General features: G+C 36.8%; 2 protein-coding genes and 1 non-coding gene across 4 annotated transcripts; 2 read left to right on the plus strand and 1 right to left on the minus strand.

The window, feature by feature from the left end:
* The first annotated feature begins 1,708 nt into the window (after positions 1-1,708).
* LOC149078218 (uncharacterized) lies at positions 1,709-69,788 on the plus strand. 2 transcript variants are annotated; one of them, XM_089241816.1, is made up of 8 exons: positions 1,709-2,272; positions 40,404-40,524; positions 43,057-43,208; positions 43,757-43,822; positions 53,269-53,388; positions 54,268-54,400; positions 59,506-62,925; positions 69,719-69,788. In XM_089241816.1, exons 1-8 carry the CDS (start codon positions 2,114-2,116, stop codon positions 69,721-69,723), a joined length of 4,176 nt encoding a protein of 1,391 aa, XP_089097942.1. In that variant the 5' UTR covers positions 1,709-2,113; the 3' UTR covers positions 69,724-69,788. The 2 variants fall into 2 exon arrangements, with proteins under 2 accessions (XP_089097942.1, XP_089097940.1); XM_089241814.1 differs by lacking the exon at positions 69,719-69,788 and having other exon boundaries at positions 59,506-64,072.
* Positions 69,789-79,176: 9,388 nt separating this feature from the next.
* LOC149078219 (uncharacterized) lies at positions 79,177-110,330 on the minus strand. The gene is made up of 5 exons (XM_089241456.1): positions 110,124-110,330; positions 94,352-94,455; positions 80,732-80,791; positions 80,537-80,624; positions 79,177-79,582 (listed from the first exon to the last, which is right to left on the minus strand). Exons 2-5 carry the CDS (start codon positions 94,444-94,446, stop codon positions 79,496-79,498), a joined length of 330 nt encoding a protein of 109 aa, XP_089097582.1. The 5' UTR covers positions 94,447-94,455; positions 110,124-110,330; the 3' UTR covers positions 79,177-79,495.
* A 4,860-nt stretch (positions 110,331-115,190) lies between these two features.
* On the plus strand, positions 115,191-115,262 carry TRNAA-AGC (transfer RNA alanine (anticodon AGC)). The gene has a single exon. It is a non-coding gene; the product is annotated as a tRNA-Ala (tRNA).
* Positions 115,263-140,956: the final 25,694 nt, after the last annotated feature.

Consider the following 140,956-nt stretch of genomic DNA (forward strand, 5'->3'; position numbering starts at 1 on the left):
CCAGAACAGGGAGGGGAGCTGTGATCATTTGTTCCTCCACCCCAATAAATTTTATGAGAGGGCTGAGCCCCCCAAAAATTCACAAATACGCAATGGAATGCACCATTCCGTCTCCTGCGTACGGGCTTGAGTCCCGTATATAGTCCTGATATTCAGCCCCCCAAAAAATTTTCTTTGTCGGCACCTCCTATTAGATACGCATTCAGACTGTTAGGTACACACACACACTTTTCTGGCACAACTCACTAGATAGTAAATTGCCCATGCCGATAGACCTGAGTTGTGCTCGGTTTGAACGGAAGTTGCTACCTTTATTTTCCCCTCCCGTTCCGGCCCTGTTGGAACCTGATCCTGTCAAGCAGAAGTGTAGATGAGCTGACCCAGCAGTTTGTAAGATCAAAAGTTCTTAACTTTTTCAGTATACTGACCCAAAATCAACACCAAGATCAGCTTTGCGACTCATGCACTGCTTGTTCTTGGAAATTAATGAAACCAGTGACGCAATAAGTGCATTTATAATGGGGCTGTAAGGGGATTTTTATGACCCATCTCGGAAGGGGTCATAAAAAGGGGTCGTAGCTGAATTACGACCCTGCGAATCAAGTTTGCGTCGTAATTCAGCTACAGAATCCTCGGCTGTAAGGATATATATAAGGGATGATTTAATTTCGATGCTTGAATTAGTCATCTAGATGCGTATTGGCGAACTGTAATTGGGAAAGCCCAAAATTACTTGGGGGAGGGGGATTTGAAAACTAGGGCCGTCTTAAGAGCATCGTGGGGCCCTGGGCCAAGTGGTTTTTCTGAAGCCCTAATGGTAAATTCTAATTTTTTTTTTATCGGATCTCATTTTTGTGAGGCCCATTTTCTCTTGAGTGCCCGGGTGTGCCCATGCGTTAAGACGGCACTGATTTGAATATTTCTATGGAGATGGCGGAAAATGTTGGGGGAGGGGGCTTGGGGCCTATATACGGACCGGATACAAGCTAGCTGGATCAGAAGTTTCTGCGAATGGTCGTGAACCATAACTTAAGAATCCCTACCTGTAAGTGCATTTATACGACCCATTTCGGAAGTTTCTACGAATCAAGTTTGTGTCATGAAGGCATAGCTCGAGCCCCTGGCTGTTAGTACCAGGGCTGTCTTAAGAGCATCATGAGCCCCCGGGCCAAGTGATTTTTGTGTGGCCCTATCAAGCAAATTCTCGAAAATTTCAACCAGATCTCATTTTTGAGAGGCCTCTTTTCTCTTGAGTCCCCCGGGCTGTGCTCGTGTGGGCCGTGCTTTACAGCAGCACTGATTAGTGCATTCGAACGACCCATCTCAAAAGCCCTTGCGGCCCATGTTTGGATTGCGATCCACAGATGAATCCCTCAGATCTTCGGGCGCGATGATTGGCTACTCATCCATCTTAGTGACCATATGACCCGTATTCTCACTTTTTTTTTTTGTATGAATATCCCGTTTTTTTATTGTTTCTCAGTGAAACTCACTTGAATTTGTAATCTTTACAAAAGATTGCTTCTCGGTTTTTGTTAAGTCGTTCGGAATCTGCTCTAAAATGTAACTGCTCGTGGAGAGCGAAAAATGACCGTCGCATTTAATCAACTGTTGCCACTGCCACCGTGACTCAGTAGTGAAGATGGCAGTGCGAAAAAAGCAGTTTAGAAGCCCTAGTAGGCAAAACGAAAGTATAATATTTGATATCAAGTCAAGATTTCAGCTGAAAAGAAAAAGGGAAACGACAACACGGTCTCGGTTTAGTTGTACATGATATGCGTGGGATTTTGAAAGAGACGTCGTCCTTTTAGTTGTTGGGAGGACATTTAAAGAGTCGGGATGGCAATGAGATCCTGGCAACGGAGTTAGCTCCTTCCCGTATGAGAGCTTTTGTCGTCTGGGCATCCACACTTTTTTTTCGTGATTGAGGTGGCGACCAAGTGAAGAGTGCGTGTATTGAGTAAGCTTTCTCGTCTGGTCTTTGATGCAATCCGTAATGTACTCCTGGTTCTCTCCGATAGATCCGGCGTGGATCCAGTGTGAAATGTGAGATATTCAGACCAACAAGTGGAATATACCTGTTCGTTGGTGTGAATGAAATATAGTCCTGACAATGGTTGTCGAGAATGCTCAAGAAGAAGCGACCGTGGCCGGATCGCTGCTGAACGAGAAGAAGCATCGACTCAAGCAGCGATTCGATGTTCGGGTTAAGCTCGGTCAAGGCACCTACGGGAAGGTCCAACTTGCGGTCAATAGGGAGACTGGGCAAGAGGTGGGTGTTTTTAAATCTCTACAATTCATTGCTTTCATGAAGTTTTGGATTGAAGTACAGTAAAACCCCGATTATCGGAGTCTTACTGTCCTAGTCTTGATTATCCGAGGCACTTTTCACAAATTGATTTATGTCTATGCCAGTGTTTCAAAAAAAAAGAAAAAAAGACGGTACCCAGGGCCTCAACTAAATGGTGGGGAAACAGTCGAGTGTGGTGCCCTGGGCGCTGGAGTGAGGGGGTGCCAAATTCACTATTTAACTGCCCCTTCTATGTTACACAGGGACACCAAATGGCCAGCTAGCCCGGGTGACAAAATACAGTCAAACCTTTTTTTTCTCGAAAAATATAATAATCCTTGCATTTACAATGTTAAATCAATGCATTTTCACCTCTCAGTCTCAAAGAAATTTTCGAAAAACTCTTTTCTTGAAGGAAGTAGAAGAAACTGATAGGAAAGGGTTATCGGTGCAGCCCATTGTGTTTGATGAATCTTGTCAATCATTGACTGTGGATTTCTTTTTCAGCATGGCAAAAAGTCAGCCAATACATAATTTAAAATTGCTTCAAGAAAGCTGGGGATTTGGAATCGGTCATCTTAGTGATGAAGGATCAGGTCTGGTGGTTCTCGCTGAAGATGAAATTTCAGAACATTAGGGGGCTTACTAAAAACACTTGAAGCCAGAAATTTAATTTTCTGATTTTATGAAAAAAAAAACACTTGGCAAATATCAAAATGACTTATAAAAATTATAGCTGAATGCATGGATGACTCAGGGGATGAACATACAGCAAAAGATGCTCCAGAGGAATTAGGGAAAGTAGCAGTGTGAAAAATGCTAAACAAATCCTGTAAAGGCATGAGAGGGCTAAAGATATTTGTAATTCTTGCCAGTATAGATGAATTAGTGAAGCCTCAAAGTTAAAAGAGCAAGAAATATGCATTAAAGTTTACGGATTGTTTTAAACAAAGTATGTACATGAAATTTGAATTGTACGAAAAGAAAAAAAAATATTTAATATATATCAGCGTATTTGCATAGTGTGATTGAACATTGATTGTACAACTTGACCAATAACTTCATTAGTATTTATGAAATATATAGTACAGTATTTTTTAGTTTTTATCAATCAAGTTTTTTGCAATTTTTGGCGTACTTTTCCCTTCTCACTCAAAAAAAACTATTTCTCGAAAACTCTTTATCTCATAATTTTTTTTGGTCCCCTCAGTTTCGAGATAGAGGTTTGACTATCTAGTTGCTGATTCTGTGGAAGTGCCTGTAGAAATTTTTCCTTAGGGGAAGGGGAATAATTAAACCAAGGCTGGATAAATCACAAAAATATCTTTGTGTCACAAAACCAGGAGGGGATCATCCTAAGAGCAGAGTAATTTTAATTGGCAGGGAAAATTTGTTCCTATATATGCATGTGAGGAACCTACACAAGGAGTTGCCTCTCCTGACACATTGCCCTGGATGTTATATGTTTACCTCTGCCTATCTCTGTTATTTTTGAAGCTGAAGATATCTACCTTTGTTCCATTTAAGTCTGAATGTCTGCCACAGTTTCATTAGCAGCTTAAAATGTCTTCCTCCATTCATAGGTGAAGATGCCTGCTTTTGCGTTGCCCAACTCGATAAGATACTTGCCTAAAGTACCAAAGGATATTTAGAGGGGTTGGGAGTGCAATACCCAATTTTTCCTTGTCAGAAATTTTCCTGGCTCAGGTACAACAGAAACTGCTGTAACATGACCATAGAAAAGATTTCTATCGCAGGGAGTCTCACATTGAGTGGTTAGCATACCAATCTCTCAGTGAGTATTAAAAAAAAATGCAAAATGTCAAACACTGCCATTTGGAATCGGAGAATAAATTTCAGGTCCCAGTCTAATTAGCCCTTGTGTACAGAAAATGACTGTGGTGCAACAAAAATAATCAATGACCAGAGGAGGGGGAACTATCGCTCCTCTAAAGAATAGAATTGTATAGGAAAATTTGTCTGTCCCGGGAATATCCAATAAACTTATGCTATGAGTTGACCTCCCAGAGATATCACTCTAAATCTGTGCCAGGTGAAAAGCAGTTTTTTAGTCGCAAAACATTTTTTTCCCTGAAGAAACAGGTAAAAACGTTTCTTTCAACTTTCTCAGGACATGGTGACCCCTTCTGATGTTGATAGATATGGTGATATAAATTACAAATATTTCGTGTTGTCTTCACACCCTCTGATTTAATAAGAAAAATATAAATAAAAAGAAATGATATAGAGGCACCAATATCAATTTTTCAGTCACTATTAAGCAACCGGGTGTCTGGGATCTGTCAAGCCCTGGGATTACACAAATAAGTTCAGAAGACTCTGGACTACACAAAAATGTCAAATTGCTCCTTGAGGGAGGCATTCAAGAGCACTCAATGATAAAGGACATTGAAATATTTTGGTTTTTCATGCACTGTATGCGAAGTAATCTTCCAAATGTTGTAAACTATTAATATACATTTTAGTACTTCAAAGTGATTTTGTTTATGTGATATTTTCAAGCGAGCATCTTTTCCACAAATATTATTATTATTTTTTTTGTTGTTATTTAACATGATGAAATATCACAAAATAATAAAACAAATTCACCAAGAGATCCCGTGGATCTGTACTGATGAACACGAAGTATCGATGAGTAATTACAATACAATTTCAAGGACAGAACGAACATAAACAAAAAAAAACAAAAAAAAGAGGGGGGGGGGGGAAAAGGTATTGAACATAACTTTAAGGTGAATATATTTTTCACCATTTCAGTTTTATATATTCCATTTTATACCAAAATTTTGTGAGGTTTGTAATATCCAAGGTTTCGGTTATTTGAGTTAGGTCCGGTTCACATGAACTTGGATAATTGTGGTCCTACTCTATCTCAGGGCTTGACAAATTGAAACAATATTTAGGCACCAGACAAATTTCTCAGGAACCAATAACTGTTTTTCCTCTGAGAAGGACAGTCCTAAATAATGTTTTTTGACTTTTCTTAAACTGGATGGCCCCCTTTTTATGTTGTCAGACAAATTGCTCTGAAATCAAAGTTTTATGTCATTCTAGACGCTGATTTAGCAATCAGATATAGAAAATGTTAGGTGCCAATACCGATTTTACAATTGTCTTGGCTCCTGGTATTTGTCAAGCAGGGCTTTATTATAGTGCTATATAAGATTCATGATCAGTAGATGCTTGGCTCGGTACCACCAATATCTTATCCAATGATTTTTTTTGTTTTTTAATACTTCACCATAAAATTAAATGTGTATAAGATAGGCTTTTATCTAATTTTTTAAATGAGTGAGATATCCTCTAGCTGGAGTTTAAGATACACAGTTTCAAGGGCTTGTCCTGCCAAAATTTGGGTCCGGTTTCCAGACACTTCACAAGAGTCACATATTAATGAAACCATAATTTGACATTTCATTTCTTTTGTGATGAATTTACTAGATTATTTTGCTTCCCACAAAACTACAGTATATACTCGTATATAAGCTGACCCCACCCACTTCAGGACCACCAAAACCGCATTAAATTGAAAACCTGTGTATAAGCCGACCTAAAAAAATTAGCGTATTTTAAAGAAAAAAAAAAAAAATTATTTTTCATGCAAAATGAATAGCTTACGGGAATTTACAATAGAAAATGATTCAAACTTTTTAATCTGTTTCTTCTAAGTCTCCAAGCTCATGGTAATCTATCAGATCATCACAGGGGTTGTGGCATCTTCTCTTTTATCTTCATCTGGGCTGTCATCGCCATTGTCACTTTCAAAGAGGATATCATCTTCAGTTACTTCCATCGCATTGCTAATGCAACACTTTTTGAAGGTTAGGATGATAATTTCTGTGGGAACAGAATTCCACACGCTTCATGTACCCATTGGAACATAGTTTCTTTATCGTCGGAACTGATCCATTCGATCCTCAAATTCTTCAAATAGTCTTTGAGAGGCTTGTTGATGCTCGCATCTAAAGGCTGTAGGCCTATACAATTGATGTTAGCCCAATATTCGCCATGATGTTAGGTCACCATGGCGAATAAAATATCTGCATTGGTACCTACAATTTTATGTGTGTCTGATTACCAAATTGATATCTAAAGAGAACACAATTTTTTTCTTTGTAAATTATGCCAGCATGTCTACCAATATGAAAAGGAATGATTATGTCCTGGAAAAGAACTGTTTTTCGTGAAAATGAAATATGTTTGGGTTTAAGACATTTGTTTTTCCACATAAATCATTTTCCATTTATGAAGCCCTGTTAATCAGCCTACACGTAGCCTTCTGTATTTTTAAAGAAGAAAGATTAGCACCAGTGCCTCAGCTGTAGAGAGAAAAGCTCAGACAGAAATGTGCTCTGTGACCTGATCCAAGCATGGCACCTCGTCCTTTCCATAATGTTGAATGAGCCATCAAAGAAAAGTAAAAGTTAAATTCAGTGGTCTCTGGTCCAGCACCCAGGATGCCAAACCCACTGGTTCTTCCCTAGATGCCCTGATTGGTATTGGACGCTATTAACTTTTACCTGTTGTCAAAAGGAGGTTTGTAATACTTATCTGGCATGTATAGATTACTGTCATTTATGTCATATATGTTACTGCCAAAGAGAGTTTGGAGTTGTGGCCATTTGCAAAAATGATTTCGACTTTGACCGGTCAATTTGCGAAGTGCTCACTCTAGCCACTTTGCAAATTGGCTGAAATTTAGACATTGGCTGGGTCAATATTTTTAGGTGGGTTTTCAGAAGTTTATATTATTTAAATGGGGCTTTTTCAATTGATTTCGAGTGATCTGCACATCCTGGTCTGATATGTGCCAGATTAGCAAGAGATACAGAGCTTGCTGTGCATATATATATATATATATATATATATATATATATATATATATATATATACAGAGATTTGAAAGGCTTGGGGGAAGGGCATGATGATTATGACACCAATTCCTATACAGTAAATTCAGATTATAACATTTTCTTAAAAATCACACTGAAAAAACATTGTGAGCAGAAGAACACTGCAAATAGGGAATCTCAATAAATATTGAGAGTTAGGACCACAAAAATGAGCCAGCCAGACTGAGCAAGAAAGCATTCTAAGTGGGAACATAATAAGCAGGATCCACTGTATATACAACATATAACATTAGATTGGTTTTCCTCCATCAGTTATGCTGGGGGAGGGGGGGGGGGGGTTGGGTATTGCCTGTATCTGTCCTTGTTGCTGTATACAATGCAAAAAGCATTAGAATGTCTTAATGCAAATTATATAGGCAAGGCCTCTTTTCTACGTTGGAAAAGTAATACTTAAAAAAAAAAATTTATGCAAAATAAGCAAATAAGAGTCTTAAACATTCATCAATGACACATAACTTAGATGCGAAAGAAAAATTATTATTTTTATCAACTGGTAATTCTTGTCATAACAACCTCTTCCATCCTTTAAGATTTCATTATTGATGAATGAAATTTGCATTTTGTGTATTATGCAAGTATATTTTTTCCTCAAAGTATCTATATTTGCATTTGTGTATTATGCACAGGAAATTACTGTATTCAAGTCTGACTTATTGATTTTATTCACAATATAATATAAAATAATATTTCTATAAATTTTGCCTTCACATTCTCTTGTATGGGTCTCAGCCAAACAATAATAAATGAATACTGAAGCACACATAAGTTGAGAATTAGATGTTTCGTGATAATTGATGGAATATTGATTACATGATTAAATGCAATCCAGTTCCAAAAATGTGGGTATTCAATGTTTTTATTGATTTTGAAGAATTGGGATTTTTTTGAAGTAAACTCACTCTACTTATGACCGTGCTTAGTTTTGACATTTCTGAATACGCCTAGTTGATTTTATTTTATATGCAGAAGGTATAGGCCTGTGCTCTTCTTTGATCAATCTTCCTTTGATTCTCTTAATTGTGTACATATTGGCAAATTTCCAGTCTCAATAGATTCTTTTTAGGTATCTCCTAAAGGTGTTAAGGCAAAACAAAAACAGTATTGACCTTGAATGTTTGCCAGATGTGTGCATGGTAATTTATCAAGCGTTTCTCTGAAAATCTTTGGTTTTTATGTTGTTATTCACTCATCTATGTCTCTTAAATGTATAAATAGATTGTCACACAGATATTTTTTCAATAAGTCAGCGAAACTGCATGGCTTTTCCATGACTGTGTCTCTCAAATTTTTTCTATCATCTAACTTTTTGGTTCCCAAATTATAATTGCATGCATGTGGACTAGTACATCCTGTGGTGTGAATAGATGAAGCTGCAGTTATAGGATAGAATAGAAACAGAAATGAATCATTTTGAGGACTGCAAATATAAATGTTTTGTTTTCTTTGGACTACTCATTCAAAATTACTAGGGAGATAGGTAGGTACCCGAATATGTTATTATCCTGGCTGACCAAGTAGATTTTTACACAGTAGAACTTCTATAAATCAAATATGTGGGTAACTTGCACCTACCTCTGTTAGTATGAAAAAAAGCTGCTGTTCGGAATCAGTAATAAATTGTAGGTCCTGGTTTAATTAGCCCTCGTGTGCAGAAAATGACCATGGTGCGACAAAACGGATAAAATAATTTGACATTTATTATTCTCAGCGTTGGAGTGATACTGAAAAACCTCTCTTTAAAACCTCGCTTAAGTTGACCATGATTCGTTTTGTCACAACTAATTTTTTGAAATTGCCACTGGATAAATTGGATTGGCCAGTTAATAAACTCTCACATTTCTTAGCATATTTCAATAACAATTCTTTGTTTCATTTTTTTTGTCATTTGTTGGTCGGAAATACTTCCTCATACCTTAGGGGTAGGCAGGGCCGTCTTAAGAGCATCATGGGCCCAGATCCAAATGATTTTTCTGAGACCCTACCAGGCAAATTTTCGAAAATCTCAACCAGATCCCATTTTTGTGAGGCCCCTGAGCCGTGCCCGGGTGGGCCCATGCCTTAAGATGACACTGGGGGTAGGATCACTCTCCACTTTTTGGAGCTTGGAAACTCGACCTGTGGACTGCAAAAGTCATAGATGAGCTCTGACATAAACACTCTAACATAATCATGTATTATGTCAGAGTGTTTGCCAACATGAAAAAAGGTCATCAAGTTCTGGGAAAGTCTGGAAAAACATTAGTTTTAACTGCTTCCCCTCCTCCTCAAAACGCATGATTCATTCCTAAAATATTTGGCTGGTACCTAAATTTTCTTTCAATTTAAGCCCTGAATAAAGCAGTTTTTACACACAGATGACATCCACTTATCTAGTTTATTTCACTATTAATGGGACGCTGTCAAGAGTAGTGTAACTTGGGGTTGGACAAATGACAAAAAAAAAAAAAACTCTAGGTGACAAAAAATTTTTTACCCGAAGGAAAAGGTAAAAAAATAATGCTGCTTTTGACTTTTTCAGGGCATAGTGACCCTCTTTCATGTTCACAGAGATACGCTAATATAAATTCTAAACATTTTGTGCTGCTCTCAGCCTTCAATTCAGTAACTATGCGAAGAAAATTTTAAGCGCCAATAGCAATTTTTTAGTCGCCATGGAAACCAGGCTCTTGTGCAACACTGGTGTAACTTGTTAAATACCTAAAATTTTAGAAAAAGATACATAAAAATTTTATTCACAACTATCGTGATACATTTACGATTTTTTTTTCTGAATTAGTAACTTGAATATTTTTTATTTCAAAATTCACTGATGTGAGAAATTGGATCAATCCTGATATTTTGAAAACTCGTAACGTGTGTAATTTCAGTTTACAAATTGTTTATTTTATTTTTGGGCCATTTGAATTTCTAAATTCTCTAAACATGAAATTTGTGTAAGGTAGAATCTGATTGTATGAGTAGTCATTTGTCTAGTTAGATCACTGTTTCCCAAAGTGGGCAATGTCACCCCCCCCCGGGTGGTGGTGGAATAGTCCCGGGGGGGGGGGTGATTGAAAGCTATGGGTATAATATACTACTACTTGAATACATGCATCTTGTACACATTCCTCTATGGAATTTCTAACGAATCCGTACATTCCGGAACGTGTATGTATATATTGCCTGGCCGTAACGTCTTTGTGTTGTCAAAGTTGTGCTTGCTTTGTGTTGTTGCTGGTGCTGCTATGGGTACAATATAGGATCCTTTGGGTCAGCTCGAGTTTGAGGGTGATGAGAACAAAAAAGTTTAGGAAACTGAGCTAGGTGTGATCATCAGCTTTACTATATTATTAAACTTGACATGCGCCTCAAATATCAAATACAATGTTCTTAGGAATTTCTAAGGAATTGGCACATGCTGGAAAGTGTTTTGTACTTACCTAAACAAAATGAATCATTTTGTCTGAGGCAGAGGCGTTATGTGTTTAAAGTGCTGCCATTCAACTTCTAAATTGGAAGTAAAAGTGGCAGATGCCAGAGAATTTTGTGTTTTGTAAGCATCATATTGTAGGTCTGGCTGCATTCTGTGGAGAGCATGGCCCCCCACAAGAGTGGGGCTAACAGGACCCGGGACGATTTTTATCTTTTTGTTTTTCATCTATAAATTCATAAGGGGCCCGTGAAAGATCCCAACCTAGGGGCCCTGCTCCAGGATGTGGGAGCCATGGCCGAGAGACTTTTCTTAATGAGAGTTCAGTTTGCATTCGCGCCTTGACCAACAACTCCAACTGACCACCACTGTTGCTTGCGGAGATGGTCCTAGTGATGTGAGGCTTATGACGATGTCCACATGAATTCAGTGGTAATGCAATTACCTTCTTGGAGGACGGAACCTGTGGGCTCATCACTAGACGTCTGCCTTAGCCTTCAAATGTTTTCTTCCTATCGTCGCTTCAGGTTACCTTTTTTAAGTTCATAAAATTTCATTTGCTTTTTGTCCTTTAATTTTCTATGAAATGCCAATATTCATTAAAATACTTGTGGTCATCAATGTTTTTTACGTGATACCTCAGGTATCACGTAAAAAAAAGATGATATCCATAGCCCCTTACGAAACAACCAACTAAATAAGGTCATGAGCCCGGAAGAACAACAGTCAAAGCAGTAACAGCCGTTTTCGTGGGTTCCATTTACTTAGTGATTTTTCTGTCTCCAGGGATGATTTTTAGGGAGCTTTGACTCATTATTTTCCGAGTAGAGGGGGAATGTCTACTGTAGGTAGTTACATCACCCACTTTTTTTTTACTACGGAATCTTCTTTTCTGGATCATTCGCATTTGTCACACAGTGAGAGAGAGAAAAAGAATCAAGAATAGAGCGTTTTTTCTCTCCTACCTATCTTACTTAGATTCGGGAAATGTTTCTACAGTTTGATATAGCGAGTTCAGTTGCTGAGCGCAACATACGCCCTGTTTTCTCTCTCTTCTGTATGTTGCACTTAACGCACACTCATTCATATTGAGCTTATCATTTTTTTTTTCGTTGTTGTATTTTTTGTGGTTTCTCCATCTTGTCTGGCAACTTATCTCGCATTCCTTGGAAAGGGGTTTAGCATAGGAAAAACTTGGCTACATATTCGACTTTGGCTCTTCATAGTTGTGGCTTCCGCTGTGGTGATTTCTTTTTTGAAGGAGAAAAATTCTTTCGTTTTCCATTCATCTACCATGTGTTATTGCTCTTGGGCTTATCAAATTGAACACCGCTAAATAACGTTTCTTTTTCTTCCAAATAGCCGGTTGAAGGGAAGAAAGTATCAGTTTAGGAATGACTTTTAAATTAGACCTAATTTTTTGTCATAAAAAATTTGGTGTTTTAAAATATTTTGAGATAGCTAAAAATATTCAATTCATTCATTTGTATGAAATTTAAACTGAAACGATGCTTTTAAAAAGGTGAATAGATATTCTTTCCATTTTTTATAATTTACCGGTATGTTCTTGTTTAAATTAAATCCTACATCTGAGTTCAGAGCTTGCCAGGTCGCTATGACGATTAGAAAATCGCTATTGGCTCTTGAATTTTTTATGATTGCTAAAATGAAGTCTAAGGATAATACAAAATTTTCTTATTTCATTGCAGTAAACCGTGGTGTGACAAAAATGATCAAATGATCATTGCAGTAAGTCTCTCATTTGACATAAGTTATTAAGTTCCGGAAAAGTCGAAAGAAACGTTATTTAGGATCGTTTTCCTTGAGCAAAAATCCATGACTAGCTCTTAAAAAATTTTGCTGGCACAAATATTTTTTGTATTTATCAAGCCCTGTCCAAATTAAAAAAAACAACTGAGGCTCTTGAGAAAAATGTTGGCTTTCGTGACAACATAACTTTTTCTGGGACAATATTGGTTTCATAACTGCTGCTCTTTTTGAAATATCATATTACGTCATGAGTTACTTATTACAATAGCGCATCACCAATAAATATAGCGCATTATTTTTTGTCCGTTACAGACGCAACGAATTTTGAACAATACGTTCTGTTTCATGAATACGTATTTAAAAAAAGTAAGCACTTGTGGCATTCCTATCTAACCTAAGTATTCCTGATTTATAAATCTTTTTGGATCTGATTACATTTTGGACATTAGTGTTGTGTAATCGTAGTGTCTCGTATGAACGAAATCTTATACCATCAAAAAAGGTTCTGCCGTTGGATGATACATAAATTAGATTGGAAGCTATTGAATTGATTTCGAGAAATATTACGATTTTAAACTCTTTTTCCTCTCTCTACTGTTGCCACCTGGAAGTCCGTCCCTGAGTTAAAAAGGCTACTATATGTGTCTCTACTCGGCATATTATGCTACTGTGTGTGTTATAATAAGGAAATAAATAGTTGTCTCTGTGATATATTGGTTGATGCGCTTGCCCAGATTGCAAGAGGACGAGGGTTCCATTCAAAGACTACAAAGTATTTTTTTCCGGTGTTTATCTCAGTATTAATATCCAGAACGTCTCTTTCTTTGGTGTGTTGTGGGCTGGGAAAATGAAATCTCTCAACGATTTTAATTGCATTGCATTCACAATTCATCGGCGAATTCAATCGCGTTGTGCTGAGAATTTCATTTTTCGTCTTCCTTATTATGTAAGGCATACTTCTGTTTGTTCTTGACCAGTCTAAAGATATTAAATCCAAGAAACAACTTGGAGTTTTTTAAATCTTTTCAGAATTCTCAGGAACTTAGACGTTGCATTGCAGGGTATAAATATCCTCAGATTATTTGACGGAAAAAACACCTTATGATCCACTTCACGTTTTTTTTTTAGTTTCGTGCAACCAAAGAATGCTCAGATGAAGACTGATGTCTAGTTCAGTTTAGTACGCGCTACTCTTTCCTTAAAAAAATAACTGCTACGAAAGACGTTACTATCTTTGCCTACTTGTCGTGAGATGGAAGTCACGGGACCACAGATTCCACTATTTGTGTCACTTCCCCCGTGGAAACGAGTCTTTGATTATCGAAACATGCCTACAATGATGAAACAGTCACAAGCTTCGTGTGATACATATGAATAAATTATACGCTAGAATCGAAGAAATAAAAGAAAAAGTCGTTGGATTAGTATAATTATTAAATGCAAATTATTAGAAGTATCTAAGGATGACCCGGGGGTCACAGTGATCGCAATGGTTCCAGCTGCATTATTACGATATGAAGCGTCGTAATCTCTCTAATGGTCAGTCAGCTCTCAAGAATGTAGTGTGTGTGTATGTTCGTTTCCCTTGTTCCATTGTACGTGCTCATCCTACCGAAGACTTATTATGATGGTGGTGGAGAGACGGTTTTTTAAAGTGAGCACGGCGTCCCCTTTTTTATTCCTGCTGGTTAATGTCGGGTCTCTATGGCATCGGGAGAGATGAGTCAAGAGGAATACAGGAAGAAAAAGATGTGGAAGTTTATTCGGCTATGAAAAAAAAGGCATCGATTAAGTCTTTGTTATGTGTCGGGTGAAGAGGAAATTTCATATGATTTCCCGCCCGACCAACCGCATCTCTATATCTCCCTAGTTCGGTTGATCAGTGATCCGGATCACTTTTTTTTGGCGGCACCCTAGTGCGTGTGAAGCCTTTCGATATCGCATTTTTTTTTCGTTTGTATGTAACCCGCCATATCTCAAAGCTGTATCAGCTCATACAGATTGAAAATAGAGATGGGACGAATATTCGGCTGCCATTCGGCCCGGCCAAATATCTGTGTAAATCTTAGCACAACAAACTAATTTTAAAAAATTATATTAATTGGAATTTTTCGCATAAATTAATAATTTACTATTATATTTTGTGTGGTGCATACCTATTTCTTTCTGTTCAAGATTTTATGTCAGGGTGAATTTCTAGAATAAGAGTAAAACATGAAACTGAAAATAGAATCTTACCACAATAATGTGGAAGCGAGCATGATTTACACAAGTTCACTAACCGAATGATGTACCTAGACAAGAAACGTATTGAGCAACTGAAAGGAGCAAAAAACATCTAGAGAGGAAAAATAAGTCGTAAATTTTATGATACATTAATACCTGAGAGTAAATAATGGTTGACATTTTCTTAATTAGATGTAAAATTGCAACAAGTGTTGAAAAAAAAAAAGATTCTGTAAGCACACAAGTGATACCTCGGCTAACGAACCCTTGGCTTACGAATTTCCCAGCTGATGAAGATTGTTTCGTGATTTTTCTGCTTCGGGTAATGAATACAGTTAACGAACATTTTCGATATGTATGCACGCACTAACAAAATATGCACGTTGTGAGCTGAATTTCCGCACCAATCATCAGAATTACTATCACTGGGGCCCGGTTAACGCATGTCCATCTCGGAATCTTTTTGTGGATGTACCTACGCTTCTCTTTCTGAAATTCTTTGAACATTTTCATATGAAATGAAAGGTTCAGCCAAAATAGAAAATGCATTGAAAGAAGAAAAAGGTAGCCTATGTGTGTTTTCAGAGCATGCGTTCTTTCAGTGCGAGACTCATCAAGCTGAACAGTCTAGAGATTACCTTTTCCATCTGCATGCATGAGACTCAGAAATGAACTGACCAAATCAAAAATGGATGGGGATACTTATGAACTCGATTGGGTTGCGTCAACACGAGCTTTAGTAGCCTAAAGCTGGTGTGGGTTGTGTTGCATGCTGGAAAATAAAAAGATCAGCATCTCTCTCTCGTCTTCCCGCATATTCTCATTTATACAATTTTGAAGCTATACATTTTAGCCTTCAATCAGTTTGTTTTTTTTATAGCATCCCTTGGTGTTTTAAAAAAACTTATATCTTTAAATTTTTGGCAGAAGCTGGAACGAATCAAACGATTTTCCATAGAAACCTATGGGAAATCATTTTGGCTAATGAAGTGATTCCGGAACAAATCATCTTCATTACTGAGAGGTATCACTATTAAAATACAATATATCATTATTAAATTTAATTGTCAGTATCATGGCAACAAAAATCTTTTGGTTACCAGTTTTTTTAACATTTATTTAAATAAAAAAATAAAAATAATTAATTCAATATCAATCATTTGAAATTACCAATAAATTTATTTTCAATTAAAAATGGCAATTTTATTTATAATTTTTACGAATTTTAAGAAAATTGATATTCGGCCAAGACATTAGCAGAATATTCTGCCAAATCACTATTCGTTCCATCCCCAATTGAAAATATCCCATTTTTTCAACACTGGGAATTTTTTTATTAGATATTTTCATATCTTTTGATTAGAAGTATGCCAAAATATAAATTTAGACACTAGAATTCTTCGCTGTCGCTTCGAGGAGAGAAATAATCATGATACAGCTTTTTCACGAGTCGTCGGTAATTGATTTTTATGGTATATATGTTGACATTTAGAGTATTTGCGAATATTTTTAAAGAAATTTTTCTAGTTGCTAACTTTTTCTCTAAATAGAGCAAAACCCTTATCTGAATCCCGGGGGAGGGAAGGTAACCCATTTTGGATATGAAAGTGTCTCGAAAGAGCGCTACTATGTACTTAACCGGTTGTACCGTTAACTACCTACTTAACTGTAGCTTGTACGGTTGTCCATGCACCTCGTAAACATTCTTCTGGTGACGTTTCTAACCAATTGGTACATGCAGGAACGTGTGTGTGTGTATATATATATGCATGGCCGAAACGTATTCGGAACATCCGCCGCAAAACGTATTTATGTTGTTGGAATTATGTTTGTTTCGTGTTATATTTCTGCTGCCATCTGTCTTCCATATTTGGAAGTGAAAGTAGCAAATACCTGAATTTTCATGTTTTGCAAGTATCGATTTGAAGGTCTGCATGCTGTTTGCGGAGAGACTTTTTGAATGGGGGACCAGTTCACATTCGCTCTCTCGAATTTGGGAAACCACCAATTTAGCCGACCGTACTGTGCTGCTAAAGGGGTTAGAACCTAGAACCTGATTACTCACGATGAGAGTGTAGCACGATGAAAAATCTCGGTAGAGTTGTAAAGGGACGAAAAAAAATAAGGGGATGTAAAGCTAATAAAAGGCTAAAGACAAGAAATTTGCTTTATTTATTCAATTAATTTTACAGCTTAGAGAAATTATTTGTACTATTTTAAAGTATTTCTTTGGTTTCTAACTACGGATACATAAATTTCGTATTTACGAAATAACCGCGATGAATGCAAAATTTACGAAATAAATGCGAATTTTTTGACGAATAAATGCTGAAATTTGATTTTTTACTACTTTTTCGCAAAATCTAGGTAATTTACACTTTTTGAAATGGAAAAGTCATAATTTTGTTCAGTACTTGTGAGCGTGCTTGAAAAGGAAACCACAAGCATCACTTCTTTCCTCTTTGATATTGTGTAAAATGTAAATGCAGTCGAGTTCGGTTTTACATAGCTCCTAGGTGATTCGAGAAGTGTATGTAATAACCGACGTGTATGTTATAAGGGAGGTATTGAAATTAGCTTACGTAGCAATAATATATGCATTATTGAGATTGTCGTGGAAAAAATAAGCTTATTATCTGAAAATTTTGTAAATTTATTAGAAAACGAGGTAAACAACATGCAGATATTTTTTGAAATGTTAAATTATTTTTTTGAGTTAATGCTAATGGTTTTTCCCTTTGAAGTTGACAGTATTGTACAATTTAAAATTTGAGAAAAAATAAACCCACGGAATGTTCATGAATTCACCAATCACTTGAATTAGCATAGCTTTTCAACAGTGACTGAATTGATTTGCAACAGTTCTTTCATCACCGCCACCAATAAAAAGATCACAAAGTAATAAAAAAAGTAAAAATTCCATAATTCGAAAAACATAAGACGATACAGATCTGCACAGAAAGACAGGATTTTATTAAATGTCAAAAATTTTATTGCCAAAATAGTTACATTTATCATTGACAGGTAGCGCTATAAAGTTTGTCAATCAGTGCTATCTGTTGATTAGGAAGTGTAACTATTCCAGCCATTTTATTTCGCGTTTATTGAAAAAATTTAGGTCTAAGCTATCACCCGCATACAATGATTGTCCATGAAAGGCTGTTTTGACTATATTTTCTTGGGTTTTTTTTGCAGTGTGTTATATTTGGATTATTTTTTGGTTAAGCCCATTTTTTTGGTTTGTTATATTCACAGTGTATGTTATAACAGAGGTAAAAGTATATAAACGTGAATGGGCCAAATTTTATTTCACAACCGTATGTTTTATCCACCGGTTATAAGTGTACTCGACTGTATATGCAACTTTTTAGAATTTCGGAAAATGATACTATAAAAAGCATTTGAAAAATAAGGTTAAATTAATAGAAAATAGAGATACACATTACTGCAATGTTAGATTTCAACGAAGTATTTTAACATTTTCCAGTAACGCGGCTGTTTTTTTTGAACGAAAGTGAAATTTTTCATTTGGAATTCGTTATTGTGAATGAATACGAAATTTTTGATCTGAATTTTTTTTTGTGAATAAATGCGAAATTTCTCATTAAATTTTTTTTTTTTTTTTTGCGAAATTTACGCGTATCCTTATTTCTAACCTTTCGGTACACCCTCTCAGCCCATACGTATTTTTGAATATGTTGTTTACTATTTGTATAGGACCTACAAAGTTTTGTCACTGTTCCTAATACGAAATGTGATTTTACTGGTAACAAAATACTTTTACGAAGTGCATTTTCAGTAATTTAGTCAACATGAGTTCGGAAAAAAAGAAAAGTTCTGACTTGGCACACACTTCTGATTTTTCGCAAGTTTTGTTTTGGTTTCTTGCACCAGATGGAAATAAATGAATGCAGCAGCATTTCAGCAGGGAGGGTTGTGTTGATGGCTGGTAAAAATAGGGTTCAGTTCGTGACTTACTAGCTGTTGCTGCGTAGGAAATTTCGGAAATACCGTATCGAGCAATGTTGAATTTGCATCTTCCAAAAAAATATTCTCGTTCCCGAAAAGAAATAATAAATAAAAGACTATTTCCTACATTACATAATTTATTTACGAATTGGACATTTGATTCCTATAAGTGTGCACACACTCTGGTATGGCTGATTAATATGACGAATAATTGATTAATTTGTTATTGAAATGATATCTGAATCCATCAATACACAATTTTAAGTATGAAAAATGCCATCAGATGGATTAGGCACGAAAAAATTGGTACATACCTATATATGGAGGGTTGAGAAATCAAGTGGTGTAAGTCCAGATTTAGTTAATGTGTACTTAGTCACATAAAATAACTAAGAATTTTTATACTTAGAAATGAAGTGGTGCAAGTTGAAGCTGGTGAAATAGCCTACAGATGGAAACAATATAATTTTCCTGACACGATAATTGCTAGTAATTTCAAATGGAAATTTCTTTGTCCTGAAAAAAATTTTCAAAGTGACTTACACCACTTGATTTCTCAAACCTTCTTATATACAACTAGCTGTAATACCCGGCGCTGCTCGGGTTTTCTTCAATTACTGGGAGGATTTAAAAACTGACAAACCATTATAAAGGTATGAACTGTAATACTAGCAGCATTAAAGGGACCATTGTAAAGGCATATGCATGTCTGAAACGCATTGGTAGGGAACCACGGTAAAGATTCAAAGAAAAGTGATTGTTGATGCCGAGAAACTATTGTTGCCGACAGTTTTTCGCCCATTTCGAGCATTTGCCCAGCTCTGAAAAACTTTTAAAGTAGCCTATCGTTCTCAGGTCGAGTCCCATTTGGTATATATGCAAAATTTGGCGACGATAGATCTAAAATTGTAGATATGTATAGAGAACATACACACACACACACACACACACACCCACCAAAGATCAATTTTTATAGAGATTGATTTTCTGTGTGTGTGTGTGTGTGTTCTCTATACAAAGCTACAATTTTAGATCGATCGTCGCTAAATTTTGCGCATATACCAAACGGCCCGGATTGAATGATAGGCTACTTAGAATAGAATATTTATTTCATGGTTCGAAACCATTCGCAAAGCAGCCACGTGACAAATTCATAACCATTTACAACGCACATTCACATATTAGATCCATTACATATACAGTAGGTACAAATGATTTACAATAATACATAAAGAAAATACAAATCACATATATGCTTCGACTCTATCACATGGACCAGCGACTTACATTACAAAAATCAAATCCCTCAGAGTTCAAATAAATTTCTAACTTACAACATCTGACGGGAATACGAAAAAAACATTTTTCATAGTTAGTTTCGTGATGTTTAAGAAAATCTGTCATTTTTTGTGATTGGGCATTTAAATCAAAATATTTTAATCTGTAGTAATAAGATTGACAATGAAGAAAGATATGTTCCCAAGTTTCTAGAGCATTTTCATTGCAATATGTACATGGCATTGATGGAAAAATAGCCACTGTGTTACCGCCGATGTAGATCCCGTCCAGTCCTATCCGTAACTGAGCATAAATTCTCTTATATTTTAAATTTTTATTGGACAATAAATATTTATCAACACCGAAATCCTGTTTAAGGATTTTATATTGGGGAAAACTAGTTTGGTTCAAAATGTGTGAATAATCATGTTGTATACTTTGGTCGCAAGAGATCTGAATTATTTGTGGGATACATTTGTTAAGTATAGAGGAGTCCTGAATCTCTTTTATAAAATTCATTCCTCATTCATCAAAAATATTCCAGATTGATTGCCCAATTGCGTTTGTTATTGTTGGATATTTTCGCCCGTTTAAACAGATCTACTGGACATGTTTTCGGTAGTCTGCGTGATGGCATTTTCAAAATTCTTATTAGGAAACACAGTAAAATTTTTTCAAAAAAGACTGACATTCTTGGTAAACCAAGCTCTGATCTTTGAATTGACCCCGATGTTTCCCTCGGGAGGTTTAATAGTTTTCTTCCGAAAATATTTAAAATTACGTCAGTCGTTTATATACAGTAATTATGTATTCAGTAATCCAAATCGGAGTGCCATATGAAAGAGCAGAAGTCACAAGAGATGAAAATAACTTAAGAGCTACATTAATTGATGTGTACATTTAGTTTGAGTAAGAAGTGGCCAAATCGCAGAAATAGTATTTTTAGCCTTTGAGATCAATTTTTGTTTGGCCAATGTAAATTTCCCAAAGGGGGAAATGGTATTACCATATACGGATAGGATGACACCACTTGGATGTTCCCCGGAAGTTCCATTTTTTAAGCTTTCCACCCCTTCGAAACACCATAACCTTCGTTTTATTAATATTTACTTCTAACCTATATTTTGAGGAAAATTGTTCAAGGATTTTAATTTTCTTGTGTAGGTCTATCACACTTTCGGATGCAATGACAGTATCATCTGCATTAAAGAGACAGTGGACTGCTGTTTCTTGTCCGATCCATAGGGATTGGGTATCGGATTTATTCAAGGACTCGATTAAGTCATTCAAGTATAGACTGAATAAGTTAGGAGAAAGAATTTCACGGGTTACTGTATTTTATTAGTTAGGCCAAAAATTTGTTCTTTCTTGCACTGTAGCTTTAGAATACATATTCTGAATAATCCTGATTATTCAGATCAAAAATGGTTCCTGGACCTCAACAATCGCTTTCGGAATAATTATTTTGGTTACCGTGGTTTACTAGCAATGCGTTTCAGACGTGCATACGCCTTTACAATGGTTTATCACTTTAATGTATTATGTATAATAGTTTATTTTATTTATAATGGTTTGTCACTTATTCAGTTCTCATAGCAATCGAAGAAAATCCGGGCAGCGCTGGATATTGTAGTTAGCGATCTATTAAAGAACCGTCCGCCAATCGGTAAGGGGGTGGGGGTTAAGACACCAAACTTCGGATCGAATCCTGGTCTGGTAAGTAACATGAGCTACCTCTTCGAAGATAAAATCTTCGTAGTGAATTGGCCCGATAACGATGGACCACAGTGAATATGTGAGTGGCACTGAAGCACATCCATTCGGAACCTATTTTCAACTTTCAGCCCCGTATTTTGTATGCGCCGTAACAAATACGATCAAATGGCAGTCTCTGTTCACACGTTTTGCGTGCTCAGGATTTGATTTCTAGGATTAGGGAAAAATGTAGTAAAAATATATTATATAATTCAGTTTTTTTTTCTTCTGTGAGATAAAACAATTTTCGTTTTTTCGTGTATCAGGTAATGGAGCAAGTTCCTAATTACCCGATAATTGTTTGAACTTAGAACGAGGTATGAGAGCGTGGTGAGAAAAAACGCATTATTACTACCTACCCTAACATTAAAAGAATGAATACACAGACGCTCGTCGGAGCGTGGGAATATGTGCGATAAATGAAGTTCCATTTTTCTTTTCGCCTTGCTGCAACTCTAGCGAGTGGGCAGTTGGCGAGTTGAGTATTTTCCATGTAATTTTACTACGCTGTCTGGCTGTTTGCCACTTTTTTCACGTAACTTACTAATCAACACGAAACGAAATGCGTATGGTTTAGTTTATGTTGATGTTTTAAATTAAATTGCGTGGTAAGAAAGCATTCAGGTTTTCAATGTCCTCTTTAAAAAAAAAATACGTACTGTATTTTAAATAAGTGCCTCTACCTGTTTTTAGTTCATCGTAGACACTCACCATTGTTTTCATCAAATTAAGGTTTGACAGATTTTGTGTTAAAATGATCAGAACTAAATGAAAAATATATGAAAGTATGAGATCCGCCCGTTATATGATCGCCCATAACCTCTTATGAAAATGGTAATATACTTTTATGCTCTCATTATACTTTATTCACATTGACCGTGATCGTGTATTGGGACATAATTTTGCGAGTCTTGTTTAGTTTTTTCTCTTATTTACTGTCACCAGTTCCGTCACATTAGCGGCGTGCTTTTTTTCCCCTCATGATTTATTCATTTAACACGACCTTTTAATGATGTTCGTGTGTGGCGCTGTTCCTTGGGGGCCCGCCTGCCGCAAATTTAGCGCCCAACTCTTGTGTTGGTCGAATTTTCTCATCACCACGCGTGTGTGAAAAGTACGCAATTATCCATTAATAATCAGTCGTAAATCAGTGGTGACAGTTCATCGCTTATTGAATTAACTCTAGCACGGTCATCGCTCCAGATTCCGGATACCATCATGCTGATATATTTATTTCATTACTCTGAGGCGTTTCCTTAAAAGTGTAACAATACCATAATGATTTTGGCAGAATTATCCTCAGGTGTTAATAGTAACAAGTCCAGTGTGTGCAGATTGATGTCGACATGCGCATGAATATGCATTTTATTCTTCATTTTAAAGGATTTTTTTCCTGTGAAGTATGAAGTATATGATATATATATATATATATCCGTAAAAATAACTTCTAATTTAATTGTTTTTTTTTGACAAACGCGATCAAGATTTTGCTAAATCGAAAGAAAGGGAAAATGATAAATTATGGGTAGAAAAAAATGAATTTTTTCTAGATTCTTTATACATGGATAATTTTGGTTGCAGATGTCCGATTCATCCCCCGTCTCCTTATTAATAATTATTTTCACTACCGAGAGTATGGGTTAATTCTCAAAATAATGCGTTCATGATAAAATAAACTATCTAAGGTCTACAGATAACAATTTATTAAAAAGGAAGAAAGATACCACCCCCTATTATAAGTTGCCTACCCATCCAGTTTGTTGCATTACGTTCTACTGCTATGGCAACTATTTTTGCATGTGCCAATGAACTTTTATGAGATAATCTTGTTCATTCTTTCCTCTGCATCAAAATCTTTTCATTTTTCTTTTAACCAAATGGAATGGAGGAAAATATTTATTGTATTACTCTCGGTGGAAATATGTATTTGTTGCAAAAGAAAATTGACAAAGCCATGGAAATCCGTCATTTTCTTTTGTTCTGTGTTTGTATTCAACATTTGACTGAGTATGTAAATGACATATCGTTTTAGCGATTGGTTGATTTCTTACCTGGAGTGTGCGTGTTCAAAATTTGATTCCGTGTTTTTTATACACTCAGATATTTAGATTTTATTATATTGTTATTCATGCATGAATCATGAAAACATAAAAATATGTTATACTGGGTGGGGTAACTATCGACCACCCAATAATTACACACGTGATTCCTTGTGAAAACTATTATGGAAAAATGTGAAAATTTAAGGATAGGATGAATATTAAAGGAGTTATAACGTTTTGAACATTTGTGACTTCATTTTTCTAACGGTTAGTTACGCTCCAAACACGAAAGAAAGTAAATTTCTCCGCCACCAGCGGGTTACCACTTAAAAATGAACTGAAATATTCAATCTCATTAGAAGCCAAGTTCCGTTTGTTTCGTGATTGGCGCTTTTTCTCTCCATGTAGTGTGATATTATAACCTTGTTAATACGTAAGCTTCGTCCACTATATTAGCAAATTATTCACAGATTTGTAAAGTGTTAGCCAAATTAAAATCTATTTGCAATTTTTGTAACCAAATAAATTTTGTCAAAATGTACTAACTTGCTCTTTTTCACTGTTAAGTGAAAACGTTGGAGGGAGGTTCATGGTATATGGTGATTTACTACGTGATCCTTTTTTTATGCTGTCGTTTCAATTAGATCACATGATGGTCAATAAAGGGAAATATTTTTTGAGCAATTTTAAAAATCCATCGAAACGCGTTGTTACGCTCAAAAAGCTTCAATGAAGGATGTAAAAATGGTAGCTTGACGAAGGTGGCTGGTGGAAACAATAAAATAATAACGATTCAATCGGAAACTTTTAATCAAACTAATTATTTTGTGAATTGACATTCAAAATAATTAGTGGTTTTGGATTTTTCTATTGATTATTCATCGAGGCACATTTTCATACCGAATTCTATATGTTTCAATGAAGATTTTCAATTTCCTTGTGACTGCAATTGATTTTTATCGCGCTGAAATGTTAATAAATTTACTTTGCACTTGTACAAGAAAGATGAAGTTTCATTCAGCTATGTATTTATAAGGCGGTTGCTTCCCTTGGCCCCTCTTAGGTCGAACACATAGTGAGGCGACCAAGAGGTACGGGAGGGCATAATAGCGGCTAGCGACGAAAACAATCGTATTGTTGTTTTACACTTCACATACTCGAGCAGCGAGACAAAGAAGAGAAAGAGGCCACTCAACGAGGTACGCAAATTGAATAATCCAATTTGTTTTCACTTCGAGGTGGTGATTTTCGCTATCTTCTGATTGGTCCGTTTCCTCCCCCTTCCCCACCTCTTCTGCGGAAGCATCATCATCACACCCTTACATTTCAGAACCCCTCCAGCTATTTTCTTTATCCTCCCATTTACTATGAGCGGACGTCTGTTCCTCCATCCTGATGCATTTTTTTCTTCCTGGTCGCAGTTCTCGCCCGGCTTATCTCTTCGCTCTACTACTCTTTATAACCGCAGCTTAGACGGATTTCAAGCTCTCGCCACTTCTAGGCACTACTAATTTTTTCGCCCCTTCGAAATGTTCTTATGTTTCGTTCCTTAATTTCCCCCCCCCCCAAAAAAAAAATGTACACCCCCCATCCACCCCCGCTGGCTCTCAATTTTCAAAATGAAGCCATCTCTTTTATTGTTTCTTCTGAATATGGTTTTGTGAATATTGTTTCATACACACACTAATAACATAAATGAGATTGAGATGCCGTAAAAATTTTAAACTGAATTTGTAGACTTAATCATGACAATTTGTAACTGTGATCGATTTCATTCAACAAGCTTATTGTATTAATCAAGTTAATTGTGTTTCAGAATTACAATCAAAAGCTGTGTGATGCAACATGTAAATCTTTCGAAATTGGAACTGGTAAAAAAAAAAAAATCTCACTTAAAAATTGTGATACTTTATTAATTTAAGGGTTGTCACGACCCCTGAAGTGGATTTTTCAAAAACATAACTTTAAAAAATATTTCATTAAATTGAATATCAAATGCGAAAAATTTCTTGTCAGTTGGGCAAATTTGCTTTTTCAAAATAAAATAGAAAAGGAATTATAGTGTAAAAAAAACGTGAACACGAAAAAACACTGAACGTGATTTTCTCAAATTGTGGTTTTTGAGCTCATCCGGAAGATAAACTAGTTCTGAATTCGAAATTTTGTAAAAATGTTTATTCGACGTGTTAGGCCGGGATTATTATTATACGGGACACTGTAAAAGTGCTTTTATAAAATTTAAAAAATTCATCCAGCAAGATTATGGGTTTCATTTGCTCGAATGTAACCTATGAGCTTTATTGGCTGGATTTTTGAAGTTTTATAAAAGGGATTTTATCAAACTTGTATACTGTAATCCTGGCCTTAGTGAAATGAATCTCGAACTTTGATATCTGAACATTCGTTAGAATTTTATGAATTTTCAAAGTTTGAAAAAAATGTATAATTTTCAAAAATCTGAATTCAACAGTTTTTAAAAAAATACTTCAATTAATTTCTAAATCTGAGGTTCAGTTCACTACAGTTACATGGCGAGTAAACATTTCTGCAAAAACACACACATACACACAAGAGAGGAGAAAAAGGTGATTTTCGTTTTCTCGAAATTTTTCTCAGAGTTAATAGAATATTAATACCTTCAAAACCGCCATGTTACACGTGTGGTGTACGTTCGGTGAATGTCGCAAGATTATGAAGTGACGTAATTAGTTTTTAAACCGTTATAACTCCATAATTATTGGTCGAATCAAAAATCTGAAAACACTTTTCCGTATTAGTTTTTCGCAAGGAATCACGTAATTATTGTGCGGTCGATAGTTACCACTCTATCGAAGATCGAAACGGATTGGTTGACTTGAGGATTTTAACCAATCCGTGTCGATCGCTAATCCTTTAACCTGCGATTTTAGTTTAAATTGTGTCGGTGAATACGGTCGTATGTGTGCGCTTGGAAAATAACAAAATTCTTCTTTGTTTTTCCCCTACTTCCGACGGAAATTCGTTTCTAAGGTGGAAGGCTAACTATATATAAGTAACAAAAAAATTGTTCGGTGTGGCAAAAACAATCCCTAGTAGTTAGTGTAAAATGAAAAGTCCTGAATTCGAATTTTTCAATTACTATTATTACTTAACCGTACATGCACCTCGTAAGCATTCCTCTGTGACGAATTTCTAACGAATTGTTGCAGGTTCCATTCCCGATTCGTCCTTGTCAGAGACTTCCCTGACGTGGAAGTACAACAGACACGACGAAAATTTGACCACAGAAAAAGATTGCTACTGCAGGAAGTCCAACACCGAGGGATTAGCGTACCAATCTCTCTATAAAAAGGTGTAAATGTGTCGAACGCGGCCGTTCGGATTCTACAATAAAGTAGGTTCCGGGCTAATTATCCTCGTGTGCAGAAAATGACGCTGGTGCCACAAAAAGATCAGTGATCTAACAAATTGCTACATGCAAGAACGTGTGTGTGTCCTTACGCACTTATGTTGTCAGATTTATGCCTGTTTCGTGTTTTACTCTGGTGGTGCTGCCATCTGCCCTTCATATTTCGACATGAAGATGGTAAATGCTTGAATTTTCATGTTATGTAAGTATTGCGTTGAAGGTCTGTCTGTTCTCTGTGGAGAAACTTTTCAGATGCAAGACCAGCTCGCATTCGCTCCTTAAAATTGGAAAACCGCAATAAAACATAATTTTTTAATTGTAGATCCCCGGTGTGTGTCTGAATTATCCTGTTCATAAATGATCGGGGTTCGACAAAATGAAAGATAATGTATTGTATTTAATTATCAGGTTCAAGTGATGTATAATTAGTTATTTTCAATTAATTATTTGTGCGTCTTTACTGATCATTTACTACAAGGTGTGTCAAATAATCCAAGATGCCAGATCTCCAAGGCTACTAAAAAAATTGTCGACTTAAAATTTTCTGTTTGATTATTAAATTATAGTCTAAGGCCGGTATTACACTGTAAAAGTTTTGTAAAAGTGCTTTGATAAAACTTGAAAAATACAACCAATAAACTGATCGGTTGGATAAGCTTGAATGTAACCCATCAGCTTATTCGTTGTATTTTTCAAGTTTTATACAAGCACTTTTATAAAACTTGTATAGTGTAATACCGGCCTAAGAACAACACAAAATTTGTAAAACTCATGTCAGCCAAAATGAAATGAGGGGGAAAGGGATCATACTATATATGTATATATATATGTTCCGAGAATGTCGAAGACAGCATTATTTTGTACCGTTTTTCGCACAGAAAATATGCTCAGCTCCAAAGTAGTTTGGCTGGTTCCTAAATTTTTTATGGATTTGCTAAACCCCGATTTACTGTAATTAAAATTTATCACAAGCCCATCGAAATAGCAGTTTTCTCCAAGGGGCAGAACTGTGAAGATTACTGGGATATTAGATTTCCCCAAGTGAATGAAATCATGAAAATAAATAACGTATGTCTTGAGACAAATTACAACACATGCATACATTTAACAATGTGATATTACATCATAGAAGGGCAAAATAAATATGGTGCTAAATGAAATGACAAAATTTGTATTCGTATTTGATCTAAACAGGTATCAAGATTGTTGGACTTCCCCGATTTGATGGTCATGAATGTGAGCTTCGCCATCATAGTTCCAGAGATTTTCATTTAACTAGTTTTCCTATGAATTTCCATTAATTCAACTTATATATATATGGTGGGCTTGCAGTATTTTTTTTTTGTACGATGATAGCCTATCCATTATTATTCTGGATTACACGGATTGGTTGTCCTGCCTTTGTCTCGGCGCCTCAGCAACTCTGTCGTCAGCAGGTGAGGTTTAGCGTGTAGGTGGTACGCACACACACACACACACACGTACTATTTTTGTTTTGGTTTTTTCCCTTCCCTTCAGTTCAGTTGAACCGTCCTTTTAACCTTCATGGCAACTTCTCCTCCCCGTGCTCGTTAAGAAAAAAAAAGGCGGTGAATATTATATTTCTTTCCCTCATCTCACTTTATAGTATTAAATACAAATCTAATCGAATCGTGTTGCCATCACTTTTTATTGCAAACAGAACAATCGTATTTACATCTTTGGCGAGATGAAAAAAAAAAATTTTTTTTACCAAAGGTTGTATTGTAATCAAGAGTATTCGATTTTGGAAAACTTATCTATATTTTATTTTTATTCAAAACTTTTTATACTCTATCTAAAACTCCTAAACTCTTAAATCTTTTAAACTCTTATCTATATAACTGATCTCTTATAAAAGACAGATCTTTGAGCTAAGAAAAGCTAAGCTACGTATATGGGGGTCCTAATCCTTGAAAGTGTATGGAGAGAGAGAGAGAGAGGATCTTTCTATGAAGTTATGTCAGTTATGTCATTTTGAGTAGAAATGAAATTTGGTTAGTATGCGTATTTCACCAGGCTCTGACATTCGCCTGTTTTCATCAAGTTAATGATAAGGCAAACGAATGTCAATGAGAAAAAAATTTAGATATTTTTAGATGGGTGAGATTTTCAGAAGGTCGTCCACAGACCACCGAATCTCCGCAAAACATTGTTAAGGGATCCATGGATACGTTTCAAAACAAAGCAGAATTTGATAGAAAATTACAGGAAATCTGAAAATCTTTTATCTATACTTAGGCTGACCATATTTCCTCGAGAGAAATACGGGACATTGCGTTTTCAAATACGGGAAAATACGGGACATCGCCAATTATCGCCAAAACCAAACAAAGTTGCCAAATATTGTTGAAATTACGGAAAAATCACAATGGCGGGAAATGATGCAAATTGCAGTGGATTACAATGTATTCCACGAAAGACAAACGTTCAAGGCAAATGTGGGAGATTAATATTCTCATATATAGTTGTAATTATCGTAAAATAATTTATGAGTTGAAAAATAATGTCAATCTTTGACTTCAATAAAGAATAAAAATTCAAGTTGGCTTCGTGTGAAATACGGGAAAAACCGGGACACTTTTGCCAAAAAGTCGGGACGGCCAAAAAAAACATAAAATACCGGGACTGTCCCGGGAAATACGGGACGTATGGCCACCCTATCTATACTTCTCTCGCGAGCGACAATGGCATTGCACCATTGGTACCCTCTATGCTGGACCCCTAGATGTTCTCGAGTTTGTGCTTATTTAAAAAACACTTGTACGTAAGTACAGGTGATAATTTTGAAAAACTAGATTTTTCCAAATGGAAGCTGTATGACAGAAAATCATATTTTGATTTGCACTCTACTCTCCGGTTGTAACTAAATCCAATTTGCGTGTCATGATAAAAAAAAAAACAAAAAAACTTAAAAATAAATGATCTAGTCATGATCAGAACAAACTCGAAAAAAATTTGGAAGGTTAAGTATTTGAATTATATTTTTTTCTTTAGAAAAATGATCAAACATAGCACCAGTTATATTTATCCTCTTAAGATGGCACCCATAATGCAAGGGTTGACAAATCCGAGGCACCAGGTCTCCATGGTGACTAGAACATTGGGATTGGTGCTTAAAATTTTTTGCATTTGTAATTGCTCGATTAGAATCTGAGGATGACAAAAAATGCCCTGTTTCAGTGCAGTGTGTCTTTTTTTCAACATGCGAAGGAGTCATTATCGCTTGGAAAAGTAAAAAAAAAAAAAACAACAACAAAAAAACCCATTATTACGACCGTTTTTTTTGAGCAAAACATCATGCTCGGCTCCTGAGAAATTTGACTGGTTCCTAAATATTTTTTTGATTTATCAAGCCCTGCCACAATGAATCGAAACGTGTTGGGAATTTGTGGCTTTTTCCTTATCATTTGCTTTGACTCATTGGTTCCTTCTTTGGTTAAATAACAGTGTAAATTAAGTGTTTTACTTTGCGACATTTTTCATAAGGTTTACATATCAGACATCTGGCTTTCGTCACTATCGTTGGTCTTATGGTGGACGGATTTTAGGGTGTTTGGCCATCGTGAATGATTCAGTGTACAATTGCGCAGTAATTCAACTTTTCGCCCTTTCGAGTGACGGCATCTTCAAGAGTCAGTGATCAAATGATTTACTTGTGCTCAGTCATGACGGTGATACAGCTGAAAGATTTTTCTCCCAGTGGAAGAGTTTCTAATACGCAAATTTACGTTCTTGTGTCGTTAAATCTGTTTCGCAAAATAAAAGAAAATCAGGAACTATATAAAATAGAATCTTATAGCAGAATTACCACATAAATAAGGTGCGATGATTTGACAGTATCATTTACGTAGTAAATCGTCTCATTCACAAATTTTATATTCATTTATTCAAAAATATTGAAGTGCCAGCTCTATTGAAATACCTGACGTTTAAAATAGTTACGGGAACCGATTTGGCATCTGAGGATAACTGTACATATAACTGTACAACGGTAGATGAGGATAACTGTACATTCAAATAACGCTTAATTAATCACGAATGATAAGTGTAAGGGAAAATTCATGCTCTCAAATGAAGCCCACGTACATTGATGGGCTAGAACTTTTCGTGTTAGACAGGTCTTTTTAATTTGATATTGTAGTTTATATGATTTTTTCCTTCGAGATTTCAGGTCAACGTCATAGCTCCAACTGTTCAACAAATAAAACCACCACCATACTTAACGCAGAAAGTAAATGAGCGTCTTGCTTAGCAAAAAATATTCGTTTTTAATTTTTCCTGCACCCATCAGGTGATTTTTTTTCGCTAGCGAATGATAACCCCACCGGTGACGAAGGGGCTCTAAAAAGTTTCAGAACCATTTGCAACCAAGTAAACAACCATAGTAATTTTGGACTGGCATCAGCGTTTGTCTCTTCCTCTCTTACTGCCTTGGATTTATGCCAAAAAGGAAAGCGGTCATGATGACGTTTTAAATTTTTTTTAAATTCTATATTTTTAGTTTCGCAATTTATCTCCGAAATATTCTTTCTTGTCCTCGTCGTGATCAAACGGATGGAATTTCCATGAATACTCTCGATCAATCATCACTATGCCATTTAGCTGTTTATTAACTAGCTGTAATTCTCGGCGCTGCCGCGGTTTCCTCCACATACTGGGAGCATAAGAGAAGTGACAAATCATTGTAAAAGGATAATACCTAATGTGCCTGAAATGGATTTTTTGGAAACCGCGGTGTGTGTGTGCAATTAAAGTAAACATTCCAAAAGACATTGTTGAGGCCTAAGAACCGTTGTTGCCCGACAGTTTTTCACTTATTTCGGGCATCGCCCAGCTCCGACGAACTTTTGAAATAACCTATCGTTCAAGTCGGATCCTGTTTGGTATATAAGCAAAATTTCGCAACGATCGGTCAAAAATTGTAGATTTGCATACAGAACATACACATACAGACAGACATAACATAAATTTTATATACAGCATGTAGATTTCGAATGAGAGAAGGGGCATTAATGTGCGTGAAACTAAAATATTTGTCACTCATCGTTTTTGAAATCATTCAAACGTTACCGCAGAACACGAAAACAACTTGAACATTTTCGTACGCTTTATGAATTCCTAAATCTTTGGCAAAATTTCTCAATGATTTCTTCATTTAATAAGTTTGTGTAATTTTCCACGAGAAGGAGTAGGATCTTTATTTTAGCAGGTTAATTCCCAAGTTATTTACGGCTATATAGACTCATCTTACGTCTTCTTGCTTCTGCATAGTTTCAAATTCAGCTCGTGGATCATTTATCAATCGTTTATTCAGTGGTGCGCAGACTTTTTGATGCGTGACCCCCCTCTTGACAATAAAATTTTATGAGACACCTACATAGGCTGACCATATGTCCCGTTTTTCGCAAGTAAATATGCTGTACCGAAAGTATTTTTTGGAACTCTTGCTTCGATTTTAACTAGGCAATATGAACTTCCAAAGATACGCAATTTTTTTTAAATATCATAAATATTTACTTTGTTTTTTGATGTACTTAGCGTCCCTTATGCAAGATGGAAGTGTAGTGAAGTGTATGGGGTCCATGATGTTCGTGTACAGGGTGATTCCAAAAGAATCATCCGATTCCAAAATGATTCTACATTTGAAATTGACCATTAACGTATTACTTATCATATTGCATTCTGTGTTATTAATTTTTAAGAAATATACAATTTTGAAATCAGGCGATTCTCTCTAAGTTACCCTGTAAAAGTACTGACTTGATATCGTCCGTCACATGCGCCAGAAGCACGAATGTACAAATTTTCCTCTTTTTTTTATCACCTGTTTGGATGCTTTGTTTTTCTATCTAAGTTGTGCCTGAAATGCTAAATGTGTATCCCTATTGAAACACACGTTACAAAAAATTTTAGAAAAATAACTTCCATAGAGTAACATGGGTAGAGTAAACATTCAAACATCATTTCCCACGTTCTTTTTTTGTTAGGGTATTGCACATTCATGATTCTGGCATAACGGAGCCGATATATTGATTATTGTACAAGTAGAATTTGATAAAATTACATTGTATGATACATGGTAATTGGCTCAGCTGAACAAAGGAATTCTTTAGTTTCGACATATCTATATATATAAAAACGAATGAATGTCTATCTGTTTGTCCTTTATGCATTACTACACCATTCATCCGATCGCCATGAAACTTCGGGAAGTTGTTGAGTACACACCCGCGAAGGTTTCTGGCATAGTACATCTATCCTAGGTGGCGCGTGGGTCGAAGGTTTCTGGCATAGTTGTGTAGCGGGTGCTAGACAACGGCGATTTATATGTTTTATTTTAAAATTGCACTGGCAATTGCATCATCTGGAATTGTGGCAACACTTTTGTATGGTGGTCGAACAGCGCATTCAGCACTGAAGTTGCCGTTGAATTTGCAAACCACTGAGACGCCAACATGCAATATCACCAAAAATTCTGTAATGGGCAAAGTTCTCCAAACATGTGAACTTATCATATGGGACGAATGCACAATGGCTCACAAAAAAGCATTGGAAGCGCTTGATCGTACACTGCAAGATTTGAGGGGAAATGGACAGCCCTTCGGTGGAGCACTCATTTTATTGTCTGGTGATTTTCGACAAACTCTCAAGTCATACCACGTTCAACAACCTCTGATGAACTTAATGCATGTCTCAAATAATCAGTTCTATGGCGACATGTAAAGAAATTGACTTTGAAAACCAATATGCGTGTTCAACTACAAAATGATGCATCCGCCGAACGTTTCGCAAAACAATTGCTGGATATTGCGAATGGGAAGATGGCAATCGACAGATCTACACAATGTATCACATTGCCAACAAACTTTTGCAAGACGACATCAACCAAAGACGAATTGATTCAAAAGGTTTTCCCAAATATCGCGCGGAATTACAAAAACTATCAGTGGCTCAGTGCACGTGCTATATTAGCAGCTACGAACAACGATGTCAATGCCATCAATTTCAGCATTCAAAAAGGAAAACCAGGCGAAGCGACGACGTATAAGTCCATCAATACTGTGATTAATCAAGACGAAGTTGTCAATTACCCAACGGAATTCTTGAATTCCCTCGATTTGCCAGGTATGCCACCGCACATTTTAACATTGAAAATTGGTGGGCCTATCATTCTTCTCCGAAATGTCAATCCACCACGACTTTGCAACGGTACAAAGAGTACTTTCGGTGAAAAAGATGATGAACAATGTCATCGAAGCTACAATTTTGAAAGGGAAATTCAAGGGGGATGATGTATTGTGTGTGTTGCCACGTATTCCAATGATCCCAACAGATATGCCATTTGAATTCAAACGTTTACAGTTTCCGGTGTGACTCGCTTTTACAATGACCATCAACAAAGCACAAGGACAATCGCTTCAAGTGTGTGGGGGCTAGATTTGGAGAATCCGTGCTTCTCACATGGACAACTGTATGTAGCCAGCTCACGTGTCGGAAAACCTTCTGATTTATTTGTGTACCCACCAGACGGAAAAGCAAAATATATCATGTATCCACAAGCAGTCTAATAAATAAATAGAATTAAAACGACGCTTTGAAATGTTTTCCATATGAAAATGAATAAGTTTCGATAAAAATGACGTAATGTAAATTGAATGTTATCATAACGAGTTTCCTTGAATTTCCTTTCTTCTGAGATCGCAGCAACTCGCGACGGGTCAGCTAGTTTTTAAATAAAAAAATTTCTTATTTGGATTTTTTTATTTTGGAGAATCTCTCGCGACCCCCCCCCCCCCCCAGTCCATTGACTCGACCCATGGTTTGCGCACCACTGGTCTACCCCACCGAACAGGGGGTGTACGCAGGATTGGAATTTTTGGGGCACAAAAATTTTCTTCCTGTTAAATTTTGAGTTACCACCCGTCAAAAAGCATTTTAATAAACAAAAATTGGTTATTATAGCATTTAAGTTTTTTATGTGTTTTTCATTTTGGTATTTTCTTTTGATATTTAAGTTTTTGGTCGGCTTGGGGGATAGAACTGGGGCATGGTCCACCTAAGCACTTCCTTGGTCACGCCTCTGCCACCGAACAACATAATTTTTTTGTTTGTAACTTAAATTTTGCAAAGAAAATTAAGTACACATTTTATTATTAACTTTTTAGGATTCCGAAAAGAATTCCCCTTAGTAACGAACTTCTTGTTTGAGCACTTGTGAAAAGCGTGAGAAATTCGTAATGCAATCAATTATCGAGCCAAAGATGTTGTTAGAAATCCTTTGCGCAGACATAACATTCAGAGAGTTTGACTGTTCATTTCAGTTTTTGAATTGCAACTTTTTACACTCCCCTCCTGAAAGAAAAAAGTTTTGATAAGTTTTTTTTATAAAGAAATGGCTGAATCGCTTGTTAATTTTGTTTCTTTTGTGGTACGATGCTTATTTTTTTTCTATATGGAAGTTCGGTCGATTCACAGTATTTTCAAAGTTGATTTACCGAGATCGAAAAAAATTTTTTTATTTTACTCGATTTTACGAACTGACGTTTTTCTGAACTAGTCATCTGATCTCAATCAATATGAGAGGTCTTCCCATATGAACGTCTTTCCCATTAACGAATTTATGATTATACTAACTGGTATGTTCAAGTCCTTTGAGTCAGTGTCGACTGTGTACAGCCTATATGTGGCAGTCGGATCGGGAAATTGATAGTTATATTGGATGGAATTTATCATCTGGTGTAAGTGTACCACGTGTTATCAGGTAGAGCTGCCGGGGTGATAGCAGCTTCGCGTTTTTTAACGGGTGATATTGTGAGATTATAGTTGAGGAATTACTTTCTCCTATTTCATTCATGCAGTATTTCCCACCTTATTTTTTTTTGTCTGGATCCTGTTCCGTTCATCAACTCCCTTGAGCATCCCACAAGAGAAACAGTTGAAGCTCAGCTCAGGAAGTTATTGTGTAGGCGCTTCTTATCTGTATACTCACGCAAAACCCAAACATTATTCATTATCAGTGAGGATTGAAGATTGCTTAATACGGTCAACCGCCTGGAAACTGCCCTACTTATTTATCATATAAATATATTAGTTCTGATTTTCGCCTCCAGTTGCCGTTGTCTTATGCTTTTACCCCATTTTGTTTTATATTTCCTGTGATGACGTACATAATTCAGGTTTTAAGGCAAAGACTTGAAAAAAAAAAATGAATAGACTACGTAGGATTTTGAAATGAACTGTTGTTTTTCCATGGAAAAATACGCGATACATAGAAAAACAGTTTCAAAGAAATTATCAGTCGTGTCTCTCTACATGTATGGTCAAGTCTGGGGTTATTAAACTTTTGAGACGGAAGAGTGAAAGCAGTTGATATGATTGTTTTCAAAAATGATTCGAGGTGAAACTGAAAAATTAAACTGTTCAAAAAATGATTCGAGAAAATAACTTCTGTAATGAAGGGAAGAAAAATTTAAAGTACTGTAAAAAATAATATTTTTTTTTGTAATATTTTATTACATGATTAGAAAATACATAATCTTATTAAGTGAACAAAAGTATCACAAACTGCTCTTATCGATTTTGATAAGTGTGAGCGATGAGGAATGCCGCAACTGCTGTTTCTAATTTTAATTTAAAGTATGATTCCAAGTTGGCATCAGTAATTTGGCTCCTCAATTCACATTTGTTCAATTTCATGTTAAATTATGTAGGCCCGAGGATACTGAGAACACCAAATTCAATTTAATATACTTATGATATATACGTCCGGGCGAGTCCAGATATAATTACTTTTGCTATACAATCAATCTGCATTTTTCTTTTTTCACTTTTATTTCGATGCGGATACTCAAATTCTGAGTTACATAAATTTTTCTTGTCGAATTCAGTTATCGTGAGAACATTTTGTAAATAAAACTCCAGTGTGTCAGTTTTATTTATTAATGAATTTTAAATGTATCCCAATTAATATCCCCAATTTTCAATTCTGATTAAGCGAAAATTCGTCTTGGGCGAATTTTTCTTGATGAGGTTAAACTGTAATTAGTAACTGTAACTGTAAGTTTCATTTGTGAAATTACCAACTTCTTTTTATTCTGATAAAGAGTTTCTAATTTCTTTTTTTTCAGTCTGGCGGAAATAATTGGGTAGATTACGTGCTACTGTGTCGGCCTCAAAAAAATTAATGAAACACACTCAGTATCAATACCTTTTTTTTTTGAATGATTAGGAAAGTAGACAGAAAAAACTATCCAATGCAAACAGCTTTCGAAAATATGCCGGAAGCTATATATAACTGCATTTTGTAACGGTACGACTCGTCATGTGTCCATTTTTTTTCCTTCAAAAGGTTACGTTTATTTACACCCCCCCCCCCCCCGTCAATTTCTTTACTTTCGGTGGAAATAGAAAAACATATCAAGTCGTATTTCATAGAAAACCCTCATGGAAAAAGTAGAAAAAGGAACATCTTTCGGAAGGTAATGGAAACGTTGGAGCAATCAATTACAGAATACAGAAGATTGAAGGATCTGTTTTGATAATCATGAATGACCCTATTGTTCACCGTTTGCGTTACCTCGAATGCCATATATTTCTTCTCACTTCAAAATAATCATTTTCGTTTTTTTTTTTACCTAAGACTGTATTCGGGTTACATCAGGGGGTGACACGACTGCGGCGTGCCATGGTGCTAACACGCGTGAAATTTAAAAAAAAGTTGAAATTATGGAAAGAAACTTAAGTTCACCTAGTAATCATTCTAAAAAAATTATATAATATCATAGCAAGGAATCTGCCACAATGGCAAAGCATGATGAAAAAAAAGCAGCACACGCAAAATTTGTGGTTAGGAAATTGTCACTGAGATTGGGAAAAAAGTTGGCCACCCCTGTGCTAGCTAGGCATACTGTATTGACATGCACAATTTTGTTTTATTTAGCTTTATTTTGCATGGACATTGATTGCAAACTTTTTTTATTTGCGTATAAACGTAACTGACGTGATTTTCTTTATACTCCAAGTAAAAAATAATTTCTAAAAAAATTCTTCAGAAACTGTTCTGTTGGTGACTAATGTTCACAGTAGCACAGCCCCGCTCCTAAAGCGGAAACTTTGAAGACTTTGGCACCTCTTTCCCGAAACCGCAATATGACAAAATTATTTTTGAAGATAAGTGTTATCCCTTCGTCCTTATTGCTCTATCGTTTATGGAGAGCTGTAAAAATAGGCTTTCTTTCTTTCCCGGGAATGTTGATTTGAAATCTTTATTGAGGATTAGATTGCACTATTTTCTTGAATCATCGTAAAATCAAACGATCCGCTCAACTCTTCTGATGAATGTCGTCTTTATACGTCGATCGTCGACGGCAGTGTGCCTTATATTTCTTGTGGTACAAAGCGTGATTATTCGCCAGTAAACTCCGGGCACGTTGCCACGATAGGCCCATAAAGCCTTTATTTTGTCTTCTACGTTGTTTATTTTTTGGAAGTTCCGCAAGAAAGACAACAATATTTTTGATTGGACGGTCTGCATAGGCTGTTTTTATCCGGTCGCCGATCGTAGAAAGATGCTTTTTTTTTCACCCTGAGAAAGGTCAGTCCTTCCTTTGCAAAAAGGCAACGCAAATCTTAGTCATCATATGGTGCCATCGAGGTCATGTTTGCTCTTGTCTCTGCCTCATGATATTCTACATTCTACGGCTGGTGTGCTTCCATTCCCCTCCCCCTCGCCGACACAGTCGTTCTCGGGTGTGTCATGGCCGTTCGCTTGAACTAATATTAGATTGTTTCCCCCTCCAGAGCACAGGAAATTCAACAGCTTGAAGGCTGAATAATTTTCCTTTTCTTTCTCTTGCTTTCTGTCTCTCTTAAATTTTTATCAATCTCATTCAAAAATCCGGAGCAATCCTATGAACATTTCTACATATTTTTACCTACAGTGAGCAGCTCTGAGGGAGTGATTTTGCTTTGAAATGTGAAATATTGTTACATAAGCATAAATGAATATTAGGAAATGTTTCATTTTTATTAGACCTTTATAGGCGTATGCAGGATTTTCTTGGTGGAGTTCAAAATTAGTTTTCCTTCTGAAGAGAAGGAAAACTAATTTTGATATACTACTATAATCTCGGCTTCGGAATGGGGGGATGGGTGTATGCTGAACCCATTTGGGATATGAGTATATGAATAAATGCCTTCGTAGATCTGTAAAAAGCCCAAATAAGGACTTTAAAGTGGATAAAAAAAAATTTGAAATAGGTTTATTTTTTAGGTCTGGTCTAATTGCAATTAGAAATTTTCGGTGAGGTGACTCGATTAATCTGTTTGAAATTCATAATGTTCTAAAATCTTGCATTAAAAGTTTGCAAAAGGTGTCCCCCCCCCCCATATTTATAAAAAACGTGGCATTTTATCGATAAAGTAATTCACATTAAAACAAAGCAATCACGATTTAAAAATATTGAAAGTTAGCTTAAAAATTTGACAAAATGAGAATTTTCACCAAAAATTGGATAACATGAAAAAAATCTGTTCCGTAGAACATGGGTTATATAGTCACCCTATTTTTAGCAGAAAATCATGTTTCAAAAAGTAAATCGATGATGCATGAAGAATCAAGATTTGGCCAAAAAAATCGAAATGCACGAAACATTTTTGCTTTCAGGTGCATCCTACGGTCGACGCTCGTCATAACGACCATACGTTATAGCTACTCATCCATTACAACGACCGGTACGATAAGTCCAAAATGTTCCATATAATGATTACCCCAATGTTTTCATTTCGATATAAATACCAATATCATCCAATATAACGTTTATTTTCGGCAGAATGGCGAGGGTCATTATAACAAGCTTCGACTAATGTAGTGAACTACTGCACTTCCACACGTACAATATAACGAGTTTTTTAATAGTAGAAATAATTATGAGTCAGCGAGTAGTCAAGAGACGATTTCTTAGAAGACAGACGAATAGGTGCATAATGTATCCAGTATCTTGTACCCTTTTTATTGTATAGGTCAGCCGGAGTAGTTGGTAGTTAAATTTCGGACAAATTCATAAATTGAAAAACAAATTTAGTTTTCAGAAAGTTGATTCAGCAAAAACCTTTGTAAAAAATTAAGTTTTGAATTTTGGCGCTATACTTTATAAATTGTCAAAAATTATGATTTTGTGAAATTATTCATTTTAAACTTCTAATTTTCGCTCAGCACTTTATTATATAATTTTTTTTTTCATTCAAAACGTGTCAAAATTTTTTTTTCATAAGTTTAAATATTGAAGAAAAAAGAAGGTGAATTTACTTACTTTATTTCCAGGTGGCGATTAAAACTATAAAAAAGAGCAAGATTGAAAATGACCAAGATCTTGTTAGAATCAGAAGAGAGATCCAGATCATGTCATCAATTCAGCATCCACATATCATTCACATCTATGAAGGTATGGCATGTGTTATTTGTTTGCAGCTCCATTTATGAGGATGTAAAACGGGTATTGTATGATTGGTCCCAATGTTTTTTCCAAACATGAAATGTCCAAAATGCATTCATGTAAATTTTTAGGACTTCAATTGTCTCTAGCAGTCTCAAAAACCTGTTATATTTTGATTTTTTTTCCCCAACAAGAAGAGATGTTAGAATTCTTCTTCAAAAACGTCCTGGTGGGGTATCTATTGTGGAAACATTTTTTGTGCGAGATAAAAATAAAATCACAGATTTCATCATAAAAGTATTTGCCATTTGATTTATAAAGGAAAAAATGCATTGGAAATTATAGTCTAACACAGTTGTGCGCAAACCGTGTGTCGCGACTCTCGGGGGGGGGGGGGGGGGACTCGTGAGAGATTCTCTAAAATAAATAAAACTTTCCAATAAAACTTCCAAATAAGAAATTCATTTTTATTTAAAAATACGCCAAAACTAAAGAATGCCTTTATTCAGCTGAGCCAATTACCATGTATCATACAATGTAATTTTATCAAATTCTACTTGTACAATAATCAATTCTTGTCCTGAAAGCACTTTTGGGGCAGCACATTTACTGGCAAAAAATCGCAATGCCTCAGAAAACTGGGACATATCAACTCTGTCATGCCAGAATCACGAATGTGCAATGTCATTGCAAAAAAAAAAAGAATGTGGGAAATGACGTTTGAGAATGTTTACTCTAGGGAAGTTATTTTCCTAAAATGTTTTGTAACGTGTTCAACACATTTTGCATTTCAGGCACTACTTAGATAGGAAAGCAAAGTATCCAAACACCGATGATAAAAAAAAGAGGAAAATTTGTACATTCATGTTTCTGGCGCATGCAGCAGACAATATCAAGTCAGTGCTTTTACAAGGTGACTTAGAGAAAATCGCCTGATTTCAAAATTGAATATATCTTAAAAATTAATAACACAGAATGGAATGATAATTCATATGTGAATATACTGGGAAGAGGCTGTTGAATAGTCTTTACTTGTTAACTAGGACAATACCCTTTAATTACTTCATTATGAAGAATCGACTAGGAGTAGTAGCTTAAAGTCCAATCCGCACCTTCTTGTGGTGCAGCCTGTAAGTAGCCATTTTTAACACGTGATGAACGGATGCGGATGGTCTTCCTCCAACCCGCACTGGCCAGCGTGGAGGATTACGGCCAAAAACCCTCTAAAAGAAATATGTTTAGAGGAGACCTTCATCCAGCAGTGGATTGAAAATGGTTGATGATGATGATGATACCGGGAAGTGGAAGTATGTCTACGTTTTATGAAAATTTTTTGTTAATAGTCGATTTCAAATGTAGAATCATTTTGAAATCAGATGATTCTTTCGGAATCACCTTGTACACAAACATCAAGGACCATACACCTGGCTACACTTCCATCTTGCATAAGGGACACTAAGTACATCAAAAAACAAAGTAAATATTTATATGACATTAAAAAGAATTGCATATCTTTGGAAGTCAATATCGCCTAGTTAAAATCGAAACAAATGTTCCAAAAAATGCTTTCAATACAGCACATTTACTGGCAAAAAATCGGAATGCCCCGGAAAAACGGGACATGGTCAGCCTATGTAGGGAGGGTCACTGATTAAAATTTTTGTTCACAAAAGGGGCCGCTCTTCAAAAAGTTTGCGCACTATTGGTCTAACTCAGTTTCCCAAACTTTTTGTTTCATCGCCCTCTCATGAGAAATTGTTTTCTCTCATCACCCTCCCCCCAACTGAAATGAACCCATAGGATAACACTGGTCTAACTTATGTTTTTTAGCAAATTTTATCATGAATGATCAGAAATATATATATTTTTTATGTTTATATTATAAGTTCATTTTGGAATATCAACCATAATCATTTACCCTGTTAACTTATATACTACTTATACTTACATACTTATAAATAATATATATTACACACATTTATATGACAGAAGATAGCTGTTGGTTTAAAAGCTTAAAACAAATATAAATATTTGTTTTATTATATTAATGTTAGAAATAAAAACCTGTTGAGCACAGATTGAATGCAAGCTGTACTCTAACAGGGCTGGAACCAGAGGGTGGCAAAGGGGAGGGAGGAACTCCGCTTTTGGCAATTTTGGGAAGACTACAAATTTTAGGGATCAAAAAAGATTTTTAGTTGTGCAAGAAACGCTTAATTTTAGAATTTTGGTTTCACAGTGTGAACCAGAAAAATCTCCAGTTTGAAAAAAAAAACCCCTGCAAATAGCTATAATATTTTCTTCCATATTTACACTGAAAGCATAGTTCTTATCACCAAATACCATTTTTCAGTATAATTTCAGTTCAGTGTAATTTAACCAGGTTCTTAGATTAAAAATCTGATATTTTAAGAACTTTTTAGAGCTCGTATCTTTTCAACTGAGAAAAAAGTTGATACTTTGCTTTGAAAAGTTTAACACTGCGTTGAAAAAAAAACCAAAGATTTTGCTAAAAGTTTTGTATGTTCTTTAAAATTTCAGTTTTTGAAAACAAGGACAAGATTGTTCTTGTAATGCAGTTTGCTTCTGGTGGAGAATTATATGATTTCCTAAGTCAAAAGAAAGTTCTTTCTGATCTTGAGGCAAGGCGCATTTTTCGTCAGATAGCTGCAGCTGTTTATTATTGTCATAAAGTAAGTCTATTCCTTAGTATTTTCATTTGTGAAATTTAGTCACATGATATAGCTGCTGTGGTGGTCGAGTGGTCATAGTGACAAACTCGCATCGCAAGGATTCAAACCCCACAGTCACCGTAATGGTCAGCTGAAGTTGGTTTTCTGCAGTTCCCAACTTCGAGGCACAAATGCGAGCCGATCTCTCCATTAAAAAGTCTCGCTGCAGATAGCAACAGGCCTACAACGTTACAATTATTCAGTCATTACACTTCACTCATTACTATTAGTTACGAAAAACTCATAGTTTAAAAAATTCATTGCAGATGGCAGCACTACACATAACAAGCATTACACAGAAACAAACTTTACTGCAGGTTCACTATACATACACACACATTCCAACATGTACCAATTCGTTATAAGATCTGCAGAAGAATATGGACAAGGTGCATGCTTGGTTTAGTAGTAGTCACATATATCTAATTTTATATTACGAAAGAATAATGCAGAAACTGCGGTGTGTATTGATGCATCTAAATTATAATTAACAACTTTTTTCCTTGCAGAATAAAATTTGTCACAGAGATCTCAAGCTGGAAAATATCTTACTGGATGAAAAAGGCAATGCAAAGGTAATGGTTTATACATATACAGGGTGTCATAAAATAACTTCCATTATAAATTTTTTTTTAATTCACTGTAACCATAATAATTTTTTGTTGACATTGGCACCCATCTTCACGTGCACACTGTAAAATAAGTATATATATGCAACATCATCCGTATATATACCTAAAATATCGTTAACTCTAGTGTCTCATTTACGAAGGGAGCTATTTTATGACTGCTTGAATAACATGTGAATACTTGTTTTTGTGAACAACTTGAATACTTGTTTTTTTATATATTATTTTATTTTATTGTGCAAGTGCCACTAACTCAAGCTTATACACATCATTTTGATAGATTTTCTTTTACTTCCTGTTTTTTTATACAGTTGTCTCATGAATTCATGCAATTCATTTTATTTTTGTATGATGGGGATAAAATGTAACTTTACTGTTTTATCACCACATTTATAAGAAGCTCATCAATGCTTCCTTGTGTTGAGAAATCTATACCATGGGTGGATCTAGAGCAGTGTTTCTCAAAGTGGGCAATATCACCCCCTGGTGGGCGATGGAATGATCAAAGGGGGCGATAGAACCTACTGATTTAACATTGGATCCTATGTGTTTACTTGAGTTGGAGGGCGATGAGAGGAAAAAATTTCTGATGAAGGGGGCGATGGAACAAAAAGTTTGGGAGACTATGATCTAGAGCTTATTGGGGGGGGGGGGGATTTTCCCAAATTAAAAAAAAAGTAAAAATAAATATACAGTCGAATCCCATTATAACGAACGCCAAGAGACCGGAGGAATCAATTCGTTAAAACAAAATTTCGTTATAAAGGAATTCCAGATTACATAGTATTGTTCCTATGTAAATTTATTTGAGCGATTAGAAAAGTGTTCGTTAAAAAACGAGATTTTCGCTATAACGATATTCGTTAAAACAGGATTCGACTGTATAAATAAATATATATATGTAGTATGTGTCTGTCTGTGTGTGTATGTATGTTCTCTATACAAATCTACAATTTTAGATTGATCATCACCAAATGTTGCATATATACCACATGGGACCCGACTTGAACGATAGGCTACTTTAAAAGTTCGTCAGAGCAAGGTAAACACCCAAAATGTGCGAAAAACTGTCAGACAACAATGGTTTTTGGGCCTCAACAATTACTTTTGGAACTTTTATTTTGGTTACTGTGGCTCTCTAGCAATGCATTTTAGACGTGTATATGCCTTTACAATGGTTTGTCACCTCTTTAATGCTGCCACTATATGTATAATAGTTTGTCTTAATAATGGTTTGCCACTTTTTCAATCCTCCCAGTAATGAGGCTTTTTGAGTAGATGTCAGAATCATCATCAGCAGCATCACTTAGAGGTTCATGCAAAGGATGATCCCCCATAGAAATCAGTGTTAAAATTGCTGATTTTACTGTAGAAATGCAGAAATTTAGTTTGGTTTCCCCTACATCAATAATTTTAAAAATTGTATTGAGTTTTCAATTTTTGAAATATTGTCCTCGCTTAGAGATATGAAGCCCAGAAAATTAAATATAAAGTAATTAGCCGGACCTACTTTTGAGTTGGATATCCATGCAATAACATTGATTTTAACTTTTTATTTATATCTTCTCAAGCATGAAAATTAGTCTTCATATTGTCTTTTAATATTCAACTGCGTAAATTCATATAGTTTAGATTGTTTTGGGCCTTCCCCCCCCCCCCATAGATCCACGCCTGGTTTATACTAAGATTTAGAATGAGATATGGACTAAAGGAAAGCATCAGAATAGCTTAATTGTATTTAATGTTCATGATATAAACTTCTATTAGTCCTATATAACCTTGATTTATATATTTGATCGTTTCCCAAATTTTTTTACTCATCGCTCCCCTGCTCAAATTTTTTTTGCATCACCGCCTCCATGGCCATGCTCACTGTTTGAGGGCTAACGTAATGGCCAGCTGCAGCATTGCGGACCACACCAAAGACAACACTCCATATATTAACTGCATGAGTAAAATAACCCAAAAACTTGCAGATTTGTCTCTGCCATAAATAATATGGTGAAATACAAGCAATTTAGTCATCTAAAATATTGCCCTGGTCCCACTTCTTCATAAATTGATAAATATTCATTGTTTATCTTGTTGTTTTCGCAGCTAGACGCAATGCATCAAAAATTACTGTTATGAAAATATTACATTACATCTATAGTTTGAATTTATTCAGCCAAAGCATTTTTTCCTCATTTTTCTGCAATCATTTTTTTCTTACCCCTTGATTTGGCAACCCATTTGGGCTGCACAGGTCAAATAGATGCTCAAGGAATTGATTCATGTTCTGACAAACTCAGAAAGGAGTGTTATTATTGGGGTAGAAAGTTTTCCAGAAACAAAAGTGATGTGGATATTCACCATCGAAATGGGTAAATACATGGTGGTACCAAGATAAGATGTACTTGTTTCGCATGGACCAGGCAGACTACCTGTAGATGTGAAAGGACACGCACACAGTGCTCCTGTATGTCCATAAGATTACACAGAACCAGATTTGTGATGCATGTATTCTTATTACATGAGTTATCTTCAAACAGAATATCAGCATTTTGATTTCTAAATTTATGTCAAAATTTAAAGATAATTGCCTCTGTTTTTGATACAAATAATCATTGTGTTTGGGTGTGAAACTCATTTGATCAAAGGTAGGCTAAAATATGAACCTGATCATCATTGTGCGAAAAATTTTTGCTTGTTGGAATTTGCTAGGGTAAGCGTATCCTTGTCAGTTGAAGTTTTGAGGTGCCATTGTGAGTGGGCGTCCACTTCAAAAAAGATTGAATTTTGATGTCCTCTATTTTATTAGTTTCCTTTCAACTATTGCGGCCATGGACACAACAACAGATCACTATCCCATTCCAGGAACCGGAAGACAGCATGTGCTTTTACCACAGAAACTTCTGTGACAAAGCAAGAAAATGTTTCCTTGCAAGTTTCAGCAGTTGGGAAACTAGCTGAGCCACTTTCTGCTACAAGAAGCGAATGCCCCATTGACAGAATTTTCAAGTCCGATTCATTTGCCTGAATCAACAAACAGCTATATGTGAAAGATTTTAAAAAATCAAACTTGTCCTCCCTGGTGGATAGGGGCAGTTATGTTTGCCTTCTACACCAGCAACTACTTCTGAGCTTAAACAATGATAGATTTAAGTATTTGCCCCCACTAATTCATCTGAACTCAATGTTTATAATCAACTGCTGCTTTTGCTGGATTTCAATTCGCGAAGAAATTTTTCATGTCCTTTCTACATAGCAGATGTTTCTACACCATCCTCAGAGTTGATTTTTTTGTATTATTTTCATCTTTCGTCAATCTTGCATAATTCTAGACCATTAGATCTGTCCACCAATTTAAGTACTTTCAATAAAATTCAACATGCTAGTGAACATTCTGTCAAATTAGTGGATGGTGATTCGGTGTACCATGAGAGACTTATTGTGCCAGTTTCCTAAAATTACAAAATCAACTTATCAAGCTCAATACAGTGCATTTTATTAAGACAGTTGGTGCTCCAGTCACAGCAAAAGCCAGCAGACTTGACCCTGCAAAGTTGAGGCTCGCCAAACAAACCTTTCAGCACATGCTGGATCTGGGACACATCAGGCCATCGAAAAGAAACTATGCATCACTGCTTCACATGGTTCAAAAACAGGGTTGTGATGACTGGCATCCTGGAGCATTAAATGCAAAAACCATCAAGAACAGATATGCTGTGTCCAACAACCAAGATTTCATGTCTGACTGCATGAAAAAAAACAATTTTCTCTCATATAGATCCAGTGAGTGTTTATCATCAAATTCATCTGGATCACATTCATGAGACAGCAATCATCATGCCATTTGGACTCTATGAAAGTACAAGAATGCCTTTTGGTCTGTACAATGCAGCATCCACTTTCCAATGCTTTATCGATGAAGTGTTGTGAGACCTCCCATTCACATATACATTTGTTGATATACTCATTACATCGTCATCAGCTGAGGAGCACCTTCATAATCTAAAAGCACTTTTTCAGCGACTAAATGACTATGGTCTCTTGCCTTTCAAGTTTGTGTTTGGACTTTCCACAGTTGACTTTCTTGGAGTACAGGTTTCGCCAACTGGCAAACCTCTTCCAGATCGAGTCGAAGCAATAACAAAATATCCTGAGTCAACCACTCTCATACAACTTAGTAGAAGTTGAAAAGACCCAAGAATTTTCTGTCGCTTTGTTCCGAAGGCTGCTCATATCTTGGCATCTTTAGTGAAATTGGTAGAAGTCTGATGAATCTGCAAAAAGTCTGAAGAACCTCTCCCTTGGTATGAGACATACCAGGATGTATTTGACAAAGCAAAAGCTGCATTGGCTGGAGAAATTTTACTCTACCATCCAAATCCAGATGCCCCAATAAGTGTGGACATTGTGTACCATAGGTCAGTGTTTCTCAGTCCTTGAAAACAAGGGCCAGTAAAATGTTTGAAAAAAATTGACGGACCACTTGTGTCCCACATTACGGGACATACCTGCAGTTTTCTTTGTTCCTAGTTTTTTACACGTTCCGTTTTTTCACTGATACTTATTTGAATTTGTAATATTTACTAAAGTCATGAATACACATGCAGCGTTTTCATATTAGAAATTATATTACGATAATTATGGCAAAAAATTATAAATATTCATTGGCTGCAATTAAACTTTTTGGCTGCAATTTTTGGAATTTTAATTATGATTGAGGTGATTTTTGTGGCTACTTCTGGCAATGTCTTTGATGCCAATTGGTGATGTTCTGTATTTTACTGATTATTATTTAAGATCCCAGAGTTAACAAAATTTTATTTTTCTTAATGTACATTTGAATATTTTTTTCATCAAATACATTTTTGTTTACAGTGATTTGAAGCAGGCATTTATTTCCACACCCTTTAGCAATTTTAGAAGTAACAAGCATATTGCATTTAAAGCAATAAATAGAAATTTTTGGCAAAATTTAGTGATATCCCGTATTTGGGATCGCAATTTCCCGCATGATGTATGGTGAACTTAAATATGAAGATGTAATTTTTCATTTGAACACATGGATATTACTAATAAAATGTGTGAGCAATTTTATCAAGTCTGCCTGCAGACCACCTATGCTATCATCACGGACCATAGGTTGAGAAATGCTGCCATTGGTGGATCTCTGATGCAATATCATGACAATAAATGGAATACCATTGCATTTTGTCAATTGCTGTATTTTTTCTTTTTTCATAATAATTATGTCCAGATTATTTATGACAACCCATCGAACCACAATCATGATACAACAATCATTCCCCCCCCTCCCGAAAAGAGAGTTTTTCTCTCAAATTTCACTTTTTTCCTCTCGTCACATGAAGGTAATCTAATACATCTGCTATATACAGACATATATCACACATTGGCAATGAAAAAAATGGATTAGGCTCCTAATGGTCCATCTTACATCAGCACATCAAGCTTTGACCAGGGCTCTCCGGCCAATTCGCAAAGTGGCACCCCATCGTGAAATTTCAGCACTTTGGGCTTTGGCAGTGGCATATATATTGCGATAGTGTGTAGCACATAGTGCACTACAAACTAGCACTACACTAAAAAAGAAAGAAAAGCACTACACATCAGTGACAAGAGAGCTGATCGCATACACGTATCCACATTTTAGTCTTGTTAATCTGTTTGTAAATAAGTAATACTTGATTTTTAAGTTGATTAAATTTGATTCTCATTCTAAAATTAATTCAACGTCACCATTGTATCATTTCATCAAGAAACACTAATGTGCATAACCAACATCAGCTTTAGTCTTTCAAAGCTGTTGACATAACCCAGTCAAGGTCATAGATGTCGGCATCCATTTGTGATTTGGTCAGCTCATTTCTGTGTCTGATACATGTAGATAAAAAAATATGAGACTCCTATAGAGTGTCTAGACTAGTGATTCCCAACGTGGGCATTAGTGCCCCTTGGGGGTGATAGAATGTTCCAGAGGGTAGTTGAAACTGTGGTTATAACATAGGATTCTATGGGTTAGATTGCTTTTGGGGGGGGGGCAATGGGAGAAAAAAGTTTCTGAAGGAGATGATGGGACAAAAAAGGTTGGGAAACTATGGTCTAGACCAGCGTTCCCCAACCTTTTGAAGTTCACTGCACCCTTGGCAATAATATTAAAAACTTTGGGGCACCCTTCCTCGAATACAGTTTACTGCAAAAAAAAAAAAAAACACAATAAAAATACACATCAATAGAGTTTTGTTTGATTAATCATTAATGTGAAACTTGTGATTTATGCTTAGAGCGCAGATACAGATATCAGGCCTTACAGTTGTCAACGAAACACGTAAATTGTCCTCAAGGTCTTGCAGTCTATTTCTTGCTTTGTATTTTTTGTCGCCATATATGATACGAGCTGAAAAGGGCAAAAGTGCATTTATTGCTTTCTTCATTAGATTAGGATGCTCCTCTCTCAGTCCAATCAAAAAAACACCCACAGACGCCTCACTCTTGGTATGTGGAATCGGTTCACTTTTGAATGTGGAATCGGTGCAAAGATAAATAAATTCATCTCATTCGCAAGCAGTGAAATCTATTTCCTCCACACTGTCTGTGAAATCAAATGGTGAGACAATCCAGTCATGATTATCAGATGGACTTGCATCGTGAGGATCTGGGTTCAAACCCCACCCTTGTCGCAGTGGTGGTCGGCTGAAGTTGGTTTTCTGCGGATCCCAACGTTGAGGCCCAAATGCGAGCTGATCTCCCCTTTAAAAAGTCTCGCTGCAGAGAGCAACAGGCCTACAACAGTATAATTATTCATTCATTACACTTAAATCACTGAGTTGAGAAAAACTCATAGTTTAAAAAAATTGATTGCAGATGGCAGCACTACACATAACAATTACACAGAGACAAACATCATGGAAGGTTCACTATACATACACACACATTCCAACATGTACCAATTGGAATTGGTAACTATTATTAGAAGTTCTGCAGAGGAATATCCACGAGGTGCATGTCTGGTTTAGTAGTCGAGATTCTCGGTGGAAAAAGGTGGAAAGTACATATCTATTGCATTTTGCAATGTGTGTTTGCAAGTGTTGACAAATGAGGTCGTTCAGCTTATTCGAACATGATGTCACTCTCCACTATTACTACAAAAGTTTCAGCAGCTGACTGATGCAAAGATAAATCCAGGAAATAAAACTCAACTGGCTTTACAGGGAATCAAACCCACGTCCTCTTATTTTCCGGGTGAGTGTCCTAGACCACTAAACTACAAAGCCAAAGAATCCTCTTTCCTTAGAGCTCATGTGCGCTGAACGGGGAAGTACATGGACAGCCAGACCTAACTCAGGCTAAAGTTCACATTGCTGACATTGCCACCAGATGGTGGCTTATCCGATAGGTCTGTCGTGCATGAGAGTAATTAATTTGACTTAATTTATTTTAAGATCTTAAGTGGACCGTAATATTTTTTGATTTATCTTCACAATATCTCGCGACTACCGAGGCACACCAGTTGGGAATCACTGGTCTAGACTATTCAGTTTGATTCTCAGAGTCTTGCACTGAATGAAAGCACCCTTAAAACATCTTTAGGCTCCCTTTTTTTAAATACATTTTCTATTAGCTGAAACTTTCATTTTACATGAAATAGTTCAAAAAGTTTAAGAAAGAGAAAAAAGGTTCTGAAGTAGACATGAGTTAATCAGACTCAAGTGAGAGTAATTTTAATGATGATAGGCACTAAAATTCAGCTCACTACATTGCTGTTTTACATTAGCACTTGCATACATATCAACAAAAATGTTCGTTAAGCCAAAGCAGGAAAATCACAAAAATGTTTGTTAGCCAAAGCAGGAAAATCACGAAAGCAACTTGCCCAACGAGGTGAGGGGAAAAAACTGTTCATAAAAAACTTCAATTTCAAGCAATTTTTGTGTGAGAAGAACAAATTACTACTATCACTAGAAATAATGAATGCAAGTACAGTGAAACCTGTCTAAGACGGACACTGTATGAGACTGAAACCTGCCTTAAGTAGAATCAAAATATAGTCTTCAATGATTAGTGCTTTCATTTGCACCTTTATAAAATGGAAATCTGTCTAAAACAGAATATTATTTCAGTCTAATGATGCTCCGTTTCATACAGGATCACTGTAGTTTGTTGATCAGAAAATCTGCTTTTTAAATCATTAACTAAAATAATGGTTAGAAAAATAATTTGATACAAAGCACTTTTATGTAATCGAGGGGGGGGGGGTCCACATGAAATCAGGTTACACACCAGCTGTTGGCCACCCCTGCTATATTGTGTCCACAATTATTATAACTCCCCCACCTCACTGCCACGTTCCATCGCCTCCAAGGGTGAAATTTCCCACTATGAGTTATACCTCGACAACGGAAACGTTGAGAAAATAGACAGAGCCTCAGTCAAACCGTAATACCAGAAACAAGAATGTAAGCTATCGGGGCATCTGGAAACAAAATCTATACCCGTGCGAAACTTTTGCATCTCTGCCTTTAACTATAGAAGGGCCCATGAAAAGTCTAACTGAGGGCACCGCAAAAGATCCCATCCTAGGGACCCTGCTCTTGGATGTGGGGGGGGGGGGCCATGCCCTCACCCAGAATTTCTTCCACAATAGTCAAATGAAAGCGAAGAAAAAATTTGGCTTCTCATTTGTCCTGTCCCTGGAGCACCAAAAACACCTATGAAAAAAATTTCTTAATAAAAATAACCTTGTTATAATCACCTTTACAGGATAAGTGATGATGGCTCACAAAAATAAGTGCTGTTTCAAGGATTAAGTTATCTGGCATTATTAAGAATGGTAAAATAATTCTGGAACAAACCACCCTACTTCAAAAGCAAGACGTATGATCATGCACATTTTGCATGGCAAACAATGATGTGCAGCTTTCTTCTGAAACAAATCGGGTTTATCTTGAGGTCTCTTTCACTGAAGCCCTGTCAGCCTCCTGCCAGGGTCGCCATTAGGGGTGGCATATGAGGCTTCGCACCTGGGCAGCAAGTAAGCTTGAGCCGCCCTTGATTATGATGATAATTATAATGAGTCTTTTTCTTTTAATCAAGGCATTCCTTAGCTTATTTTATGCTGCTCTTTTTATTTTTTAAAAGGATTTGTAATAAGAGGCAAAATATAGTATTATCCGCAAGGGTGGAAAAAAATGTGTTAAAGATACATATTGCTGAATAACTGAACACATATAGCATTACTGAAGAAAATTCGTAAAACTGGGATTTGAAAAAGAAAATAAAAGCTTGAAATACTTTTTTGCAACTGAAGTTGCTATGCTGATTTTATTTGAATGTTCTAATCATTATTATCTTTCTTTATATTTTATACTGAGAATTTGCAATTTCAGATTGCCGACTTTGGGTTATCAAATGTGTTTGATGAGCGTCATATGCTGAAGACTTATTGTGGTAGTCCATTGTATGCATCTCCAGAAATTGTGAAAGGTGTGCCTTATTATGGTCCAGAAGTAAGTCAGCTTATACACTTTGTGAAGAATAGTAAATACCTACTTGTTTGCAGCATGTTGTCACATAATACAATAATTGCTGATTTGAAAAAATTCAATCTTGATGTAAATGATAGACTTGCATCATAATTACAGATTAATTTAACTATTTTGTTAGTAAAAAATTAATTTACAAATTTCTTTTTCTTAAATATATATTATATTGAGCGAAGAGGCGAGTTCATATTTACTAGGAATGTTGTATGTTAAAATACCCTCACACATGTTCTTTTGTTTTCACCCATTTTTTAATGGGCTTACCGTGTAGTACTTAAGCATTTATATATTAATAACAGGCATTTTTACTATTTCTAATTCAAAATATTTATATAAAAGCATATTCAATCCACTATAGCAAAAACTACAGCCAGTTACCATAAACTCCACACACTCCATGTACATTCTTTAACTTAATCTATTTAAATTCTAAACTCACACCTTTTCAAGATGCCAAGTCTTGGTTAGTTTGACTGTTAAAATTATAGTTTTTAATTTTGTACTAGAACTGACAAATTGATCATTTTGTTTCATTGCATTTTATTTGCTTTTATGTTATAAATTTCAAGGGATGTCTAGTATCTAAGCGTTTAATTAATTTGAAATTGAAAATATTTAATAAAAAAGTATTTTTAATTAAATTTTAGTTTTAATCCAGTGATTGGTGGCAAGATTATCATATTGTACAATGACTCCGAAATCTAAAGCTTGCAAATATTGGGTGCAGCAACAATAACATTTTTTTCAATTATGCATGCAATGTATATTTTATGTTAAATGTTTTAAAACTGAAATCTGTTATGATGCATAATTTTTGTAACATATTTATTACTATCAATCCAGGTTGATTGCTGGAGTATGGGTGTTCTGCTTTACACACTTGTTTATGGAGCTATGCCCTTCGATGGTAGTAATTTCAAGAAATTGGTGACTCAGATATCTGAGGGTGATTATTTTGAACCCAAGAAAAAATCCAGTAAGAATGAGCTTATTTGCACTACTAAATTTTTGCAGCGCTTCTAATTTTTGAGATTTTAACCACTTTAATTTTTTTCAATTTATAATATTACATGGAATGTTGTATGACAGAAATACTGAGCACCACTTCTTTGCAGCAATTGTTATGCCCAGTGTGTGTGTGACAAGTTGTGATTAAGCAATGTATTCTCCTTTAAATTGGAATTAGACAGCATACTGAGAAATTTGATTCTCAGATTCTGGAAAATTCTTAAACACCTGGACTCAAAGAATTGATTGAATTAGCTGATTTGAACCTTGTCTGTTTTCCATATTTTAAGATATTTATTTTTTACAAACTAAATTGGGAATAGTTGGAATTTCCCTTTTTTTTCTGCTTCCTGTTTGCTATGTTCTGGTAGATTAATTGAGCTTAATGGAAAATTCAGTACACTGGAACATATTTTTGTATTCTTCAATCATGAGTTCAAGATTTGAATAATCAGAACAAAAAATAAAAAATTGCACTGCAAGATCTTGCATTATAATACAAAAGTGCCAGCATATTTCTTCAATCACTGAACATGCAAAACAAAGTACAAAAACACAGTATCTGTATTTCATATTGAGCTGGCAATAATTAGGTTAGCGTAGTAAGTAAATGCTTAGTTTTGTTATTGTTATTAAATTCTTGTACCAAATATCTTCCACTACAGTGAAAAATATTATATTTCATTCTGATTCACATATTTATTCAGTATTTATATGGTGCTGCTATGGTGGTCGAGTGGTCATAGTGATGGACTCGCATCGCAAGGATTCGGATTTAAACCTACCATCACCATAGTGGCAGGGCCATCTTAAGAGCATCATTGGCCCCCGGGTCGAGTGATATTTCTGAGGCCCTACCTGCAAATTCTTGAAAATTCCAACCAAGTCTCATTTTTTGTGAGGGAGGCCTCTTTTCTGTTGAGGTCCCTGGGCCGTACCGTGCCCGGGTAGGCCCATGCCTTAAGGCGACACTGCATAGGGGTGGTTGGCTGAAGTTGGTTTTCTGTGGTTCCCAACTTTGAGGTGCGAATGCGAGCCGATCTCCCCATTAGAAAGACTCTCCACAGGCAGCAACCGTCCTACAACAATACAATTATTCAATCATTACACTTCACTCATAGTTAGAAAAATTGATGGCTGATGGAAGTGCTACACACAGCAAGCATGACACAAACAAACTTCACGTCAGGTTCATTACACATACTCACGCATTCCAACATGTACCAATTCGTTAGTAATTCCACAGAGGAATATAGACGAGGTGCATGTCTGGTTTGGTAGCAGTATTTATATGGATTGATATGGATCTTTTCTGAATGTATAATGTGATCCCCTAATGAACTCCACTTTTTCCGGCATGCTGGGAATGGTCCTGACTCTAACATTCAAACAGCTGGTTTTCTCAGATTTTCTGAAAAATGTCCACTAATGTGAGGGAATACAGTAATTTTACAAGCCTCTTGTGTGAATGAAGAAAAAAAGATGTTTTTCAGTCAAAATCAATTCTTCTCAGCTCGTCTTTGTCTAGGGCAGAGACAAACGCTTTAATTTCCTGTGGGCCAAATATGGTCTTCTGAGCTTTTTGCCGTGGCCCGCCAACCATTTTGAAATAATAGCTAGGTCACGTAGAAAACAATTGAATTGCAAAAAAAATTTTTTGTTTAAGAGCATTGGCCACTGAAATCCATACTGCTTTATTTAGAACTGTGAAATATTTTATAGATCCAGTTGAATGCTGCGTATTTGATACATTTTAAAAGGGCCGTCATAGCGAATTTGGGGACCTGGGGACAAAACACTTCTCAAGAGCTGTAATTTCATATATTTCATGAAGCAAAATGTTTAATTTTATAATTTTTCATAGTTATTAAAAAAATTAATTTCATAATTGCTGAAAATTTATAAGTAAGGAAAAAAATTTGCAGAATTACTGAAAGAAATAACTGCAGAATTCCTAAACAAAATAATTTCATAATCAATGAAAATGTAAATTTAAGGAAAAACTAGTTTCAGAATTATCGACACACTTGAGATTTAAAATTTAATTTAGATTTAAAATAAACAATTTTGAAGTAAATAGAAGTGTTCATTAATTTGGGAAGCCATGTAATTAGCAACAGGGAATTTTCCACAGTATGATTGGTGGCATGCAGGCTTCATAGAAAGTTTTAATTTTGCCCACAATGTCTGAAAGGTAGAAGACCCCTGGTCTAGGGCAACATATATTTAAATAATTTCGTAGAAAAAGGACTTGAACAGTGTGATTATTTTCTGTGTGTGAATTTATTATCAGAAATCATATGATATTTTGACATGAATCAAATATTACTTGTTCTTTTCTTGACATAATTTATGCCTTAGGAATACATGCTCTGGGTGTGTGGAAACATAGCAATGTGGGGGGGGGGACAACTTGGTGTGGGAAAAAGTCATGCAAAGACTAGATCCTGTAAATGTCTCGTATTTTATGAGACAACCATTATCATTATTAATTTTTGCTTTCAAACTCTTGGAAGAGGTGGGGTGAAGCCACTGCTGATTTATCACTTTTACTGTAACACGCACGTAAGTCCTTTAATTTACAGCTGAAGCATGAAGGCTTTGTCATTTCCGTTCCTTAAAAATCCAAGTTCCTATTCATAAACTTAAATGCTTGAAATTTTTGTTCTGAAACCTCAGTTTAACATGTTCTGTGCACAAAAGTTAATATTATTTAAATGGATTTTTTTCTGTTAACTTCCAGTGATCTGGCAATTTTGGTAATCTCGCACTTCCTAGTCTGATATGTAGCAGATTAGCGAGAGTCTATCATATCACTTTTTTTTGCTTATAATTAGATATCATTGTAATTTATTTTCTTTAATGTGTTCTTATATACAGAGGGTGTATAGCTAACAACATGAACCACAAATTACTAGTGAATGTGTAGACCTCACATAAGTCATTCATATTGCAAGGGGTTGTATAGTTATTAAAATAAAGATGTAAAATTTTAATATAGACACCTTGTGCTCAAAAACACAATTAGAAAATTGCTACCCTGTCTTTCCTGAGGGGGGAGGGGTAGGCCTATTCTATGTTTCTAATTGCAATATTTGCGGAGATACAGTAAAACCTCGATAAGTTGTCACCTCAAGTTATCGAAAAATTATGACGGCTTAAGTGGAGATCCATCAGTTTTAATGTGCAATTTTATGAAAATCGCAAAAATTTGATGTAATATGATATTTATTTAAGTATGAATCAAAATAACAATATTAGTAAAATTTATAGATTGCGAAAGAAAAAATAATAGCAATTTTTTTTATCTTTTTTATCTTTTATTACTTAAATTATCTTGGTGAAATGTACTGTACACTTTGATTTATACCAGTAATTTTTAATTTAGATTAACAGAGCAAACGCCGCTGTGGTGGTCGAGTGGTTATAGTGACGGACTTGCGATGCGAGGATCCGGGTTCGAACCCCACAGTGGTGGTCGGCTGAAGTTGGTTTTCTGTGGTTCCCAACTTCAAGGCGCAAATGCGAGCCGATCTCCCTGTTAAAAAGTCTCGCCACAGAGAGCAACATCCAACAATAATAAATCATTCAATCATAACACTTCACTCATAGTTAGAAAAACTAGTGGCAGATGGCAGCACTACACATAACAAGCATTACAGAGAAACAACAAAACTTCACGTCAGGTTTCACCACACGTACATGACATTCCCGCATGTACCGATTCGTTGGGGGGTTCCGGGGGGGGTGGGCGGGGTACATGTGTGGTGTAGTAGTAGTAGTAGGTAGGGCCTCCAAAAAAATGGCTCGGGGATCCATGATGTTCTTAAGTCAGCCACCTCGTTGGGCAATTTTTGCCTGTTGTGGCGTTGTATTTGTATTTGTAACTGTTTGAATAAGTAGCTTTTCTTCATAACAGAACTCTCTATTGCACATTAATTTTACATATACATCAAATTTAATTTTAGTGTTTGAATTCTTCACCAGTAGTTCATGATGCAACTACAAAGTAATCTCGAACACTTTTGACTTGGTGGAGGGGCCCTGGGCAGGGAAAAGTAAACAGAAGACTTCAACTTGGGAAAGAATGTCTAATTTTTTTCAACAAATATATTTTGTTTCAATTTCAAGCCTTAAGTTAGTAGAGTCCATGATTATTTATTATTATGATTATTGATTTATGATCCTATGATTATTTATTATCTGTGCCCGTTGCACTTTGACTTTAACTTGATTAATTTGATTCTTCGATTTACATAATTTTTTATTTTCTTGCACTATATGGAACCTTTGACATATCAATAAATTTTGGTTTTGCCGGAGATGCCCTGCGAAGTGCTTGCGTTGCTTCTTGCGACAGAGCTTGGGTGTCTCGCGGTTTCTCCAGTTTCTCCAATGGAGCCCAGGCAGAAATGAGATCTAGCTTAAACAGTCCCCAATGTTCCAAAAACCTTAGTCGGTAAATGAATTTCACTAGCGTAACTTTTGTTGCTTAAAAATCACCATAAATCCTTTAAGTATATGGCAATGCTGTTAACAAGTTCTTTTTTTAATGGGAAGCCATAAAAATAGTCTGTTCCTTTTTCTCAAACTTTTTCATAGTGACGACTTAACCGAAATTAGCGGCGAGTAAACGAGGGTTTAATAACATTGTGGTCTATGAGAGCTGGAAGGGTCTGAAGAAAAATGACGACTTAACCGGAATGATGACTTATTAGGGTGACGACTTAACGAGGTTTTACTGAATTTGAAAAAAAAACCTCATTTTTTTTTTTTTTTGTTGGCCTCATAGTGACAGGGCAACTTTCTAATTGGGTTTTTGAGCACAGGGCATCCATATAAAAAAAGTTGACTTTTTTTGAATTTTAATTACTATACAACCCTTTGCAATATGAATGACTTAAATGAAATCTGAGGTCTATACATTATTTGGATACTTCTTCAAATTGAAAGTATGCCTCTAGAATCAATGGTTCGCCAGTAATTTGTGGTTTGTGCTGTTAGCTATATACCCTGCATACATATTTTATTGGTGTATTCAATTTTGATTATATATTAAAATTTTTTTTGTAGAAGCTTCTGATCTCATCCGAAGGCTTTTGACTGTGAATCCTGTGAAGCGGGCTACAATAGTTGACATTTGTACAGATTATTGGGTGAACCAGGGCTATGAGCATAGCCTACTTCAAGTTGCAGAAGATATGGCCAACCTTACTCCTGTAAGACTTGACTTGTTATTAGCTTTGGCACCTGAATCTCCCATTCCTTCGGGTGATGAGGAATTACCTGAAGAGACTGAAAACCTGAAAGCAGAAATTCCGAAATCAGTTTCTAGTGAAAATGTTGATGAAGAAGAAGATGATGAGGAGGAAGACGAAGAAGATAATCAAGAATCGGCTGTAAATAGTTTTGCATTTGTACGGGGAAGCCAGATTAGTAACTTCACTGTCAGTACTCCTGATCTTCAGAAAGCTTTCGAGTCAGAAGATAATGATGACAATGCAAGTGCAGATTTTCTTTCTTCTGTAGCAGCTAGTAAGAGAGTCGCAGAGAAATCAGGAGATAATATATCAAGAGCTTCCAGTCAAAGTAAACCTGCTAGTAAAAAGTCAAAGAAGTCTGATTCTATTGTCATGAATATTCCAACTGATGCTTCAGCAACTCAGCAAAACAGAGGTCAAGGAGATGGTCATGCTGAGCAATCGATTGGCGATATTGAATCTGATGAGTCAAATAATTATATAAAACAATCTGAGGAAACAAATGTGCAGACACAAAGTAACAACAGAAGGATGTCAAAAGAACTCAATGAAAGTTTATTCAATCAATATGAATCTGGCGCTATTGAAGAGACTAAGAGCGAGAACAATACCACTTCTTTTCCAGGTAAGCAACAGCAGAAAACTGGCAGAGCTCCTGGAAAAATAGTTATACCCAAAACATTCGAATCACCCCAGTCCTCTTGCTCTCCAAAGTCACAGTGCTCCAAAAGTCCCCCAGTGATGATATATGATCAGGTAAAAAACAAAAATGGGAAAGAAAAACACAATCTTGAAGATCGAGGCATCGAAGACAATTCACAAGAGATAAAAACTGAAATCAACAATGAAAAACAGTCACCTGAACAAAAGGAACCTGATATGGCTTCAGAAGAAAAGAAAATAATAGCTAAAGGTATTTTGAAAAAAGGCATAGCAAGAGCTAAACTGGCCGAGAGGAAATTGTCTCAACAGAGTTCAACCGAATCTGAAGTCGCTACCCCACCAGTTTCAACAGTGAAATCTTCAGATACTGCACCTTCATTTTACAAAGCACCTAAACCTTATATCAGAGATGATGAAACACATGTCAGAAGCAGGGCGGAAATTGTTTTGACTCCATCAGACAAAAGCTCCAATAGAGTTGAAACTGAATCTGTTCCTGTTGTACAGCGAGATGCTCCATTGTGGAATAATTCATCGCCAAATGGCTATCAGTTGAAGCAGAACAACAACAACAACTCAAATTGGGTAGCAGTTTCATCATCTTTAGATTCAGAAATGAGTGGATGGCGAGAGCAAGTAGAGGAAAGTCTCAGGCGTCTTTCGCCTGATGGAAGCACTGAGAAATCATCTTCACCCATTGGCTTGCCAAAAACTGAGGATGAAAAGTCTCTTGTTCCTATTGCTAGGAGCTACAAAAAGTTCACTTTTACAAAAGATGGGGCATGTATCACTGAAACCAAAAAAATCTATGCAACCCCAGGTGCTGATGGATCATGGACAAAAGTGGAGAAAAAGACAAAAATTACAACTTGTCCGGGCAGTGCTGAAGAGTTTGAACGTTTCAGAGACCTGCATGTAAGAAGTAGTTCACCTTTAACAAGGTCTGACAGCCAGAGCTCGTCTGGCTCAAATGAGATTTATGATGACATTTTTGATAGTTGGACTGGCGATAGCATGATGTGTAACATGATGAAAATTCGAGATATGTTCCAAAAATTTTCCAGAGATTCCTTTTTTCAGAAAGAGAGACGGAGAAATCCATTCAGGCGTTTTCACAGAGCAGAGAGTAACAGGGAAAGAGGTAAGAGCAGACCAGAAACTAGAAGTGGTTATTCAACAGATAGAGATTCTTCAGATGTTGATGATGATTACGGTGTAGGATTTAGTGGATCAAATCCTGTTATGTATGGATCTCAGGGACTTTGGCAGTTTCTTAGACCTCAAAGTAGATTACGATCATCAAGATGTATCATAGATGCTCAACCAGATCGGATTAGCTTCACTCGTTCTACAAGTCATGAAAGAAGTGGCTCAAAACTTAGCAATTGGAAGCAATGCGAGTCGAGAGGAAGCAGTGGATACAACACTGGTAGCAGATCTCAGAGTCGAGATAGGACCCAGAGTCCCCGGGAGAAAGTATTAAGATTCATTTTTGAGTCACCTTCTAAGGAGTTTGATAATAATTCCTTGGCACAGAAAGATTCTTGGTGTTTTAGAAAAGGTAACTCGCGTCGCGACAGTGGTGTTAATAGTGATGGCTATGAGTCGGAGCAATCTCATCAAGGTGCATCTTCAGATAAATGCTCAAAAAGTGGACGATCTATTTCTAGTGCTTGCAATTCCAGTAGGGAAAGCATGATAAAAGACTTTGTCAAATCATGGCCGAAAGAAGTGTTTATGAACCCATCGTTTCACAAAGAAATGATTCAAGAGGCAGCTGATAACAGGAGGCATAAAGTTGAACAGTGGCTGCATATGAATAGCGGAAGTGATGACGATGACTTTGCATTTGATTTCTCAAATGATTCGCATGGGAAAAAGTCATCTAGGAAAGGTGTGCATGACATTTCTTCTGGTTATGCAACCATGAGGCCTAGGGAATATATGAAGTATGTTAGATCTTCGAGTGACAAAATAAGCAGCAGAAGTATAGACAGATTTCCATCTTTTGGTGAGTCGTCGAAGTCACGGTTAAACATTCAAAGCCCGGTATCAGAAGAAAGTACAAGAGGATCATATTCACCACATAGTGCAGATAGATCTAGCTCAAACACTCCGGTTCATCACATCAATTTTACATTTTCAGATGGCCGCACGACAAATCCTAGCTCTTCAACAAAAATATCCTTTGACAAATCTTCAGAAAGTGTTTCTCCTTCAAACAGTGGAAGTATACAAGTTCAGCAGCTTTCTGGTGGTAGGAGCAATTTGCCTGTCGTTCAAATGAGAGTTTCTTTCAATAGGGGTGACATTTCATCTCCTCCATCATCATCTGCTGGGTTATGGCAGCAGAAAGATCCTTCGAGTAGTCATAAGTCATTGGGTTCAAGCAATAACAGTTCGAATCGTGAAACATCTCCTCTCCCTGGTATCAAGAAATTTTCTACAGAAATGGTTCATACAGTGGGGGGAAACAGCAGACAAACCTCTGATAAAGCAAAGCGACTCAGCATCGGCCCTTCGATTGAATGCGAGGTGAAAACAATGGTTAAAAATACCTCTGAGAAAGGTAAGATACAACAAACTTCTCCTCTTACTTCTGTCTGGTATGATCCACCCTCCAGCAATGCATTTGTGGAAACCTGCATGACCAGTGAGGCAATGATTACTAACCTCAATTCAAAATCAGATGTTTCTCCCGATCAGCCGTCAAGTGATTCTGGAAGTTTTTTAAAGAGCTCCAAAGGGGAAAACACACCCGATAGCTTGGAAGATGTACTTTCTGAACTTGATGCAGTGAGTAACGTCATCTCAAATTCTTATAGGTGTGCTAAGCAAAATCAGACTACTGCAGACTCAGACAGCCATTTGCTCAAGATCAAACCAGTAGGTGTTCTTTGGAGCAGTTTAGAATCGAATTGTGGGAAACAAAATCAGAATTCGGTTGTGCTCAATTCTATTGACACCCCTGTTCCGATCAGATCATTAAGTAGTCCGAGTTGTTGCTGTGTTTCACAAAATGTTTGTGCTTGCCCCAGTGGTCAGTTAACTGGTAGAGCTAGGGGTAACTCCTTGACCGAAATTGGTAGCATATGGGAGCAACGAAATAATAACCGAACTGATGATCTTGCATTCTCTAACTATGAACAGGGTAACAGTAATTTCATGCATTTAGACAAAGGAGGTCCGGGTCTGCTTGATAACCCAAGTGAGATGGACAGCTTTACACAGAGAATTTCACCGTTAACTGTTCTCAGGAGGTTGCCCATGATTGGCACATTTAAAGAGAGTGAGATCCCTGAAGATAGAGAGGTTTCCGGAGTTTTGCCTTCATTCATGGAAGACTTGCAGAGTCCAAAACAGGTGTTACACCAAGCTCTCAGGATCAATAAGTCTTTGAAAAGCTGTGAATGAAACCTGTGTGTGAAAAACTAACATTATTCTTAATTGCATGATAATATCTCTCAACAAGTGCTTTAATAACCTTAATGTGATCTTTTTAAAAAAAATAATAGTCTTGAAATATGCGCTGGCGTGTCCATAGGTGAACTTTATTTTGTGCTAACATTGTTGGTAATCAGTGATATGATTTTTTGAGGATATTTATTGATCATTTTGTTTTGTTTTCTTTGTCATTGTTGTTGTGCATGTTATGTTTGAGATTTGTAGTTTTTATGAAAAATGCATTTCGCTGTGCTATTAAAGCTATGTTATGTAACTTGTGGAATTCTTATTTGGTGCTGATTCAAGGAGTGCAGGGGTATATTTTTTGAATTATCAAACTTACGAAATATTTCATGACTATACATAAGAAGGTTCCCTTTCTCCTAGAATAACTTGCGAACTATTGATCCAAGAAGCATGCTTGTAGGTGGTGAAAGTATCCAAATAACATGTAGATTTCTGATACATCATTCATATTGCAAAGGGGAGTTGTAGTTATTAGAATAAAAAATCTAAACTTTTATACGGTCCCTTTTGTCCTGTAACTTCCAATTAGAAAGTTGTTGCCCTGTCTCTTTCTGATGCCAACAAAAAAAATCCCACATTTCCAAGTACACTTTTCACTGAGATATTGAAATTTGAAAATCACTAAAAATGAAGGCAAGAACTGCATAAACTTACAGGCTAGCTTATTTTACGTCTCGTACGCCAGTCTTTTTCATATTTTCAGTGGTTTTGAATTCAAATATCTCAGCAATATTATGCTTAAAAACATGGATTATTATTTTTTTGTTGAGCTCAAGAGACACAGGGCAACAACTTTCCAATTGGGTTTTCCAGGACAAGGTGACCAACTCAAAAGTTCATTTTTTATATTTCAATAACTATGCGACCCCCCCCCCCCCCCACCTTCAATATAAATGATGTATCTAAGGTCTACACATCTTTGAATACTTTTTCCAATTGGAAGTTGCTTCTTGGATCAATGGTTTGCGAATTATTCTAGGATAAAGAAACTTTTCTATGCACCCTGTACATCTGTTGCATTAAAAGTTGCTTATCAAAATTTGAAGAAAATCATTAAAGGGGGGAAGAGGGTTGTAGAGTAATGCCTAGCTTGGTATTCAACAATGCTTTCTACTCACATGTACTCAATGTATGTATATATATACCATTTTTAGTGTATTTTCAAAAGCCAGGGTTGCCGCCCCCCCCCAAATGCCGGGCCTGCAGGATACTCATTATATGAAACTATTTTTGACTTATCCTATGGAATAGTTGTTATAATGAGTGTTTTGTCATTGCAGTGGATACATTGAACAGAATTGGGAAATAATATGCATCATTAAAATTTATATTGGTACCATGTCACATGTTTTGAAATCGTACATGCATGTTTCTTTTTATTCTATGCATGCATTGAAAATGGGTTTTGGAATACAAAAAAGAATTTTTCATATCAATCTTTCCCACTTAACCTATTTCATACTTTTTTCTTTTGTACTAAAATATTTTTTCATACATAGATTTAGTTTTTATTTTGTTATACAGAGTGGTTCTGAACTCATCTACAAACTTTAAGAGGAGAGGATCACACTGAAGCAATTTATTTTAATCAGAGAAACATGAACACAATCGTATTCAGGCCCTAGTGGTTTGTTTGGGTGCTGTTGAGTTAGAGCGCTATTAAAGGTGAAAACAAGATCAACGCACAATAAATTTGTTCTTATTTATTAGCACTCAAGATTTAAATTGCGCAAAATATATCACTCCAAACAGACGAGCGTACCGTGTTGTTTCCCTAAATCGCCAATGACAGTAATTTTTAAAATTAAAGTTGTGTGCTTATTCCTAACGTCTTTTCTTTTACGATGCGTGATTGGCTTAGCATGCTGGAAACTTGCAGTTGTGTGGGTATTGTAATAGACTCGGTTTCAATTCTGAGTTCGATTCTTACATGTGGCACAGTAGTGGTCAACTAATGCTGGTTTTCTTTAGTTCCCCAACTGTGGGGGTGCTAATATGAACCTGTCTTTGAATATAACCTCATGAGTAACAGACCTCGAATGGCAGCCCAGGCTACATCGACTGTTGGCAATGTCAGCCTTTGTCCTTGTGCAGGGGTTTTATTGCCTCGTAAGATTTTTATTTAAAAATATGAAGACTTTAATACAATTTTGGCCATACTGTTGTTTTATTGGCTGACAAAACTTAGTTTCACGTATACTGCCATTAATGAGATGGGTTGGAAGTGAAGGCGCCGTCTATCGGTAGTCGCCTCAAGCCCGTTAGGGAAAATATCTATCCTCCCTCGGGTTTGAACCTGGGACCGTGACAGCTACCTTCACGGTGGTAGATGAGCATCTTACTACCACGCCACTTGGACGCAATTTATGAATACTGGAAGAGCAAAATATATATGTGGCATTTTTATAGCATGCTAAACCAAACTGCGGTTTATCGGTAAAAAAAACGAAAGAACTTTGATGGATATGCTGTAAATTAGTTATTTTCTGCTTTGGGCTATCAGGTGTTCTCATTTTTGATGTCATTTCAAGCATCCTCCTACTTTTCAGAAAATTTGCCCTTTTGTCCTCCTTTTCCGGTTTGCGGAATTATTTTTCTTTTTGTCAGTGATTTTTTTTCCCCATGTTGAAATATATATCCCTTCATTGACATTTTTTTTCTTCAAAACACATTGGCCAATAGTCGTCAAAATTCCCATAATTTGTTTCCGCTTTTGCTTTTTTTTAAGCGGTTAGTTGGGGAAGTTATTGTTGTGGCCGGTTTTATTGGTCTGAATAGTCGCTCCATCTGTTGTGAAAATCGGAAAAGATGTTACTAAAGGTGCGCGCAGTCGTCCTCCTTTCTCAGTTTTCGAAACTAGTAATTCTATTTTAGCCGTCCCTGTGTTTTTTTCTTCTACAACTAATAGCACGAAATCTATTGTTCTGGATAATGTCTGTCACAAGCACTCGAGATGGCAAAGTACGAAGCAGTTTAGCGGACACATATTTATTGTGCAAACAGCAATACACGTATTCACAAGCAGCGATTTGAAACCCGACCTACAAATAAGACCTTGTCTTATGACTAACATTCAACAAACTGCTCTTAGTTCCGCTAATTAGAAAACGAAACTTCCTAGAACAGAGGTCGGCGAACTCATTAGTCAACAGAGCCAAATATCAACAGTACAGCGATTGAAATTTCTTTCGAGAGCCAATTTTTTCAATCTTAAACTACATAGGTAGGTACATTGTTATTAACTTAATTAGGGTACTCCTAAGCTGGCCTTTGCTAAAAACGTCCTCGATCTGATTGAGGTACGTTTTCACTGAGGTTGACCCCCTTCAGATTCTCCCACCCACACTCGTCTTGTATATGACCGATGTCGGATGCGGAAGGAGAGGGGTGGCCACGGGAGTGTCGTCTTCTACACTGATGTAAGAAATAGAGAATTTGCAGACTTGGTCGATTATCTCTAGAACTACTGTACCCATTTTAATGAAATTTGATATGTGCATACATTGATACAATACAAAACAAATAACCATTCAATAATTGTAATACACGCGCATGATCGTGCGTAACACTCGTTGAAATCGGAAGGTATGAAACAGCGGTTGCAGAATAAACAAAAAAATGGGTTAATAGGAGGTATGGTCCCTTCTTACAGATATACAGGTCTCGCAGCGTGATTTCATACTTGAAATAAGGCAGTTTATCATTTCCTGTGGCAATTGGTCCCACTCGTTCAGCAACGCTGTTTTCATTCCCTGGATGGTTCCCGGAGAGGGGGGGGGTTGCGAGTTGCAATTGCCCTCCCCAGAGCGTCCCAGACATGCTCTATAGGGTTGTCTGGAGATCTGGCTGGTCAATCCATCCGGCGAATATCCTCACTCTCTAGAAAATCGTCGAGCAGAAGAGCTCTATGTGGCCTCGCGTTATCGTCCATTAAAATGAACTCGGGGCCAACTGCACCCCTGAAAAGGCGAACATAAGGCTCCAAGACCTCATCCCTATACCTCACATCAGTCACAGTGCCTCTTTCAAAGACATGGAGAGGTATGCGGCCATCCAACATGATGCCTGCCCAGACCATTAAACCTCCTCCGCCATAATGGTCGATTTCGCGGACATTGGAGGGTATGTAGCGGGTCCCTGGTTCTCTCCATATGAACATACGGCGAGAATCGGTGCTTAGGCTGAACCGGGACTCATCAGTGAAGAGAACAGTCGCCCATTGATCCATACTCCAATCTCTATGCTCTCTGCAACATGATAAACGGATTCCCCTGTCCGTAGAAGTGAGCGGGACGCAAACAGCAGGTCTTCTTGCAAACAACCCTCTCTCATGGTCTTTTGGAAACAGTCGCCCTTGATACACGGGTTCCTGTGGCTGCATACAAGTCACGAGAGAGCTGAGAAGCTGTAGCACTCCTGTTACGCCTAGCTATAACCGACAAATGGCGATCTTCTCTGGCCGTTGTGGCTCTTGGCCGACTTTGCCCAGGCTTTCTCTCGATGGATCCGGTATCCTGGAACTGTTTCCATAAGTTACACACGACGCTGGGCATTAAATTGAACTCTCTACATATCTGGACTTGAGATTGGCCTGCTTCTAGCCTCCCCACAACTCGCCACCTCATTCCATCATCTAAACGTTGGTGGTTACTCATTTTTACTGTTACAATTTGAAATTAACCTATTGCTGCAAAATAACACCAAGAAATTCGCCGAGGTGTGCTAGCGAACGAAATGCGTCTTAACATACGCGCGCTTATAAAGCCTGTTTCTATACTGGCTCCGCCTACACACGTGTACGCTTACGTATTTGACGTACAAGATTTGCATTTTTGTCTAGAAGCAGTGGTTTTACATTCAGTTCAGTTCATGAAATTCGATAAAATATGCAAATTCTCTTAATTTATTTCACCAGTGTATGATCTGGCCGGGTAGAGGTTGACGTTCCTTTGGTATGGAAACATTGCATGCCCCCCCATGTCATGTTTCGAGAGGTGACTCGTCTTTTGCGTTTATCTGTCCCCCAGTACCTTAAGAAAAAAAGCCTCGTTTTCGACAACTTTTTCCTGCACTTCCTGGTTTCGACCCACCTGATTGGGCGCGGAAATGTCACATGACAGTAGCGTCAGGCTTTCGTCAAAATCCCGCGAAAAAGATGACTCACTAGGGAGGGGAAAGGAGCGAGAACAAAATGGCCAAAATGCGTGTCTAAACCAGAGCCGTCTAAACGCATGAGGCCCACATGGACACGGCCCGGGGGCCTCAGAGAAATTAGAACCGGGTGAAATTTTCGAAAATTTGTCAGGTAGGGCCTTAGAAAAATTACTTGGCCCGGGGCTCCATCATGCTCTTAAGACGGTCCTGGTCTAAACATGATTTTTCAAAAATCTGGAGTTTTTGTGCGCCCACACGTGGTATTTTGTGGAAGAGCCACCCTCTAGAGGCCAAAGAGCCGCATGTAGCTCACGAGCTGCGGTTTGCCGACCACTGTCCTAGAATAATCTCGACGGTTCTCGCGTGATCCTTACACTTCTCTTGGTGCCTATGACTTTCCATGTTTGTCGTCAATTTGATGAGATTTACAGAGAAATAGATTAATGATTATTTACAGGCGAAAAATGACTGCATAATTTTCGTCATATTATAGTGCCTAAATAGACCGCTAGAGATTGAATACGAAAAACTGCACGAAAATTTTTTTAGTCTGCTCTATTCTCTCACTCCACTATGAAGTTTGTGCGTGTGTGTGTACCATGAGTTTTTAATTACAATGTATCAAGCATTTATTTATGTTTGGCACAGAAAAATATTTGAGTCAGTCTTTGTCAAGGAGAAATCACAATTAACGCTGGAGAATATATTATATCTTGTTTCTTCGTATCTTATTATAGGTTAACCTGTGATTATAATGGCTGGTTTATTGCTTCAAAGGAAAAACGAAAAAAAAAAAAAAAATGTGGACTTCACACAGAAAAAAATAAAGGATTATCTGTTTATATACCTTGACGCTTTCGTTGTAATTAAAATGCCTTACGTTACGTTCCTGTTACTGGAAATGTGAAGCTGTAGTAACAGTGGTTCTCAAGGTATGCGCCGTGGTGAGCTGGCAATATCGACGTGTGCCTCTTCAAATCTTGATTCTTTGCAGTGTTTTGGAAAACTGGATAAACGATGACTTGGATAAGGGAGCCACTGCTGTAGTCACTGTATAAAGTAGAGATACTATGTCTTTCAACATTAATCCCCCTTTGTTTTTTGACCCTTTGAGGGGTGTTTTTTATTTTCTACTATATTTAATGAAATTAATTGAGAAATGTAATGTCTGGGCCTTCTCTCTCTCTCTCTCTCTTATGGATGTGAAATATGATTTTTTTGCATCCCTCAGAAAGGAAGTGGGCGGTGGTTTAGCGGTGCAAACACCGCCCCTGTAGTGAAGAATTTTTAAGAACTTAGTTTTATATGAAAAGGATAAATATAGTGATAATTATTTCACTGGTAAATATTAATAGAAAATGAAAATTTTCAAAATCGTTAGGTTATTTAAAAATATAATGAAAAATTTAGTATTTATTCTGATTCTGAGTATGTAGCTGAAAATTTTATAAGTTTTGTCCAGGTTGATCACATTTTGTAAAGATGAAATGGAAAAAAAATCTTCCTGTATATATATAATAGCAGGAAGTTTCACATATAAGTCAATAAAAAAAAAAGAAACTATTTTGTGCTGCCATCTTACAGCTTTATATTGAATGTTAGAGAAAAAACCCCCCCTTTTTTTTAAATCTATCACTCCTAAACCACCGCCCGGCAGAGGAAAATATTTTTGAATAGGTGGTTTCGCGGCGAAACCACCGTCCCTCAAAGGGTTAAAAGGGCATTTCTCAGCCTCCCCTTCTCCGATGATGTTTAACTGTCCATTCTGATTAACTGAACAGTAATTGAATTTAAATTAGGCGATATCGAAACATTTTGTTTTTGTTCTTTGAAAGGAAAGATTGTATCAAGGAAACGATGAAATAACCAAAAAAGTAATAAGATTGGCAACTTGATTCCCTATTTTGGAAGACGCTACAAGAGCCAGCAATTTTTTTTTCTCATCCGCGTTCTTCAAATTCTCGTGCTGTTTTTATTTCAATTTACGCCTTAAAAAAATGTAAAGAAAAACAAATGTAGTCTCTTGGAAAATAAAGTTTATGTTGCATTTGCTATATATATTTTTTTGTTTTTAGAATACGAGTTTCTCCCCCCCCCCCTCCTCCTCTAGCTTCAGGTGATACAATATTGTTCCGGATAATGTCTCTCACAAGCACTCGAGATGACTAAGCACGAAGCAATTTGAAAGACAACACAGATTTATTTTACAGAACAGCTATGTACACGTATTCACAAGCCGAGGTTTGCCTATACAAGTTGAACAGACAGCCCCTGAAAGGTGGTTTCTCACTAACGTACACAAGAGTGTCCTCTCTCTTTCAGCTTCGCTTTGGCGGCTCCGTGAAAGGCCTTGAGTACACAATCAATCATCTCGAACTTTGTCCTGTAGATTAGCTAATAGTGGTTATTCACCGGGGGTCATATAGCCCCCTCCCCCTTTGTGGTCTTAGAATATTAGGGAGGCATGATACGCATCAGGGGGGCTACAAAGAGCTGTGGAAAAAATGTGGATGTAAAGAAAAACTTTTTCAAGTGAAAATATGGTGGGAAAAAGTGTCCACTTTTTAAAATTTCCGAGCGTGAAAACATCGTTATAATAAATCTTTCATAAGAAATGCCGCCCAAGGCGGTCGCCTCATGCCTGGCGCCGACCCTGCTCAATATCGATTTCGTATATTTTTATGAATAATTTATCAAAGTAACATTTTAATTTTATCGTAAATTAATTTTACATAATTTTATAAATTGTTATAAAATACTGTAAACAATGTAAGGAAGGCAAAGGTTTTAGTTGAGAAACTTTCTAACAGATGGCAGCGGCATTTCAAAATCCATCAGGGTGAAAAGTATGGTTACCATCCATCCTCCGTTTTTAAGTGTCATTTCAAATGTCCTCTTACGTTTTAGAAAATTCGTCCTTTTGTCCTCCTTTTCAGGTTTCGGAAATCATTCTATTTTTTTTTCAGGGAAATTTTTTTTCCCACTCTGAAACATATTTCTTCATTGACATGAGTGTTTACTGTAGGAAGCTATTGAGAATCGTGCTCGAGCGACTTTTGGATAATGTAAATCGAACTGTAAGATAGCAGTATTGATTGATGGAGGGATAGCGTAAGAAGCAGTGGTATTCAGATTACGCAGTTTGAATGTACTAAGTTTAATAAAGTTAGTTTTATTACCTTTTGAAAAAGCCCGGAATATACTGCTTGAAGCCGCGGCCATTCCTTAGAAGCTAACATTACGTGTGTGTGTGTGTGTTTTTTCCCCACACATTTTTACACGCTTTGGCCAACGCCCTCGGAATTCCCAGACGAATCCAAAGCAAGGCAGATGCTATTTTAACCGTGGCTCAGCTCGTCTCAGGATAACATGAAAAAGGTAGTCGGAAAAACAGCTCTGAAGGAAGAAAACCGCAATATCCATTTTGAGAATACCATTCATGGCCCACGTCCTGGGGCAGGGGTCCCGGCTGAGATCTTTCGCCGATACCAAGTCAGACTTTTCACGGGCCCTTCTATAGTGAATTTATAGCATGAAAAAACAAAGAATGATGGTATTTGTCTCGGGCCCCAGGGCTTTAGCCCTGTCAGCCCCACCATGTGGGGGCCATGATGCCATTGTTTGCTCACCAACAGCAGATGCCGTGGCGGGGTTACCTATTCCATTCAGAAATAAAAAAATAAGATGCAAGCAGCACTCAATCCTGCTGATTTCTCTGGCAAAAAAAACAAAAAAAACACTCCCAAAAGATTAGATATTAGATTAGATTTATTAATTGTATTAAGGACCGTCGGCCTATTACAATTGGTGATTGGTGATACAATACCAAAGAATTACACATTTACATCTATGAATACAAAAAGAACATCGGGGAAAATTAAAAATACAAAACAATCCACACAAGATGAAGGTTAAAGAAACAGCACAAAAATGATCGCAAAAAAAATTATTATTTTTTTGATCCAGTTTTATCAATTCTCCTGATGATGCCAACCACTAGTGTTGGGGAAACGTTGAGAACTAACTCGACGACGGACGACCGAACAATTTTCTTAAAGAATAGTTGCACATCTCAAAAGAAATTAAATAATCTGTAGATAAAAGGTCAATCAAAACATGGGTGTCCAACAGGCGAATGAGAGACTGCTCATTTGATTCTAAGGAATTAATATACTGTAAGGTACGTTTTCAGCGGAAAGATATGTACATTGGGCAACAAAACATTACGTGGACAAGATCATTGGCCTCACGTCTGTTGCAGACATTGCACTCTGAGTTATTTATAAAAAACAAGGTTCTGCCAGTAGGATGTCGGTATATGTCATGGTTTATCTTAAGTTCCTAAAAAACCTTATTACGTTAATTGCGAAGTTGATGGAAAGGTATTCTGCTGGTAGCTGTAGAGCAGTGTTATCCGAAAAAATTAGTTCCTCCAAAATTTTGAGGGATTATTTTGTAAAAAGAGGGATATTTTTTTATGAAAAACAGAAATAACTCTATTAAAAAATTATCTAAGATTTGAAGGAGTATTTTCACTCCCGAACAAAATTTGGAGGAGTGAAACTGAATTTTGATGCGTGAATCCCGCATCTAGATGCGTATTAGGGAACACTGCGTATGTACCATCACTAATCATTTTTAGATTCGGCGCTGCTGTTACAGTAGTTATTTCAAAATACATTTAGGTATAAATTTACTGGCGGGTTCAAGTAAAGAAAAATAGTCTCTCTCTTTCACACATGATTGCGTCTTGATCATATTACAGTAAGACAAAATTTCTGATGAAATCATTTACATTAAAAACTGCCCTGTATTTACGTAACACTCGAAGAAGGACTAGGCGTCCATCTTCCTGGCACTTGACAGTAGTAATTTCCGCGAACGCTTCGTGTTACAAAGTGCATACTTGAATTCGATACAGTGGTGTAAAAACCAGGTGTAGTTACGAATAAGTGACCTCAATTCAATTGTATGTTACATATAGGCTTATTCGACTGAGCAACGTTTCTAAGAATTCGGAGTTAATGAAACGGAACTTTTTTCATATTTCTGATCCATTTTTGACTGCTCCTTTAATTTGTGACCAAATTGCACAATTTTTATGCGTATGATTAGCGATTGCTTAAATAGCACATATAAGTTTTTAAAAAACTGTACATTTTAATTCAGAATGTTTTTCTTCTTCCAGTTGATAGAACTATCCAATTAATCACCGTTTTAATTAATACAAGTTAATTAAGTTTGTTTAATTAAAATATATAGTAATTATTAATATGAGAACCTAATTTTCGATAAAACAAAAAAAATATTCCAAAATAAACTTTTTCCTTAAAATTTATTTCTGTTACGGCAGCACGGGGCGCCACTCAAGAAGGGTGTCCATAGTGAATGGGTGAAAAAAGTTTCATTAGCCAAAGAAAATGAGAGAAAAATTTTGAGGAGGCGCTAAATCCGAGATGAAAGGGGAAATAATTTTTTTTGTTAATAATTGTTGGGATAAGTTATGAGGGAAGGGCATGACCCACTAGGGTAAGACTGACAGGGCTCCAGCCCGGGGGCCGGAAACTCTAACCTTATCATTTTTTTCACGCTATAAATTAACACTGTTGAAGGGTCCCCAATCTGGCTTGGGGCCTCGCGAAAGATTCCAGTCTAGGGAACCTGACGCAGGATGTAGGGGGCTATGGGGGGGGGGAATAGACAGGAGCCGCATAAATCCGAGATCCCAAATAGAGATTTTGTCTCGAGCCCTGTCTATTTATTCCGTCAGGTTTTCTCAACATCTCCCTTGCCGAGATATGACTAAAAAGCGTGATGTCGTATGTGAATTTTCACTGTGTGAAATTTTCAAAAATTTTCGAGTCTTGACCAAAGTCTACGCTGCCGCCTCTTACAACCTGCCGTCCAGGTGCTCCGCACCCCTTGCACCCTCGTTTAAGCCACCCGTGCTCACGAACCTCGATCAGAGAAGGGGAAAAAACCCCACGGAATTCCCCCCTCATAATTCAAGATGAACTGGAATGACGAGCCAAAGCATCGCTTTGGTATACTTTTCGTCACCTCGTTCTTAAAAGTAGTCAGCCCACCACAGTCCGAATCCCAGCTGGGACATAGTTGTTTCAGAAAAGGCCTATCTGTTTCTGTGAAAGGGCCTATTATACAACCGTAGGTCCCAGTATAATAGGCCCTAGCACACCACTGTTGCCACAGTTGTGGTCAGCTGAAGTTGGTTTTCTATGGTTCCCAACTACGAGGATTGAATGCGAGTCTATCTCTCCGTTGAAAAGTCTGGCCACACCAGGCCTGCAACGGTATAATTACTCAATCATTACACTTCACTCATAATTAGTAAAAGTGAAGGCAGATGGCAACATTAGACAACAAGCATTACACAGAAACAGGCTTCACATTAGGTTCATAACACATACATGCTCATCTTCCAGCATGTCCCAGGTCTTATTCGACCACCTGCTCCATCTCTTCATTGAGACAGAGTGGCGTGCCAGGATCTGGTTAGGAGGAGGCCCTGGCACATGGGGGAAGATAGATTCGAAGGTCTGGGGCATCATGATGATGATGATGCTATCAGAGTTCATATATACGCGTATACAATAAATCAACCCGCTCGGCATTTGAAGCTGGGGGACTTGCCCGTGATTTGGCCGTCCCAACTTCATCATAAAAAAATGGTCCGTTTTTCTCCCGCATTTTCAATAAAGCTTTGAGTTAATATCCTAAATGAAGGATTAAAATTATTTTCCCAAGCTATTGACTATAAATATGAAAATTCATCTCATATGTTTTTCTCGCGTTTTTTTTTTATAGAATTAATTTTAATCCATTGCGATTTGTAGTGCAGCGCGTCTTTACCCACCATTGATAGGTTTTCGGTGATTTTAGCATCTTTTCATAAAGATTTATCTGCGCATATCATTGTGTGATTCATTGAACTTTCGCCAAGACGTTATTGGATTTCACAGTAAGTGCATCCTATACAGAAGCATACATTTACAGGGGACCTGTCGGGAGGCCCAGGGTGGGAAGTTTGGAGGGGATGATACAAATTTGAGGAATAAGTGATTAAGAAAACTAGTAGAATAGTATGGCACAGGTGCTAAAACTATAAATTTGCCCTTGCCTAGAGAACGAGGGACTAGGTCAGTGAGTGACCAAGAAAGCTATTAACCAGGTCAGCGAGTGGCTGAGACAGTTTGCAATCATGTGAGGGACCAAGATTGTGTGGAAGCATCTGAGCGACAAAAATAGTGACCCAGAGAGTGAGGGATCTGGTCCGTGGAAAGAATGACCTAGACAGTTTATACTCATGTGAATTGCCGAAACTATGAGCAAGAATGTGAGTGAACAAAAGAGTTACTCAGAGAACCAGGGACGAGGTCTGTTAATGATCGAAAGAGTGTCCTAGACAGTTTGCAAGCATGTGAGGGACCAAAACTATGTCCATGCATGTGAGCGACCAAAAGAATGATCTAGAGAGCGAGGGACCAGGTCCGTTAGGGACCAAAATAGTGACCTAGAGAGTGTGAAAGAATGGAAGTGACCCAGAGAGTGAAAGACGAAGGTCAGTGAGCAAACTAAAAGAATGACCACGAAAGTATGCAAGCGTGTGAGTGACCGAAAGAGTGACTTCTAGAGACAGACACGTATCTACATGCGGCGGGGCTAAGCAGGCTGTAGCTTAGGGCGGCAAATTTGAGGAATGAGCTGGCAAAAAAATTAGACCAGAATTGGAGACGGGTGGCATATAATTTGTGTAGTATAATTATAAGTACACGCAGCGTGGTATCATACACTATACTCAAAAGTGGCATTAACGTTGTTGCACGCGTTTCCTTTTTTATGACCGAGAGATTTCCAGAAACTTCCTCGCACAGGTTAATCATGAGCAAGGAAAAGAGAAGACAGGTGGGACAACACGAAATGATGATATACGATGAGCAAAATCTTAATGTATGAAGTTTTCCCCTCTCAGTAGTTTCCTCATCCGTGAGACATGAAATAAATCGAGACGTACTACCCATTCCAAATGGAATTTTCTCGCGTCACCAGGAGAGACTCACGACTTGAAACGTAATTTCAAACAAACTCTCGCACACGTGGTTTTTTTTTATATTTTCAGTGCATTAACCAGAAAATTCTATAAAGATGACGTACTACTGCTTGTGTTTGCTCTCATCTGAGGTTTGGCTGCGCGCGTGTCTTTGACATTCCAATGACTTCGGCAGACAGCTACATAATCGAGTCTCTCTCATGTCCGTCGATCCGTAAAATATTCCCGTTGTTTTAAGATCGGAAAAAGTAATTTATTTATACGGAGTTATAGGGGGAAAAAAAGAATGTGGTCATTTTGTGAGTTGAGTTAAACTTTACTTCAGGATGAGAAAACATGACTAAAGTAAAAAGGAAACAAACCCCCTTCTATCTTCGTGTATGATGAAACGTATTCAAATACACTGCGTTCAATTTCAAATTGTGCCATACTCTGCGCATTGACGAATATCATTTTTAAATTAATGTTTCGCTTGTAATGTAGCGAAAAGATGGCTGTATAGTCACGTTATCAATGTTTCAGACTTTCATTCGCGGGAGCATTTTGGATCATGTATTTTTCACAGATACTCCGCAGGTAGAATTACCGAACATGAAGCTGCGGAAAATTAAATTTTTTTCTTGTCGTGTCACTTTTATATCCAAGCAAATGGAAATTAATCATCATAGGAATGGATATTCAGTATGCCTTTTCAGTTCAACGAATGATCGAATGTTCTCTATTATGACGCCATTTCAGAAGCAGAGGCTTACCATACCATTACCAGGTATAGGGTTATACGATTCCGAAACTTGAAAATGAGGATGTGCACACACTTGGCAACGTCATTTTTACACTTCTTTTTACAATCTACGGCACCACTATACTCAGAATGACGCAAAAAAATGATTACGTCTGGTAACACTAGTCAGGCAGTTTGTTCATTGTTCGCTTTTATATATGGGAACACAGATGAAAACATTAGTATAACACGCATGACTCTTTGACAACATAAACACGAGACTTTGGGGGCCATAACACACGTTCCGGCATGTACCAATTCGTTGGGAATTCCACAGGGAATTCGTACACATCGTATGCTGTATGGTTGTCGTGTAATATTGAAGTGCAGAGACATCATTTCCAATACTTGTTGTTCTCAGGACAAATAATTTGTTCGAAGGAACCAGGAAACACGACCCACTCATTCGGGGGATATGTGCATTATCCCACTTCAGAAGTCACCAAAATACGGCAACCTTGCTGACATCATAAGAACCGGCGAGGAAATTTCTTCCCTGCAGTCACGAGCAATTACGGATGAAAAAATATTGTCTTTTTTTTCTCTCTCTATCCGCGCGTGTGTGTGTGTGTGGAAAATGTATTTTTTCCCCTCTTATTCCTAGGGTTATTTTAAGACGTTTCTCTCCCATTTTTTGGTGCCAGTGGCTTGAATTCCGTGCAAACATAAGCCCCGTTTACATGTGCAATAAAATATCCCGGGAAGTTACCCGTAACAGGTATTTTCGCTACAACCCGTTTACATGGCGTTTAGTTTATGCCGGTATTACCCCCTCTTCTTTCCGGAAGCCGTCACTGGTTACGAGGGTTTAACGGAAGTGCGTGTGGTTGGTTCAAGATGGCTGTCGAAGAAGCTTACACTAGTTTTCGCGGCACAAAGGATTATGGGAGCAGAAGCCGGAGTCACCCACAATTATTCCGCAACAAAAGATGAGACTCTTTTGACGGATCTTCGTCCCTCCTTTTTTTTCCCCACGACGAAAAAAAGGTGCCATGCGGGTAATATTCACCAAAGGGACCCCCAATCTTACACATGTAAATGGGGCAATAGGCTGAACGTGAAAGTCATTTACGACCCTAACGTGTGAACTATCACCCCCTCTCATTTCAGCGGTTGAGTTTTGGAACACCCTATATGTTAAGCATACACATTAATATTTACTCTCGTGATGCTTTTTTGGTGGGCCCAATTGTAAATTGCACTTACTGTAACTTTGAGATACACCCGCCTTTCAAAGAAATAATTATACACATTTACTTTAAACGCATGATTGTGAATTATTTTTGTTTTATTTTTGTAAAGAAGTACATTTTTAATCACTTTAAAACATCCACATTGTGCTTCGAAATACGTTAAAGATGCACGTTTAAAATAATATACATATAATAATAACTTATATAAATAGTAATCGGAGGGAAAACCGTCTCTAACAAAGTCTATCTATCAGTTTGGATCGAATAATAATAAAAGAAAGTGAAAATGGCGTCTGAAAATTATTTCTATGTTCGAGAACAACACTTAGCAGAATCTAATAACACATATACTGTATACGGTATATATATTTTTGAAACGTTTATACTTTTTTTTTAAATCAATCCTTCCGAACAGAAGTTTTCAAATATTTTTTTAATGGAATGGGTGCTGTTTCTAGAATGCTTTTTTTACTCATTTGTTGTCTTCGTCGTAGAATGAATGCGGTCTCCTCGCTCTGAATTTCAGGTTCGACATCATAAAATCGCGGAGAATTCTGTCCTGCGAAGAAAGAAACGTTAATCATTTGACGCAAATATCATATTCAAGCTCATGTGAATGCGTGGAAACTTCGTAAAAAATCTGAAAACATTGCAAGCGAGAAGCTAAAATGTACAGATTCGCCAACAGTGGAATATCCGGTTTCTTATGACTCATTTTTGAATGACGAGAAGGGAAAAGAAAGAAAAATAAGGTGATCGCACGAAAAAAGGAACTTCGGCCATTGTCGCCAATATTGCGCCAACAAGTAGGTTAAAGTACACTTCTGCCGCTCTGTGTATACTAATTTATTAATTACACACAGAGAATATACACAAACAGAATAATTTTTCCTGCATCGTCTCTAATGGACTATAAGAGATTGGCCCAAAGGCGATATTCGATCCTCATCTACCTATTTAAGTAGGACCATTTATAAGTAGGACCGATAGCGTTCGCCTTCAGCATTGGTAAATGCGCGAATGAGATTGCTCGTAAAACTAAATCTTACCCTATAGTCGTACTGTAATTGGGGGAATGAATTTATACTGAAATCGTATTGTTTTAAAAGTATCTTGTTCTTCTAGCTCACCTAAACTTGACTGGATGTACCGTGTTTCTCGTTTAAACGCCGAAATGTGAAAATAAAGTACTATATCTACATGTATGTTACTACTGTGTTAGCAAATGCTTGTCAGAAATGTCCAGAATTGATTCTGAGTAGTTGAAATGCAATTTAATTAATTGAAGGTTACACGAGAGAGATGATATTCACAGTCAATTCATGATAGATTGAAAATTTTCTTGGAGACAGTGTTCTTTGAAACAAAAATCCGATAGCGCAGTTGTCGAATCAGTATAAGCACCGCAACCTTCCAAAATTATGTTTCTGAAAACGTAAACACCGATATGTATAGCGCAAGAAATAGTGTACATTTCCACCACGCTTTAATTTAATGTTGAGAGTATACTTACTGCAAATTCTGAACCGAAGTCGTTTTGAAAATTGGCCCAATCTTCTTTTTCTTCACTACTGAAGGAGTTTTCCAGATCTTCTAGGGGCCTGTGTTGGCGGAGAAAGAAAGCATAATGAAGTGAGATTCATTTAATTTGGCGATTCTAATTTTAGAAATTAAGGTGTAAATAAGTTGAGAAGGACAAAGTTCTTACGATGTGTGTAGTGATCTCTTCGCACTGATGCCCCGACACCTCGGATGAAATATCATTTTTCTGAAAGGACACGAAAAAATACATTGGGATTAGCATTTTTGATGTCATCCACGAGTGTGTGTGTAAATGAATGAAAATACATATGATCAATTTATAATCAAGAATTTTCGATCAACTGCTAAATGTAAGTCTCCTGTGAATTTTTCCATTTGCCTCTGACATTAATTAACTTCGGCGTCTTCCGAATCTCATTGCCCTTTTTTGCCTGGAGGCACCTTCTCTGACGTGTTATATATTTTGAGGAGAATATCCAGGTCCATCTTTCATAGATGTGTCTGGACACTTTTCCCCCATTACAGTCGTTGTTTTATTCCCTTTATGATGTGCCACATCCAATTCAGATCAGATCGGAATTCAAATTTTCACGCCGGTCACGTGGTGGCATATGAGCCGACTACGCGGTCTAAAGTACTACGCTAACCATCTACTCGGAAGTTTAATACAGTTGAACCTAGAAGTAGGTAAAACTCACAGGCCAAATCGATATTTCACGGCAGACAATCTTCTGCAAAATGTACTTTGTTTCACATTTTTTCGATGTTAGCAGGGGTTCCAGTGTAACAAATAATTATTGCATTATACGCTCTAGAAACAGCGTTGCGATGGAGCACCAACCGCCATGTATCACCCAAAAACAAAACTAGTGTTGTAATTCTGCAAGTGAAATTGGATGTCGAATGTCAACCTATTTTTCACGTAAACGGGTTGTGCAGCATGAAAATGACAATATAACACCAGTTATCTTTTTAATGTTCTCCGGAGAATTGAAAAAACTTTTCAGGATGGAAAATAAGAAATTGCTGTGGGGTTAAAACCCACAAGCACAATCCACCAAGGTACGTGATTTGTTTTATATTTTGGAATGGCAGCATAGATTTTAGTGCAGCATCAATGTTTTAGAAGATTTTTTTTTCCTTTCAATTTAATTTTATTTGTGTAGTTCGCAAATTTTTCCATATTCTTGTTTCTTTTCATACAATAATGCCCTTTGTTTCAAATATTTTATTCGTTTATTTTTTTTTTCGCACCTCTCCTTTGTGATGTAAGTGCTGAACCTTCCATTCACAAATTTGTTTATAAATAAATAAAAATAATTCAATAAATAATCTATAATAATAATCTAATAAGGTGGAGAAATATGATTGCGATGGAACCCATGCTGCCACCTACCAAATAGAAACAGAGCTATTTGCTATAATTCTGCAAGTAAAATTGGTTTTTGGTTTTCAACCGGTTCTCCGCTTGAACTGGATCTGTCAGTAGCGATGTTAGAACAATGTGACCTGCGCAAATGCACTGGACACAAAGTCATAGGGGCGTTTAAGCAAATTGAAAATTTTGACGATCTTTCCTATATATATATATATATATATATATATTTTAGAAACAGTATCAAAATTGAGAGCGAAAATGCTGGGCATCGCTAATAAACTTGATCATAACATTTGACTCTTGTACGTTTATTTTCAACCTATAAAAAACCTATCTTTCATCTTTTGACCATTAGCAAACCTACTTGAATGCTGAAAGTTGAAAATCAATACGAGATATCATAGTTACATGTATCTTATCAACAGTCAAATACATTCGAGCAAAAATACGAAAGACATCTCCCGTTTTGAAAATACAAATAGCTTTCTACTGGTTGAAATACATTATCGTGAATGTATGCAGTGACTTGGGTCCTCGATCTTCACCGAACAATGTCGAAAGTTCTATGATTTCTCTTATATGCTTTGAAAATCATCTTATTTACTTCTCATGTACTTGAAAATATGTGTATGAATACAGAAAACAGATTAAGAAAGTACTTTTTCGAGAATAAGTAAACTACAGCCCCAGAGACCTCTTTGACATGACAACAGGAAAAGAGAGAAATTCCCGACTTTGAATTTCGTTAGAACTCTAGCTGAAAAAAATATGTATATCTTGAGATATAAGGAAGTACGGGGAAGCGCACAATAACGATACTATTGTATGTCTAAAACATCAGTATACAAATGAAACAACCATTTTTCCGTTTTTATATCTCCCAAGGTAAATGTAAAAAGAATTCGTATGAAATGGCGAACATATGCTCCCCGCCTCCCCTTACAAAGTAACATTCCTCCTTGCTGTCAAGAGAAACATTGTCATGTCTATCGATTTGTGAAATGAAAGGCGTGTTGTTACGTTATTACTCGACTTCCAGCTCAAAAGTTTGCACTGAATAGAGATCTTCAAGAGGATTCCTCTACATGAAATCGTACTGTAAAGTCTGAAGAGAAAAGAAATATCCTTATAGAGAAGAAGTATATGTATCGTATTCTCTTAAGGTATCGAGATACTTTCACTATGTCCATTCCTGAGATGACCTACAAACAAAACTTCTAGAAAAATAGGAATATTCGATGAAGAGTAAGTCCCCTTTGGATGAAATATCAAACAATATTATTCATATATTTGATGATTCTTGTGCACTTAGCTGTTGCCTTGAATTCAGAACAGAATCAAACTTTTTCTGCAGCTGTGGCAAAAAGTTTTATAGTAGCAGCAGTTATCTATCAATATTTCTCTAATAGAGGCTACAAATTTTATTATTATTTTCTTGACAAAAAAATAAGAAACCTATATAAATTATTTTAATATGATAACGTATTTTTTCACGTTTTGAATTACATTCAAGTTCTTCTGGAGCCACTCCCTATCGCTTTGATTCTGGACAACCCCCATTAGCTTCACGTCATTTGTGAATTTGCTAACAACCCCGTGAATACCCTGATCAAGTTTACCGATAAAAAGGGGAAAAAACAAAAAAACATGGGACCGAGGTTACTTCCTTGAGGGACTCCACTTTTAACACCTGTCCGATCAGAAAATTCCCCGTTTACCATAACCCGCTGTGACCTATCCTGCAACCACGATTCTATTAATTCAACAAGTTACCCCCTAATTCCAATCTCGTGTAAGCACTTCAAGATTTTACCATGTTGCATCCGATCGATTGTTTTGCGGAAATCAATAATTATTTCAGTTTAAAAAACTTCAGAGATAAGATAAAAGTAAGGGTTTCGTAGATCCTCATATTTACTGTAAAAATTGTTCCGATTTCTCACAAGTAATATTTTGATATTTCACGTCATTGTCCAATTGTGTTTGTTTTCTAAGAAGGGCTATACAACTTTCACGAACGTAGCTTCCTCAAACTAGTAGATCGTGCTCTCTAGATCTGGAGGTAATGATGATGAAGCCGAAAGTTATCTTTACTCGAAGAGGCTTCAATACGTAAAAGCCAAAACTATTCGAGATTCACCCAGAAATATAAAAAAGTTCCTAGAATTCGACTAGAAAAAGGAGGTCCTAGAAAATCTCTCAGTTTCTTCAGAAAGAATTATTTCTTTTGAAAGAGAATTCGACTAAAAAAAAGCTATTTGCAGAGCATTTAAATCATCGAAACTCTGTGGATGAGATCCAAAGGCAAAAAATAAACATCATTCCATTCTCGAATGTTTTTATTTTCCCTTTACAGAGGAATTTATCATTTCTTGAATGCATCAGTAGCTTGTGTGACTTGCGCAACCACAAACAAAACAAAATCGTTTCGGCATCCGAGAAGAATTATAATGAACAACAACAACGATTTTCTCCTTCTTCATTCCCATACAATTCTGATACTGGAAGACCCTCACCAAGTGACTTTTCATGATTGATATCGAAACACAATCAATTCTGGACATCATGTGTAAGAATCATAAGTTCGTTGTTTTCATTGGACAATTCGTTGTTTTGAAATGGACATTAGACGTAATTCGATACTTATAGAGTTTTATCGGAAAAATATAAAGTAAAACCCAGTTATAACGACCTTGGTTGTAATGAAGAATCACTCGGCTATAGCGTCAATATTTGAGAGTCTGGATTGAGAGATTCTCATAGAAAATAATGTCAATAAGAATTGTTTATAACTTCAATGGACAATGGACGCAACGAGATTAGATAGGACACATTTTTCGTCAGTTTGCTTCTCTTTCTACGGCGTTTCCCAAATAATAAATTTCCCTCATCATATCAAGACAATATTTGCCTGTTTTTCAATTGAATACCTAATTACTCCGCGTAAAAGGACAAAAAATGCGCATCCCAATGGCGTCCGTTATCGAGAGGTTTTCTTGGATACATTTTCCCAATCTCATCCGTGTATTTGACCAACTATAAATAAATAAATAAATAAATATATATATATATATATATATACACACACACACTCATTGCCATAAAAATTTGCGCACCAAGAAATAATTGTGGGATCGAAACGAAAGTTGGCCTGAAGGTACATGTCGGACAGATATGCAAATGATTAGAAATGCAGCGTGATTGCGCATTGCGTAATGCCACTAGAGGGCGTTGAACTTCGTTCTCCTTGGAGTATAAAACAGGTAAGCAGAGCTTGCTGGAGTGTATTTAATCGTTTGCAAAGGAAATGCTGAGGTAGACATGCCGTTACGCCGCCGTCGAAGACCACATGAGCAGTTGTCAGAGTTCGATAGGGGAAGAATCATCGGGATGATGGAAGCTGGGTGGTCAGCTCGGCGAGTAGCTCGTCAACTATGCCGTTCTGATTTTACTGTGAGGAGGTGTTGGGACCAGTGGACAGAAGAGACGTCATTTACACGGCGACCAGGTTCAGGACGCCCTCGACAGACCAGTCGTCGAGAAGACCGTCACATCATCCGAAACGCACGCGTAGAGCCAACTGCCTCATTGGCCGCTATCCAGACACAGGCAGCAGCTTCACTACGGGCCCCTGTGTCTTCCCGAACCATCGCAAGGCGCCTGGCTGAAGGACTTCTGGTATCGCGGCGCCCATTACGTGTGCTGCCAATGACACCCACCCACCAACGCATCCGTTTGGAGTCGTGTCGAGCACGACGGGATTGGACTGCAACGGAATGGAACCAAGTCGTCTTCAGCGACGAATCGAGATTCAACTTGAGCAGTGATGACAATCGTGTTCGTGTGTGGAGGCCCCGTGGTGAACGCTTCAATCCTGCCTTCACTTTACAGCGACACACCGCTCCCACAGCTGGTGTCATGGTATGGGGTGCCATTGCTTACGATACACGGTCACCCCTAATATTGATCCATGGCACAATGACAGCCCAGCGGTACGTCCATAACATCCTTCAGCCACATGTGTTGCCACTCATGGCAGGGCTTCCAGGAGCCATTTTTCAACAAGACAATGCTAGGCCACACACAGCAAGGATGTCACAAGACTGCCTCCGCCACATTACCACCCTTCCCTGGCCTGCTCTATCCCCAGATTTGTCACCAATCGAGCATATCTGGGATCATTTGGGACGGCAAGTTGGACACCCTACGAGGTTGGTCGAACTAGAGGCGCATTTACAGCAACTGTGGAACGAGATGTGTCAGGACATCATACGGAAATTGTATGCCTCAATGCCCGCTCGTATCGCATCGTGCATTCGCGCTAGAGGGGGGTCCAACAGAGTACTAAAACTTCTGTTCATCTGTACTTTTTTCTGCAATAAATGATCCTTTTTCTTGGATTTTCTAATCACTTACTTATATCAACGTAGTACTTACATGTGTAAAATTTCGTTTCATTTTGACGACTTCTTCTGGGTGCGCAAATTTTTATGGCAATGAGTGTATATATATATATATTCCAAGCGAGGTAAAGCTTAATGTTTTGAGTTACAAATAAATTTTTTCATAAAAATTTCAAATATTGAAACACAATTCTTATTTTTCTACTTCGAAAATTCTTACGAAATTTTAAATTCTCGAAATTTATGTATTAAAATACATATTTATTCCAATGTTTGTTACTCTAAATCTACATCAATAAACGGATGCTGTTATGCAATATTTCAAAAACGCTACGAATGAGGGAGAAATTAAGATTTTTACATGTAAAAGAAACGAAAAATTGACGCTCACGTTGTTTGAAGAAAGTTATTATACACATGGAAAACAAAAAAACCAAAAAACATTCGAATTTATTTCTAGCATTTTTCCATTATCACTTGAACACTTATCGAAAGAGTCTATAAGAAGCTATAAATGAAAAAAGGTTGTGTTTGTGTGTGGGCGTAGTTTTTTTCGTTGTTATGCGATATGCCAGAGCTTGTTTACCAATAATCGAGAAAATGATTTCAATATGTTCAGCATTTACTTAATTGAAAATCAAATGATTTTCCACTTTTTTCAACACGATAAATGACTTACTTCCACAATAATTTCGATTTCTGTTTTGTTTGAACTTCCGCAAAGAAATTTATTTCATGCCACGGGCCATATAAAATAATTATTCCCTTATATGGATGAAATAGACGGTATTCTTTTATTTTATTGAAGTACATCCGGTACAAGTTACAAAATAACGTGTTCACGTAACATCGTTGATTCACACCCCCCCCCCCCGTTTTTTCCATTATTTGAAATGCAATAATGTGATAACTCCAGTACAGTGTAAAGTCATACCTTCATACACCCTTTTTCCTTTTGAACCGTTGGCTGTAGAAACATGCTTTGTGGGAAACATGCAACTTTCTAATTGGAAGTTGGAGAATAGAAGGACCGTATAAAAAATGAATTAGTTATCTCAGTACTGCCCCTAATATAATGAATGAATGGCACATCTGAAATAGGCAAGTTATTTGGATAACTTTTTTCTTATTAAAAAAGTATGTTTCTATCACCAACGTTTCAAAAGATAAAGGATGTGTAACGACATCAGTTAGATATAGTGCCTATATCTATGTTATGGGGAATGTGTGTGTGTGTGATAATTATCGAAGGTTATACATATATTCACCAATCTTATCGAAAGTTTGATAAATTTCGCTACATTTATCTTTTTTACCGGCGATTATGAATACTTTCTAAATGAAGCCGATAATGCATTTAGTGTATGATAAATATGGAGGAAATCATGTCTTTGGCTAGATTAGCTGCAGAAATACCACATATCTGGCCCGCGGACTGGGTGTGCACCCTTGCCTTAGAATATACCCTTTAAAAAGCCCCGCCACAGAGAGCTACAGGCCTACAAAAGGTACAAATATTCAATCATTGCACTTCACTTCACTTCTGAAATATAGATGGCAGAACTCAGACACACCATTAGCTAGATACCACTCAAACTATTAGGTACATGTACTTACACTTTCGGCACAACTCACTAGGTAGCAAATTGCTCATGGCGATAGACCGGACTTGTGTTTGGTTTGAAAGAAGGAAAGCATCGGGCAATTCCGGGTTGTGGCGTCGCGAGGAGTTTTTCTCTAAAGGGTTGTCATTAAACGGAATAGCTTAGGTCTACCCATAGACTTAAGATATAAATAGACCGCGCACGCTATTCATAAAACTTGTCGAACGTGAAGAAAAGATGAGCAGTATTGTCGGGGAAAGAACAGGTTCTGCGCTATTACATTTGGCGCGTTTTCGCAGAAGCTAGGATGTTGCTGTAACGAAATTTGACTCAATTCGATCAAGTTGATGAAAACTTTCCTTCATTTTTTCAATGAATTTCACTCATTTTTATGTGAAATATTTAGGGAGTATCAGATTTGAAAAAATAAATTCTATAAAATAAACAAATATTGGAAAACGGAATTTATTTATTTTCCATTAAGTGATAATTCTTAATAATTTCTTAACACATGGGTTTTTAAATTTTAATTGAATATATAATATTTGAAGGAAGTGAATATAAACAGTATAAATTTCATGAAATAAATTTTTTTGGCACAGTTTTTAATAGCTTTCTAAATATCTATACACACACAGGAAACAAAATATTATATACAACAAATATATAATGTTTATGTTACTGTAAATTTGATAAATCCGTAGTGCGCGTTATCTTCAGAAATTATGCATAATAGTTGGTAAATATATGCATAATTACCAATATTTTTAGTAAGTTTGATGAATTTCGTAGCATTTATCACTTTTTACGAATGAATCGAATAATTCTCAAAATGAAGTTAGTAAGTTTAATGAATATGGAAAAAATCCATGCTGAAATATCACTTTATTTCAACAACTTAGTTCTGTCCGTATGAGATGCGTGCACTACACATATTTCGCCATAAAAATTAAATTAATAATAAATGCGAAGATAGAGAGAGATTTTTTTTCATCGGCTTAGTTCATGTTGGCTTTTGCTGTATTTATCAGCATATGCAAACATAACCGTTACGAAGAGGGGTAAAAATACTATTATTTTTAGAGGTTGTTATGCATTTTTATGCAAAACTGCAATTGTCTAGAGGGGGGGGGGGGAGTTTTCCTCACGTTCTATTTAAATAGAATATTTTTCATAAATTTCTCCATCTGAAAAGCATATTTTCTTCCAAGTTGAGCAAAACTCGAATGAACTCACTAGCTCGCCAAATCTCGCCAAATCTTGCGGAGACGTATATTTCAGTTAAAACTTCATAAAACTCACAATTTCAATCACTTATTGCCAAAAATGCTATTAAAACATTTAATAATGATTCATGACATTTGAATTTTACCAAAACTTGGAACTTTAATTGAATTAAATCCAAAATGGAGTCGTTAGAAACTGAGATTACGTCAGAAATCCATTGCATCGTCAATTTAATATTCCAATTTTTAATTTATAAGAAGGGGAATAAGCAAAAAAGTATTCCTTTGTGAAAGGATAATGTTCCTCCTTTCCTAAACCGTTCAGAACATCCGAAAGCTGCACACGTGGTGACCATTCTAATGAAAAATAAGACAGCCTTGGAGATCGTCATACGAACAGCCATAAGGAAAGCATTGCCAGCGAGATTCCCTGACCAGCCTTTCGACCGGAATCACGTGACTCCGGATCTTTGCTTCACATTGTAACCCCTCGCGCGCACTCTATAGTATTATTACTCTGTGGGTCTACCTCCGGGGTTCGTGAATTGTAACACGATTGACACGTTTAAAATGGAAGTACGATAAACATATTGGGATAAATTGAGACGCTATCCATACACAGATGAGACAACTACAATCTTTTTTTATGGGTGCAGTGTATTATACTTGCATATTATTAATTACATTTTCGAGACGTATGCTTTTATATTGCGTTGCTGCATTTTGGTTATATTTGACATCCATATTTTTTATGGGAATATTTTTTCAACCACCTCGTTGGGCAATTTGCCTGTCGTGGCCTTTGTATTTGTATTTCACTTTCTTCACATGCATTAACATATGTACACAAATCCGACATTACCGATAAAATGTATCATCCTAGACTCAGTTTGAGCATAATGTCCGTTAAATTAAAGTAACAATTAATAAATGGTAAAATTATGATAATGGTAAATATGATAAACAATTTATCATATTTACCAATACGAGCTGGGGATATACATAATCACCAGTAAATGTGATAAATTCGCATGTGTTCGCATTCAAATGTCATAAATTATCAATCTTACCAAAAGGGTAGGTGATTATGCATAATCACCGGATTTATCACATATATAACATTTTTGGAATCGAAAAAAAAAAACACTTTTCCCCTATTATGTATAACAATTTAACTCATACGAATCTTGTGTTCCCTTTCAGAGCAACTTCACGAACAAAAAAGTGCATAGTATACATTATGTATATCATTAAGTGGAGTGCTCGTTAAATAATTATAATGAATGGTAATCAACGATAAGAAAGTATCAACTAGAGAAAAATAAATTAAATTTTTTTTTACGAAAATGTTATTTTTAATCTAATAATTTGGAAAGGCAACAAAATGGAGTAAGAATTTCTGCCGAAAAATGTAATTTTCTCTTTCTTAATCTTCATTCCCGCCGCACGAATTTTCATAAAAATCTTGTAGTTTTTTTAATTAAATCCCAATTTAATTAACACGAGCCAAAGAAGAAATGCGAAAATAATATTAATTCGTTGTTGTTTTTTACGTATCGCAACTCACTCACTCACTCACTCACAAAGCAACGCTTCTTCGTGATGAATTAGTTTCTCATCTCGTTTCCATATTCTACTCAAATGTTGATGTTCAATTACTTTATTAACACAATCCAACCGTTGATTAATTATTCAATAACAGAAGGATGAAACCATTTAGTGAAAATTCGAAACGAATCAAATAGTTTTTTTTCATAAAATATCAAAAAATATCATTGAATTGTTATAAAAAAAAGAATTTTTTTTACTACATACCAGGTGTACAAGTATGAAATGCGGATTTTTTTTCAAAAAAAACACGTTAAATTCGGAAGAATGATAAAAAGTGCTTTATTCAAAGTATGCTCCATTGCTTGTTATACATTTTTCCCATCTTGCGGGCAATTTGTGAATACCACGCCAGTAAAAATCTTCCCCTTTTGCTGCGAACCATTCATCGAGCCATTTTTTCACATCTTCGTACGAACCAAAGCGCTGCTCAGCAAGTGCGTCACCCATCGATGCAAACAAGTGCTAATCGGAAGGAGTGGTCTGGTGAGCCAACTGCTTTCGCCGTATGTGATGGAGCATTGAACATTGTCATGGAGCATTGCTATTGGAAACAGCTTGTTGACTAACGCCCAATTGCTCTCGAGTTGTTTTTGTGTTTGCGTATCATCTTCGTCCAACAATGCTTGCAATTCCACATCTTCGTATTTTTTTGGCGGTTTTCCATGTTCCTTGTCTGTAACATCGAAGTCACCACTTTTGAAACGCCGAAACCATCGTTCACGCGTATCTTGCGATGGAGCATGTTCACCATAAGCTTCTCGAAGTAATCGCTATGATTCAGCAGCAGTTTTCTTCAAATGAAGACAAAAAATTAATGCTGTCCACAAATGCTCTTTGTTCGGCATAAATTTCGACATACTGAACACAACACTATGCACACATTTCTGCAATTTATCACTCGCGCGTGTCTGACACTTGTTGATGACACAACAAAATGGCGCAGCGTCAAATCTTTATAGCACAAACTGCATTGGTGCACTATCTGTTGTCTGAAATCCGCATTTCATACTTGTACACCTGGTATATAAAAGTACATCTATATAATACACTGAAGAGCCAAAAAAACTGGTAAACCTGCCTACTATCGTGTAGGGCCCCCGCGAGCCCGCAGAAGTGCCGCAACACGACGTGGCATGGACTCGACTAATGTCTGAAGTAGTGCTGGAGATAATTGACACCATGAATCCTGCAGGGCTGTCCATAAATCCGTATCTAGACGTATCAGGAGTCCCATATCACGCCAACTGCACACACCCCATACCACCACAAAGCCTCCACCAGCTTGAACAGTCCCCTGTTGACATGTAGGGTCCATGGATTCATGAGGTTGTCTCCATACCCGTACACGTCCATCAGCTTGAAGCAATTGGAACCAAGACTCGTCAGACCAGGCAACGTGTTTCCAGTCCTCAACAGTCCAATGTCGGTGTTGCGGGGCCCAGGCGAAGCGTAAAGCTTTGTGTCGTGCAGTCATCAAGGGTACACGAGTGGGCCTTCGGCTCCGAAAGCCCATATCGATGATGTTTCGTTGAATGGTTTGCACGCTGACACTTGTTGATGGCCCAGCATTGAAATCTGCAGCAATTTGCGGAAGGGTTGCACGTCTGTCACGTTTAATGATTCTCGTCAGTCCCGATCTTTTTCCGGCCGCAGCGATGTCGTAGATTTAATTTTTTACCGGATTCCCGATATTCACGGTACACTCGTGAAATGGTCGTACGTGAAAATCCAAATTTCATCGCTACCTCGGAGATGCTATGTCCCATCAACTCGTGCGCCGACTATAACACCACGTTCAAACTCACTTAAATCTCGATATCCTGCCATTGTAGCAGCAGTAACCGATCTAACATCTATGCCAGACACTTGTTGTGTTATATAGGCGTTGCCGACCGCAGCGCCGTACTCTGATTGGTTCCATATCTCTTTATTCGCATACGCATGCCTGTACCAGTTTTCTTGGCTCTTCAGTTTATATAAATATAATGATATGTCCTGACTAACTTTTATTCATCATCGCCGAGCCGAACTACTGGAGCAATATTTATGAAATTTGGTCGGTAGTTTTATTTTATGATGTAAAGACTCACTAAGAAGGGGTTTTTCAAAATTCGACTTTTAAGGGAAGGTCATAAGGGGGTTTGAAATGCTATGTAGAGAAATCATGCCGAGTGAAAACCGCTGAAACTATAAATTTGAAATTTAGTCAGTATCTTCATTTTATGATGCAAAGACTCGCTTAGAAGGAATTTCTTAAAATTCACTCCCTAAAGGAGTCTCAAGGAAGAATTTTCGGGTTACCAAATTCACGCGAGCGAAGCCGCGGATAACAGCTAGTATTACATACAATACCAGATTCGAGGTAACTGGCCATGTTAAACATCTCCGAAGGCCACGTATGATTTAGTGCAGGGGTCTTCAACCTTTCATACACCGCGGGCTAGTTGAAATTGCCCAAGAAGTCCGCGGGCACCAACTCATACCAAGGCATGAGAATAAGAAATCCAGATTTCTTTTGCAAGGGTCTTACTCATATAATTTACTGTGGCATCTTAATAGAATGGGCCAATGGGGCTCCGAGTTGTATTGGGGCAAAAATAACATTGGGCAACATTTTTTTTTTTCTCGTTTTCTATTGCATGAGATTTTTCAACTGATCAGAGATTTTTCAAATCTGAAATCGATTTCTCGCTGCAAGCTCTAGTTTTTATGCAGTTTGATATTATATACCGATACATGGTGAAAGGTTCCCGGCCATCGACTAACGACTTACACTAGCTTAGTTGTTGCAGTTTACTTGTACTACTAATTATATAGATTCACTAGTGAGTATCAGTTTGTAGCATAAGTTTTATAAATTTACTCCAGTGGCTACTAGAGAACAAAACTTTTCTAGCATGTATGGCATGGCATCAAGAAGACGACCACAGAACACTTCAGTTGCAGATGCGATAAGGAAATGTCATATTCTTCATTTTCTTTAGTGTTATCTTCGGTGGCAGTTTTAAACTGAGCAGACAAGTGCATTTTGAGGGGTTCGTTTCAGATCTCATTCGTGCCTTCTTCAAGTAGATGTAGTAGAATAATTTATTCTGAAATTATTTTTTATTAATTATCAATTTTGATTAGTTCTGAAATCACTTTTTTCACCAATTCCGGAAAAGTGTCTGATTAATTACTAATTAAATTAATTTTAATGCGAAATCACTTTAAATGATTCTTTAATTATTTATTTCAATAATTCTGATATTATATTCTTCTTGGTATGTCTGCAAATAATTTCTTTTCAATAATTATGCAATTATAAATTTATTTATCGTGAAATAATTTCTATCACAAATTACGAAATTATTTTTCTCTCATTTATTTATAAGGTATTTTTTCACTACTTCTGAAATTTTATTCCTTTCATTAATTCTAAAATAATCATCTTTAAATGTTTTCAACCGTTTTCTAAAAATGGTCCCTGGGCCACAACAAACATCTCCGAGGGCCAAATGTGGCCAATTCGTCGAAGACCCCTGATTTAGTGTATAAGGAAAATAAGGCAAAACGAATACTTACGTGCAGTCGGGTCGTTCGTATGAGAAGCAGCAGATGGTCATCCAACACAAAACGATGAAGACAACAGCCGTAATCTGACGGAATATGCTCATCATATTATTTACCTAGAGTAATTAAAAGAAAAAAAATGTCGCATTTAAGTTACACCGTGTACTACTTTTACACAAAATATTCGGTTTGATAACAAATTAGATCTTTTTAGAAGAATCAAATAATCTGGTTAATTTTTTCCTAAAAAATGAAGCTCATTTGAATATTTGCATTGTACACGATCAAAGCCCGGTCACTCTGCACTTTTGCCAGTTAGTGAAGTGGTCAAGAACAGGTCAACTATTTCGCGTTCCTAAATCAAGTCTTTAATGCAAAGCTTTGGCGTCACCGAAGTCGTACATTTCACCTGTAGCCATTGGGTATAGATAGTGTTGCATTTGAAACTCTTACAAACAAAACACAGAGAGGGTTGTGCATAGTTTTTCTAATAATACTTTGTTAAAGAATTATCAGAAAAACGCTGAAGAGAGAAAAACCTCAATCTATTCCAAAATTGGTGAAAGAAGTATAATTTCGAATTTAGATTTAGAGACCATATCAGAACTATCGAGAGAGATAATTTCATAATTATTTACAGAGATAATTTCATAATTATTTACAGAGATAATTTCATAATTATTTACAGAAATAATTTCAGAATTAATGAGAGAGAAATTTCAAAATTAAGAAAACAAATAATTTCAGAATTAATAAAAAAAACAATTTTAGGATTAATGATAGAAATAATTTCAGAGTAAATAAAAGAATTGATTTTATGATTGCTGAAAGAAATAATTTTAGAATTTACCGGAAAAAGCATTTTTCGTAAAAACGTTATTAATGAAAATATTTCCCGAATTATTGAAAGAAATATTTTCGGAATCAATGTGTGAAGATTCATATTTAATGGAAAATTAATTTTAGAAAAAATAAATGGAATTTTCAAATAATACCAGGTTCCCAGTTTTACTCGTAGCTTTGAGCCTTTTTGAAACCACCCGTTAAGACGTTACCGTGTGAATCTACCAACCGTATCATGACTTTTCGGCCCTCGAGCTTCATGGACATTTTTTTTGGCCGCAATGACTGACAGATTGAAGACGCCTGCTCTTGAACGATGTCCGTTACAAAACGTTAACTACGTCCGTAGCGTTTAAAATACACTATATATAGTCAGAACGGGGTTCATCAAAAGCATGCTTTTTTCTTATTCAGTTTTTCGACTGTTCCTTGAATGTACTCGTGACTAAATTCTCACTAGGAAGCTACCATTGCTTTAGCATTTAATATGATGAAAATTTGTTTAATTCCTTTTGAACTTCAATATCACCAACACTCGCATAAAAACCAATCAGTATAGTACACAATTAAGCATATTCTACTCAGAATGAAAGTAAATTGTTTCACAAGACAGCAGTACCTTAAAAGGAATGCGGTACGTTGGGTGGACGATAGGACGAATTCGCGTTAAGTCTGGGTGCAAATTTACGTACCAATTACAGCGAAACCTGCCAATTCGGACACCTCTCTACGGTGGACGGTTATAGCGCGCTGGTGGCACCGTTTGCAAGCGAGGATTAAGATGAATCCCTAATCTAATGCAGTTCCGGAGAAATTTTCAAGATCTTCAACAGTGATCAAGAGTGAATTAGACTGTGTGCATTGAACTGTCCGAGCGCAATGGGGTGTTCCGCCCTGCTGTCAAACAATCCTTGATCGATCAAACTTTTGATTGCGCCTTTTGCGAAAGGATTTTATACAATTTTATATAATTGTTTATTACCGGTGCCCGTTGCACTTTGACTTTAACTTGATTGATTTGATTCGATTTACATAATTTTAATTACGATGAACTATATCTTTGAAGTTTTAATAAATTACAGTTTTGCCGGAGATGACCTTGTCTCCCCCCGGGGGGGGGGGCGAAGTGTTTACGTTGCTACTTGCGGCAGAGCCTGGGTGTCTCACGGTTCCTCCAGTTTCTCCAGTGGACGGTTATGAATGGAACCGGCCATAATCCAAAAGCACAGAACGTCCACAGTACTATTTAAATATATATTCTACCCTATTTTTGGACTCCACCTCTTAAACTTGGTCAGAATTTCATGTTTGTAAGTGTTCAACTTGGACAGATTTTAATTGGGACCAAATTTTTTTTTTCTTTTTAGGAAGAACGGTTGTTTTTTTTGTAATATTGTGGTACCACTTGCTTTCTGACTACTACTACTAAAGCATACATGAATCTCGTGAACAGTTCTCTAAAGAACTCTTAACCAATGGGTTAGTCGGAATGTGCTGTGTATGCGTTGTGAACAGTGTGAAATTTGTTTCCGAAAAATGCTTATCATGCGTCAAGTAGCGCTGCCACCCGACTTTCGAATTTGGAAGCGACAACCTGGCAATTATTGTGCCCGTTTCAAAGTGCCTTCTGAGTACTACTACTTATCCGTACATGCACTTCGTAAACATTCTTTTGGGGAATTTCTGACGAATCGGTACATGTGATAATGTGTTGGGTGGCCCTCGCGCATTAATTAATTAATCTATATATATAAAATTGATTTTCTGTGTGTGTGTCTGTGTGTTGTGTGTGTGTGTATGTTCTCAATACAAATCTACAATTTTAGATCGATCGTCGCCAAATTTTGCATATATACCAAATGGGACCCGACTTGAACGATAGGCTACTTTAAAATTTCGTCAGACCAGGGCAAATGCCCCAAATGGGCAAAAACCTGTCCGGCAACAATGGTTTTTGGGCCTCAACAATCACTTTCCGAACGTTTACTTTGGTTACCGTGGTTCCCTAGCAATGCGTTTCAGACGTGTATATGCCTTTACAACGGTTTGTCGTTTCTTTAATGCTGTACGTATATGTATAATATTTATGCCTTTATAATAGTTTGCCACTTTATTCAATCCTCCCAGTAATGAGAGCTTTTTGAATAGACACCATCATCAGCATCACTTTGAGGGTAAGGCAAAGGATGATGCCCCATAGAAATCAGTGTTAAAATTGCCGATTTTACTGTAGAAATGCTGAAATTTTGTGGAGTTTTCTGTCACATACATAATTTTAAAAATTGTATTGAATTCTAGATTTCTGAAATATTGAGTTCGATTAGAGATATACGAAGCCCAGGAGATCAAATATGAAGTAATTAGCTGGACCTACTTTTGAGTTGGACATTCATGCAATAACATTGATTTCAACTTTTTATTTATATCTTCTCAAGCAAAAATTAATGTCTCCGTATTGTCTTTTGATATTCAACTGCATAAATTCATAGTTTAGGATGTTTTAAAATGAATTATGGGCCCGTAAAAAGTGCATCGAAGAAATTTCCACAGCTTCAATTAAGCATTTTTGAAAGCTGAAACAGGCAGATGGAGAACTTAAAGTTCGGGGGGGGGGGATCGAAATACCTAGCACCCCTTAAAAAAGAAAAATATATATATTCGTTTCTATGTTCCTTTAAATCTAGATTTGTTTATTTCATGAAGTCGCGCAGGAAGTCGCCATATTGGTTAACTTAGACACGGTTTGCATGTCCCTCAAAGAAAGAGGGAGATATCACGTGATCCAAAAAAGCCTCATTGAAGAAAACCCGGGCAGCGCCGGGTATTGTAGCTAGTGCTGTTATAATTTCGATTTTTCCTTGTTTTTCCGGTGCTGCCACCTACCTGCCATATTTTGAAATGAAAATGCTTGAATTTTAATGTTATGTAATTACCGTGTTGAAGGTCTACCTGCTCTGCATCGTAACTGCAATTCTCTAAAATATGTGCAAATGAACTTTGAATGTGTTGATAACCCCTTGGTCTACCGAAAGAAAAATGAGCGGTTTATTTTTTGGAGACAAGAAAACATTCTTCATCAGTGTGTTAAACTGATTCTGATCGACAGAACAATTTTTACTAGATTATCACTATCATTTCTGCGATAATCTTGTGATTATTACTGAATTTGTGGACTGTGAAATTTTTCATAGAAAACCACGTAACACGAGGTAGCTTAAGTCGGGATTCAGTACAACTATAGTACAATCACTGTCGGCTTTGAACCGAGCTTTCGCGTGTCAAAAGAGTTTTTTCTTGTCCATTTCAAGCTCGGGAAAGGATTATTTGCTCTCAAATTGAAGCATTTTTAGGGGATAGTTTTGTGCTCATAAGACTTTTTACTCGCAAGTCGACAAACCAATTTACTTAAAAGGGTGTTGATGAATAAAACAAACTATTCATGAATTCAAATTAATTTTTCATTCCGAGAGACCATCGGCAATACGCTTTCCACACGTTTTAGTTTTCAGATTATTGTTGTCCTCTGTGAAGGATAGTCGAGACACGTTCTTCACATCCCGTAATCCGTGACGTTCAGGGGCAAAAGAAGAACAACAAGCACGAGAAGTGCGGGTTTTTTTTTTACTGAAATGGGTTCACACAAGCATTTGTAACGGAACTTCAAATGTGGCGAATTATTAACGCTTGCGTTAGAAGTTTAAAATTAAATAGAATGATATCGCGCATATCGTCGTGCTTGCGAGTGATGAAAGGAAAAAAAAATCATTTAAATCACAGAATCACGTGATAAATCAGCTGCGGATGATTTTCCCCTGTCCAAGAAAAGACACCGAACAGAGTAAGTAACATTGAATAATATGCGAAATCTCTTTTTTTCTTTTTCTGAGAACGTGATTTGGAATGATGATGAACTCACGTATCGCGAATAAAAACCACTAATGCTTCTGTAAATGTATTTTAATACTTTCGAGAAAGATTATTTATGAAAAGAAAAACTTTAAAGTAGGTTTATTTTGTTTTTATTTCATGTTATTTTAAATTTATTTCGTGGAGTTTATTGGTCGAACATGATCGTAGATTGTTCAGGGTGGGTATAAATAAACTGGCACTACTCCGACGTATGCAGCGTCCATTCTGATGGAGGTATTTTGATAAAATTTGGTATATAACAGTGGTTCTCCACCTTTGGAAGCCCGCGGCCCGGTTTCATTTATTTTTATGAGTGGAAGGCCTGGTCAAACATACGACTAACGGAAAATGAATGGGAGAAAAAGAAACGGCCAATCACTCGTGACCCGGTAGGAATGACGTCAGGACCCGGTACCGGGTCGTGGGCCGGCGGTAGGGAAACACTAGTATATAAGATATATGGACCATGCGGAAAGAAAGATTTAATATAAAAAAAGAAGTTAAATTTTTGACCACCAGGTGAAATTTTGTCGCAATCGCCTTTTCCCATGGTCAAAATTAAACTGAAGAGCCAAAAAAACTGGTACAGGCATGCGTATGCAAATAAAGAGATATGTAACCAATCAGAGTACGGCGCTGCGGTCATCAACGCCTATATAACACAACAAGTGTCTGGCACAGTTGTTAGATCGGTTACTGCTGCTACAATGGCAGGTTATCGCGATTTAAGTGAGTTTGAACGTGGTGTTATAGTCGGCGCACGAGAGATGGGACATAGCATCTCCGAGGTAGCGATGAAATTTGGATTTTCACGTACGACCATTTTACGAGTGTACCGTGAATATCGGGAATCCGGTAAAAAATTAAATCTACGACATCGTTGCGGCCGGAAAAAGATCATGCAAGAACGGGATCAACGACGGCTGACATTAAAGAATCATTAAACGTGACAACGTGCAACCCTTCCGCAAATTGCTGCAGATTTCAATGCTGGGCCATCAACAAGTGTCAGCGTGCGAACCATTCAACGAAACATCATCGATATGGTCTTTCGGAGCCGAAGGCCCACTCGTGCACCCTTGATGACTGCACGACACAAAGCTTTACGCCTCACCTGTGCCCCGCAACACCGACATTGGACTGTTGAGGACTGGAAACACGTTGCCTGGTCTGACGAGTCTCGGTTCCAATTGCTTCGAGCTGATGGACGTGCACGGGTATGGAGACAACCTCATGAATCCATGGACCCTACACGTCAACAGGGGACTGTTCAAGCTGGTGGAGGCTCTGTGATGGTATGGGGCGTGTGCAGTTGGCGTGATATGGGACCCCTGATACGTCTAGATACGACTCTGACAGGTACCTAAGCATCCTGTCTGATCACCTGCACCCATTCATGTCCATTGTGCATTCCGACGGACTTGGACAATTTCAGCAGGACAATGCGACACCCCCACACGTCCAGAATTGCTACAAAGTGGCTCCGGGAACACTCTTCAGGACTTTAGATACTTCCGCTGGCCACCTAAATCCCCAAACATGAACATTATTGAACATATCTGGGATACCTTGCAACGTGCTGTTCAGAAGAGATCTCCACCCCCTCTTACTCGTACGGATTTATGGACAGCCCTGCAGGATTCATGGTGTCAATTACCTGACAGACCAGTCACGACCCGGGCTCTGTCCCTCCCGGGATATAAGCCTTTTACCCTTGCGGGTTGGGTCGCGCTGAAAATTACCTCCAGCACTACTTCAGACATTAGTCGAGTCCATGCCACGTCGTGTTGCGGCACTTCTGCGTGCTCGCGGGGGCCTTACACGATATTAGGCAGGTGAACCAGTTTTTTTGGCTCTTCAGTGTACATATACACCCAGTTTCAATAAAATACGCCAATCACATCGGGCGCTACCAGCGCCATCTTTAGCTAGGTGTGCTTTAGAAGGTGTTGGCGCTACATAGGTCGGAGTAGTGTCAGTTGAATTATAATGGCATATTAAAATGTTATTTGTACCATAGGAGAAAGATAACTGCGATAAAAAGCGCTACTTTTTCACATGGTGGTCAGAAATTTAACTTTTTTCTAATTAAATCTTTTATTTTACTATAGTCCATATTTCATTAAAATACCTCCATCAAAATAAGCGCTACACGGGTCTAAGCAGTGCCAGTTTATATATAACCAACCTGTAAACTGAATTGCTTTTAGAGAGGAGCTTTACCCTCTTCACATTCGAGCCAAAATGGGCTATTGAAATTTTTTTTGATTGATTTGTGTTTATTGTATGTCAAAATGCCCTTTAAAAAGAATTTTTAATTAATTGATTAATTAATTAATTTGGGTCAGCATCTTTACTAGGACCATTTGAGTCAGGTACACATATTGTGTACTTCAGGTCTTGAAAAAAAAATTGAAACCATTTGAAACCGTTAAAAATGAATGCACACATGCATGCATCTCCGGAGCGAAGAGGATATTATAGGGATTCAAAAGTGCATTGCATTTACAATTTTCGATCTTATATAATGCCAAATATTGGTTATAATCAATATTGATTATAAATATGTTATCATAATACCGATTATAGTCAATGCAAGAATTATGTTCAAATGATCTTGCATTATGATTACTTTTAATGACTCCAAAGTTGAGAGACTCGAACCCTTCAGAATTAATCGAAGAAAAAATACTTATTTTCCTGCGTATAATCCGTAAATTTATACGTTAAAAAAAACTGGAATTTCTCTTGGTGCGGGTTACATACCGCTGTGCATTATCTGCAGCTTTTTTTTTTGTTTCGAAAGGTTATAACAGACAGACAGACAGGACCGCTGACTGCCCAGAGAGACTATCTTGGGAAGAGGTTATAACAGAAATAAATGTTTTCTTTTTCAAAAAATTGAAGGTGTTTTAAAGATTTTTAGATGACGTATAGATGAGAGTAGAATCTACAAAAATGTGCCCAATAATCTTTTCGTTATCGGTGGATGAAATTTGCAAATGCGGATTATTTGCAGGAAACCGGCTTGAAATGTTGAATAAATTGAATTGGAAACAACGTTTGAGACAAATAGTCACCGTGTAAAAACTGACACCAGACGCGTTTCGGCTTTCAAAGGTGCCAAAACACGTCATGTTCTAGATTTCGTTGTCTCAAACGTTGTTTTCAATTTCATTTTTCATGTTAAACATTTTTTCATTTATATATGCACATATATATCATGTGCATTTCAGAGAATGACAAAAAAAAAAAAAAACCCCTAAGAATCATACGATTCAAACTGGTGATCATAGATATTAATAATTCATTTCACGTACATATAATTCGAATATATATAAAAATGAATAACATGAAAAAACATATGATAATAAAGATCAAAACATATTCATAATTAACAGATATCATTAATAGTCTTTAAATTCATTAGACATGTAAAGACTGCTATATAATATTGAAAAAAATTGTATAAAATATTAGTATTAGTAAGAGGTAAACAGGAGTGTCAGTTTCCTTAAAAAGAAAAAAAAATGTGATTGTAATGCTGTTTTATCATAAAGATAAAAAACAGATGGCAAGTAATCTGATGATTAACAATGATGATCAACAAGACATCTGATGCGACATTTTAGAAATATTGTTCAACATTGCTAATGGAACTACGCATTTTTTTAACAAATTTTTCGAGGGAATATTCAATTTTTTCATTCCGGATTTCAATGGGTACTGCTTTGGGGCGGAGTAAATGAAGTTTTTACATAAAATATATTTATTCTGCATTATCAGTTCTCTACGTTAATGGGTAAGAAGTGACGTTATTTAATTAAAAGATAATGTTATATATTTCATTCAAAGGTGAAAGAAAGAACTTATTTTTAAGTATTTGTGAAGCTTTCATTCTAGAACTAATGAAACTAAATAAATTTTTGAAATCTACGCCTTTTGGTTTGAACAATAAAAATACAGATCCCATAATTTGTTAAAAATGATCTCTTACCTTTTCAATGGGATCTTGTTATTCATGTAATTTTTTTACTACTTTAATGAATAAGTAACTTGAATTTTAAGAATCCCTAGACTGGTAAATTGAAACGATGGCATGGTTTTTAGTTTCAATAAATTTTTATGGACATGAGTGACGAGGCTGGAAATCAATCTGAAAATAAGCGTAGCAAATACAAGTACAACATCAGAAGCCACAAGAGGTAAATTGCCCAACAAGCGGCTGAGAAAAAAATAAAGCAAAAAGATAAAAAATAAAAAAATAAGGAAAATCAATAAAAAAAAAATGTTAGAAAAAGCCCATAAAAATATGGTTGTTACAGCCTAAATACAGCAACCCAATAGAAAATAAGTATATAATTATATAATAAAAGTAGAAACAACTAGAAACTAAAGTATAGTGAGTAAAATTATGTTCCTATTACATAACATTTCAGATAAGTTATCGTATTTAAGAATATTTGAATCAATATTTTGATCATGGAGAAATATAAGTCGATTCAGGAAAAAATAGTGATGATTTCAGTTTCAAATTAAGTTTGGTGGGCGTTTTGGTAAACCAGACCAAAATTTATAATCTCCATTGTGAATAGAGACTTTTCTTATTCGAAACATCAGCTTCTTTCTCCCATCAGTACCATTTAAAAGCAGTTTTAAAGGGGGAAAAAAAGTAGCTATTAGTTACGAAATCAGACTAACCTAAAGTAACTGATTTTAAAAAAAAGAAAGAAAAAAAACGAAAACGACAAGGGGTCCAAGTTAAGAAATTCCGGGATATGACAAGTATGTTCAGCATATTAGATAGCTTCAAGCAGGGGGGGGGGGGTGGTTTCATTTCTTAATTTATTTCTATATTTGTCTACATCCAATCAGTGATGTAGTAATTTCACGCACCAGTGAGTGGTGCGTGTAATGAATATTATACCGTCAAATGGGATGACTTGGGTACATGCTCTAACTTTTTATTTTAGATGGCGCTATAGCGTTTGTGAATGAAATAGAGAAGTCATTCCAGGTCCAGCCACAAGAGCCAGATCGAGCCTCCATAACTAGAAATTGTGCCCGAATTTCTCATAACTATCCCGTCTTTTTTTCTCCACTTACTTTTATCGTAACCTATGTTTTAAGATTTCATGAAACTATTGCAAAACTTACACAGATTTGTTACAAATGGTAGGTATATTTATTTTTTCAACTGTGGATGATAAATTAGTTAATTAAATCAATTTGCTAGTTAATGGTTATATGATTAGTACAATGTTTAACAATTGCGGAGGGACTTGGGTACAGTATTTTCTAATGGTTTCCCCAGGAAAAGAAATAACCATTGATGACTAGTAGTAGCCTACTAATCACAGTAGAACCAAAAGTAAATAAATAAACCACATAAAAGACCGAAAAGTGAAAACAACCTTTTCATGCTAGAAGATTCTGAAATCGATGCTCCTGCTCCACAAGAGATGAAAAAAATGTTCAACTCCTACAACGAGAACGAGTTTGATGAAGGACAAAGTAGACCCGAAATAAGAGTTGGGGATTTTATTTTAGGTCAAATGCGAGGGAAGAAAATATCCATGTCAGACTACTGAAATTTTTGATAATGAATATCATGGGAAAAAGTTGTGAATATTGGAAATCACTGCTGAAAGATGAGATTTAGTATTCATCTGACTTTCTCTTTCTCTCTCTCATGGAGAAAAGTAAACCCTCCAAAACACAGGCATGCTTGACTAGGCACATTTATATTGTAGACATAAAGGAATAATTTATAGTAATCTAAATACTTTAATAATAACAAAATTTATGTATTTATACTTTTTTTCATTTGTCCCGAGTTATTTCCAGTGGGTGAGATGGAAACATACGCTTCGATAGGTGAAATATTAAAATAATAGAGTTGTATGCCAAGTCAGGAAGGATGTCTTGGGGGTATGACTTTGCATTAATTTTTTCCCCCATCATAATAAGTTGTAAAACAATTATCCTTGATCAAAATATAGAGAAAAACTTCTTCTTTCTTTCTTCTTTCTTTAGTGGTGCAACTTTTAGTAAAAAGTGTTTATTTATGGAAAGGAGGTAATAAAGAAAATAAGTCCAAAATATCTGTATCCAAGTCATCTCCCATTTCGCGGTATATTTTTAAGCATAAATTAATATTGTATAATTAGTAATACTACATTTTCTATTAATGATTATCATTTGAGAATATTCGATTAAAACTCGGTTAATCAGTTGATTAATCATTTAAAACTTTTAATCGATTCCCAGCCCTACAGAATATACGTTACCAAATTATAGGAAATACTTAATTAAAAAGTATCAAAAACAAAACATAAAAAAATCCCAGATAAATAATTCGTAATGTTTATATCTCAATCAATTAAAAATTTGCAAAGTATTTTAACTTCTTACCCAAGTTAAAATTGTTCTTAGGCGTTTGTATCTGCGCGTATTTTATTTTCCACTCATTCACGAGTATTTCTTGCGCACGTGGAATGAGATCCCGACAGGGACCCCTTTTAAAGAAACAGAAATGCGGCTTAAATACTCCCTTTATTCCTCTTCATTTCCATTTTCGCTACACAGAAGTTTTCCCCAAAAGAAGCTCCCCGTTAAATCGGCTTTCGAGCATTAAGTACACTTATGCGGAGAAAACATCGCTCGCTACATTTCAAGTTTTCTAAAAATGGGGAATTCCGCAGGGAAATCACGTGGACGAATCGAGACAGAGAGCAGAGAGAGAGAGTGAGGTTTCCCGCTCATTTTTTTTATTTTACTTTAAAAATGAGCTCATAAAATTGTCAAGTGAAATAGATCCAACGTTGCATCTTTTATTTACTATATTTTTTTCACGCAGAAATCCGCGTATATGTAAAGTTATATTCGAGGAAAGCACGTGAACTTCGACAATCCTTTGAAATGACACACGCATCCCCGGCTAATGTTCGTGAAACATGGGGTAGATTTTGAAATCTTTGAGATGCCATTTATATTATCTTGTCGAATTTTGACCGTGGCTTTTTTTTGTTATGAGAATGTTATTTGCAAGAAAAGACGTTACACGCGAATCGTACCTTAAATGATGTATGAATTATGCATACACCTGAAAATATGAAATGATGCTTCTGGAATACATATATACAGTATTATATAGTGGATAAGACTCTCATACATAGTAATAGAACTCATAAAAAAATTTACGTTTGTTGATACTAGTCATATATAATGTGATACAGTAATACCTCTCTTTTGCGGACACCGCCGGGACAAAAAAAATCGTCCGTAAAAGAAGGATGATCGTCAATCTGGGGTTTGAAATATATACTATTATTATGCAAGGGTAAATATTATTTGGTCGTAAAAGAGAGGGGCGATCGCATCTCAGGGTTTGACCGTCAAGAGGGGGATTCACTGCAATATAGCATTAATGAAACATTAGACCAGGGGTGCACAATCCCCGGTCTGCGAGAGGTGTACCGGTAGAAAAGTATAAATATCCAGGCTGACCATATTTCCGTCATAAGAATTTGGGACTTTCTTATGAACGAATTTTATAAAGGATGGGATATCACCAAAAAATTGTCACGTGAAAATAATGTTGTCAATTCAAGCAAAAACATTTGTCATAGGTAAGTGAAATTGCCAAAAAAAATATAGTCAATTGCAAGTAAAATTGCCGATTACAAACAACAAAAAATTGTCAACGACAAGTGAAGTTGCAAATTACAATAAAAAAAAATGTCAAAGCTAAGTGAAAAAGTAAGTACAAAAAATCGACGGAGGCAGGCAAAATTGCAAGATAATGCTGAAATTGCTGCGATAATGGCGGGAAGTGAAGACCTACTGCAAGTCGCAATTGGTAAAACTGTTTTTCAAATGCACAATCGTTTATAAAAGACATGAATGTCTGACATAAGAAAGGGGTATGTAGCAAATATGTGAGAGAAATATATGACTATTATGTATGACTAAATATAACTAATTAGTTATGGTGGGGTCGTAATTATCATAATATGTTTTGTAAGTAATGACAATAAACTTTATTCTGGATTTCGAAAATTTAAGTGCGCCTCGTTGAAAATAAGGGAAAAAACGGGGCATTTTGTAAAAAAGTTGGAAATTACGGGAATGATCCGTAAAATACGGGTCATCTTCTTTATACAAATTTCTGCCCTCGTACTGAAAAGATTGTGCTCTCTTGCTTTAGACCTAGTTATGATGGTATCACATAAATGTTTGAATATAAGTTTATAATGAAAAACACACAGGAAATTCAAGCAACAGCTATGAATGTTTTCAGATCTGAAAGGATCTGAAATATATGATTCTTCAATAGCAATATGATGTACACATTATATTGTTTTGAGGCATTGATTCTCTTAAAGCTGTGCCGCGGCACCCTAGGACGGCGTGAGATAGATCATCTTTTGTTATTTCATCGACAAAACCGAATTTCGGGAATAAAAATAAATACTGTGCGTAAAGAAAATTTAGGGCATTTGCCATGGCTATTTAGGGTGCCTTTCTCAGAGTTCGGGCTGAAATCATGAAAAAAGGCAACTTTTTCGAGTAGTGGGGGGGGGGGGGCCCTGTCTTGGTCAAGTTTAAGTTTGCGGGTCAAAGAACGTAAATTGCTGTTCGAAAGTCAATTATAAATGAAAAAAAAAACACTGTCGAAATCACAAATCGGATTGAATCGCTGGTGAAACACGTTTCACCTGCATTCATCTTATAATTCTGCCCAACGTTCTTCCGTTTTTCGAATTCAAATATCTCAGCAAATATTTCACTTATAAACGCGGATTTTTTTGGTTAGCCTCAAGAGAGACAAGGAAACAACTTTTTAATTAGGTATTTGAGGTAGTTATTTCAAAAAAGTTATTTTTTTTATTTTGATAACTAGACAACCCCTTGCAATATGAATGGCGTTTTCTGAGGTCTCTACACGTTATTTGAATTATTTTTCTAACTATAAGTGTGTGTCTAAGATCAACGGCTCGCCAGTAATTTGCAATTAGTACTATTAGCTATGCGCCCTGTATATATACATGTAATTTTATGTCATTATATTACTATACTTCTTTCAATAATTCTGGTAATACTTCTGAAAATATATATTAAGATAATTTTATTATATACGGTACATGTGTGTATGCAATTTTATTTTATTTTATTATATTTTATTATATATTTCTCTCAATATTTTTCAAAATACGTCTTTCAATAATTCTGGAAATATTTTTCATTAATTAGGAATTTTAGTGAATTTCATTAGTGCAATTTTAATGAATGAATATTTTCTTTTACACAAATTCTGATAATATTTCTTTCGGTAATTATGAAATTATTTTTCTCATTAATTCTAAAATTGTTCCTTTTCAATAATTATAAAATTATTTCTTTCAGTAGTTCTAACACTACTGTATTTTTTCCATCAATTCTGAAATCATTTCCCTCATTAGTTCCGAAATGTTTTCTATTCTTTTGAATTTACTTCTTTCACCAATTCTGGAATACATTTTTTTATTGAGGTTTTTTTTTAAGTATTTTCATAAGTTCTGTGACACTTTGCAAGCGTCGTGGTGGTCCACTGAAAAAAAGAGTCAACAGCCACATGTTGCCTACGGGCCATGAGTTGAAGATTCCTATTCTAATTGATGCAGATCTGTAGGAGCATCAATCAATTTTTGTAATCTACCTCTAATTCTATTTCGTATATATATATTATATTTAAATTTTATATCCTATACTTTTATATATTGAAATACTTTTTTTTAATTATACTCTGAGAGACGGAGTTTGTGCAACTGCTTTTACAACGTATCTGATTCGAAGCATAAAATTCAATCGGTAGTGAATGTTTTCATCTCAAATAATCAAAATTAGATATTTAATCGTCAACTCGCAACCCATCATTGATGGAAATACGTTTTTAATACTCGTTACAAAAGCATTTGATAGTTTTCAATACTTATTAAATTTCAGCACTTCCTTTACTGGAATTTCCTAGAATAAAGAATTTTTCCTTATTGAAATTCACTTTGTTGATATATTAATTCGGACAATTTTTGAATTTTTTTATCGATTGAACCTGTAAATCGAAACTGTTTAAAAACAGTCAAATTTTCTTGATTTTCAAAGATTTAACGTGTGAAAAATATTTTAGGGAAAACAATTTTAACTTTGAACGTAGCATCGAATTGATATGAATTTTGTTAATTAATAAACAGAATTAATTTTTTTTAATAATTAAAATTTATTCTGTTAATATTGTTGAAGAAATTGCTTTCCGAATTTCGCGTAATATCCGTGAGTTGTATGTTAAAAATGATCGGAATTTCTGAGTGCGGATTAATCTATATACCACTACGTATTATTTGCAGATTTTTTCTTCTGAGAGGTTCGAATAGAAATAGATGTTTTAAAAATTAATTTGCAAATAATAAAATTAGAAGTTTTATGTATGGTATATAAATACATGTAAGCAGAAAATATAATCAGCATTTTTCTATAAAAAACCTGACAAACACCTTTTATCGTTAAGATTTGATTATTGATGAATAAAACTTTTATACATACAAACTTTGATAAACTGCTGCGTACAATACAATGATATTTATCTGAAAATTAAGAAATTCGCAAGATCCTACATGAATTATAAGCGGGAAATTATGGTAATCAAAGGTTTCTGTATTCAGCAAAGGCCCTAAATATCATCTCATTAAAATGTGATTTGTATCTGAACCCTGGTTGGAAAAAAAATACGGAATTATTTTTCTTATTTGATGATCTAAACAAAATGCACCTTGAAATGTCAATTTTAAAATATGAACAACTTCTGAAAAACGCAATAAAAATGATTTCGAGATGTGGACTTTCACATTTATAACAAAGAGAATTTTTATTAAAATCCACGAAATGTTAAGTGAAAATTGCATAACTTGAAATAAAAGTCATTTGCACGTGAAGTATGAAGATAATATAGTGATTGAATCTCATAAAACGATGTAAAAATAATGTATAATTTTACCTGAGGTATCTTTTTCAATACGATAAAAACGAGAGAAATATTTTCGCAAAGAACTTGATTGTTTTCGTGTATCTCAATCAATTTGAATATTAAAACCAAACAAAGAAAATTGTACACAGAGCAACAAGAGCAGATTTCGGTCGTTCTCTAAAGAAGAGCAGCAAAATCTCGAAACTGTTTTATACGTGTGTTTTATTTTTTTTTTCGCCCACCAGGAGCACCAGGATCGCCCCCGCTTTTTATCCAAAAGGGAAAGAGAGAAACTTTCTTTTCCGCCCTCGAAAAAGACTTCCTCAAGTGGTTGGCCAAACATTACTTTCTTGACGTCGAGTACGCATGTTTGATGCGCATGCTCTCTCTCTTACAATCATTTCGATCGCACCCGACAAAAAAAGTTACAAACGCCGGACGACAAATCGCGGAAAGCAAGTAAGCTAATAACTTTCCAATACAACTTTCTCCCGTACAAGGATGCACGGTATTTAATTTAAAAATTTAATTTTATCTAAAGGAAATATAGTATTTGATTAAAAATATATAATTATTATATTTTCTTATATTCTATGTAAATGGGAGCAAAAGAATTATTGTTTCGGAAGAGCACGAAGCTTCGCATTTCTACTCGTCAAAAAATATCTGGAATATAATGCGATATTTATTCTTCACCATTAAAGAGCATCTCTCTAACATCTAAACTATGCTCATGCATTTTTTCTCCATGTACACTACTACTACTGCTGCTGCAACTCGACCTAGCATGCATTCTTCTGGAGAATTTCTAACGAATTGGTACATATGCCGGAATCTGTTTTGGGGGTATATGTGTTGCGGTAAATACGATAAATCCGGTTATTATACATAATAACATAATGCAAAATCACCGAGAATTTTGGTAAATTTGATAAATTTCCCTAAATTAATCACTTTTACCGGCGATTATGCATAGTACCCAAACGTCGTTGGTAAATTTAATTAAGTATTAAAAAAAATTATCACATATGCATCATGTACATGTGTGGTCCCAACGAATTTATGTTTTCAGAGTTACTCTTGTTTCGTGTTACACTAGTGCTGCTATCTGTCTTCGATATTTCCAGACACGCAAATAATATTTAATAATTAAATTTAATTAAAAATGAGATTCAAGAAGATAACCACTTGTTAAAAATCGAATGCACGTCAATTCTAAATCACATTTTATTCAATATCATTAATATTCCTGACAAGTATTGTGATCTATATTCCTACTTCATTTTATTATGTGAAGTTTGGCAAGTCTGTCCGAAAAAACAATGTTAAATGCGGGTAAAACGGGTTTTCCGCGTTTAACACTATTCTTTCTCAAAGTTCCTCTTTTCTTCCTAAAGTTCCTCTCTGTGAACGTTGCCCTTAGAGACATGGATTTTTTTTTGTTGCCATCAGGAGAGACAAGGCAACTAGCTTTCTTGGTGGTTAGAGCACCGGGGCCAATATAAAAAATTTAGATTTTTCATTTTATTACACCCTATCAAAACCAGTACAGGGTAATTTTTGAACGTCTGTGTTGAGCATTTTTTAAATTAAAACTACACCTCTACGATGGATATAGTTGATGAGATAAAGGCCGCGCTACCACTTACAGGACACCCTGTATAATAAAATATAGTTGAATCCCGTTATAGCGAACTCAAAGAGACCGGAGAAATCACTTCGTTAAACTGAAATTTCGTTATAAAGGAATTCCATGTTTTTGCATTGTTCTTATGTAAACTTATCTGAAGGATTAGAAAAGTGTTCGTTAAAACGAGTATTTTGTTCGTTAAAACGGGATTCGACAGTATTACTCTCGACTTTTTACTGCGATGCACTAATAGATTGGACCAGGTAAAGTACCAAACAAAATGACAAACATGACTATCTTGCAATTCATTTAAATTCTTTTGCATGTGTAAACACCCTCATGAACTAATTACACGTTCCCCCTTTTTTTCTTCAGTGGGGAAAAAAACGTTGACACGTGCTTCCTTTTTTTCCCCTTTCGTGCGATGATCAATGCCAATTTTTTTATCGTATTTTTTCCTTGATCTCAGAACTTCTGATTTTTTTTTTTTTAAATCTCATCGAAGAAATTCAATAAAACCTTTTTCCTACATTTTTTAGCGAATCGATGGGAAAAAAAATTAAATGGCAGGGAAAGCAAATAGCAGAAACATTTTTTTACGAATGCTGAAATTTACTGACTGCTGTTAGTATTTGTCTTTGTATATTACAATAAATTGAAAAATTTAATAATTGAAAATAAAATGAATTCACAATTACTCAAAAAACTTACATTAAAAAATAATACAATCATTTGTTTTTGAAAATCATACTGTATCATCGCCACATTTATTTGCATTTAGCTCGACGGGTTTTTCTTTACTATCGCGTTCAAAATTGGAACAGAGAGACTGAGTGGACTTGAACGACCCATAGGTTAAAAATCCAAGTCTCGTCACAAAGAACAGGTAGGCCTACAACGGTACGAATAGACAATCATTACTCTTCGTTCGTAGTTCGAAAAATAGACGGTAGATGGAAGCACTATAACAAGAATTATACAGTTACATACTTTACGTTAGGTTCGCAACACGCACATGCAAATTCCAACATGTACCAATTCGTTAGAAGTTCCACAGATAAATATGGACGAGGTATATGTGTGGTTTATTAGTAGTAGCTTAAAAACCCATGTATCGTGAAACCTAACTTCACCCTCTTTCTCAACTCTAAACTGAAAAATTTTTCCTCTGCAATTGGCCCTTGGATACAACGTCGTTTTTCATGTAGATCGGTTAGTACATGCAACAACAAAAAAAATTATTTAATGCATTTTTATTGGTCAAATAACCAATAGTTTCACGTCTCATAAGATTATTTTCTGAAGCGGGATTTTTTGCTAAAAATACAGTGACCTTATCGGCAACCCACGTTTATCGGGCGCAAAGCATTATTATTTTTTTTTTTATGTGCTTCTGCTATCTCGGATGAAATGTCATTTTGTCACGTTTTCTGAAAAAACAGCTGACTTCAAATATTATTAATTTTTTATCATTTTAATACGAATTGTCCATTCAATGCAAAATGCAGCGTTTTTTTTATTTATTTATATGGTCACCTCTAGCTGAGAACAGAACTTGAAGATTTCTAATCATTTCTTATTTTTAAACAAATTAAAATGTTTGCAAATTTTCAATTGGGCTGATAAATTCAATTAAGTCAACTAAAATTTTCAACCTCTATTAACAACTGATCGATTAATCGAACCAGCTACTGTGGAATCGACTAATCCTAATAAAAATATGTACTACAATGAAATCTCAGCCAAACCAACAACTAAAATTTCCGGGTTGCCCGCACACCGAAATGTCTCTGGTGGAAACACTAGGGTCTGTGTCTGTCCCAGGGGTTCTTCACCATGAGCCAAACTTTGGTCACAGGGGCTCCCGAGATTGGTCGTTCAAATCAACTAACATTAGAGGGTTAATGTTAGCCATCTCTAACCATTCACAGGGGCCTCCGAGACAAGTTGGGTCACGACCAAAACTGAATTCACGAGGGCTTCCGAGATCAATCATACAAATCCACTTACAGCCAGGGATTGTTGAGCTTTCTTTCTTTTTTTTTCCAACCGAGCACACTACTCCGGTCTATCGCCAGGAGCAATTTACTACGGATTGAGTTGTGCCAGAGGTGTGAATCTACTATTTCACCAAACTGCAAAAAGCGGTGGAGCCGTATACTCTGAAATATACCGATCAGACATATTGTAGATAATAACATAATTTATTGTAACAAAAACGATTGCAAAAAGGAATTGAATGCGGTCAGAGTAGGAGCGGTAAAATATCGTGACCAGGGAAGTAAAAGAAGGTCAACAGCATAGACGGACGGCGTTGACCACTATTATATTCAGTTTGTTGATTTTTCACTACATTCCCCCTTCCCCACAACAGAACAAATCTCTATCGACCGGTGTTCTCTTACGAGTCGACCTTCGAAGAACAGAAGAGGGTTGCCTCGAAACCGGTGCAAAGCATTCAGGATGCAAACTGTAGTATTGTCAGCAACAGCAGAGCAATCATCAGCAGGTTCTGGCCCAGTCTCCGGACACCTTGAATCCTTAGCAGAAGGAGGCAGCAAGAATTGAAAGGCCACACAGTACTCAGAAGATGGTATTGCAGGATGTTTCTCTGAAGCATGATCTTTTCTCATTTGCTTCTGATGACGTTTCCATTTTCCCCGATTCGTCTGAACTAAATACATCATTTTGCCAAGATGTTTCGGGACGTTGGCATTAACCCACTTGGGACCATTCGAATAGCTGTAACGGAACACTGCCGTTGATACTGAACTTGAGGGTAGTACGTACAGTCTTGTGGAAGTGCAATGTTCTTATTCTTTGGAGGGGAATAAGAGGGAGAGCTGATTTCTAGGCTGCCCATCACTACTTCACCAAACGCAAACTCTGCACTATATCACTGTATTGCAATTCACTGCTATTAATGAGTTGGGTTGAAGGCTCTATTAATGAAGGCGCCATCTATCGATGGTTGCCCCAAGCTCGTTAGGGAAAATATCTTATCTATATTCTCCCCCGGGTTTAAACCTGGGACCATGACGGCAGCCTTCACTGTGGTAGATGAGCATTTTACGTCGGAGATGTGAGTGTGTGTACCTAACAGTCTGAGTGTGTATGGCATATTATATGGGCATCCTTTTCTGCCACCTCGTTATGAATTTCGCCTGTCATGGCCTTTGTGCTTGTATTTGTAATTGTATCTAGTGTTGTGTGTGAAACTGAACTATGAAGACAGAGAGATAGAATTTCCCTCCTTGGAGTATATGTATATGCTAAATGGCTCCGTGCATTTTTACGGTGGCAACATTCTGCTAATAGCTCGCAGGTGACATCAGGGCCACCAGATAGCGGTATATGAGCTTAGTATGAGCTATTAGCTATAAGCGGAATTAGCTATTACCAGAATGAAACCGTCCATTGCACGGAGTCATTCAGCATATACATACGCTCCAAGGAGAGGAAATTCTGTCTTCATAGCTTAGTTGGTAGATCGCTCGTCCAGCAAACGAGAGACCGGGGTTCGAATCCCCGTGAGAGCAGAGATGAACCTTTTCTTTCCTGAAACATCGATATCTTTCCACTCAGTCAGTTTTCCGTATCTGTCATATTAATAAGGAAGAGTCTTTCGTCAAGGAACGTGACTGTCGTTAAAATTGACACTTTTTATGCGGGTGATTTTAAGTTGTAACGATAAAAGTATTTCATCCTTTCTTCATCCGCATTACTGGCGTGATATCGCAACCCTATTATCATCTTTAACTCGTTTTTGTTCCCCCCCCCCTATTTTATACGTATCTTTTTACTAACTTCAATAAAACAAAGAGAAGGGAAGGAAAGTACGTAGATCAAACCACCAGTTCCCCCCCCCCCCACGTTTTGAAAATGTTACAAAGAATTCCCCCTCGGCAACTTTCTGCAACCAAAAAGAATGGGTTTAGTATTCTATTCAACTTCGATATGTTTATATTGCATAGTTACCAATACTACGTTTGTTATGAATGGTTAGCATATGAAAATACAGTATTCGATTAAAATCCGGTTAATCAGTCGATCAATCGATTAATCATTTATGATTAACCAGTTAAATGTTTTAATCGAATCCCAGCCCTACACAATACAGTGAAACCTCTCTTTGCGGACACCGGCGAGACAAAAAAATTCCTCCGTAAAAGCGGGGGCTTCTATCGAAACTTTCAAATTAAAATTTAATCATTATTTGTCCGTAAAAGGGGGGGGGGTGACCGTTAAGAGGGATTTTACTGCGCTCTCCTATAAAAATTAATTGGCGTGATGGCAGTTATATTTTATAGGAGCGCGTCTCCAAAGCAGAATACAGTGCAAGTAGTTTGCTCTTTTCGTTTTGTACGGAATCACTGTCTGGTTCTACTATATATAGTTCAGTGTTTTCCAAAGTAGGTAATATCACCCTTTAAGGGGGTAATGGAAGAGTACAGGGGGCGCTAGAAGCTTTGAGTTCAGTACAGGATCCTATGGGTTGGTTTGAGGGTGATGAGAAGAAAAATTTCTTGAAAGGTTTGTAAACAAAAAGTTTGGGAAACTATAGACTAATTCGAAAGAAAGAAGTGAAAATAATTTTTTTTTTCTTTTTGTGAGGGACGTTCAATGTGAAGATCAACGTTGCATTGTATAAGGATTTTTAGAATATTGACGTCAAACACGCACATTAACTTATCGTAGTATGAAATTTCCGATAACGATATTGATTGTTAGTAGAAAAATAGAATTTGAGATGGTCCAAAAATGATGCGCGACGACTTTTCTTTGTCTAAGCAAAGAAATGCATAACAATGAAAAAAGAAAGGAATATGTGCCGTCATTACTATAGTAGTCTTAATGACTGTGATGTTAGCAAAGTTTGTCTTTTCATATATTGGATTTAATTCGGTTATTTAAGATCGAGGACAAGACACACTGAAAAAAAAAAAAAAAGATTTCTCACCTCGGAGAAAAGACGCGTTTATTCGACGGCCGTGTAATAATAGCCAAGACAACGGGAATTCATGTGTACGCGTAGGTCGCATTGCATACACCGTTCTGCAAAGTTTTTTTTGTTATTATTATCAAGCAAAGTCGGGGGTGGGGGGAAAGAAAACATCCGTAACCATGTTTATAAAAGAAGATTGACGAACAAAGTAAATATATCGCGAATTTGATTTTCTCTCATTAAAACGTGTGCCAATGCATTATTAACATCACGCTATTGTTCGTAATGAAAAGAAATTACTTCTTTATTAATACGTTGTGATATTTCTTCGTTGTGATATAATGACAGAGAATATAGAAAATTATACGTCATGATTATGTAAAATATGTATTATTTCTACATCGTTCCATTAAAAAAATTGAATTAGTCAAATCCAATTTTTTTCATGTCTAAAATTTTTGTTTTTACCATAATTTCTTTTAAAGGGATGGTTGCGATGGAATTTTTTTTTATACAATTTTTATTAACACAATGAAAGTACATGTGCTCAAAATTCTGTGTCACCAGTAGAAATACCTAGTGCTGTCCCAGGGCCTACTAAACTGTACATTCGTGTTCTAGGTGTATATGGGCCTTATTAAATCAGTGGTTAATCTTTTTTCCATCCAGCACCCCCATGCATAACGTGTTGTATGTTATAAGTTTTTCAATTAATCACATCAATTATACATAAATGCATTATATATTTTTACGAGCGGAAACTAAAAATGTGCCAAAATGTCGGAAAGATTCAGTTTTTTAAGGAAATGAAAAATCAGATTTCTCTCGTATATATGTTACTGCCAATGCCCGAAGATGGCCAGTTCGAGAAATTCGGCCCAGTTGACCCCGCTAATGTCCGAAATTCGGGGCTTCCGTCGGTCCCTATATATCTAACCATAATTATTATGATTAGGTATGTCAAACTTAACGATAAAAGGAATCTGAGCATCGATATCTTATATCTGTATATAGGGGTCGGCCAAATCCCAGTGAAAGCCCGAAATTCGGACATTTGCCAGATCAACTGCGTCTACTAGTTCGCGAACTGGCAAATTCCCAATATACGGTATACCGCAATTTGGCGACTTTTCATCGCCAAACCCGCTTTGGCACTAGGGTTACTGCCCGAATACCCAAAAACGATTAAAAACAAGTAGAAATAAAAAAAAAATTATATATATTAATAATAATAATTGTTATTTAATCAATAAACACCTGTAGGCCGTACTTCGTACAGCGCATGCCTGTGGCACGTAAATGGCCTTGCCACCCTCGCGTACGGTCACGCTCGAACGCCACTTCGCGCCGATAAGGAGGGCCCTGGCCCCGGACCACCACAAACGCTATGGCAAGGCACTAGTGTTACTACCCGAACACGGGCCCATCTTCATACAGAAGTCGATAATGCTTTTAAACCCTTCGAATTGTATCCGTTGCAGACACATTAAATCTACGCGATCAGTCATAACGTCGAAGAAAAACATCCGGAAATAGCGTGAAAAAACTGCACGGAAAAAGTAAAGCCAGCTTAAAGCAAAACGAAATAGCAACAATAGGCTGGAAAAGAAAATCGGGCGCAGTGGCGCCATCCACGTTTGAATTATGCATGAATTATGTTAGCGACATATCGCTGTTTTGGCGCACACGAAAATTTGGCAAGAAAACGGTATACTATATATTGGGAATTGGCCGGACAATGAGTGATGTTTGATTTTGGTATCGTGTTGAAGGTCAGCCCGCTATATATGGAGAGACTTTTTCAAATGAGACCAGCTCGCATTCGTTTCTAGATGTTGGAAACCGATTCTCACACAGCCGAACACTACTGCGCCGCCAGCAGGGTTCGAACCTATATCCTCGCGATAATAGTCGGTAATGGTGCCCGCACGACTGCATAATTTGCCGTACCGTTGAATGTAGGGGACCAGATGTAAGTTGCTATCTTAGGCTGCTGTCAAACTCCGTACATATGTCCAATATGTTGTTTACTTTCAGGCCCCTCTTAAAGTTTTGACAATTGGTCGACTAAAAAAAAAAAAAAAAATTCACTTTTTGGAGCATTTCTGAAGTAACAAACTATCATGAAGAGATAAATATGTTTATCTCCGAACTGTGTTGAAATTTTTCTGTTTGGATACCGAAACATAAACATTTCGAAAGTCACGGTTACTTCACCTAGCCATACACATAGGGTTACGCACCGTCCTCCTTTTTGATCTCATTTCAAGCGTCCTCCTACGTTCCGGAAAATTTGCCTTTTTGTTCCCCTTTTCAGGTTTTCGGAATTATTTTTAATTTTTTCTGGGGAAATTTTTTTCTCCACTTTGAAACGCATATTTCTTCATTGATATGAGTGTTTTTGTGTTTTTTCCCCCACGCGCATTCACCAATAGCCATCGAAAGTCCCAGAATTTTTCTGTTACTGATTTTTTTAGCGGTTCTGTTTTAGAGTTCGGAAAAACTATTGTTGTGGCCGGTTTTATCTGTCGGAATAGTGGTGCCATCCATTGAGAAATTTGGGATAAGTGACATCACTCTAAGGGTGCTTGCGCAGATATCCTCCTTTCTCAGTCTTTGGATCTGGTAACCCTACATACACAGCCCTGGTCTTATCGACCTCCTAACCAGATCATGGCCCGCCACTCTGTCTCAATGAAGAGCTATAAGCATTGTCTTATTACGACCCAGAAAAATTGACTGCATTTCACTACAAGAGTTAGCTGTGTCTAGGAGCGCTAGATTCGAAAACCAAGAAAGGAGGATGCATGCGCGCACACAGTTCCTAAGGCCACTTTTCCCAATTTCCTCAGCAGATGACGCCAGTGTACCAACAACCCCCCCCCCTTCCCGCGCTGCCACAATTATTTTTCTCTACTAAAACAGAACCTCTAAAAAAAGCAAAAGAAGAAAAGAAAAAGGACAAATAACGATCCGTACAGCCTCACTAGAGAGGAAGGATCGTCAGAAATGACTGTCCCGTGGGGGGGGGGGGGGGAGCGTAAACACAGTTTGGTCAATTTTATTACACTGCCTGGCGCAAGGCGAGAGGTTTTCTTTCTCTATCCCTCAGAACGTTTTTTCTTTATTTCGGGAGTGTTGCTTTTTTTTGCCAGAGGCGATTTCGCTATAGAAATCTGCATTGAGTGGAGCAAGTTGAGCCATGGTTTAAATTTAAAATAGCATCTGCCTGCTTTTTTGTATGTTTTAGAGCAAAAAAAAATTTCTTCAGAAAGAAAAATAATTCTGGAAACCTGAAAAGGGGGATAAAAAGGCGAATTTTCTGAAACGTAGGAAGACGCTTGAAATGGCATCAAAAAGGAGGACGTCTGGTAATCCTAGCTGCGTCGGCATTAATTATTATCTAACTGTCCATTTGTATGTGGTCAGGTGCTGCGACCTACTTTCTAAAGAAGGAACTGGCAATAAATTAATATTCTCCTGAGTGCAATTTAAGTGTTACAAGTTCTGTTACTCGCTGCGGCGAAATTATTTTTCAAAGAGGAGAATAATTTTTGCGATCGAAGAATTGTCTGATTGCTTTTCTGTTACATGTACGATATCTGTTGTTAACTTCGAGGCCCGAATGCGAGCCGATGTCCACGTTAAAAAAAGCCTATCCACTGAGAGCAAAAGCCTACAACGGTGCAAGTATTCAAATCATTACACTTCACTCACAGTTTGAGAAATGGATGGCATCACTAAAAAGTTCATGCACCACATTACTAGATACACACTGAAACTGTTAAGTGCACATGCACATATCCGGCACAACTCATTCGGTAGTAAATTGCTCGTGGGGATAGGCCGGTGTTGTGATCGGTTAGAAATAAATTATCTGTTGTTTGTACAGAATTCAGTCGAAGACCAGCTGCTACATTACTCAAACATTTCAAGCACTCGAAATTTCTGGAATTCTCAGGCAAACAAAATTATGTGATCGTCTATGTTTATTTTATGCAACAGATGTGGCATACATGTGTCGATGTCATGTGAAAACATGGACGATGTAAGTTTGCGGAAAGAAGGGAATGCATGAAGTTACAGTGGTAATATACAGCGACAACGCTGTATATTTAAAGAGCCGATATGTTTTTGTTGAAAAGAAGACCTCAAAATCATCTTAGGCACGTTAGAAGAGATCTAAGGCGCAGCTGTTTATCAGGCAGCTACCATCTCGAGAGACCTTAAACAAGGGAAGGAAGGCGCAGAGGGACATTATCGCATTTTCGTAACTAGATAAATATTCAGTTAGTTGCTGAGGGTTTTCGAACTGATGTAGAAACTCCGTGCGAAACGTTCCAGGGTAAATGCTATTAATTAAATTTTCGAATGAACAGAAACATTTTCTGTGTCTTTTGTTGCACCAAACGACAACAAACTATTTATATCAAAAAATTACATTCGAATCGAGTGACATCTGCTGTAAAACGGCTACAAACGTAGCTCGAAAATATTGTATACACTGTATTCTCGAAGTAACCGTCGCCAGACGCAATCGAATTTGCAATCGTAGAACGAAGTTAGCCAACATTTCCGGTAAAGTGACCACTGGAATAATGGCTACTTTACAGAGGCGGATTTGTGGTTTTGCCGTCCTTTGCACAAGTTGTCCGCCCAATATACAGGGTGATTCCCTTGCTGCTTTTTAGTAGTCAACCGTTGATCCTAGAAGCGTACTTCCAAGTAGCAGAAGTATCCAAATACCATGTAGACCTCAGATACGTCATTCATGTTGCAAGGGGTTGTATAACTATTAAAATGTAAAAGTTTACTTTTTTATGACACCCTGATATGCTGGAAAGAAGCATTGTCCGTTAGTTTATGCTGCTCTTTCTCAGCTTTTCTTCGATTTCTGTATACAAATATCTCAACGAATACTGCACTTGGAAACGTGGAATTTTTTCTGTTGACCTCGGGTGAGACCGGGCAACAACTATCTAATTGGGCTTTACAGGACAGGTTAACAAAATAAAAAGTTAGTTTTTATATTTTAACAACAAAACAACTCCCTTGCAACACGAATGACCTATCTGAGTTCAACATGTTACTTGGATAATTTTTCTGCTTGGAGGCATGCCTGTAAGATCAGCGGTTCACCAGTAAAAAAGTAGGGGGGGGGGGAATTATGGGGATTTCAAAAATCTCCTAAAAATATTGTTGAAGAGGGATTTATCGTAGTAAACGATATCGTTATATCGAATATATTTATAGCGAGGTTTCACTGTATTTAAAATAAAAATTGAGAAATTGCATAACTTTTTAAAAAACAGTGACAATGAGATCGACAACCAATAACGTGCGCGTATCACAGTTCCGAAATTATCAAATTTTTTCCTAGAAATCGGAGTGCTTTCTAACAAAAGTCGCCATTTCCGTCATAAATGAAATGATAAACACGCTTTTTTTACTAAATTTTGAATAGTAAATCCGCTTTTCCTCTCAAGCCCGACCCCCAGAAGAACCAGTTCAGATAGATAATAAGCACATTCATCGTTTTTGCAAGAAGTGAAAGAGTTCGCCTAACAAAAGGGGGATCAGAACGACATAATTTTCCTCCTATCCAAAGGATAAGAACTTGCACTTGGCCAAAATTCTTTCCGTTTTAGCAGGTTTTGTCTCTACGAATAGAGTAAATATGCCTTCCGTTTCCGCGTTAGACAGTTTCCGTCTTAAAGATGTTTCTTAATATTAAAAAAAATCCATTAATTATTCACTAGACTATATATTTGTTCCGTTTAAGACAGGTTTCCGTCTCATACAGTGTCCGTCTTAAACAGCTTTCACTGTAGATGCAGATCTTCCTATTCAGCATATACAAGGTCTGCGTTACACAAATTTTTCATTTCAATTGCGTATTTTCTCTTTCCAAATGCATCAGTTAAAATGAAAAATTTTCACTATAATGTACACACGCTGGCGATCGCTTTTTGAAGCATCGCCAGTAAGACCCGGGAATACTGCAGCTTTTTTTTTTTTTGGTTTTGGTTCTGAAATGGATTCCCTGCAGCCTAATTTGTAGCCTTTTTTCCCCCAAAATATATCCATCTCAAAAAATTATATTGAATAAAATCGGTATTGTTGTTTCCCGCTGGCTGCTGAGGCTCGACAACTTTTAGTTCGGGCAATGTTATTCATCGCTAATAAAAATACTGAGAATAAGACCTCATCCTCCTAGTTCAGGCCAATGTCCTTTTCCTAATTTGCATTCGCTCACGTTGTCGGACTGTTCTTCAATGTCAGAGGTAAACTGGGGGGGGGGGGAAGGAAAGGGTCCTCGCCTCCTATTGACATCTACAACTTTCTATTTATTCGGTTCGATTTTGTATGTTTGGAAAAGCGAGTCATTAGGAAGAACAACAGCAACACCGCAGAGACCAACTAAAACATCATTGAGTGTTTCGATCGCATTCAAGTTGGGAGCGACAAGTAAGAGAGAGAGAGAGAGAGAGAAAAGAGAGACTCATTTGAAACGTCTGCGAATAAAATACTTTCGAAATAAACTTTCAGTGACCTTAGTATCTATGGTGAATCGGCAGCACCACCAGAACATTAAACATACACATTACTCTCACAACATATATAGATACGTTACTATACGTACACTCAAAACAATTTGTTAGAAATTCCTCAAGGAAAGAAAACTGTTTAAAGTGCGGTTAAGGGAGTAGCTATTATAGCACTAAATTATTAGAAAATAAGGTCGGTCTAAAAAATAAGTTTATTTTGTGAAAACAATCCAATTCGGAAGCGAATGAAACTAATGGGAGACGTTCACCGAGAACTCAAACATTATATATATATAAAATGTGTATGTGTATATATATATATATATATATATATATATAGACCGGTAGCGATAAAAATGGTCAGCTGAATTTAGTTTTCTGTAGTTTTCCAATTTCGAGACGTAAATGTCTTACCATAGCTGGTTAAAGAATTTGCTTTTTATCTTTGGGTCTCGCCTTCAAGTCTATTTTCAGGGAACAATTTCGTGCCAGTTCTACATATGAGAATTCATCCAAAAAAATACTTATTCACTGCCAGTTTCTCACTTCCGATTCGGAAGCTGGATGGCAGCACATGAACACATGCACGATACATCCATGAAATGCGCAGTTTGGTTCCACAAAAGCACGTTTTCAACACAGCGACTTCTTCGGAGGTAAAACTGTAGCAAATCACCTCTACGATTACAGTAGAACCTCTCGATACACCGGTGGTTAGCATATAATCGCCAATCGTCTCAATAAAGAAAGATTGATTAAATTTCACTACATTTCTTATCACTTTTATTTCTGATTAAGCATGATTTCCAAATAAAGTTGGAAAGTTTGATTTAATGTGGAAAAATTCCTAACCTGTTTCTATTCATTAAACCACACAATTAATACCATACATTAATATCATTAAGAAGATATGTGACAAAGCAACTACAACCATTCGTTTGGATAAAGGAAAAGCAAAGCTTAAACTTGGGAAAGAAGTCGACAGAGAATTTCTCAACCATTTGCGTTTTGCCGACGAAATTGTTATTATCAGCAGTAATCCAGACGAACTAAAAGAAATGATACAAGAACTTGCGAACGCAAGTATTTCAGGTGGGTTTGAAAATGAATCTGCAAAAAAAGACTAAAGTTATGTTCAACCCCTTTACATTGAAGACGGTCTTACTCAACAACACAGAGATAGAAGGAATAGAAAACTATGTATACCTGGAACAAGAATCATCATCAATCATTAATGAAGTAAACAGAAGGATCAGGATCTGATGGAGCACTTTTGGCAAAAACTGTGTAACTCTGAAGCATGTGCAATTATGTCTGAAAAGTGTTTAACCAGTGTGTGCTACCAGGACTGACTTATGGAGCTGAAACATGGACACTCACAAGCAAGACGATGCAAAGAAAGGCTACAGACCATACAACGGAGCATGGAAAGATGTATGTTGGGCATCATAAGGAGAGACAGAGAACGAATTACTTGGAGAAGAAGCCACAAAAAGGTATATGATATCATGGAAAGAATTAAACGTTTAAAATGGAAATGGGCTGGACATATTGCAAGAAGACGGCACAACAGATGAACTACAAGTATCCTGGATTGGTACCTACGTGGTGTTAAACGTCCGAGAAACGCAAGATGGATCGACGAGATCAGAAAAGTGGCTGGTGTCAACTAGATGTCTAAAGCATCAGACAGAGTAAAATGGAAATAATTTAGAGACCTTCATCCAGCAGTGGATTGAAAATGGTTGATAATGACGATGATGACCGCACATGATACGAACACTTCACATATTTTGCAATAAAAATTAAATTAAAATAAGTGTTAAGAAAAGAGAAGATTGTGTGAGACAAGAATGGTTTCCTCAGCTACAACAATGATTTCCTACATGTTCACTCTGGTGACAATGATTTTCAAGTAAAGAGAGGCATGTCCAGCCCTTTTACAATAGTTCTCTTTCTTCTAAAGTGCTCCAAGTCAATACCTTCTAAAGCAGAAGGTCTTGCTCTAGAAGGTGTTGTTCAAGTACAGTATAGAGAAAACTAGAGCACCAACAAATGCCTCTGGGAGTTAAATTTATATTTCAGACGCAAAAACTTTTGTATCAACAAGACTTCTACAAAAACCCTTTCTCACCATACTAATATTTAATTAGCTTCAAAGTTACTCAGTATCATGTTGCATCGATAAAGCTGAATCGATGACGTCGATACACAAAATACGACGCCATTCTTTAAATGATGTCTGCCGCATTTTGGGAGAAGTTCGTGTAAATTTATACTACGCAAATATACTATAAAGAATTAGTCATGGTCAGACCAAATGGTAGAACATATCGATATCGATACTGCAAGAACAAATATTTCAATTGCCTCAAAACTGCATTCGAAATTTGTGTATAACGAAATGCTAATAATGCTCTAATTTTGGAAACTTATGCAATTTGAGGCCAAATTCATTCGTACTTCCTTAGTTATAGTTGAAAATATTTTTTCGAAAAAAAAGACAAAATCTTTACACAGTTTTGATGGCGTTTTCTCGAATGCGAGAAACCTCTGAACGTCTGACAGCGTTGAATTTGTCATCCTATCATTTGCGAATCAGTATCTAATTCAGTGAATGCTTTCAACGATGTTTTTCCCGAAACATTTACTTTTTTTACCATGGCTCTAAATCAGTGTTTCCCAAAGTGGGCGATGGAATGGTCCAAGTCCAAAAGGGGCGATAGAACCTACTCATTTAACATAGGATCCTACGGGTTTACTTGAGTTGAGGGTGGGGGGGGGGCGATGAGAGGAAAAACTTTCTGATGAAGGTTGCGATGGAACAAAAAGTTTGGGAGACTATGCTCTAAATCAGTGGTTCTCAACCTGGGGCCATATGGCCCCCTTGCGGTCCGGTCCTGGGATATTCTAGGGGACCACGGGAGAAAATCAGAAGAAAGGTGATCCACGACAGGTGGTGAAGGGGATCATAGAGAGCAGAAAAAAGCTTTAAAAGTTAAACATGGTTGAAAAAAATATTACTACTTTCAGAATTCATCAGATCCGTTCATAGAACCACGGTCATCTTAACCCTTGGGTCTGTGTGGGCATGACCCAGGTCTTCATGTCTATAATGGAGGGGGGGGGGGACGACTGCACTATATGGGATCTGGTACTATGGTTTTTATCTGTTACTTCCAGCTAAGTATGGGGGGCCGCCAGAGTAACGGTTGATGTGTTGGGAGGGTCGATTTATCGTGCATATTCGTTGGATCGTACCGTATTTTACACAGACTGTTTTTTAACGTATAATTTGACTCTTGGGAGAGATGATAATCCGCCATTTTTGAGTCCGTGCCTAGCCAGGATTCCAGAGATTGATCTGATTTATTAAAATTTCATTCATAATAAAAAAATATAAAGTATCTCAATCTTTGATGAGGGTAGAGGAGGCCCTGGATAGGACAGGGGGGAAAAATGTGATCCATAGGGTGCCATGAGCTGAAAAATGTTAAGAAACACTGCTCTAAATCAACGACGAAAACAAGTCGGCTGTACGGCCCTCCCTAGACAATGACATTTGAAGGCTAAAAGCTCAAAATTTCTTGATATTTATTTTCAAGAAATTCATTGCGATCCCCCCCCCCAAGCCTTTTGTGCCCCTTCCAAAGGTTAATCCTGCGTATGCCTCTGATTGAACTACCACCCTTCGAGAATATACATAGGGAGTCCGACCACCATCTGCTGACACTGCTGTAGTGAGTTTTGCTATTGTATGGACGGGGATTACTTTTCACATGATTATAGACTGAAGACACTATATTTTGAGCTTGCGTTTCAAGTATATTAATTACTGGTTTAAGTTGAGCATTAACTAAAAAAGTGGTATAGAATGCTGTTGCTAGTTGGTGCAAAAGTACCTAGCATTGAACTCTCGTCGTCTTCATCATGGTTTCTCTAAATTTCAGAGATGCTAATCAGTTAATGGCAAGATGGTTGCTTGAAAACAACCATTAGACAAATCCCCGCGATCACTATGCACACTCTTTGTGAACCCCCAACATTTCAAGAACATGTATACGCTTTTTTACAAGAGTCCAGCAAATCACTAAAGCACAACGCATATGACGCTCCTCTCCCCATAAGTGAGATAGGACGGGAGGGGTGGGGGGGGGGTGGTCTGTAAAGGTCAAACGTCTACTAGAGAAGGGAGTCTATAGAGGAATTGTCAACGGGGGGTGTCAGTTCAGGTGGCCATAAAATTTCATGTTTTTTATAAAGGGTGGTTGATGACGTTAGGATAGAGCCCCCCCGCCGTCTTCAAAAGTCAGCAAATCCCAAACCCCGTTGCCCCTATCGATGCTGACGTAATACTTGATTAGCCTCTATGCATCTGCTCATAGCCAATGGTTTTTGAGCTTTCTTTCGAACCGGTTTATCGCCTTGGGCAATTTACTACCGAGTGAGGTGTGCTGGAAGTGTGAGTGAGCGTACCTTTCAGTCTAGGTGTGTATCTAGTGCTGTGTGTGATTTTTCAGTGCTGCCATCTACATTAAAGATTGTGAGCTAAGCGTAATGATTGAGTATGTGTACCGTTGTTAGCTTATTGTTCTCTGTGGTGAGACCTTTTTCACGAGGAGATCGGCTCGCATTCAATTTGAAGTTGGAAACCACAGAAAAACAATTTCAGTCGACCATGATTTTTGAGCTAATCGGTAACATATCTATTTTATTTCAGTGTGGACATTTTTATTGACTGTCAGCGGCCTTATACCACATAACCCGATTTGTTTTGTTTATGAGGTGATAGAGGAAGGCGAGAGGAAAAACTATCTTCCGCGAGAGGACAGAACGTAAGTTGAAATATGACTTCCGCTCCGGAAGGTTGTATTTTGGGAGGTGTGCAGTAAAATAAAGACGCTCCATTATGGTCTTCCTGTTATCTTGTGCGGTTTTCTCATAAGAATCGATGGCACTCCGAAGTTTTCTGTTGTGAATTTTTGCAGTAGCTCTTGCGCATAACGTGAAACCAATAAAAATCATTAAAATAATAAAAGTGACTGAAAAAATAACCACAGCATGAAAGAAACGAAACAGAAACGATGTATGGTTTCATTAATATCTAGTGTCAAAATCCTCAAAATCTCTGCCCGCAACAGAATCTTTTCGCAATATTCATAATTATGTAAAATATTTGCTGCTAAGTTTTGTAAATGATAGCAAATGCAATACACAATTCGCAATTTAGAATATTAAAACAATGTTTTGAGACGTCCTTGAGAGCGTTAGTTTTACACCAAAAATTATTGTAAAACATTTTTGAAAAGTTCCCTTGAAGTTTGAAATCACCTGTGCTGATCCATGGATCGCACAGTAAATAATTGGATCCCAAATAAGACATTTGAGGGCGTGAACATATGAAATCAAATTCTTCAACTAACTCTTCTCTCAAATAAAAAAAAGAAAAAATAACCACACACGTGACCATAGAGACTTCTAAAATATCTCTAGAGATTGAATCTCTATTGATCTATTGAATCTTCCCTCGAGATTCAATCCTTTTTGTGTGTTCGTAAGCCGAGATTAGTTCGTAAACGGATTCATTTCTTGTTGTTCGTTCGTAAACCGAATTGTTCGCAATCCAGCCGTTCGTAAACCGAAAGTTGACCGTATACCTTTATTTGAAAACAGCAAAAACAAAATGAGATCAATAATATATAAATTGTGCTTTGTTTGTTATCTTTCAATTTCGGTCCCAAAAAGCCTCGAAGTGATCATCCGTTTAATCTCTTTAAAAGCGGGACAAATAAATGTCGCTATGACAATACCGTTCCCGGTAAAAACTGATTCCATTGGTATTTTCTTCTGTATTGCATTTTATTTTTCCATTAGACTATATTTAATTTATTTTTATTCTTTTCAGGAAAGAGCTGCCATATCAAAGCTACTCGCCAAGCTATGGAGACTTAAAAGGTGAACCGCATCAGTAAACTTCCTAACTTGGAGGGGTGAATGCATAAAAGAGGGGAAAACGGCAGACCCACAACATCAAAAATTTCTCGCTTAAAAAAAAAAAGAAAGGAAAACCGACTCGTAGTTTTTAGTTGCAATTTTGTAGTAGAGATGCAGCGCTGATATACCTATGCAGAGAAGAGTCTCACGTCAGGGAATTCGAAATTTTCCAGCATGCACCAATTCGTTTTATAAAAATTCGTTTGAAGGGATACATCTGAGCTCGTGTCTCTGTAACTCCGTCACTCCATCTACAACAGTCGTTTTGAGTCTTCCGGAGCTCACGCCCCCCCCCCCCCAAATGACGGGCCTGTCACGGCCCGATTAATTTACCTTTTGTAAGTGGAAGGCTCGGTCATACGCACAACTAATGGGAAATAAATGGGAAAATGAAACAAATGGCTTTCAGAGCCCAGCAGTTGAAAAACACTGATCTGCAGTGTAAAGCAAACATTCTCATTACTGTTAGGAGCACCCCCTTACTTTTCAGTAACTAACGTACTATTCCGCACTGAAAATTCATTTTTCATGTTGTGGGTCATGCGTCACCGTGTTTTCATCATTTCGAAAGCATATGGCTTGACTCTGAAAAATTAATAATCACATGGTGCAAGGGAAATATGGAATAAAGAAAGAAATACTGTTGAAACCATGAGATTTTTTTGCTCTCCTCAAGGTTTTAACAGTATTTCTCTTTCTTTATTCCATATTTTCCTTGCACCATGTGATCATTAATTTTTCAGAGAGTCAAGCCATATGCTTTCGAAATGATGGAAATATGGTTTTCAGCAGCTTAACGATCAGGGACACAATATCTCGTCGACGCAAATGGAAGAAATTCATTCCAGCTCTATATACACCTGGTTTTTTAAATCTCTTTTATCATACACGCGAAGCTTCATTGTAACCATGAGAACGGAAGATGTTTTTTCCCTCCTCCCTGTTCTTTCTATAAGGCCTCTACTCTTGTTTCGTGATTCCCCCCCCCCTCCACATATAGTGTATGTTTCTACTACACATATATACAAGAGAGGGGAAAAGAACTCATACGGGAGGAGAGAAAGAGATGGTGAGGGTAAAAAAAAACTATACTGGAGTCCTTTTTTCCTTCTTCTATTTCTAAGATGCGGTAAGTGGTAACCAGTTTTTTTTTAGGTTTATCGCTAATTTCTCAAATATAGATCGTCCAAATTTGTTGCCAAAAGCCTATACATGAAGGGGGGGGGGGGGGAGGGAGGTTAAACGAAAATCACAAATTTTTTTGAGAAGAAAATTTAAAACTTATGAAGGTGGATGATCAATGTGCAATGAGCATGAGCTCGTTGGCCATGCTATCTGATCATGGACTCTCGAGCCAGGGATTCTCGAGACATGGGTCACGACCCAAACAGGATTTGCAGGGGCTTCCTAGATGAATCGTCAAAATCACATTGATTCTTGAGCTACTATTATTACTTGACTATACATACATCTTGTACATATTCCCTCCGCTGAATTTCTAACGAATCGGTAAATTCAGGAACTTGTTTTGTATATCTGTGCCCATAAAGTATTTATGTAGTCGGAGTTATGCTCGTTTCGTGTAACTTCTGCTGCCATCTGGCTTCCATATTTTGAAGTGAAATTGGCAAATTCTTGAATTTTCATGTACGTAAATATCGTGCTGAAGGTCTGCCTGCTCCCTGCGGAGGATCCTCGAGCTTTTTTTCCCTCTGGAAGATGGTTCAGCGTTCTTTTGATTTTCCCTCTTCGTGCCTGAATCATCAGAAATTGTGAGTAAAAAGATTTATTTTTTTCTCATTGTGTATGCGCTGTCTTCCTTAGTTCATCGACTCACCCCTCACGCGATATTTGCCTGCTCAATAATTCGCACTTTGTCTAAGTAATTAGTAGGTCAGTCTCCTGTTCTTACGGTGGTTCTCCATCACACAAAAGGTTCAAGCGCTCTTCCGTGATTCGCCATTTTTCACCCAGAAACCGATTCCGTCTGTCACTGCGTGAAGTAAAACGAATCTGCGCCGAGTATCAGAGATCGTGTACGATGCCAATTTACGCACCTGGTCGTTTGCTCTTGTTATTTAGTGTTAGAGCAACAGATTCGAGACAACCTTTCTTTATTGTTTCCTTAGGACCAGCGCTAGCTGACGTTGAGCTTACGATTTCTTGTTACACGTATGTTCTAGATAAAAGGCTTCTTTCTCTTCCGGGTGTGGAACAAACATCTTTAATGGAATTACAGTTACATCTTCTCAGATGCACCAACAAAATCAACCACACAATTTTAGAATGCAGTTGTTACGGGAAATGTGATGGATTCGGTTATTATGCATAATTCACTGGCATTGTGGATAATTATCATTATTATTAGACTCTAATAATTAATGGCTGACATCCGTTTAAAACCAGCAATCATTTTATTTTGAGAACTACAACAGATACTTTTATTCGGTAGGTGACAGCAGAGGTCCTATTTTAATGCGATTTATCGTATTCATAACAGCAAAGTATAAGTATGAAATATAATAAGTCACAGAAGGTTAGGAAATTTGATCCTATTTTTTTTCCTTTTTTTCGCCTGCTCACAAATTATTTCTCCAGTTTATGTCGGTTCTCAAAAATGCTCTCTTAATTTAAGCGATCTGCAATGAGGAAAAGGTTGAAGAACATAACACTAAACCTTGGAAGGCCCAGGCTTTTGCGCCAATGTGTTGACCCCCCATGACGAGGTGCATGGTTTAGTACTAGTTTGAAGCTCATTGATGGTGATGGAATTCGAATAGAAGTACACTGGGTGGTTCACTTTGCGACATGGCAGAAAGGTTAAGAAATAAATCTTAAAATTAAATACAATTTTTGCCCACACCGGCTCTGTTATAGTTTTTCTCACCAAATAATTGTTGAGTGGAATTCATCCCTCTTCCTCTTTTTTGCCATTGAATTCTCCACATCTGATGTCTTTGAATAAAAAACTCAAAACATTATCTGTACTCGCATCTGCATTCAATTGTATACGCAATTGGAGTAATAGGAGTAATTTTTTTTTCCTACTAAAGCTTCAGCCGACTTGGGATGAAAACACGAGAGCGGTTGTTTTAGTTTTACGCTGAAAAGTGGGTGAAATTTTCTCATCTTGGGACATAATTTCTTGTTACGAACTTTTCCAAGATACAGTCACGGAAAATAGCGATTTCAAAGGTTTAGGTAATACGTATGACGATCATTTGTGGGGTCTTTGATCACTCTCACTCGATAGTAAGAAGCTAAATGCGTTTTCTTCTCCGTTATAAACGCGGCTGTATGAGCAGTCATTTTCTTGTAAAAGAACAATTATTTTTGTTCGTACAATCGTCTGAACTGATTTCTATTTGGTTCCTTACAGCTTTACGAGGAAACAATAAAGTGTTTCTTTATTGTTTTGTTCTTCAAAATCTTCAAAAATCCTATAACTGGAGTAATATTGATGTGAACTTCCAATGATTTTCCATTTACATTCAACGGATTCATCGTAAAAGATTTCTATTTCCAATTGGAACACATTAAATTACTTGCGAGGCAGTCAATAAACTTTATTGTTAACATCGAAAAGGCCATAAAAATGTATATAGTTGTGCGTTTAATTTCATTTATTTACGTGTAATTTCTTTCATTACTTTAGAGCATTTACCTTTATTAATATGGCTAAAAATCAATAAAGTTTATTGCATGTACGACTAGAAAATACTGTATCGAAGTACTAAAAGAAAATTCTCTGCGCATGTATGCAGAAATATTTGGGCATGCATGAAAAATTGAATTTATCATGAATATTTTCAAGTACCAACGAGCAAACTTCTTCCAGCCTCTTTCAATATAGAAGAAGGGGGAAAAAGGCAAACCTTTTCTGGTACTTTTTAATATAAAAAATTATGTAGCAATACAATCTTTCCGCATCATTTAGCGACATGATTAAATGTCATGCCGAATTTTTTCTTGACTCGTTTTACTATAAATTCTTATTTCTCTTGACACTATCAGACAGAAATAAAAACTTATCTTTTAAGAATTTTCATTTTTGTGCTCAATTCATTTTTTTATCTTGGTAGAGAGATGTTTCAATGCAGTCGCTCAATAATTTTCATTTCTTTGACCAAATAACGTGGACTAAGAGCCAGAAACCAGATCCTGAGGAGCTGGGCCAACAACCCCTTATAGATAGATCTATGGTCTATGGGGGGGGGGGGTTTCATCATATGTTATATTTAGGCAGTTCTACAGGAGACGCTTGGTTAAATATGTTTGAAAAATACATTTAATTGGTCGATGTACAGTATTTATTATCTTTAGTTTTGATGGATCGTTTCAATAACTAATTTAATGTCATAGAGAGCCTTATTGGCCATGCCAAAGTTTTTATTCTTAGTATCGGTGTCGCAGGTCATTTTATAAGAAATTCATACTGGTGAGCTCAATAAAAAGTAACTCCTCTTTGCTGACTTCAAAGCTTTTTACGTACGCGGAGCCCTCGAAAATTTTTAGAATATCTAGCGGCACCCCTTTCTGGTCGGAGAATTAGGTGACAACCAGCTTCCAAAGTGCCCCCCCCCCCATGACACAGTTTTCAGGAATAATAACGTTATTGCCACTCTCTATAATTTTATTACCAAGATATTTCACAGCTCCCGACCGATCTCACGGTACCTTCAGGGTGCTTCTTCACACCCTTTGGGAATCACTGCTCAAAGGCACTTCTAAACTTTCATTCCCGTGGCACCCTTGAGAATGAGATTAGAATTTTACATCACACAACCAATGTACCTGTACTAAACAGCAGGTAAAATAACCAATCTCGTCGCACCCTAGGGAGGGAGGGCATCGCGCGCGTACACTATTTCGGATTTACTGTTCTAGGAGAAGCAGTTTTTATTTAACACTCATCCAAAAACAGATTCGGGTCACCTTTGTGGGTTCAAGCGATTTCAAGAGGTCTGTGAGCTTGAATGAGAAAAAGTAATTAACTGTGTTTTTACAGTGCTTTGTACTGAATATTATTTTACAAAGGGATCCGGGACCTTCATTTTATTGGCACAAGAGGTCCGTAGAACACACAAAAGGTTAAGAACCACTGTTTTAGCGACTCTAGATTGAGTTGAATAGCTCCCTCCTCTTTGTCTGAGGTGGGGGAAGTTGAGATGCGAATTAAAAAAGGTTATTTCAAAAATCTGTGAATTGTTACGGTACTCAATCGGTGACGATTTTTCTCTTTAATAGAGAGTCAAACAGAAAGTCTGATGTACTTTTTGACCCACTAGTTGCAGTGTCAAAAAAGGACAATTTTATAATTCGGCAAATGACCTGTACGATAATCAACAATTTCACTATTATGATACTCTGCGGACCAAGAAAAAAATATCGTTCTAGAGGGATTATCGTTACATCGGGAAGTCCAGTTCAGTATTAGATGTAGGCAACTAGCTATAATACCCGGCGATGCACGGGTTTTCTTCATTACTGGGAGGATTGAAAAAGTGACTAGAAAGATATAAACTATTATACATATACCGACAGGATTAAAGCAGTAACAAGCCATTGTAAAGGCATATGCATGTGTGGAACGAATTGCTATTGAACCACGGTAACCAAAGTAAACATTCCCGAAGTGTTGTTGAGGCCCAAAAAACCATTGTTGCCCGAAAGTTTTTTTGCCCATTTCGGGAACAAACTTTTAAAATAGCTTATCGTTCAAGTTGGGTCCCGTTTGGTGTATGTATATATATATATATATATATATATATATATATATATATATATATATATATATATGCAAAATTTGGCGACGATGGATCTAAAATTTAGATTTGTAGAGAACATACACGCAACACACAAAATCAATTTTATACATAGATTTGAAAAAATATCGTTGTAGCGAGGTTTTACTGTATAAGTAAACCGTATAATACAGATTATAGATTGATAAGTAAAAAAAAAAAAAACTCATTTTAGGTGCATTAACTTGTATAAATAGGGCGTGTTATTCACGAAACAAACAAACTTCAGGTATTTCTTCCCGAAAACGAAATCCATCATGTGTTTGGGAAAAAAATCACAACGATGCTGTCAAAAGATCGTCGAGTGCTTTATCGATTCACCCCATTCATTTAAATGCTCGTTTGAAGTGAATGTCGTCAACAATTTTGATGTATTATTTTCCGAACAGCACTTGGTCTCTTTGACGCAACAGATGATCGACATGCCTTGATTTCGTGGAATAGCCCCCCCCCCCCCACCACAAAAAAAAAAAAATAATAATAATAATACATCCTTCCTCCAAACCAAATACTGTACTTACCTATCGACAGATTTTCAGTGAATTGGATTTTCAGAATAGACGGTTCTACGTCAAAAAAAAGGAAAGGACATAATTAGCTCATCTTTTTCTCTAACGCACGACGAACTTGCCACAACCGCTGAATTAGTCCATTCGTTTTCATCTTGAAGCAAAAATGCTCAACCTTTGGCTAAGCGTGGGCCACTTAAATGGCTTTTATAAGCTGTCGACGGCCACTTGAATAACTTTTTTAATATACTCGCGGGGCAATTAAATGAGTCAAAAATTTCTAATTGAATTCCATAAAGTAGCTTTCCTTAACCTTTCTGAACCCAAGCGTATTTTAGGCGTATTCCTCATCAGACAACGCATCATTCCGGCCAAGCTTTAAGATGCTGCGTAAAATTCGACTTGCAATAACTAATGAAACTTTATTTAGATTTCATTCTTTGCCAAAGTATCAGTTGATAGGGTGCTTCTAATGAATAAATTGGTTAAAATCTCTGAAGTACGTATTTATGCGTGTGTGAACCGCCCCCTCTCCTCCTCAGCAGAAAAGATACTTCAACTTTAATAACCTGTAAATAGTCATCTTGGGGGAAGCGGGTTCGGGAGTTTACTTGTTAAGTGTGGGAAAATGACTGATATACAGTCGGCCCCACTTAACCGGATAGAGGATATGTAGGCTACTATTCATTTAAAATTATTAAAATTAAGTTGACGATTAACACACACACTCTAGTGAAACAACTCTTTGTGAATATCTAACACACAATGCTCTTCACCAATATTTTAATTAAAAAATACTAACTAAATAAAAACACTTCCCCTAATTGTTTTAAGCGGTGTATATATATATACAGTATATCTATATATAGAAATGTCCTCTTCTACATTTGTTAATACAAGATTCATTGAAAGACTGGTTATTTGTGTAGATGAAGATTACAAGGAAGAAAATTCATCACACACTGCCCTACATAACCAGTCTTTCAATGAATCTTGAATTAACAAGTGGAGAGGACATTTCTATATGCATGTGGCCATCTGGCGGCCTATGTCGTTCACGAGCTATTACTTGATTGTTGCCGCCTCCACGTACGGAGCCTTTCAACATATATATATGCTCCAAGACTAAAATATTCTATAGGCTTCTATATTCATAGCTTAGATGACAGAGCACTCGTCCGGCAAGCGAGAGACCGGGGTTCGAGTCCCCGTGGGGGGGGCAGTGATGAATTTCCTTCCTTGTAAGTCTTTCAATGAATCTTGTATATCTACACTCATGTCCATAAATTGAGGATAATGCCAGCGCCGGCAAATAAAGGTTCAGAAACAAAACAAACGTTACTTATTCATAAAGCCCATTTATTAAACAAAAGATAAAGAACAAAAACGATGGTGTATGTATGATACCATTCATAAAAACTACGATTTTTGCTCCCTGGAGCAATTGCAAAAAATATCTCCTTTACAAAAACTTACTATTACATGGTTGGTATGATGGTTAATACATTGTATGTCTCCCATGCGATGAAATACAGTCCGTACAACGCCTAGGCATGCTGAGTATCAAATTATCGATCTGATCTTGGGGAAGATCACTCCACTCAGCAAGCAATGCTCTCCTCCGAAGTTCCGGTACACATGTAGAAGGTGGTTGACGGGCTGCAACTCGTCAGCCAAGCATGTCCCACGCATGCTCTATCGGATTCAAGTCAGGTGAGAATGCTGGCCATTCCATACGGGCTATATCCTCAGATTCAAGGCATTCGCTTACGACGTTTGCTCGGTGAGGACGGGCGTTGTCATCCATAATCACAAATTCTGCGCCCATGGCACCCCTAAACAAACGTACATGTTGTTCCAGAATGATCTCCCGATAAATTTGGGCTTTCATGGTTCCGGTTTGAACATGCAGATCTGTTCTGGAACCCAGTATAATTCCACCCCAAACGAGCAATGCTGCACCATCGTAACGGTGTCGTTCAATGATGTTGTCTTGGTGGTAACGGGTACCTGGCATTCTCCATATGAAAGTCCGACGCGAATCAGACTGCAAGCTAAACCTGGACTCGTTGGAAAACATCACACAAGCCCACTGTGACGATGTCCACATTGCATGTTCTCTACTCCAGGCTAATCGCTGCCGACAGTGAGTTGCCGTGAGCGGAACACATCTGACAGACCTGCGAGCAGCATATAGACCAATATCTCCCAAACGTCTGCACACGGTTTGCCTTGAAACTGTGGTACCCGTGGCTGCAGATAGCTGACGAGACAGGTCGGATGCTGTGCTCCGTCTGCTTCTTTCGGCAGTTACTGCCAAATACCGGTCTTCATTCGGCGTTGTAACTCGGGGGCGACCTGTACTGTAACGTCTACTGACATTTCCGTTATCTCGGAATCGTTGCCAAAGCCTAGAGATGACACTTTGGGCAATTCCAAGTTCCTCGGATACTTCCATCTGAGTACGCCCACATTCCAGGCGGCCGATAATTCTACCACGTAAAAAATCATCGACAATGTAAAAACTATATATACTATTAGCTGTGTTAAAGAGCAATTGAATTTTTCCCCCGCATAATCGGATATTATATACTGGAACCGTTGATATCCGTTCAAGCGAGGCCGACTGGGTGTGAAATCATGTGCTTAAGTTTACAGTGGTATTAGTTTAGTGCACCTTCCCCCCCCCCCCAAATGAAAGTTGACTACGGCCCTGGGTCGCGGGCAGCCGGGTCTACGGCCTTGGTCCCGCTGTCCGCCAGACGGCGGTCTACCCCGGCCGTCAGCCCTGGTCCATAGCGATGAGGATTCAAAGGAAATTAACTGGAGAAACGAAGAACGAAAACCGCTCAGAATAGATGACCATCAAAAAGGAAAGAAACTAGGAGATACCTGATATGTATTATTGAAGAAAGTGCCGCCGTCTCGATTTGCACTCGAGTTCCCACGGGGTTGGCGATAAATTCTATTTTAGGAGCTGCTGTAATATGAAAGCTAACTCATCTAGTGAAAGAAGAGCGTCCATTTTTGTAGTGCAACAACTCTAATTTCGCCGTGTTCGTTAGAGGGGAAAGGAATTGCTAGAGGAGAAGTAAATAGCCAATAGGAGTAACATTTGGTTAAGCTTGCATCAGCATAATCCAGAGAGAGGGGCAAGCGGAAGCCAACATCCGCGAGAGGTTGAATCAAGCTGCTTGGAAAGGAATCGAACTCTCGGGGGACTGCATTAACAAAGTATTTGGGAAGACGAAATCATCTTATAGATCTCCTCGTTCCACCATAAAAAGGAAAAAAAAAACAAAAACTACGAGGGTTCCAGTGTAGACAGCTTAACTCGCTGATGTAGCAGCTTCACAAACCCAAACGCTTTAGTAAAACCATGATGGAAGGAATATTCTTCAACATGGCCGAGTCGTATTGATTAGATGATAAAACAGATAATTTTTACTAAAATGAATTCATGTATTAAACAATATAAAAAGTCCAAGGAGTGATGAGTATAAGAGCAAACTCTGTATACATAAAGGTCCTGAAAATACCACCCACAAACTTTGAAAGATGGTACATAGAGGACACATATAAGTTAATTAATGTTATTTATAAAAACATGGCTGTCCACCAACACATAAAAACGCGGGCATTTAGCGATTTCGATTTTGGAAGAGAGCAGCACTGTTAGTCAATGCGCATAAAAAAATTTCACTCCTCTAAATTTCGTTGAGTGAAAAAACTCGTTCAAAAATGTTAAGTAATTTCTTTAATAGTTATTTTTCTGTTTTCATGAAAAAAATACTTCCTTTGGAAAACTTCCCCTTAAAATTTTGTGAAATTAGTCTAAATTTTTTTCTCGGATAACACTAGATAGCAGCATATCTAATACACAGCCTCTGGCCTGCTAAAAAAATTTCCTGTAAAAGCATAAAAAACACGATTCATTCCTAGGGGACAAAGGCCGTAATTGGGATTTTTGAGGGTGGGAAGGGAACAAACATGATCTCCCCACTGCTAATTTCCATTATTTTATAACGTTATTTTTGGGGTTTTCTAAAACTTACTACCCGGGGCAGGTGACCCTAGTTCCGGCCCTGACCTAAGCTAATCGCATTTCCTGGATAAAACAACAGTAAATCTGTACAGAAAAATACAGGACATTGCCAATTATCACCAAAAAAAGTTCTCAGAGGCAGGGCCTGTTCTTCAGGAGTTCGGACCATGGGCAAGCATGAATTTTTGAATGCTCCCCATTTATACAGAATTCTTTGGAGGCACATAGTACTATTATATGTAACAATGCAGCATATAATTACCAACAAAATAAATTCCATGTTTGGGCAATATTCTACGGAAAGTGGAGGGAAAAGACTGAAATGTTAAAGGTAGATAACTTTTAGGGGCCCCTAAAACTTTGTGGGCGATATCATGGGCCCTGTTTGTCCACGTGGAAAAAAAAACCTTGGTCAAAGGTGAGCAAAGTTTCCATTTATCACTAACATATCGCCAATAGGAATTAAATTGCTACTGCCAGTGAATTAAAATTTAAAAAAAATGTTTAGGTAAACTAATATGCGAGATGAATATTTACATTACTAATAAACATTGTGACTATGATATGTCATTGATTTTAGGGCCTACCGTTGTAATTAAAGAGCTAAGAATTAAATGTGAAGTAAGTATTTATGAGGTGATAAAATAAAAATTACAAAATATTTAGATTTGAGTTTCCCCCCCCCCCCAAAATATGAAATCATTTTGTGAAAAAACCTTGCGATGGAAAAAAATGGATCACATTTTTGGAATCAGCACTGAAAATAATATAAAAGTCAGTGGTATCAAAACTTAAAAAAAAAAACAGCTTTCGAAAAGTTTTATTTCATAGACCTGTATTATTAACAGGGTTCCCACTCAAAAAAATTAGAAAAAGCAGGACGGGGAGGGTACCTCCCAGACAATATAATCATAGCATAACAAAAAAAAAATCCCCAAAATTTTTTAATTAAAAAACAAATTTTTTTTCACGACACTATTTTAATATCCTATAAGATTAAGATTGACAAGCCAAAGCAAAATAACAGAAATGACTTGGTTACAAAAACAATTTTCGGCCAAAACAATAAACTAGCAACCATAGATAATTCTTTTCTCTGTCTCTCCCCACAATATAAATTTACAATCTTTCTTGGATGCTTTCACAGTCCAGTCTGCCAACTCTCTTGGACAATGCACGGCAAATTATGAAGTTTTTAAAAATAACACACTGTCGAAACCACTTTCAAACGCACAGTGCAAAATGTGTAAATTACATGATCCTATTTAAATAAGCCAAGGTGAACCAGATGGTTTTACTGCACGGTCCATCCCTTTTTAAAGGGATTTTTTTACATTTCACTGATCAGTGATCACTCGCACAAAATACCAGTGTAATCAGTTTTGACA

Source organism: Pholcus phalangioides, unplaced genomic scaffold, assembly GCF_987345545.1.
Source record: "Pholcus phalangioides strain wild (caught in Gottingen) unplaced genomic scaffold, Ppha-v1.0 ptg000014l_1, whole genome shotgun sequence".
Classification (NCBI taxonomy): Eukaryota; Metazoa; Arthropoda; class Arachnida; order Araneae; family Pholcidae; genus Pholcus; species Pholcus phalangioides.

Bases quoted from the DNA above. Each gene is read 5' to 3' on its own strand.
- LOC149078219 (XM_089241456.1), bottom strand. From the start codon at position 94,446: ATGATGAGCATATTCCGTCAGATTACGGCTGTTGTCTTCATCGTTTTG. The intron at 80,792-94,351 runs GTAAGTATTCGT...GTGTCCTTTCAG, and splicing joins TACGAACGACCCGACTGCAC to AAAAATGATATTTCATCCGA. The intron at 79,583-80,536 runs GTAAGTATACTC...CTTTCTTCGCAG, and splicing joins ACTTCGGTTCAGAATTTGCA to GACAGAATTCTCCGCGATTT.
- LOC149078218 (XM_089241814.1), top strand. From the start codon at position 2,114: ATGGTTGTCGAGAATGCTCAAGAAGAAGCGACCGTGGCCGGATCGCTG. The intron at 40,525-43,056 runs GTATGGCATGTG...TTAAAATTTCAG, and splicing joins TATCATTCACATCTATGAAG to TTTTTGAAAACAAGGACAAG. The intron at 53,389-54,267 runs GTAAGTCAGCTT...CTATCAATCCAG, and splicing joins TGCCTTATTATGGTCCAGAA to GTTGATTGCTGGAGTATGGG.